Here is a 143,642-nt window from a genome sequence, read left to right as displayed (position 1 = left end):
TTTGGAGGAGAAATGGCACTGCACATCATCCTAAAAACACCATACCAACAGTGAAGTTTGGAGGTGGGAGCATCATGGTATGGGGCTGTTTTTCAGCGTCTGGCACTGGCAAGACAACAATCCCAAACACACAGCCAAGCAAACTCTCAATTGGTTTCAGAGAAAGAAAATCAAGCTGTTAGAATGGCCCAGTCAATCACCAGACTTGAATCCAATTGAAAATCTCTGGAAAGAACTGAAGATCAGAGTTCATAGAAGAAGCCCCCGGAACCTTCAAGATTTGAAGACAGTTTGTGTGGAAGAATGGGCAAAAATCACAGCGGACTAATGTTGTAGACTAGTTTCTTCATACAGTCATTACCAACAAAGGGTTTTCTACTAAGTATTAAATACATTTCAGCAAGTGTGTTCAATACTTTTTCCCTGTGTCATTTCACTTTATTACACACGACTTAATTTATGGACTTATTTGTTTTGATATCTTTGTGTGTGTGGATTACTTGGGTTGTTACTGACATCTGGTAAAAATTTCAAATTTCAAGTCGATAGCCCCATCAGAAATATCTTTACTGAGAAAAATGTTGACGCGTTCAATACTTATTTTCCCCGCTGTATATGGTAAAGATATGTATGTATGTGTGTTTGGGTATATAGTATGGTTTTATAGAATCTGTATGTAGCTGGTAGTCGGCCTCTTTGAGTGTGTGTGTGTGTGTGTGTGTGTGTGTATTTGTATTACCGGTGAATAGTTCTCTGGTGTAGCATAAGGCTTGCTGTCGTCCAAGGACACGACGAACAGACTGCTCTGAATGATCTCTAGGATGCTCTCATTGGCCGGGTCCAGTGACACCAGGTGCTCCCTCGTCTATAAGAGAGCAGGGACGACATAGTGAAAATAGCAATCATGGCCTGAATGATTACATTTACTTATTACATGGCTCTTCATAAAGCTGAAGAATGCTCCATTCACTTCAATGGGCCCTCCCAACGTTCGGTGGTCTGCTATTTCTCAATAACAGACCGCTGTCAAGGAAAATGGGTTTTGCTTTGTTGTCCCTTAAGGGCGGAACAAGACGCCTCCGCTGCGCGTCGGGGTCCGGTTCACCCTGTTGGGACTTATTTCCCGATAATGACCGGCGTTCTATACATTATCCCTTACATTTTAATCATTTATGGATTATGTCTTTGCAATAACAACAAAAAAACTGTCTGAGACCACAAACTTTGGCCTCTATTTAAGACCCACTGGAATCAGTGCCTCAGAATAGCTCTCTTGAGACACTTGTGTCTCCAATGGCCATTTTGCTGCTGGCATTCCAAATGAATGAATGAATGAATGAATGAATGAATGAAAAGTCTAATAGTCTAGCTTGGACAGAGCTTACAACACTTTGCTGGTACGGATCTGTGGCCCCTGTGCTCTAATAGGATATCAGCTGCCATCGTGTTCTAATAGGATGAGTGTAACAAAACCCCAGCTGTGTTTACCAACGTTGTTCTAAAGGTCTGCTTGGGTGAGGACAGGCCTACAGCTCTGATAGGATAAGCATCGCAGTAGCCGTCTGACCGGAGGGGAGGACAAACCTACCGTGGTCATCTCACGGGATTAAGACGAGAGGCTTACAGGAAGGCTACACTGGACACGTAACTGAAGCGTTTCGCTTGCGTCTGCTGCAACAGTTAGCTTCCACAATAACCACGGGAACTGGCTACACCAGATGTGATAGCGGCGCGTACGTTCAAAAAAATCAGACCAGAATTCTAAAACTATTTTTATGTGGCGCGAACGGAGCTGCGGACCCGGTGTAGCCCGGGTGTTACTGGATCGGCCTGACTGACCAGAGACTCTGCGGTGGTGGAGGCTGTGATTGGCTCTTACCTTGGCCCAGCGGGTCCTCTCCTCGGTGGTGAGGGCGGACACCCCCTCACCGGATGGCTCTCCGTCGCAGCACTGCCTGATGTGGGTGAGTTGCCTGCAGGGGCATTAGCAAGGCATGTTAGGCCCCTGATGTGGGTGAGTTGCCTGCAGGGGCATTAGCGAGGCACGTTAGGCCCCTGATGTGGGTGAGTTGCCTGCAGGGGCATTAGCGAGGCACGTTAGGCCCCTGATGTGGGTGAGTTGCCTGCAGGGGCATTAGCAAGGCACGTTAGGGGCAGTCCACGGTCTACTGGACATTTAGAGTGAGCACTGTTTACAAAGCAAGCTACAGCGTGTTTGCTTCCTTCTCCGTGCCAACACAGAGAAGAGAGGTGTGTTTTCATGGTGTCACATAGCACCTTGTCAATAAAACAAAAGGAAACTGAAACAAAAGGAATCCAAAATACTTACTTATTTAGAACAATAGTAAAATTCCTTTCAACAAAAGGCAAGCCAGTTCTCAAAAGGCAAGCCAGTTCTCAAAAGGCAAGCCAGTTCTCAAAAGGCAAGCCAGTTCTTAGTTTTCTTTTCTCTTGCAAAACCAATGGGCATGTCATTTACGGCAAACAAACACTGTGCAAAAGCATTCAAGTTGCTTTGCCTTTTTCATTTGTGAACTAAATCACGGCAACGTCCTGCAAAGTGACGGCAAAATGCAAAGTGTATTGCATTTGCTTACCTTAAGAGTTCAGGTGGGGTGAGGATTTGACCATTGCACAGCACATCAAATGTGAAAATCCGCCCACGGCACATCACGATTAGATGCGAAGGGCACGCTCCCTCAGTCTCTGCTGGGCACGGAGAACATTTAGGACAAATTGCACACCGCTATATAAAACACAGCGACAAACTGCTACCTGAAGCAAGCTTCAGAGTAAACAGTGAAGTTTTACCTGTTCGGAAGTAGTTGATGATTGAATCCTTGGTGATGCCTGGCACCTTGCATGTGTTGAAGAGCATGCGGAACTGATCCATGTCGAAGGGCGTGCTGCCCGACTTGTGGATGGCCAGCCTTTCTCTGACCCAACAAACAACCACAAAGCATTAACACCATGCCCTCGCTGTGGAGAATTTTCACTAGTTATTCAAACAAACACGCTTAAAGTCATTCATACGCGGAGTGTCCAAGACTGAATGACTTTTCTATGAGTACAGTACCTAACCAAAACTTGGTGTTGTCTGTCTGTCAGTACCTAACCAAAACTTGGTGTTGTGTATTGTTTTTGTGTGAGGTTATGGGAGGGTTAGGTTTAGTGGTCCTTTCCTTTTTGTCTGTCTATCTGACAAACTGTATGGTGCAAGATGAATTTCTGAAAAGATCAATATCTATCTATCTATCTATCTATCTATCTATCTACCTAAACTGTCTGTCTGTCTGTCTGTCTACAATTCAAAGCGCAGCCCACTAAAGGGCACTCTGACACCTCCTTACGTGCGGATGAGGTCCCAGTACTGCAGGTTGTGCCAGACGCTGATGCTGGTCCGCTCCAGTTGTTTGCCTTCACAGGGTGGCCAGCAGTGCTCCAGGTAAGGCGCCGGACCCCCGAAGTTCACATTGAGCTGAGAGGGCATGCGGACCTCCAGGTATGCCGCACTCAGCCACCAGTCTTCCAGCTGTGGGTAGGAGGTAAGAGTGAGGGAGGCAGACGTGCGCTAAGCCCAAATACCACCGTTAAAACAAGACTCCACACTGAAGCAATAAAAAGGTGTAGGCAACAAAAGGCTGTGGTTAAGTTCACACTAATCGGTAAGCGAGTGAGTAATCTAAACTAAGCGCTGAAGGGCTATGGTCGTGATAAAACAAATCATCTTATCTCTATCTGCCACAGTGCAAACGTACAGAAGTTACATAAGGCTCAGATGCCGAGTCTTTTGTGAATTATTATCTAATCTGTTAGCTGAATTGATAAAACCTATACATTTTCCAGTACCTGACCAGACAACTAGCCAGACCTGGAAAGGACATTTCCTATGGTTACGGTTACGTTACCCAGTTCCTCCGACTCTTGGCTCTTTGAAGCAGTCTTTGATGTAGGTCATGTCCGACACCATCACCAAACTGCTTCACTATGGCTGCAGTGTTTTTGAACTCTTCTTCAGTTGTGAAAGGTCTCACTAAAACATTGAAGAGTGACAAAAAAATACGATCATCACACAGTTTTAATGATCTCAGCGGGACGCCAATTACTTGTTCACACTTATTTTCAGTGAGAAATCAAACCTAGTCTGTCAGTAAAGAAGTTGAAAACACATCAGGTAGAGCTGTCGATTACAACCTGGCAACCTGTCCCACTACCTACCTGATTCCAAGTATTTGCTGAGCGTTCCTTCCAGCGAAGGCACTGGGAGCGGAGGCAGGGTGCTCTGATACTGAAACGTCTGTTCAGCCGTCGATTCGAACACTTGGTTGTCCATCCTGTAACCTGTCAAAAAGGGAAAAATTATGAGTTAAGAGTGAACGTTTCATTGAGGGATTAAACGGGGCGATGAGAAGTGAGCAATGGCAAAGTACAATGCTAGCTTATTCCCTTAGATTAGATTAGGCTAACTTTTACTTTGCAACAACGTCATTGTTTACCAACTGAAGACTAGTCGACTACTGCAGCTCCTCCAGCAACAACGTCGTCAATTCTTTAACCATTCACAAGATGCAAAGTAGTCTAAATTAACGTGTGTGTGTCAACTGTTTAAACATGCGAAATAAACACCTTATTAACATGCGAAATAACGTTATCTATAATAGCTTCTAGCAGAGAAAGAAATAACGTTACCGAACAAAAGATGCAAGCTCACCTCTGTAGTTCAACGTTGCCTGCTGTCTTAAAGCAGACTTGTTCACGTTGTCCTTTACTGCTGTTTGTAGACTGATTTGTCATGCAGGTCAAGTGAGCTGTGGTCGCACAAACAGTCACTCCCGGGGCAGCCTCCGACACTCTGGTTACCTTTCCCCCAGTTTACAGTCCAACTCGATAGAATCCGGAAGATCTGACACTGCGCATGTGCACACTGTGGACAGCAGTCAAAGTAGCTCTTTGGCAGAATGAAAATCCCCCTTTTTCAGAGACCCAGCATATTAATTGTTGTTCACTCATGTCAATGTCTTGCTCTTGGGGTAACTTGCCCGTTGCGTTAATTAGGCTACTATCTGGTGGTTAGACTTTGAGATATCATACCTAACCTTAGGGACTGCCCTCATTCAGCCCTATTGTTGTATTAGAAAAGTTCTATGCTCTATTTTGCATGAGTTCTCAAGGCAAGATTAATAATACGTCTGGTCGACTTTAATCAGCCAAAGAAGACACACAACTCCTCGCGTAGTTGCTCTCCATTGGCTTTCCAGAATAAAATTCAAATCTCTCACTTTGGTTTGTAGGACACTTACTGGATCTGCACCTGCTATTTGAATATGATCTCTACATCCCCACTTGCCCACTGCAGTTCCATCCATTAACACTAAAAGGTCACTATCAAGACCTCTCCTCTGTGTTGTAATTAGTTGTCTAGTGTTCTGTGTTCTTGTGATAGTTTTGGAACTTTCAAGAAGTTTTTTAAAGAGTCATTTGTTCACCTTGCACCTTGGTGTGTATGTTAATGGTCTTTGTTCATGAGAACTCATTCTTTTCATTGTGATATTGTTGTTATCATTATTACTATTATGCTTAATGTAGGCCTTTCAACTTTTTTTGAAACTATTTTTTTTAACTTATGCAGTGTTCATACACTGTAAGATGCTTTGAACAAAAGTGTCTGCCAAATACCATGTGTCATGCCCATAATAATAACTGGGGCATTAAGGAGGGATGAGCTATGCCTTTGACACCCGTAAATAACCTCAATGCAGCAGTGAAATACTCAATGCAAGACTGTTGATTACAATTCTGTACCACCGTTCCACCAATGTAGCTTCCCCAGCTGAGTTCATCTTGCATATTCCCTGTTGGAGTCTTGCCTAATGAGGACAAAGGGTGCTTGTGTTTGTGAATCTGTGACCACCATAGCAAGGCCAGGCTATTGTGCTGTGCACTACATACAGTGATGCATAACAGGGTCTATTGCTACAAAGCATGACAGATTAAATTGGTTCTTTTACATTTGTTTACTGAACTACCCCAAAAACATGTCACGTAGTGGACTATGTTTGCTTGCAAGTTTCAAATGAAACAATAAACCAAGAAATATATACAGTATGGTTTCATTTTTCAATAAACAATTTTACCAGACTGGATAACATAATGATTGCTTTTCTAACTCAAATCATCATGCACAACACAGAAAGTTTCTAAATGAATAGAATTTATTAAATAAATCAGTCAACCAGTTACATAAACAAAATGTGCATGACTTAAATGATCAGAAGTAATTATGTGCAAGAATTAAAAGTAAAATGACAAATGAAGTTAGGGTTAATGCAACACTACAAATAAAAACTTGAATAGTTAATAAATGCATGTATTTTCTATTGCTTTTCTCAATTCTAAATTTCACTCAGGTTTCTGTCATCACATGCCATATTTGGCAATGATCTCCTTGGCCAAGGCGATGTAGGCGGTCATGGCATCCTCTTTAGACATACCTGAAATAGTAATGAAGCATAGCTTGAGTGCTGATAAGTGTGGTTAATTGCACAGCAACAATTCTTCACTGCCAAAGCATTCTAATGACAGATAGTCCATAACATGAACTTTGAAACTGACAAAAAAACTAAACAAAACAAAAAACAAGAATTAAGGTGCTGTACTCATTTTATATTAAAATACTGAATCTGAACTAGTATTACCTTTCCTGGAATTCCATGAATCCCATTTGGCCTTCCCCTTCATATCCAACATCCCAGGTCTGTCTGAGGAGAGAATGGGATGCTTAGGGAGATCTTAGTATGCTGTGTGTGAAAGGTCTATCATTTAAGGACTGGGACACTAGTTACCGATGTTTACGTCCCCAACGGTGGCTTGCTTGTAATAGCCATACATGTCCAAGAGCTCCTGATCAGTGGGCCTGCTCTTCACCTTCTTCACATCCTCCGCGTGCTGCTCAAATTCTGCCTGCAGGAAAAACAAGTTATTCACCATTTATGAACTGAAGCATCATATGTCCTGATAAATATTACACATGACACTATAACACAGTCCTAATGATAAAATATGGGTAGGCCTACCTTATGAAGTAGCCTACATACGTGACATTCTATGAAAAACAGGCATATCTTTACAGATGTTGGTGTGATGGTGCCAAGTTGAATGCAGAAATCTACTTCACAGTGATCCACTAGTATTATTTGTATTGTTATAATTATGATCATTAGTTTTACTAAATTATATGCTATGCCTATGTGTTTGTTTTAGCAGACAATCTGGAGAGCAAATATCTGAGTTTATGGCATGTTGTGGAGGAGATTAATTTCTAATCTTCCCAGTCATTCTGTAGGCCTATTGTGTGATGCAACTGTACATGTACTATTATATTTCCCCACAATGTGCTTAAGAGTTGTGTGAATACTCTATGCTCTCACACTCACACATAATCTGGGCAATTTATAATTCAGTCCGATCAGTTGCTCAACAACTTTGGCCGGTGTAACTAAGAAATGCGCGTGCAATGCCCGTGACGGCCAAAGTCTTTGTTAAGCAACTGTTTCTAACAAAAAAAAAAAAAAAAAAGGGAAGAAAGTAATATCTGAAATTATTTAACGAAAAATTACAGCCAATTTCTTTCATTTTTGCTGACAAAACGCTGCAAGTGATGCTCCCTTGTTCAAAATGTGTAGGCATATGTACTGCTGGTTCAGCTTTCAATTATTTATATTCTCCCTACCCACTGACATAGGCCTGTACGTAGGCTAACTGAAATATTACATTACAGTACATAAATAGGCCACAGAGTTCTGACACAGATAGCTTTGACCAAGACATCATCCAATGCAGTTGGTCAGCGTAAAGGAGTTATAGCGTTACCTGCAAAGACATTTTCCTCCGTTTTTCGTTCGGTTGGCTCTTCTCACGACCACTCCACAGGATACCTCTGCAGATGAATAAAGGCTCACGATAATACTAAACCAGGCCTCCGAGCACTGCAGGGGTGGAAAGTGAAAGCTGATTGGTTGGCAGAAGTCCAATGGGCAGTTGCAACTTGCAGCCATTCAATCTGTTCTGTAATGAGGCTAGGGTCAGAGAATGTCTAATTACTATTCAGCTTTGCACGCAGGACTGGAGTGTAAACCGTGAACTGGTACCAAAGTAGCTCGCTCACTGCAAACACTTTCTGGGCTACAGCAGAACCCGTCTGCGGCTACACCATACATCTTACGTGTGTAATAGGACAGTAGACTGTACCTTGTCGTGACTGTATACTTGTAATTTACAGTTTTACTGTCAATGCAAAACACGGCGTGATATCTATCTATCTATCTATCATGCTAGCGATAGTTAACTAACGTTAACGTTTAACAGTAGGCTACATTTACAGTAAGATAACGTTAACGTTGGCTTTAACGTCACCCTTCGCCGTAGTTAGCTGCCGTTTTGTAGTTGTGCTTAATATATTTCACACTTTTCTACCATTAGACTTGAAAATTAAAGAGCAATCAAATGGTTGTTGTCCACTCCAAGACTATAACAGTTATCATAGAGAAGTAACTGTATTTCTGTCAGGGCCGTTAGACAGTCTGCTGAACACTGGTAGGAACCCTTGTCCACTGCCAGTTGTTCCAGGGGGAAGGAATAAAGTGTGAATGTAAAACAACATGGCGGCGCCCTAACACACACCAGAGAGACGGGCTCTGCACACACTAACTACATGTTGATCTGGTAAGTGACTTATCTAAGTGCACATCTAGCGAGTCTGCTTTTAGTGATTAAACGGTTTTAATGGGCTCTATATTAATGATCTGAACAACAACAACAAAAAAAAACATATGACATGATGACAAGTAACATTTACTAGGAGTTTAGATGGATTAGCTATGTTAACCGTGGACATGGCTGACTAATGCGCTTTTAGACCAAGTTGATTTGATTATTAACTCGTTTTACTAATAACAATTAATATTGATTAGCATTTATATCCCAGGCCACCTGTCTCAGCCACAGTATGTAAACAACGAAGCACCGAGGCTAGCGTTGAATTGTTAGAAACTGTCTCACGTAATTTCTTTGTTTTTTTTCAGCAAAAAGTTGTACAAGAATGGCAACACAAATAAAATCAGGCAAGAAATCAAAAAAGAAACCAATTCCTGTGAAGACCTCCCTCAATAACCCATTTGATTATCACTGGACTCCTCTGAACAGTGACCAGATGCATTTCATCCTCAATACCTTGAAAGATAGAATCTCAGAGATTGGTCTCCAAAAGAGAGAGGTGAAGGCCTTTCGAATGTGGGGGAAGAGAAAGAAGCCAAAGAAACTGGAGGAAGCCAAGGAACCATCACAGCAAAAAATTGATGTTCAGCCTGTTCAAACCTCAGAGCAAGGCTGGACAGACATTGCCACAAGGAAGCAACTAGCTATTGGCATAAATGAGGTCACCAAGGGCCTGGAGAGGAACGAGCTGTCTCTCGTGCTTGTGTGCAACTCGGTCAAACCCAGACACATGACACAGCACCTAATCCCCTTGAGTAAAACCCGTTTGGTGCCAGCCTGCCAGGTGCCAAGACTGAGCGAGAACCTGGCAGGCATCATGGGGCTCAAATGCCTCCTGGCTCTTGGGTTCAAGCGTGAAACACCAGCGTTCACCGACACCGTAGCAGCCATAGTGCCAAAAGTGCCATCACTAGACGTTGCTTGGGTACCCTCACTTGCAGGACAGGCAGTGGGCTCCGAGGAGGGTCATCAAGAGGAGAAATCGGAGGAGAGGGAACCGGCGAGAGGACAGAAACGCAAACTTGAAGAGACTCCTGGCACCACAACCCCCTCATCCTCTTGTTTACAACCTCTGAAAGTAAAGAGGATTGTTCCAAATCCCTCAAAAATTCGCAAACCAAAGAAAAATAAATTGAAGTGATGAACTTCAGGACTATAACTGTTGTTTTGGTAACAAACATATGCTTCTACAGCCTAACTGAAGACAACTGAAGAAGTCACAAACCATGTAATTAGTCTCATAATTTGGATGAATTTATTCAGTCAAATCCATGCTGGTATAATCCACTGTGTACTATAATTAAAATAATTCCCATAGTTGGATGATCGTCATGTACTCATGGTGCTGGTAATTTATCAATTTCTTAAACAAGTTGCGATGGAGCTCATTAAAAATATTGTTTTCAGAAAGAGAAAGCTGAGCATTTCAAAACTACACATTTTATATTTTAAAAAAGAAAAAACCTCTAAAATAAGGCAAGTACTTTGGGTGTTGTCAAAGCGGCTCCAATTTCTGGGCATTCGTACCACAACACGTACAAACATGGCTCACGTGCATGCGCATACAACCAGGCTTCAGAAGAGCATCCCAGAGCAGTAAGACGTCCGCAAGGTGCTTCTATTGCAAGATATTACAACAACAGTACCGCACAGACAATTTCATAGGTCATCTGGTTGGATTGTATACGTTTAACACTGCTCAATTTCACTGAAAAAAAGGAGAACAAAATCACCAGAAACTACTTTTAAAGCAAGTCATGTTGAGAGACCCTTTGGCAATGCAAAAGTTGTAATTTTTCATTGACTAAATCGGTCATAAACCATGCTTTTTTTGGTCACCCAGGCCATTTATGATCTTTTTTTTTTTTTTTCAAATGAAAGGTAAGAATTCACAATGTGTTGGCTTTTTAAAACAATCACTGTTTCTGTGATAGAGAATGGCTGTACCACGTGCTGAATTCTCTTCACCATATTGATGGTATCAGAACAAGTGGGTACCTTTATAAACATCTCTTTTTTCCTTGTTCTTGCTTTTATTTTAAAATAAAAAAGACAAATACTGTCAGGAACTTAATTAAAACATACTATAACTTAAACAGAAAATACTATCAGCATTGTCAGGAATATTGTTTGTGGTGAGGATAATCTACCTGCAAGCTTCCCCTGCTAAATTATGCAGCCATAATTTAAACAGGTCTAGAATATTGTCTCCTCACAACTCAAACACTCCAAACTTGCACAGCAAAATTACATTAAAAAAACAAAATAAAAAAACAATGCACCACAGATCATTCTGTTCATTTATGTTTAGGTTGTGCTTCAAAAATGCAAAATACATTCTTCCTTGAAAATACCTATGTTACCCTTCCACCCCCCAGAAGTTCCTCTTCCCAATGCAAACTCACAGTTAAGCTGCACCAACAGAGGCTCTGCTTGGAGAAAAGAAAACATCACAAAAACTAACTTTGGGATTGTAACCTTTCCCCTCCCGTCACACAGAACACAACGGATAATAAATATCTGCCAGTAAATGTACAGAGTTCTAAATGTTCGCTTTTGTCAAATACAGATGCACCTTAACTGTACAAAATAATGAAACAAACATACAAACAAAATAAAACATTTCTCAACAATGTCATACACAACTCCCTCCTATGATTTGTGTATGCAGGTAGACCACTGTATTATTTGATAGTAAGCATGAAAACACGTTGAATGGAAGGTGTGTGTGTGTTTGTGCACAGTTGACAGGAGTTAAAAGTTGGTACTGTGTATAGTCAGGATGGAGAGATATCTTGTTTTCGTATGAGCCACTTTTTCATGGATGGTGCCATTCACATTCAGGATAAAGAGGAGGAGAAGGAGCATCCTCAGGTGATGATCGCAAGAGCAGCTTAAAGTCTTATCGTTCGGCTTTGACAGGTCTGAGTTTCTTGTCATCTTTTTTGTTTTGATTTAAGTTTTCCTCCTGAGGACTACCCTCAGGCTCAAGGTCAGATGGAGACGCGGTACGGGCCCTCATGGTGTCGTCTTACTGTAGAACCAGTCCGACCTGATGAGACCAAGACGGCAGATGTAAGTTTTCATAACCACCAAACAGCAACAGACTTCTGAAGAAAAATGGTGTTTGGTGTTTAAAGCCCCCATCGTCGTCTTCCAGGCAGCGCTGCATTGAAGGCACTAGGGTTAGGCAAGGGTTAGGTGCCTTGAAGTCGACAGTCGCAGCGCTGCCTTGAAGTTGACGGTGTAGGTTTGAAACACTATTGAGCAAGAAAAATACACTTGAATGTTACAGTGGGCGGACATGATGCTCAATGCAAACGACACTGTTAATGCTAATCAATAATTTTAATGGCACTTTGGGTTCACATGTTCTGTTTAATTGCTGAATTCCAGGAAGGTTCTCTGTTAATGTATAATAAGGACTTCATCAGCATAAACAGACTAAGCAATCTACTTCCCATCAATGCCATTTCACCAAGTTCTTGCCAATTATGCACTTTGTGGTCTGATGCTAGACATATAGTAAAGGAACTGACCATTACCAGTAGACTAAATGCAATGGTCACAATGCATAAGCACCCCACCTTCTCTGGCTCCATTGGGGGGCACTTCCAGTTGAAGAGATAATACTGCAGGTTGCCGTCTCCAATGCCAAACTTGAGCTTCTCCAGAAAAGTCTTGTTCTCCATCAGATCCAGAGCATTGAACACATCAAAGCCTTTCTACTCAACAGGAACAGGAAATACAAATGAGTTCCTGGAGCGCTTAACATTATTGATTATGTTACTATATCAGTGTGGTCTCTTAATATTATGGCATTACCGCAACAGCGGGATGTGTACTCTTTTCGCACGTCAAGAAAATATTACACACAGATGCAACCTCTTCAAGACCCTATTGTAGGGCTGGGCAAAAAAATAAATAAATCGATTTTCTCTTTAAATTCCATCACTGAACTTTATCCAGCTGCTGATGGGGAGCAAGCACAAGCAGGATCTGATGTCAAAAGTAATGGAGCTCATAAGTGAGGTCATCCATAAGCATAGCGGCTTAGGCCTACTGCACAATGCATAAACTAATGATACTGATAATGCAAGGGTAGGCCTGATATCTGCACTATAAAAGTCAAATAGCCATTCCAATGACTTCGCTGTTCAGTTAAGGTAAATGAAGCTAAAAAACCTGCATAGTTCCCCTTTAAGATAAAAGTGTGCTCAACATGTTTATTCATCACTGTTGTGTCTACATTGCCAGCGTGGCTTACCAGTTTGGCCAATATGAGGGCATCGTTCATCAGGTCGATGAGGGGAGTCTGTGTGTGGACGTTGTAGAAAGAGTAGGCTGCCTTGAGACTCTTGTGCTGGGGGTGGTGCATCACTGTCGAGGGGAGGGTGTAGAAACTGGTGAAGTCTGTCAAAACTCCATCAGGACTCTGGGCGAAAAACAGCGAAAAGGAATCATCTAGAATGAGAGATTGTTTTGACTACACACGGTTTTGATATGAAAGTAAAAGAACTCTACACTTCAGGTATAGGTCAAGTCTGGTGGTGGCTACTTTTTTGAAGTGGGTCAAGTCTGGTCAGGAAGCCTTTACTCAAAAAAGCATTATGGAAAGACTGCGGTCTGATTATAGAAAATACTATACATACAGGCCAAATGTCTCCATTCTCATTTACACTTTCTAAAGAACATGAAGTAAGAATGTGGGATTGGAATGTCAGATTTTACACCCCCCACCCTGAGATTCTGCTGTCTGTATCTGTAGGTTTACCTCCACCACGAATGTGTCGATAATATTCTCCTGCGGTAAGAACCAGTGGGTCACCTCCTCCTCCTGCATGACTGGCCTCAGGTGGAACTGGCTCAGGTGCTTCTGCAGAAGGGCGGTCACCTGAGTCACGTCTGCCTCCACCATGCGCCTCAGACCAGGCGTGCGCGTGCTCTGGAGAGAGAGAGAGAGAGAGAAAGAGAGAGAGAGAAGGCAGTGAGAAGATGATGGGGAGCGTGAGACCCTTTGGGATGAACTAGAAGAGAGATTGTGAGTCAGGCCTTCTTGTCTGACATCAGTGCCTGACCGCGCAAACACTCTTCTGAATGAATATTCCGAAATATCTTGTGGAAATCCTTCCTAGATGAGTAGAAGCTGTGATAGCTGCAAAGAAGAGGCCAACTCCTTTGTAATACCTATGGATTCTGAATGGGATGTCGTTGAAGTTGTGGGTGTAATGACAGGCAGCCCAGTACTGTGTGTGTGTGTCTCATTGGTGTGGGTGATCCACTGTGTTCAGTTTTGTGTGTGTACTCACATCTGGTAGTCTGTAGAGCTTCATGGTTCTCTGTAACGTCATGTTTCTGCTAAGGTGAGAGAACTTCACCTCCACCAGCTTCCTGGGGTTCAGAGAACGATGCCAGTATCTACAACACACACACACACACACATTGTTGTAAAATTATACAAATGTCATTTCTATAAATAGTAATTTTCTGAGTGGGCACGTTGAGTCAAGCAAATCACCTCAACCGACTCAACTACTCACTTAACAGTGAGAATGGTAACATAGTCACACATTCTCATCTAACTGTGTTCTATTTTCTCAATGGTTCCATTTATCCTTAAATAAAATAACCCATGGCTTAGCCCTAAACAAGTCCCGTCTAAGTTTCATGCTTAGTCTACAGACGGAATACCAATGAGCATGTCTTTCTAAGAGTTTGCAGGTATGTGCAAAAGAATGTGTTTGGTATGAAATGGTTAGTGGGAGGGAAACTTCACCTGCAGGTGGAAACGGGTTTGGGCAAAACAACACCAGCCGTGTACACGGCCTGGAATATTCCCTCCAGGTTCACCCGTCGTGTGATCTCACGGATCAGCACTGGAGCTACTCGCTTCGAGCGCAACTTTTTATGCACACACAAAAAATTGATCTCCACCATCCTCTTTAACCTGAGACAAAGGACACAAGGCGTAAGAGATAGAGAGAGAGGAATTTCAATTTAAAGGACAATTCCGGCGCAAAATGAACCTAAGGGTTAATAACACATGTGTACCGAGTTTGTCCGTTCTCTGGGATATGTTTTCATGCTAATCGAACGTGACCAGTTTTACCACAAAACGCTAATTAGCGTTTAACGCTAGTCTTCGGGGCACATGCAAAGTAAAAAGAAATCGCTATTTCTATACCACTAACAAAGCTCAAAATAGCACAACACTTCCACTGTAGTATAATGAGGGGCCCTACATGTAAACCGAAGCATTGAGAACTAAAGATAGTTTAGAAACAGTACCGTTCACGTATACAAGCGGGCACCATCTTGGGAAAACAGTCACGTGACAGTTCAGCTCGCGTTGCTCCAGTCCAACGTCGTGCAACGTGAGCTGAATTGTCACATGACTGTTTTCCCAAGATGGCGCCAGGTTCATTTTGCGCTGGGTCCTTGAAATAATAATTTAATGTGAGTGGTCTTATGTGTATGGATGTGTACACTCACGTGTCGTAGATATGGATATCAGCGGGGATGGCACTGATGAAACCAACCAGCTTTTTATTGGAGGAGACCCTCACCCCGCAGTGCCACTGAGAGAGCCAACCAGGGGGCCTCAATGCCCTGAGAGAGAGAGAGAGAGAGAGAGAGAGAATAATCGAGTTGACAGACGGGGAAGGGTGAATATAACTGGACCAAAAACACAGGAACGAGTCAAGTACAACAATCAACTGAATCAAGGCAAGAGAGCAAGCAGTAAATCAGAAGGACGCAGGAAAGACAAAGTGACAAACGCAGAGAAAACTGGTTTTGGCAGTGGTCAAATCTCGTCCAATCACTTCTCCTCTCCTCTCACTGCTGGGCTAGACAATCCAGTGAGGCCAAACAAAAGGCTTCAAACAAGAGACAAAGCCATATAAGGAAACACAGACATGCACATTTTAAGCGCATCAGGTATGTTACCAAATATAAACCTGATGGTCTATTAATAGCTTCACTAATTGGGGCAGACTGTGGTGAGGAATAATGACTTGCATTAAGACGGGTATCTACAATTTTCCAAGGTGTGTCAGAAACAATAGCGAGAGTAGAGTGGAAGGTAGAGATTAAGGGACTGAGGGAAGGCTGACAACATTGACATGCACACAACAAAAAGGAAAGACAGGACATTTTGGATATATTTAAAGTACTGCTCAACACTAGTTGCATGGATAGGCTAATACAGACATCAGTCAGTCCTCCCCATAGATCTATGAGTCCTCCCATCAATCATATTTCGGAGGGTGGATTAATTTACCATGAATGCGTTCTTACCATTTCAAAAAGTTAGGGGAGTAGTCAAATCGGAACATGTTATCATCGTCCTCCACATAGTTCTCATTCAGCAAGGTATATAACTCCTTCAGCTGAGGAGAGAGACAAAGAGGGGGTTACTGAGTTAATCATCCTTCTCAAGAGGCATTCCTTGCAAAACTGTATGTGACTAGTTAGTCTGGTGTCATCTCTCCAAATTCACTTTGGTTTGCTAACCCTTCGAATGGATTGCACCTTGGAGGTGCATAGCCAATAACCATAGACTTAATTCCACAGAAAGCTATATGATCAAGGAGGTAAACTCATGGGCTATACAGAATCAGCTGTGCGTCACACATTACTTGGATAACCCACCCACAAACTATCTACAGATGTGCAGATTATCAACAAACTATCTGTTGACTACAATTTATGGTTGTGGTTGTTTCGGGTAAGGTGAGTTGACTACAATTTATGGTTGTGGTTGTTTCGGGTAAGGTGATTGTTCAACAACAATCCTACATAATGAAGTTGAATTTTTACAGATGATTCAGTTAAGTCTCGACAAACTATCAAACGAAGTAAAGTGTTACTCAACTGTATTCCAGAACTAAAAGTCTAGCTGATATTCAAGCATTTATCTACATTTGGTATTTCGGATTTAAAATGTGCTGACTTCTCAAACCCTAAAGCCCTCCCTAAGTGTGATTCATGTCTTGTAGAAATGTCAATCAAAGGCTGCTGCACAAACTCTTGCAGCATTACACTGGGGGGAAAAACAAGCTGCTATATCAAGCCCTACAGACTGCAAGCGACTGGCAACAAAAGACCGTGTAACGTTAATGTAACCATGGCGAAATAACCACGTGAAATATCACTCAACAAAGTAAAATAATCTCAACGTTTGAGATGATGAGCCATATATGTGAATAGAGCTTCAGGCTGATTCAACTAGTATATAAGTATATATACTCTTTTGATCCTGTGAGGGAATCAACCCCCCCCCCCCCCCTTGCCCTCCCACTCTCTCACCACTTCGCTATTGCTGAGGTCCAGTGTATCCCACATGAAGCCTTGCGGGAGGGAGTACGGCTCCTGCCGGATGTTCTCCTTGTCTGGCTCGATGGGCCCGTGGGTCGTCACCACCTCATCTGCGAACACGCCACAAAGCACGGACGCTATTCAGTTAGGTGTAGGGATGTACCGATTCTGAAATTCTGGTCCTATACTGATGTGTAACATTTTGGCCGATACAGATATTTTTTTCTTTGTCAGTTTAGTTTAATTGTTAATTAATATACCATTTAGTAGAGTGGAAACAAATATTGCCAATATTATCCACTGCCATCAGTAAATGTCATAAATTTGCTGATAGCCAATATCAGTCAGCAAGGCCAATGTTGGCTGTTCTATTGGTGCACCCCTAGTTAGGTGCTAACTAAAACAGTTACAACATATATCTGGCAAGATTTCATAAAATAAAGGCACACCAATGAGAAATGTAACGATTTATTCATCTCTATCAGAATGGTTGCCAAGCAATGTCGAAACGCAGCAACTTTAACTTCTGTATCAAGTTGTGGTAGCGCAGTAACATAGAACGAAATGCGGTCAAGGTGTGGTGTTGTGATGATTTATACAAAGGCATCGAACGTGATTCAGCCAATCATAATTAAGGACCGGAACTATCCATTTTAGAAAGTGCTGCAAAGGTTATGTTGACACATGGGGGTAGCATTTGGAGCAATGTTGCTGAGCAATCACATGACTGGTTCCTACAGTTCTGATTGGATGCACAAGTGCCCAAACAACATGGCTGATAAACATTGCCAAACAACACAGCTGGTCAAGGACCCAGTTAAGGTGGTACTCAAGAGGACAAATATATCCAGTTTTTTTTAAATATCACTGAACATGCAGTTACAACTAGACTGAAATGGCTGAGACAGGACAAAATGGACGTGACAAAGGGTTGCAGCAAGGTATGGCCGTTCTCGTCACACTGCTCCTCTCAAATCAGCTTAAAGGCCAAAATGCGCTCAACGCTGCGCCTACATCCTTTGACCACAGACAACTCAAAATTAAGGTTGTACTGTTAGGGTGCAAGGGGTTAAGGCGTCATGTATGTTGTATGTTGAAATATGTAGGGTCTTTATAGTGGAAAGCAGGCTAGAGGTAAGTGGACCTACCGTGGGTGCAGAGGGTGCGGCCTCCCCTGGGCCCACCCTGATTTGTTTGTCCCTGACTGACACTGATCGAGTGAGTGTCGTTTTGTAGACACTTAGGATATGCTGAATTTCTTTAGGGGAAAAATGTCCTGTTACTGCTTATGTGGTGGAGGAAAGAACAAATTGTAGTAACCGACGTACTTATCAATCCATAAACCAAGAACATCAAGGTCGTCTTCAAAGCATCTTCTCATAATAGGCTATAGCAAAAGTCAGTTTAATGACAAAGCAGTCTCATCCTCACTTCCAAGAAAGAAGAGGAAACAATTGATTGCACAACTACAATTCTTTAAATGGTGTCATGATTTAGCCTAGTAATTTTTAAGAAGACATCTGTGAACACACATAGGCTAATATTTCATATTCAGAGCTAAGTAACTATTCCCAAATGGCAAATAGGCTTCATAAGCAAATAGTAATAGATCAAATATTGAAACTACGGCACTATCAGATGACATTCAGGTGTCTACCTTGCTTAATTCTCTTTTTGTCTTCGAAGTTCAACACAAAGCAGGTGGCCAGAAAGCAGGACAGAGGGAAGAAATGGGAAAAAAAAGTGACAATGAAATTTTATACAGAACCTGTAGCCAATAAGAGATCAGATCAGATCTATGAAACTAACCATAACCTACTGAAAATCTAGCATGGTGAAGTTGGGTTCACTACATTAGGTAATAGACCGCCTACCTTTGATGACAGCGATGACAGTATCATTGCGGCAACTAAGATTTATTTTACTTTGAACATTGCTTTGTGGTTAATACACTAATTCAAAACAGTAATGAATATGAATAGCTCCAAGATCAATTTCCAAAAGATTATTTTATATTCCTCTTTTTAGTCAACTGTAGCATGGGTTCAAAAACTTATGAGCCTAACTGTATAGGCGATTTTACAGTTATGAGTTTTCAAAGTGACATCATCCGCTATAGGGGTCCATAGAGAATGCTTTGCCGGAGGTCTAGGTGCACCCCTGAGGGTAGTAGGCAAGAGGCCTGGAGCCCCTATCTAAGGGGCCAAGAGGCATAGCAAGGAAAAAGAGCACACAAAATGTGGGATTAGAGACCTACCCTTAATGGGTTGTGGATTAAGACCTATAAAGTTAACTCCACAGCTACGTTTCCACCATAAAACTCACCCAAGATCTTCCACCGCCTGTCTGAAGCCTTTTCTACCCTTTTCTTGCACAAATGAGGTAAAGCACTAAGAAAAGCCTGTAACTCAATGCAATGCAACTTTAGGCATCAGAACTAAGTTTTGGAAACGGCTTCTACACATCAGCAGATTGAGTTTCTCACAGCATAAAAAGCAATGGCCAAAGTGCCCACTCTTACCTACAAAGCAGCGATCTTAATACATTTAAGCCCTTGCATGCTAGATACTAGGCAGTGGGTTTTTTTTGGGAGCGTGGGGTTCAGAACTAATGACTAGGGGGCAGAGGGCCACTCACTGAGTTTAGGAACAGGTTGTGTGTCCCAGAACTGGTACTTGTGCTTGCTGGCCTCGTCAATGTTCTTGGCTGGGCCTTGGCAGGTGCTCAACAGCTCCATGGCCCTCTGGATATCCTGCAGCTTCTGCATGGGGATGGCTGGGTTCTGCTGAGGAGAGGATGAGAGGTAGTTAGGCTCATTACCCTCTAACATTTTCAGAAGCTTTGATGTTGATGAATATTTGATCTTGTATAACTTCTTGTGCCTTTGTGTGCTTTGCAACTATGGTAACAAGGCACTAGGGAGGGAGTGTTTATCTATTCTGTTAATGGGCAATTCCATGGAAAATTAAATTTTTTGTAACATCCATAACGCCAAAAAAATGTGATGGTATGGTATGATGTGAATGATTACATGAAATTGGAGCATTTGCTATTTTTTTAGAATGTAAATGAGAAAAATGCACAAAAAATGAATTATCATTCACATCATACAAATGCCAAGGCATTTCACTGGCGTTATGGATGTGACAAAAAGTCAATTTTCTGTGGAATTGCCCTCATGTTTTTTCTCTAGGCTTCAACAGAGGAAAAAGTACAATCTAGATGTCCTGTACTGTCAACACACAATTTCAGAATCCTATCAAAACAACAGTAAAACCAATGTGACTGTCTTTTTCACCTTGATCTCTTGTGAGTCAGACGCAGAATCTGATTTAGCTCCTCCTGAGCTGGGTTTCTCTTTCTTTCTCTTCTGTTTCTTCTTTTTCTTTTTGGCTCCCAGGTCGCCCCCAGGGCTCCTGACAGGAGCGTGGAAGCACGCACACACACACACGCACACACACACACACACAATCAATCGGAGACCAGAAGACTAAGAGAGCACAGCCATTTGAGAGACTAGCACTTGTCTTTAAAATTATCACATTCAACTCATGTTCTTCAAACAATAAATTATGAACCAAAGGTTGAGCAACACATTTTAAATATATTTAAAATTTGAGTGTGTGCAGATCTGACCAAACATTTAACGTTAAACAAGTTTCCGATGGCAAAGTAATCAATCCCCTGATAATGTGGGGATATAACATTAATCTGATAAGGTAGCAATCTGCTAAACCTGCACGGCAACACGACACGCATACATAATGTTAATAATTCATACCGTGACAGGTCAAACAGCAGTAAAATATGATACTTTAGACACGTGTGTGTGGCGTATTGTTAAACCCATGGTTGTGTGGCAAGCTTTAGGGATGCAAAACCACAGAACAGCACTGGTCTGCCTGACGACAAGCAATGCTTTAACGGAGACTGTCATTTCCGTTAGCCTCATTGAAACTAACGTTGGTTGATGTTAGCTCTATGATGCTTTGTTTGCTAAGTCACCGGCAGATTGCACTGATTACCGTAATTTAACGATGGTCATAAATAACCTTTGTCTACATCAATGATTCAAAACAAAATGCTCATTTTACTACTGCGCCGCTACTACAAATGCACCATCGTGACAAGCACTAAGAATTATTGCAGAGCATGCAATGGACCTAAGCAGTTAGCTATGCCAGCTAGTTAACTAACACAATTTCATCCTTTCATTCAGATGTGGTCAGTTAGGCTAGCTAACGCTGCCTCGCGTTTTAGGGATGCGTCGCTAACCAACCAGCTTGCAGTCTAGACAGTATTGATGCCTTTATGTACTTTACATAAACCAAGGAAGCAAGCATAGTAACGTTAGCTAATTAGAGACTGGTTAGCTAGTACACTGAAAGGATTGCATAGCCGACTTAGCTAGCTAGCCATGATTGTTGTTACACTGCCCGCATGCACCGCCTGGTCGCATCCCCGTGTGGCTGCCTGTCAGAAGCTCCACAAGCTGCTCGTGATGTTCTCTGCAGGATGTTCTTACTAAACTTACCCTTGCATATGTTCATTTTCCTCCTCATTGTCTCCGTCAATCCCGCATGTGTCCTGGTCATCTAATTCCAAGCTCTGCTGGCTGGCTGCAGATTCGCTATCCTCCGCCATCATGGATGAAAGTATTGGGAGAAAAAAATGTTGACTAGCCGGGTGCCCAGCTAGCAAGTGATACAGGAGACCAGTGCAAATCACAAAGAGTGCACAACTGCGTCCTCTACTGTTCAATTGAGTGAGTAGCAAATGGTATCACCTTGACGACTTGCCTTGACGCCACTCTGCTTCTGCAAAGTGCTAACCAAAGATTCTAGAGCGTTTGGAATAGACATCGAGTCAATTTAGGACCATTATTTTGAGCTTGTGAAAAGATGTTCATAAATATTTGCAGCTATGTAAAATAATTGTTGCATGTACAAAAACATTTCGTGTCTGGATTACTAATCAGAGTACATGTGTGAAAACTGAAAAACACAAAATGAATATAAAATAAATAGATGTATAAAAATTAATATGAAATAGATGTATCGCAGAGCGATACAAAATACAAAATATGACCGCCGCCCAGTCCTGCACATTCTCTCCGCAAAAATAAATCACGCTTGTCAATTTGTCTTCATCTCCTACTCCAGTCCATCCCCATACGCTTGTGTAAGCAATGTAAATGAGTGTGTGCATAGTGTGTTTGTTATTGTGTATGTGTGCTTGTGTGTGTGTGTGTGTGTGTGTGTGTGTGTGTGTATGTGTATTTATCTGATAGATAGATAGATACTTTATTGATCCCCAAGGGGAAATTCAAGAGTGTGTCTGTGTGTGTATGTGTGTGTGTGTGCGCCTGCTTGCCTGCATGTGTGTGTGTTTTTGGGCCCTCTTTTGATGATCAGAAACGCAGTTGAATAACCAACTCTTCAAAAACCCAAATAGACCTGGTATTTAGTAATAAACCTGAGAGGGTGACGAAATCCTTCAACTTGGTTACAGGTCTGTCTGACCACAACCTAACCCTTATAGCCAGAAAAAAGCTCACAAAAAACGACTCTACGCCCTAACATAAAGTCTTGCCAGTTTAGAATACCCAAAAGTGATGAAAAGTAGATGAATTTGATAATGCTATTAAGAGCATCAACTGGAGTGATCTAATATCTGGTACAAATGCAGATGCAGACCCACATGACTTATGTCCACAATAATCCAAAAATACAACAAAACAATTTCTGAACAAAACTAAACTAAAGCCTAACAACAAATATGCCCTTTCCTGGATTATAGTGACATTAGGAGACTAATGAAGGAAAGGGATAATGCCCTTAGGACTTTAGTTGTCATTGACTCATAGACATACTTTCACCTCTTTAAGAAACAGGGTAACAAAGGATATCAGAACAGTTAAATCAGACCTTTTTGTATACATCTTGGATGAAGCAAAGGGAAATAATAACCAAATCTGGGACTGTTTGCAGAAGTTAACAGGGAAGGGGCACAACAACAAAACAGTTGGAGATGAATACCAACGGATCTAGATAGATAGATAGATAGATACAGTAGATAGATAGATACTTTATTGATCCCCACGGGGAAATTCAAGGTCTCAGTAGCATACAGACATTACACACAACATGCACTTACAGCAGAAATGGTAAATATAAGTATAAACATATAACCAAACTCCACAATAGAGACAGTAGAAGATAAGAAAAACAAAACACTAAATATACATAAATCTCTAAGTAAGGGAGCAGTAGAATCATTACATTACATTACATTTGGCTGACGCATTTTTATAGCCCTGGCAGCAAATGTAATGCCGCTATAGGGTGCGTCTAGATTTCTAGGCTAGCATTTTTAACCAAAGCGACTAACAACATGATAAAAAGTTTAAGTTCTAAAGCAAGTTTTAAAGGACAATTTAAAAGAGTACAGTAAGAATAAGTACATCAGTGAGTGCTGTTTGCAAGAAACACAAGTTTACTATAATATAGTATTTCAATGCATATGAAACAAGGTGGCAGTTTGGGCTACAAAGATCAAACTGTCAAAGCGGACGAACAAATCCTCCTATGTAGGCCTATCAAAACTCTGTAGATAGGCCGTGGTTGGAAATAATGTTGCCTAATTGATGTAGTGTATTTATGTGTGTTTTAGAATATGTGATGATACATTCTGGTGCACTCCTGCACACTTGCATGTTCTAATTTAGGCTTCATGCACCTATATTTTCCAATTTATGTTACTGTATGAAAGAGAGAATTGACTAATCCATTGAATCTCCCACTTCCATGACAAAATGGAAGAGCCGTCTCTTTTTTAACTCTTAAACAGAAAATGACTTGTGTAAACTTGTTACTTTGTGACTTTGTAAAACAGACAATGACTTGTGCAATTAATAGACATTGTATTAAATTAAATAAATATGAAAACAAAACCTATACCAGAACCATAAAACACCAATTAGGCTAACAGATCTCAACCGTGACCTCTTTTATCAGTTAGGCTAGTGAAACTGGACATCGGATAGGCTACGGTCACTTTGAATGAAATGCTTATGATGTGTAATGGGCCATAATTGCTATGCTATATTTTCATTGTCTGTTTTTTGAGGACCAAGGTTTCCAATTCCATGAGGTGGAAAATAAATGTGGCTGATTACCATAGAACGTTTTAGAATTATAATATTTTAAGCGCATTTTTTGAATTTTGGAGGCAATACTTAGCCTTTAATTTTGATTACATGCAAAAGCAAGGTATTATCTGAAAGCTTATTTTCCATGATAGGTGTGCTCAGTATTTCTAGCATAAATAGATATTGTACAGATTTCAACAATAGAATTCAACCATGCAAGTATGATTGTGTGTCGTTAAAGGAGAATTCCGGTGCGATATTGACCTAAAGTGTATTGAAACATGATACCGAGTGTGAACGTATGTCTCATAGCCCATCTCGACTTGTCCCCTGCACTCCAAAATCTGGCGCTAGTTAGCCGATGCTACCAACAACTTTTTCAGTAGTGGTGCTTCGGCATCGGGCTAGCCATGCAAATAAATCACTGTTTTACACCCATTTAAGAGGCTCAATGTATCTCCACACTTCATTGGTAGACTTCCTAGGGCCCTGACATTCAAAACGAGACATTGAGAACTTTGAAAAAGCACTGGTAGTTTACTTACAAGACGATTTATACAGACAGTATCTTCACGAAGTTTAACGTTTGCAGCCATCTTGAATTTAGTCACGATAAGTCGAGCAAGGAGTAAGAATGAACAGGTATGATAAGGGATCAGATTCCAAAAATAATTCAGTGGAAATGCATGGATTCCAGTTTCTTCCAGTAGCAGCAACTGGAATCCATGCATTTCCACTGAATTATTTTTGGAATCTGATCCCTTATCATAGCTGTTCATTCTTACTCGTAGCTCGACTTATCGTGACTAAATTCAAGATGGCTGCAAACGCTAAACTTTGTGAAGATACTGTCTGTATAAATCGTCTTGTAAGTAAACTACCAGTGCTTTTTCAAAGTTCTCAATGTCTCGTTTTAAATGTCAGGGCCCTCGGAAGTCTACCAATGAAGTGTGGAGATACATTGAGCCTCGTAAATGGGTGTAAAACAGTGATTTATTTGCATGGCTAGCCCGATGCCGAAGCACCACTATTGAAAAAGATGTTGGTAGCATCGGCTAACTAGCGCCAGATTTTGGAGTGCAGGGGACAAGCCGAGATGGGCTATGAGACATACGTTCACACTCGGTATCAAGTTTCGATACACTTTAGGTCAATATCACACCGGAATTCTCCTTTAAGCAGGTAGAATGTTGGAAATTGAACATTCTAAAGAGTATCTGGGTTCATTCAGAGCCATCTACAAGGATCTGGGTTCATTGAATTCAACATGGAATTTTACAATCTTACATTGTTGCGGAATAGAATATTCCGTTACAATGTTCCGTAACTCCCCTTCTGAAGGGCTAAAAGCAGCAGTGGTTGCATTGTTTAATCCTCCCTGTACTGTAGGTTTCCAGTAGTGAGTTGACCAGGTTGTGGTCCATCTTTGAAGGTCCTATAGACATAATTTATGGGTCACAACCCTTTACAACATTCCATGTCTGTAAAACCCCTTTTGCTCCCTGGGTATAAGGGTGAAAATATTCCCCTTGGAAATGAGACACCACTAGCCTACCATAAGGGAGAGTCAGGATTATTGATATAGCCTAGAAGCCTATGTGCTATGATAAACCGTCAACGTCATGGTGTGAAAGAATCAGAAAAGAAAACAGCACAAGGGGGAAGTTATAGCCTATGCCTTTTCTGCAGAACACCCTGTCAAGAAATGAGGACCTGTATACCTGTATCCATTTAGATTTATGGTGGTAAGATATGTGCATTTGTACTAGATTAACACACTGACACATTGACAATGAGATCCCAACACAATGTTTACATAAAATAAACATAAAATAATAATAATTAAAAAACTATAAGTAAAAGACAAAAGACATTTGGACACAGTATATAAAAATAAAAAAAGGAAAATGTACATATGAAAATTGCTTATAGCTATGGCCAGTGAAGAGATTTCTCCCCCTGATCCAAGGCCTCCAATTACCTCAACAGCTCAATGTTACAGAGAGACTGAGGAGGAGCTGCTTTCCTCAAGCCATCCGTATCCTGAACACACAAGACTAAATAAACAGCACTTACACTTTTTACTCACTTGGCCATGGACTGCACACACACTGCACTTTATACTCTTTATCTCTTGCTATTTATTAAATATTTCTTTCTTTACACTCGCACAAAAAAAGCTGAACACCAAAGCAAAATTTCACTACAAGCTTTACGCTAGTATTTCTATGTATGTGATAAATACACCTCCTTGTATCCTTGTGTGTTTATTCACAGGCTCTAACGAGTTCATGTAGCCAGGTCTGATTCCGTTGAATGCAGCTGTAACTGCATCTTTTTTCCCTGCTCATGCTGACAACGTCCATACACACATCTACATAAAAAAACACTCAATAAACCATTCTCAATGTGGTTACCCTGGTTAAACAAAGGATAAGTAAAAAAAAAAAAACTATTAAATGAAGAGCTCTGTCTGGTTACAAAAATGCTTTGGCAAAGCAAACCATTGGCCATCATTATGACACATTATTCATGTCAAGACATATGATAATTCTGATATCTTGCTGGGAGCCTTCGGTTGCGAGACTGCCTGGTAGGGACCAGGGGAACTTCAGAACATCCGGTGCTATCCCTGTCATCATTGGAAGCAACACAAGTTCTGATGACTGCTCCTCTGGTTTTAGAAGTGGGTGTGGGTGATGTAGCAACATTTTCTTCGTCAGTGGAAGTGAGTGAAGGTCCAGCAGCATCTTTTCTGTCAGTGGAAACAGATTCAGAGGTTCTGGTATGTTCTGTCTCAGGATTATCAGAGGTTGGAGTTCTAGCTGCGGTTCCTTCAGTGACAGCCAGTGCGGAGATTTCAGTGTCTGCTCCAAGCTGTGGAACTGGCACTTCCGTAGCAAGATCTAGACTAGGAGCTCCTGTCAGATCTGCGATAGCACCTTCCTTCGGCTTGTGAAATATTCCAACATCTTTTGGGCAATTCAGCTTATATTGCTCACCTTTCATCATTCTTTTTTTTGCTTTTTCTTCACAAGATCTCTTTCTCTGTTCTATTTCTACCAGTCGCCTTCGGTCTATTTCATACTGTTGCCCATTGTTCCTTCTCACCATCTCCTCAACCTTTTCCAGAAGTTCTAAAACCTGAGATGTGTCCTCCTTGTTAACATTATTGATAACATGGTACCTGTTTCCACATTTCTCCACGAGCCATTCCATGACCTTCCCTTCACTCTCAATGTATTTCTCAATGCAAGTGTCTCCAAGCCAGTCACCACAGGTGAACAGCACCATACTGTGACTCCATACACGTTCACCAAGGAGCTCAACGTGTTCTTGCATGGCCCTTCTGTTTGTTTCTGTAAGTTTTACATCGATGCGGACGACTATGAGAACAGTGTGTGGACCAGGGGGACACAGAGCCATGCTCAGTATAATGTTTTCTTTAATGAGCTCAGGGCTGTCTTTAAGCAGCTGCTCCCTTCCCCAGCCTGGAGTGTTAATAACAGTGACGTGTTTTCCAGCAATTTTTCCCTGTCTTTTCACACTCTCAACAGTTTTGCGATGGTCAAACATGTCTCCCTGCAGAATGGTGTTTCCTGCTGAACTCTTCCCTGCATCTCGAAAGCCCAGCATCACAATCCTAACCTCTGGAAGAGTTTGAGTGTCTTCTGTAAAAACAGAGGGAGTTTTTGAGAGGGGAAGAAAGATGAACTATTTTGGATTAACTGAAAAATTATATACAGCATGAAAACTTGATATAGGACATGTGCTGTCCATGCACAGTAGTTCTGAGTGTGATGTTGATATAGGACATGTGCTGTCCATGCACAGTAGTTCTGAGTGTGATGTTGATATAGGACATGTGCTGTCCATGCACAATAGTTCTAAATGTGATGCTGATGTTGATATAGGACATGTGCTGTCCATGCTCAGTAGTTCTGAGTGTGATGTTGATATAGGACATGTGCTATCCATGCTCAGTAGTTCTGAGTGTGATGTTGATATAGGACATGTGCTGTCCATGCACAGTAGTTCTAAATGTGATGCTGATGTTGATATAGGACATGTGCTGTCCATGTACAGTAGTTCTAAATGTGATGCTGATGTTGATATAGGACATGTGCTGTCCATGTACAGTAGTTCTGAGTGTGATGCTGAGATATATTTAGTTTCCCCAGTTCACTTGGTAATCAGTTAATCAAACAACAAAACAAAACAAAAATGTTATGTTGTAAATATATTTCCACTTACCACCAGATCGACGTTTTGAACAGGTAGCCATCAATTCTGACGTTTAAAGTAGGAGCAATGGGTTGAATGTTAACCTGTATGTCCAACTGGAAAAAGCACAATAAGTTATCTTCCCATTAAATAAAAATGCACAATAAAACCTTGTAGACCTCTCGATGTGAAATGATTATGAACACTGCAATATGGCCAAATGAGATGTTGCTTCTAGGGTCTACCACTAGCCTTGAAATCCAGACTGGAAAGATTAAGGTAAAACTAAATGTCATGGCCCAACTCGAGGGGCGGCACCAAGCATGTATTTGAAAATCTCACTGCACGCAATTGGATAGCACTACGACCAATGTTTATTGACTGATTCCGGACTTTCCGATGTTGCAGCGCTGTCGCCATCTGTTTAGCTTGCCTCGGGCCCACCTATATCATACGTCAATGTGATTGGTGCCTCACGATACAAGGGACATAAGTAATGAGCATCATTACTCATTGCCAGAGTGACTCGCTGAGCAAATTCAAATTGTGCTCCCGCGAGAACATAGTATCTTGATGTAAATTTACCATAAACAAGAAAAGTGATTCAAGCAATAGTTGTAACATGTATAGTTGTGAATTCAGATTCCACCAGTGCTTAACCTTTATAGAGGCAACATGTGACTCATAAGGACCACAAGCCCTGGGCAAAGTCTTGAGGCTCAGATAAGAGCCTGTTGTGGGTCTTGCTGTGCTATGATCAACCGTGAATTGGAACAGTTGACAGAAGGGACGAAAGCACAATGAAGGTACTGCATAGGCCTTCAATCTGATTGAGAACATTATGGAATGAGTGATATTAGTTGAATAAAGTGACTCACAGCGGTACTCCACATACGAATAAGGGAAATGCACAACCAGCTCATATTAAAGGACTAAGTTTTAGGAGCGTTGAGTTACTGAACTGAACAGTACACGAATAAAATGTTGCAAAAGGAACCTATTAACTATTAACTTACCTTTATTATTGCTGCTGCTGCTACTCCATTTCAGGAATTGAAAGTGCGAGCAAATGCACCACGGACACTTGTGTGACAACTGATCACGTGTCACATATCTGTTAAATATTAACTCAGTGGTTCATGTTTGTGAATTTGGGATATGGTGAATGCTTTATGGATTATTTTAATGGCAGTCGTAGACCATTTTAGAAATGTAAAGTCCATGTTGTTGCACAATTCCATGTTACACAGATTCAAGATGAGCTTGAATGTTCTATCATTCACTGCATAACATGTGCTTTTGTCTGTCCGAAACGTAATCATGACCTCTTTCCATTATGGCTGTGCCATATTGTATTGTCCATGGTGTGTAGTGGCATATCCTATTGATATTGATAATGATAGCCTTACATGATATCATGATACAGTACAATGCATGGCTCTAAAGACCATATGCTGGTGTACAACAGTGTGCTGTAAGTATGTTGGGGATGTGTGTTGGAGAAGCTTCCTGATGAAATAATGTGCTGTGTATGTAGGGGGGGGGGGGGGACTTACTATTGCAAGCAGAGTACTGTATGTATGATGTATGTATATGTGCTTAACAAGATCTGTATTAAGCATCATTACACATTTAATAGGTCTTTTTGAGCAGTTTCTTATTCTTACTCAACAGGTAATTTATTAGTAAATCCCATGAGAAACTAGTTGGTCTTGATCTAAGGTTACTAGTATATAGTATGGATCAAAATAGAGAATTTAGGCTATTGTACACTGTCTGAATATGTGACAGAATAGTAACATTAAAATAACGTATTAGAAAGCTATAAAGTCTCTATGTTGATTCATGATACATATCAATAATTTTATAAATGTGTAATTAAACGTAATAGAAACTTTATTGACCACTAATTAATATATGTTAGTTATGTATTAATGTCTGTGTTCTCTAAACTAAAGTGTTACCATATATAATAAAAGGTATAAAATCTTGTTGAACTAGTGTAATTGCATGTTGATCACAATTAAAGGGAAACCAGGGAAATAAAAGTAAATGTATTATTTTAATGTTATTGGTTACATTTGAAAGTATAACATTTGTTATTTACTGTATATCGTCATTTCACACTGTGACAAATTACAGCAGTAAGGTACAGGCCTACTGAAGCTGGGTTACAAAGTTTTGGCATTCAACAAATTCAGAAATCCAGAAATCAAACAAATACTAAAACAAAAAATCATACACACAGAAGATGTAAAACATGAGCCATTTCAGCCATCCCCCCGCCTGCTTGGCATGGAAACGGAGTGGCATTCAGTTGGTTACAATTCAGTCATTTCTCCACTAGATGCTGCACACTATAGATTTACAGATTGTTGAAGAGTTTGTTGTACAGCTGATAGTTCTAATACTTTCTACTTGTGTGGCTTCCATATGAAATTGAGTGTCCTCTTGATTTGGGTCTTACTCTTAGCTAGTCAGATTCAGGCAGGGGGGCTCTGCTAGACCACTCTCGATAAAAAATATATAATAATTACATTTTAATGCAAAATAGCAAAACCAATGCAATTAACAACTCTAAATAGTATAGAGTATTTCTTTAAGTCACTTTTCTCTAGGGTCGTGGTTGAGAGCCCCATTTCATCCTCATTTGCTCAGCCTTCTGTTGCATCTCTCGTATCGCTTGTTCTTGAGCTTGTACTCTCTCTGTCTCTCTGTCATGTGTCTCTTTGTCAAGTTCAAAATGGCCTTGGTTTCCTGCCACCATTATCTCTATCAGCTCAAGCAGCCTTGTGACCTGGGTGGTATCTGCTCTGTCACTATTATTGATGCAGTAATACTTATAGCTACTTTTCTCCACAACCCACTGGAGAGGCATACCTTCACTATGAATGAACTGCTCAATCGGGGTGTCACCCAGCCAGTCCCCACAGGTGAACAGCACAATGGTGTGATTCCACACCCTCTCCCCAAGAAGCTCCATATGATCTTGCAGTGCTACCCTGTTGGACTCTGTGAACTTCCTGTCTGCACGTATGACCAAGATCAGAGCATGGGCTCCTGGAGGAAACACACTCTGCAAAAGCTGCTGTCTAACATTCACAGGGGTTTGAGAAAGACGCTGCTCTCTGCCCCAGCCTGGTGTGTTAATAACAGTGACCTGTCTTGGTCCCACCCATCCATGTTTTGTCACACATTCAGCAGTTTTCTGAGAGCTAAACTCCTCTCTTCCCAGGATGGTGTTTCCAGCGGACCTCTTCCCTTCATCTACAGACCCCAGCAGGACAAGTCTGACCACAGGGAGATAATGGGCATATGCTGAGAGAGAGAGAGAGAGAGAGAGACTTTGAACAAGGTTCCAGTCTGGTATCCACAGAAATCATTGCACCAGACTGAATAATCAAACCTGGAAATTAAATGATTTCTGGTATCTGAACATGAAACAGAAAGTTGTTAAAGCTGGACAAAGAGAGGATTTGGGGAATACTGGGGAATAATTTGGGGAACGTTTTCTGATATGGATTAATCCATTACAATGTAAGAACAGGAGGAGTTCCACTTACGGGGAAATGGTGCACTGGCTGCCATCACAATTCCCAGCAGATCTTTTAAAAACATAAGAAATATGTGAGCATCTTTCAAATAGTTAATCATTTTAAAATGTAAAAGATAATACATTATTTTTAAAATTACAGACAATCTGATATAGCTTACTGAAAAATACAGTTTGCCAGGATGGCAGCAGAAAACTTTTAATGAAAAGATATTTACAAATGTGTAGATTTGTAACACTAAAAATCTCACCTTTAGCAGGTGGCTAGATTCTCTTTTGCATGCATCACAGGCTCTAACATAAAGGTCTGCCACAAGGAAATAAGCATGTCATTCATACTTCAGAAAAGCCCAATAGCAATAGGAACTTTTTAAAATCACATGATGTTATACAAGAGTAGCCTACTCAATTAATAAGGTGATGAAAATATATTGTCGCAATTTTATGAGAAATTAACAGAAAAACAGTTCAATTGACCTATATTGTTTTTTTTATGTACTATCCAACAGTATCACCCTTTGCACTAACTAACTACTATCACTCAATATGCTATACCAACTGCTAATATTGACCATGTGCATTATTGAAATTCATGTTCCAAGATTCATTGAAAATGCGTAGATGTCTTTACCTTTAATCTGGTTGCTGTCGATCAGAGTGAGAAAGTGAGAGTATGAACCTAGAGCAAAGTTCTTGGTTAAGATTTTTGTATGGATCATAAAATGGCTTGTAGTTGATCATTAATTAACATATCTTTCCTGAACCAAAGTAAAGATGTAAGACAAGAAATGTGAGAACTGGATATATTGGTATGATGCACCTATGCATCTATCTATCAGAAATGGAATAAAAGGATGGGTATTAACTTGTCTATTGTTAAATGCTAACACAACAGAGTCATTAGTTGTGAGACCAACCACATTTAGAAGCTTCTCCAAAAACTTTGGAGCCATTTTTGACCCTTATCTAAAATTTTAGATTAACTTCAAGGCTACTGTATCACCAAGACATGCTGCCTTGCCATTTGTAGCAAGAATATTGACTAAACCTAAGACATTTAACCAGCACTTGCATTAATATTTCTACACCAGTAGAAGCCAGAGCTGATTTTACGGTTCTACTTTTTTCGGTTTAACTTTTAAGGCCTTAAATGGACTTGAACCACATTATTCAATGGAGCTTATTAGCCCATATACACTGGCACGCCCTCTTGCTGGCAAAAGGAGCCGGTTAAAGAGCATTCATTTGCCATCCTTGCACCCTATCATTGGAATGGCCTTCCATTATGGGGTAAGACATCATCTTACCCCTGTCCCTAAGAAGCCACACCCTAGTGAGCTTAATGACTACAGACCTGTCGCTCTTACATCACATGTGATGAAGACAATGGAGCGATTGGTTTTAGGCATGCTCAGACCCCAGGTACGCCATGCACTAGACCCGTTACAGTTTGCATACCAGGAGAAAGTGGGCGTGGACGATGCCATCACTTATCTTCTACACAGGACACATTCCCACCTAGACAAGGGGAAAAGTGCTGTGAGAATCATGTTCTTTGATTTCTCAAGTGCTTTTAACACCATCCAGCCCCTCAGATTGGGAGACAAGCTCTTGCAGATGGGTGTGGACGCTCACCTGGTAACCTGGATTACAGATTACCTGACCGAGTGACCACAGTTCGTCAGACTGAAGAACTGTCTCTCTGACACTGTGATCTACAGCACCGGAGCGCCACAGGGAACTGTGCTCTCTCCAGTCCTGTTCACCCTGTACACATCTGACTTCTGCTACAACACCGAGTCATGCCACATGCAGAAGTTTTCTGATGATACTGCAATTGTGGGTTGTATCAGGAACGGGCAGGATACAGGAGCCTGGTGGAGGACTTTGTGCAATGGTGCAAACTCAATCATCTTCAACTTAACACTTCAAAGACCAAGGAGATGGTGGTGGATTTCCGCAGGTCTAAGCCCACTCTGCTACCAGTCCACATTGATGGGGTCAATGTGGAGGTGGTTAGCACCTACAAGTATCTGGGTCTCCACCTGGACAATAAACTGGACTGGTCAGCCAACACTGATGCACTCTACAAGAAAGGGCAGAGCAGGCTGTACTTCCTGAGGAGGCTGCGGTCCTTCAATGTGTGCAGCAAGCTCCTCAGTATGTTCTACCAGTCTGTTGTTGCCAGCGTCCTCTTCTATGCAGTGGTATGCTGGGGAGGAAGCACAAGGAAGAAGGATGCGGGGTGAATTGACAGGCTGGTAAGGAAAGCTGGCTCTGTAGTGGGAGCTGAACTGGAGTGCATCACTTCACTATCTGACAAAAGGACCCTGAACAAACTGATCAACATCTTGGACAATGAGTGTCACCCACTCCACAGCACTATTGTTAAGCAGAAGAGCCTGATCAGCTGGAGACTTCGCTCACTGCCTTGCACAACTGACAGACTGAGAAAGTCATTTGTCCCCAGGGCCATTGAACTGTTCAATGCCTCACTTAAGGGAAGAGGAGAGATAGACTTCTCTGCATAGTCTGTCTGCCTCTTCACCCCCTCCATGTTTGGTACTGTCTGTCCACTAGCCACTTGTACTATTGTCTTTATGCCTCACTGTTTGCGTGCTATATTAGCACATATGCATAACCCTCCATGCCACAGCCGAACTGTGGCCACACTTATACATTTCTTAAATAGTTAAATATATAGATATATAGACTTTTACTTTACTTTATTGTTGCACTGTTGGACTTACTCATTTGCACTATCACCATGACCACTATCACCATTGCACTACCACCATGACACTCATTCACACAGAGCACCTTAGAGCACCTTACCATACCTTACTATGCACAGAGAATCACAGGCTCAGTCCCTGCCTCAGTCATTGCAAGCGCCTCTGATTGATTAATCACCACTATGTGGATACTGTTTTTAGAATTGATTTAGATTAAGTGTTAGTTAGTATAATTTGTATTTTAGTAATTTGTATTTTAGTATATTTGTATATATTGTATTTAAGTGTTAGTTAGTATAATTTGTATTTTAGTATATTTAGCATATTCTTTATCTTCTACTGTCCTTATTGCTTAGTTGTGTTTTTATATTATATACTTTAATTACTCTTTCTGCTGTTAAAGAATGTGTTTGTGTTGCCTGTATGCTGCTGAGATTTTGAATTTCCCCTGGGGATCAATAAAGTATCTATCTATCTATCTATCTATCTATCTATCTAAATGCACTGCACTGGTGCATCTGCCAATTTAAGACCTAAATAAATGTAGGCTATTTTAATATCAAATCCTCCACTTTAACATGCTAAGAAATGGCAGCCATGCAGGACCTATAGGGCTATAGCCTACTTTCACAGAGGGGTCCTTACCCTAATCAAGAAAATTCTGTAATAATTTCAATATAGCCTAACAAAGGTAAAGTGTAGGCAAAACTCCTGAAGCTTCACAAATATAGGCTAGGCCTATTTTATGTTTTAAATGTTAGACTTCAAAGACCCCGCGGAAACCCTGGATATGGTACATTCAATCTAAACCGATAACTCTTGGTTAAATTAACAGATAGCTGCTTAAACAATAATATTAGTTATTTAATTTTCTTAAAGTGAGTGCTGACCAATTAAATTGTTTGTTGAGACAAAAAATCCATGAACAAATGAGATTGGTTAATGGATAGCCTATGTGTCTTAGTTAAATTAACCAATGTTTGCTTAACTAATGATTTTGGTTAATGAATAACTAATGTATTGGTTTAATAATTACCAATATGTTGGTTAAATGAATATGCCTAACCAACGATATTAGTCGTTTTTTTAACCAATTTGTTTTTAGATTGTTGACTGAAACATTGTAAAACCATTGACTTGTTTTAAAATTAAGAGGTCCTCCTGGCATGATCCTGCTGAAAACTGCTGGTTTCATCTCAAACACTCACGTATTATGAACGCACGTTTTTTTATGTAGCCAGTCGCCGACATTCAAAAAATATGCGGTTATATTTCACAACTTTTGCGAAGTAGTCTAGGCCTACTGGGAAACGCTGGCAAGAACGCTGCTGACAGATATTACAGGTAGCCTATTATAACTTAGACAGATATTTTCTTCCCTAGGCTAGGCCAGCAACACACGCTGGAAAGATCAACTTAACATGTACAGTAGGCTATTTCCTCCTGACTGCGAAAACGTTTGTCTTCTTTTTATGTCAGTCCGTGGTTCCTTCATAAATTGCGCAGCAAATTATCAGACGAGTGACAGAAGCACTGCGCATAATTTGACCAGCAGTCTTCGCGTCCATAGTTTGTGAAACGTTGCTGCGTCCGAGCAAAGATTCTAGATTAAAGGTGTTTGAGTCGTGACTCACTCGGATCTTTCACCCGTGTTTTTAAATTAACCCATGAGTCGCGAGTCTCTAGTATCATTAACTCGGATCAGTTGAGTCCTACTACAATTCAATCTAAAACGATAAACAGCGCCACACACAAACCTCTTGCAACATTAGCTAACCTCCTAGCCCTAGCCATCGTAGCTGCCAAAAATATAACAATTTCGTAGGCAACCACAACTCCACAAATCAACTCAAGCGACTGAGTGAGCAGGCAGTCCGAGATAACTGGTTAACTTCCCGCAGAGCCGGAAACATTGCAGACTCGCAGACCATGGGACTCAGATTGGAGCGGCTGAGTAGCAATCCGGGTTAGTCGGATCAGCCGGCCGGTTAGGCTACGTTGAGTACGAGTCAGTTGAATCAGCCGGCTACGTTGTCATGAGTGGATCTACGAGAGCGAGTAGCTCCTCCTCGAGGTGAAAAGCAATTCCACAACAAAAGCCATTCTTTCACTTCTGAAATAACATTCAATGTTCTGCATGTAGCCTAGACATAATTAGATTTGGTGTATAGATGTAGCATATTAAAATGCAATTAGGTCGTGCAGACAGTCCGAACTGCACGCTCATGGAGCTGCTTGAGTATACCCGGGTCAGTCGAATCAGCTGGGCGGGCCGGTTACGTTGTTATGAGTGCGAGTCAGCCGAATCAGCCGGCTACGTTGTCATGAGTGGATCTTTAGAGCAGCGAGTAACTCCTCGTCAAGGTGAAAAACAAATCCACAACAAAAGCCATGCTTTCACTTCTGAAATAACATATGTTCTGCACGCATAGCCTACTATAAAATGCAATTAGGTCGCAAAGACAGTCTGAAACATTGCAAGCTCTGTATGGAGTTGCTTGAGCAGGCTAGCCTACCTGAGTCAGTTGGATCAGCCGGGCGGGCCGGTTACGTTATGTTGTTATGAGTGCGAGTCAGCCGAATCAGCCGGCTACGTTGTCTTGAGTGGATCTTTAGAGGAGCGAGTAACTCCTCGTCAAGGTAAAAAGCAAATCCACAACAAAAGCCATGCTTTCACTTCTGAAATAACATATGTTCTGCACGCATAGCCTACTTTAAAATGCAATTAGGTCGCGAAGACAGTCCGAAACATTGCAAGCTCTGTATGAAGAGTAGGCTAGCCTACCTGGGTCAGTCGGATCAGCCAGGCGGGCCGGTTACGTTGTTGTTATGAGTGCGAGTCAGCCGAATCAGCTGGCTACGTTGTCATGAGTGGATCTTTAGAGGAGCGAGTAGCCTAGTTTCTACTCGTGTCATAATAATAGGCCTAATGAGAATAGTAGTAGTAGTAGTAGTAGTAGTAGTAAAAATAATAAAAATAATAATAATAACAATAATAATAATTTATTCACTGCAGGGCATTTCTACGTTTCTATGTCTACATTGAAAGTCAATTGCTTAGGCTAGGTTAAGACAATAAATAAACAGTCTGGCTCAAACTGCTTTCTTTCCCGTGAGTGGGTGGAGGTTTTGATGCTATTATATTAGGCTATTTTATATTATATTATATTATATTATATTATATTAGGCTACCTAACAGTATAGCTATGATTAATAATAATATTAGTTGTCTAGTATTAGCAGCCTATAATACTTATTAGAATAGATTCCTAGTAGCCTACTATTAGTATATAGTAGTGGTAATAAACATTGTAGCAGAGTAGCATTAGACCTAGGCAAACTTTTCTATTGTTAACAAAACAACAACAAATAATTAATTATTATAATATAGGCTACCCTCTCTGTCAATAAGATCAAAGTTTCTGAACATGAGCACCAAAAAGATGAACAATGTGTGGATGCACTTTGACCAGGAGAGCAAAACTCTAAAGGCTAAATGCAAGTAGGCCTACTGCAAAAACCTGGTTTCAATCATGGAGGATCCACATCCAACATGAGAAGGCACTTAACGAAATGAAGCACCCCACTGCACTGCTTGAACGTAGGACTGAATTTCTTTGCGATTTAGCAATACTGACTCAAGTGACTCAAGTGACTCGTTCAACCCGGATCAGTTTAGTGAGTGACTCAGAAAAACCCGGATCCTTAAAAGGAATCGAGTTTGACAGGCCTATTCTAGATGCCCAGCGCAACTCCCAAAAGGAGGACAAATGAGCGTCCGGTTTGAGGCTGCGCCGGACGCCAGACAGGGCTTTTAAAATCCATGTCTGGCCTAAATTCGAACGTATGGCCAACCTATCGCTAACTGGCTTACCAACTCTTTCTCCCGCTCACGTAGGCTACCTGCATATCCCTCAGGCCTCTGCACGAAAACGTCAGGCATATTTGTTCATAGCCTACTGTATTATTACCGTTTTCACACCTTTAACCACCATTTGCGGTTCTAGACGGGGGCCAGGGTGGGCCGGTGCCCCTGTAAAATTGCTCTTGGGCCCTGTTATGGCCCCTGCACCGATCAGCCAATGATTTAAACGATTAATTTCTTACCGCGACATGCGCTCGTTTGAAGAACGGAACTAACGCGAGTAGCCTACGCAACGTGTTTCTAGACGGACTCATTAACGCGCTACACACGCTGTTATCTGCAACCTGAAGATTGTTAAGGCGGAGCAAGATACTTTGTCGTAGTTCATGTCTATGGGCGCGAAATGGGGATCGAATCTTGTCTGCATAAAGAGGCGTGTCGATGACGTATTGATGAGCGTACGTTGCAACCGGCCAACAGCAGCGGCATAAATAACCGGCGCACATCTGATATAAAGTCGATTTTCTCCAGACTTGAATGCTCAAAAATGCTAAAAATGTACCTGAAATGTTCAGAAGGTTTTGAGGATCATGAAAACGTGCCCGAAATTCACATTCCTAACTCTATAGAACCAAGACCTTAACATATGTGGTAAAATTCTGAGCTATGCCCATAGACTTCAATGGAGCAGTCGCTGCCTTTGCTCTGCATAAAGGGGGATTATGAACCCCCCTCGTGCGATCTGGGTTCCCGGAAGTGGCTCCTGATGAAATATCTTGCTCCGCCTTTACAATCTTTGCTGAAGAGACCAGCAGCGGCGCGAATTGTGAACTTTGCTTCTGACAGGAAGCTGGAGCCCTGAACGGACTAACCTGCAAAGCAGAGAAGGTAAGGAAAACGATTCATTTCGTAATGTCATTGTTTGCACAGATTTGTGTTTTACTGTTATTCCTCACTGCAATATTTTTATTACGCTCAATCACGCATGTTGCTCTTGTTATGTTTGTGAATAAGCAAAGCCAGTGAAGTCAGCCTAGCCTATGTCAGTCATGTTCACTAAGAACCTTCATCTTTCTTAAAAGTTCATTGAGCAGCAATATGTAACTTAATATTCATTTGTGAAATGTATGAAATAACTGAGAGTAGCTTACAGTATTTAGCTTATTTGTGAAATGCAAAATGCCAATGCTTTGCGAGACATAGAGGTTACAATCCTCTCCGTTTTCTTTTTAGTAGGCTAGGCTATCATCATGAAAAGGAGCAAGAAGGACATTATGTCCTCTTTTGCACCTGTAGGCAAAAACCAAAATAGAGAGAGTGAGGGAGATGAAGAAGAGCATGAGAGAGCTGAGGAGCAGGAGGAGAGAGAGGAAGTTATGGAGAGAGCCAGACATGGAGGTTGGAGAGTTGGAAAATGAGGCATCTGAAAGGCAGCCTGAAAGTGAGGAGGAAGACATTCAGAATCAGATTGAGGGACAGAATGAGTCATTGAGGACAACCAGATTCACCATGCATGTCAAGTAGGCCTACAGCACCATCAGGTTTGTGATGTTTTGTGTGTGCACAGTGTCTGTCTGTAAGCAGTGTAGGCCAAATTACAATTCATACTCTGTCCATGTAAAGGGTAAACTCTAATTGTAAATAATAATTCATAAGTAAACTAGATACATTAATAAATTAATAATGATACATTAATGTTGTCCTCAGTTTCACTCTCATATTAACTGAATTCATCTTTCTCCAGATATCAGCAAGTGCATGGATGACACTCCAGTGCAGCCACATCTCAAGACCTTCCCCACCACTCTAATGGGGGGCAGGAGGCGCAGCTTCCAAGCCAGCTGGTATGACAATCACCCCTGGATAGAGCTGATGTGTAGTAGCCGATCTCTCAATCTCTCAATCCCAAGAGTGATGCCTTTTTTAAGAGACACCACTTTGTTTGACTTTGGCCGTTTATATGGTGCTAATATTGAGGATCTGGGCCTGTTTCACTGAGCCATATAAAGAAGTATTTTTTGAGCTCTTTAGACTATGCAAAATAGCTGTAGCACTCCCAGTGAGTTCCGCCTCTTGTGAGAGGAGTTTTTCCACCTTGAAACTAGTGAAGACCTACCTCCGGTCTACCATTAGTGAGGAGCGTCTGAGCAATCTTGGGGTGCTCAGCATTGAATCCAGAAGGTCCAAGGCTTTACACCTTGATGCATTTGTAGACAGTTTCTCAAGGAGTCACAATCGCAGAATCTTGTTGTAGTGTTTCAGCCAAGTGCACATGCAAATGCTTTATGGGATTTTGAGAGCACTCACAGCATGTGAATTTCTTTTTTCTGTCTACTCTTTTTCATTTCTTTCTATTTCTTACTAGAGTAAGATGATGACGGTTGATTTTGATTTTGAAAAGTCTTTGAGATTTTAAGAATTATTTTTTTCTGTCTATTCTTTACATTTACTTATATTCCTTACTAGAGTAAGATGATGACAGTTTGATTTTGAAAAGATTTTGAGACCATTGTGAATCTTTTCTTTCTATTTTCCTTGTTACTACAGTGATATAATGACCATGTAATTTAAAGAGATAGTGTAATGTCATGCTGTGAAAAATAACTGTATATATATAATATAAAATAAAACGTAAAAAATAAACTAATGACCCGTTTTGCCGTTATACAGTATATGGTTATAAATGTGCCCCCCTTAAAAACACACTGGCCCCACCTCGGCCCCCCTGGTGATTTTGGTCTAGAACCGCCACTGTTAACCACACCCGTGAAAAACATCTTCACTCTGCAACCACTACACTTCCCCCGTAGCCTCACTTATAGCCTACAATTGCTTTTTAAATACACGAAACCTGATGGAGACATTTCACTCGCTCTCTCGCTGGCGGTCCTATACGCAAATGTAATACCTCCCTTTCGAAAATTCAAGACATCCCAGACAGTTTAAGACTTTTTAGGCCTTAAAAACCGAAAGTTGTATTTAAGACTTTTTAAGGATCCGCGGGAACCCTGTATAACCGGTTAGCTGGTCCAACATGGTAACTTGCATAACCAGTCTAACAAGCATAGGCAATGTAATTTGTAAAAAAGGCCACTGTCTAAGATTGAGCTACAGCAAACAGGGCAGAATTTTATGCCACTGTGTAAAGCAATGGCACATAATCAAATGGATCTAAATATCCACAATTCACTGATGTGCAAACTTTTGAGACGTGAGTAGCCTATACAGTATGTTGTGTTGGCTTATCCCATTTATATTTATGGTTGTTTATCTCCCATCTGTTTATCTTGTTTCTTATTCACTATTTCTTGCAGAGTTGTGATTTATGTTTATGGTTATTGCCATAATTTCTATTTTGCCTATAACTAATATTTTTATTTAAAGGTCCAGTATGTAGGAAATAATGGAAAATAAACTGTAACCATTCAGAAAATGATCACCATATGTTGTCAGAGAGTAAGGAAACATGATGAATTGACGTAATGGCTTATTTGACAACATTACTCTAACCCGTAAAACCCATGGAAAAAATGAGTTACGGGGCGGAATCTCTTGGAATTTTCGTTTATGTTTTGAACGATTCATTCTAGAATAGCGTATTAATAATGGGCTAGCACGTCCTCCTATTTGGGTTGCCAAATTAGCAAAGGCCAACTGTCAACAGCTGTCAGTTGTAGTCATGAACGCCTACGAGAGGCAGGCAAATTTACAAAATTTAAACAAGAAACAAATTAAGTGGATATCGGAGGAGCTTCCTGATATGGTGACGTCTTCGTCAAATGAAGAATATCAAGTCTGACGCAGAGCTGGCCATATTTCTCCACAACAGGTAGCCAGCTAAACTTCATCTGCATCGCTGACTTCAGCTAAATATGTTACGTTGGTTAGAGAGGTATTTTTTGTTTTCATTGTTTCCTTAATGTGTAGCTGGGTCATGGTTGGAGAAACGTTAAAGCAGCTGCAGGTCAACTAACGTTAGCTAAGTCTTCATTCCATCTGGCAACCCAGAAGAGGCTCGCGTCTGGTAGTCTTGAGAACGTTCACCAGTGTTTTGATTTTGGCCTACAGAACGTTCGGTAACAATCCTACAAATCGCACCTTTAATTGTTGATTTTAATGTAGGCTAGTTATTTGTTTATTGATGCCATTATTGCTTGGACAAAAGGCAAAACTCATTATTTGGTCTGCATTTAACTACATGTAGCCTATGCAGTGAAGTGATATGATGGTTAGGCACAGATTAAACAAATTGTCTGGTTTAATCAGCCACAGATCTTTTTCTTATGAATTCCACATATTTTAAAGGAACTGTCATGAACAAAAAAAGTTCCGGATGATGTAATAATCACGTTCCGATCTCACATTAAAATGTTTCTCATAGAATGTTGGCGTCGTTGCTATGACGGTTGCTGTCGCTGGACGATCCATTTACCCCTTTAACAAATGTATTTCAATTAATCATAAAATGGCCCTGATATGTCACTAGACATTAAAAAATAATGTTCATTTCAAATACTTATATCACTGACAACAGTAGTACGGCCAGGATATTGTCTGTTTGGTTCTGAGCACAAGTAAAACTTTTGAGGCGAGTGTTTTATTGAACAAGAACTGTCAGACATTCTGTGAATGTAATTTGAGAATGGAGAAAAGGGTGGAAGGTTTCAAAAAATGTGTTTTAACAATTGTGGAAAACGGTAAGTGTTCCCTTAATTTTTTTGAGCAGTATATTTACCTTCATATTTCTTGTTATTTATTTTGTTTAACACAAGCTCATATGGATGTAAACATGAAATGACCTCAGTCATTGATGATGATTCTGTGATAGTTTCGGTCAAGGGCGTAGGTCCCCCCCCCAAAAAAAAAAAAAATATATATATGATGCGTGCCTGACTTTAACTTTGTATGATGCATTACCTACAGTAAAACATTTAGTCAAAACACCATGTCAAATGTACCTGTAGCCCTGAATCTCCCCTATCTGAGCAACAACCTGGCCGCGTTCCTCTGTCACTTTATAAATAAAATATTGATGTCATGAGCAGTGACATAGCACGACTCAAATCTCGAAGACCAGTAGTATTCACTAGGTCTATAACTAGCCTATAACTAGCTAACACTAAAAAAACACCATGTCCTTATTCAAGTTCATGCAGCTGTGACCCTGCCACACCACCGCTGTCTGATAAAGGGAGAGGCTGGGTTGCTTTTTCTGTCATCTGTTTTGCATTCATGTTCTATCTCCAGCATGTCAAGCCCATACAAATGCATTTGTTTTCACTGACATCCTCGTGCCATTTTCATTCATTTCATCACATTACATTGCTGGTTAAACGCATGCATTTCCTTTCCTTAGTAACCATTGTCATAGTACACAAATCTGCTAGCGCAATATAGCTGAATAGCTGGTATTTGGTTGATTCCAACGTCCATTTAATAGGCTATACACATATAGCACTGTCAAATAAATGTGTAGCCTACCAAAAAACGAATTTTCTGGCATTCATAACTAGTGCATAATATTATGACTTAGGGCTACACTTTGTTTCTTGAAATAACTTCTGATGTCCTCCACCTTTCTTTTCATGCCCGACATCCTCGAATCGACAGCCGATTATAGAGCTAGGATCTTTGCAGCCAAGTGTGCCAAACACTTCTAATCGACAGCATTATAGTCTACAGGGAGCTAAGCCAATCAAAAAAGAGATCTGTCTCAAAGACGTATTTTGGTGGCGGTACTGAAGTGGGAAATTATTTAACCTTTTGTGTACCGCATGAGGCGCTTTTCCCCCGTTTCAACCTGAATATTGGTGGGGACATTTCAGTCATTATTTGATATTGGTGTGGACACGTCCTTCGAACCCCACGCAAATCTACGCCCATGGCGAGCGATTTTAACATTTACCCGCTAAGTTTGACTATCTGTAATTAACATGGTAGATATCAACAACGTCTTTCTGACTAGTCGCAATTACATTTTGGATAGTTGGAATTGTCATTCAAGATATCTGTAACGTAATTGTGACTAGTCGAAACGTCAGATTGACTAGGCAAAACTGAATTACAGATATCTGTCATCACGTCATTGAAAACAACATTCAACTAGTCACACATCTTAAATGACAATTGCAGATATCTTTAATTCAGTTTTGACTAGGCAGAATGAAAGGTGAAGATATCTCAAACGTCATTATGACTAGTGCAAATTATTGTGCCAGACGTTGCTCTTTAGATTCGTAGAGCCCGTCTACTTAGACATTCTCTGTCCGTAGGCTAATTTCCCCTCCCCAACATAATCAAAGAAGAAGTGAGCTTATTTCCTTATTTCTATGAATGGAAGAAGAAGAAGCAGTCATGGCTGTAATGTCTTGTTGACATCTAAAATAACTAAAACTCAGGGACACCGTGTGGTTTATTAGACTCTTACGTTATCAACTGGCTTGATCTAGGCCTATAGGCTACTAAATGCACCAGCACCATCGACAGGAAACTCCATTCATACAGTGTTGGCTGTAGGCTAATAGAAAAAATCAAAGCAACATTGAATCATCAATTCTTGCTGCCAGCTCCTGTCTTGCATAGGCTGCAGCATTAAAAAGACGATTAAAAACTCCTTTGCCCTCTGGCTGCTCTGACATGATGCTAATTAGTGCTAATTACAAAGTTAAGTTAACAGGTGCTATGTGATTTGAACAACACGCTCTGCTCCCGCCTAAAGTGGGATGCGGGCCTAATTTGCATAGCAATACAGATATCTCTAACGTCATTTCGCCTCATCAAAACTCTAATTCAAGATATCTATAATTACATTTTGACTAGGCAGAATGAAAGTTATAGATATCTCCAATTTCAGATATCTCTAATCAAAACTCATTCAAGATATCTATAACTTGATAATAGATATCTACAATCAAATTATGACTTTAGGGGAAAGTCCATAGGAGTCGATTGCCAAGTATGGGAGTAACACGCTCTGGAAATTCACAATTTCACAAACAACAAAAAACATAGTCCAGTATTTCTTTTGAAATTGAAATGAAGTTGTATGGACTGGACTATGTTTTTTTGTTTTTGTTTTTTTTAAACGGCGACGAAAATTGTGAATTTCGGTAATCGACTCCTACGGACTTTCCTGCTTGATGAAATTCATTCTGGACTCTCTATCCGACCACATAAAGTCCTCGGGATACTTCGGTTTGGCTTTAGGGACCCTCTACTCACTACCACGTAAGTGTAATGTTGTTTGGAACTGTAGAAGAGGTATAAAAATAGCGTTTTGTAGCGGCGAAATAATATGCCCTTCTCACTTCCACGCTAACGAGTTTTGACTAAAAACGGTAAAATCGAACTTTCTCAAAACACATCCGAATGACATTATTTTGATGTCAACTCAACGTATGTACTCCCAATCCGTAAATTGATCTAAAGTGCATTTTACTCCGGATAATTCCTTTAACATAGGGAGACCACACGTGGGTAAAGAGTTAACAAAAATATGTATTTATTAAAGTAAATGTGTGTGAAAACATGAAGTGCAGTCAGTATTAATGAGATGGTAAGAAAACAAAGGTGTGGTGTAAATCAGGGTAATGTGCTAAACCCAAACAAAAGACAAGGGCAACGCATGTAGCAATGGAGGGAGGGAACCCTGAACTTCAGCCAGGTAGCCTCTTTTATAGTGCAGTTGCCCCAATCAAGTGATCAGCAGCACCTGTGTCTTGACTCCGCCCTGCAAACCGGAGAAAGACAGGCAGGTAGGCAGAGACCGGCAGGGTCGTAACACTAGGCAAAACTGAATTACAGATATCTGCAATACATATCCAGTCTAGTGGGTAAATGTTAAAATCGCTTGCCATAAGGCTACCCTATATAACAAACAACATCACAGGATCCATCAAAAGATCACAGGATCCATTTAGTCAGACAAATTGGGGGCAAGTTCAGTGATGATAATACCATTTCCTTTCTCATAGATTATAGGCCCTGCATTCCACGCAAAATAACACTGCGTTGCAGGTGTAGATGAACTTGAGGCTGAAGTTTTCTTATGAATTCCACATATTTTAAAGGAACCGTATGTAATGGCCCTGATATGTCACTAGACATTAAAAAATCATGTTCATTTCAAATACTTATATCACTGACAACAGTAGTACGGCCAGGATATTGTCATTTAAAAAGTGAAGTTGCAGCCCTCAACTGATGTTGATGTTGTGTTTTGTCATGTCATGTTGTGTTTTGGCCTGATGGGCCACCCTCCACCTATCTACTAATCATAAGGTCAGTAGTGTTTCGGCATCCGGGTTGGCAACCTCGAGTCAGGGGGAGGGGATACACCGCTCTACAGTGTTTTGAAAGTGGTTGCAGTACCAGTTTTGGCCACAATCTTATATATGGTTCCTTTAAACATGAAGATGAACTCACCTACATTTGTTGTTTCAGTTGGCCGGTATTGTCAATTCTGGTATGTGATGTTATTTGGACTTCTGTTTATTGCGGTAAGTTGACAGATTTTTTTGTTTTAACAAGGTTCTTCTTAAAATACTGTACCTTACCTATTTACCATTGATTAAGGGTTCTCACTGTCATAGGGCCTAATGGAAATGTAAAGTAAATTATTGATCATGATGGAATAGTCCTGAAATGTGTTGCCCATGTAGATTTGATATCAAAGGTATAGCCTAATAACCTGACTCTCGCCAGATGAATTTCGTGCCGCCTAGCTCCACTCACATCCATCGAGATTGTATGGTAGAGCCAATCAGGACGCAGGGCGGGAGTTGGCTTCGATGTGAGTGGTTGAAGTAGCACGTCAATAGATGACGGACAAGTGGCTTATCCAATCTTATGCAAGGATTTTTTAATAAGGCCCAGCCTTCTGAAGCACCACTCCAATGGATTGATCCCAGATGGATGAGTGGAGCTCGGCAGAACGAAATTCATCTGGCGAGAGTCAGGTTAAAGGAGAATTCCGGTGTGATTGAAGTGTATTGAAACATGATACCGAGTGTGAACGTATGTCTCATAGCCCATCTCGGCTTGTCCCCTGCACTCCAAAATCTGGCGCTAGTTAGCCGATGCTACCAACTGCTTTTTCAATGGTGGTGCTTCGGCATCGGGCTAGCCATGCAAATAAATCACTGTTTTACACCATTTACGAGGCTCAATGTATCTCCACACTTCATTGGTAGACTTCCGAGGGCCCTGACATTTAAAACGAGACATTGAGAACTTTGAAAAAGCACTGGTAGTTTACTTACAAGACGATTTATGCAGACAGTATCTTCACGAAGTTTAGCGTTTGCAGCCATCTTGAATTTAGTCACGATAAGTCGAGCGACGAGTAAGAATGAACAGGTATGATAAGGGATCAGATTCCAAAAATAATTCAGTGGAAATGCATGGATTCCAGTTGCTGCTACTGGAAGAAACTGGAATCCATGCATTTCCACTGAATTATTTTTTGGGAATTTCAAAACCGAATGCGTCTACTTCCTTCAGCACGGGGAATTGCCGATCTAGCATGCCTTGATCCTCGGAATTTTCCCCTTATAAAAGCTAATAAACTGCCCCCAAATGCACTTCGAAACATAAGAGAATGTCTGCTTAAATTCAGTGAAGGTGCTACGGTTGAAAATCTACAGTCGGAATTGACGCGTCGGACTTTGACAATGCCACGGAGATATAGGAAGATACAGAAATAAACCTGGTGAGCAAGAAATGTGCTACCTGCAAGAATTGTGCAATCTGTTGCCATTTCCTTCTCCAGCAGTTAAACTTCTGCCTACAACTATATATGGTTAGCAAATGAATTCCTACTAACACTGTCATGTACTCAAGTGGCATGCAAACAGAGTTTTTCCACTCTTAAATTCATCAAGAATCGCCTAAGGACACAATTGTCACAGGATAATTTGGAGGCCTTTATGCTGATGGCGACAGAGAAAGAGGTCCTATAATGAACTTGGATGCTGATGACGTGATAGACAGGGTTGCGGAGAAGAGCATTAACATCGTATTTTGTCATTTTTGGCGAAGACATGCATTCCTTTAGGGATATTGAACATATTGAACATTCTCTAACCATCGTGATTTCAAATTGGTGCAGTTTTCAGCACAGAAACTCTTTTCATGGAGAGCACTGCTCTATGCTGTTCTATGGTGCTTTCTGCCTCTTGCGCACACATGTTTTCGTGACGTTGCATAGAAATCCATGTAGCCTATTCTAGGCTATTCTTTTTTCATTTTCATATTTCATTCATTTTTTTTGGAGTTGTGCATTGATATATCCATGTTCTTGGTTCAGTCTTTATGCATATTAAAGTTAGAGTTCATCACCAATGGGGCTACAAACGTGTTATGTCCGTGCATGTGAAGTTATATCTGTGTGTTGCGGGCACATGCACGCGTGTGCATGCGCGTACCCGTGTGGGCCGCTGGTTGGTGAAAATGCCAGGGCCGTTTTTTAATCCCAGTCCGTCACTGAGTGCATGTCACTTTGAGTAGAACGTGAACGCAATTAACTTTCAGTCTCACGGTTTTAGGCTAGTGAAAAATAGTTTTCGCAAGTGCAAGGATATGTGGATTAAATTAATCATGTTTGCTATGTCATTAGATAAAATAAATGTTCAAAAAACTAACAAGTCAAAGAAAATCTTTCTGGGATCAGATCATAGAAGAGATATCTGGTGTCTCGAAATGTTCATTTCTATGAGTATGGAAATGCACCATAGTTTATCTTTTATTTATTTGCATTGTGCAAATGTGCAGGCTACATTCACAAATACCTTAGCCTACATAAACAGAATATAGGAAAAGGAAAATGTCTCGGATCCATTGTTTATTGCGACTGCAAGATTGGTAGCCCAATTAAGTCAGTGATGGTGATTTCTATTCTGTGCTATAGACCTTTTCAACAATAAAAACAAAAACAATGCTTGAACAATCTATTCGGGCCCCAATCTACTTCCTCTGCATTAAGATAACATATGGAATGTTAAAAAGGAAGCCTTGTGGGGCCAACTATGATGCCAACTCACGACTGCCCGTGAGGCACATCCTTATTCAACATGACTCCCTAACTTTGGTTGAAAGATTACAGAAGCTAATGTAGGTTTAGCTGTGACAGTATCCTGGGTAATATATCCTAACAGCTAATGATTTCACACAGTAAAATCCGCATTTGAAAGCCTGGTCACCAGTTGCCAGTTTGTATAGATATTTTGCCTACTTCGACTCTGCATAATGAAAAAGCTTTGTATGTCAAAAATGACCATGAAAATTAAAATGACCATCACGTTAGGTTGTGACTGGTTGTGGGCGAGATCTAACGCCCTCCTCCGCCCGCATACATCAGAACTAGCTCCCGGTTAGCATTAATAATCGTTTGCTACTTTAACGGCACCGACAATCAAAAAATCCAGTGGAAACCAGATGGCAGAAGTATGCAGGCCAATCGGCCCACCAGCTTTTTCTACTTTGCCACCTACAGATTTTGAAATAATTCTGTAAAATTGCATGGATTCCAGTTGCTGCTACTGGAAGCAACTGAATCCATGCATTTCCACTGAATTATTTTTGGAATCTGATCCCTTATCATACCTGTTCGTTCGTACTCGTCGCTCTACTTATTGTGACTAAATTCAAGATGGCGTCGAACGGTAAAATTCCTTAAGGTACTGTCTGTATAAATCGTCTTGTAAATAAACTACCAGTGCTTTTTCAAAGTTCTCCATGTCTCGTTTTAAATGTCAAGGCCCTCAGAAGTCTACCAATGAAGTATGGAGCTACTTTGAGCCTTGTAAATGGTGTAAAACAGTGGTTTATTTGCATGGCTAGGCCGATGCCCGAGGCACCACAACGAAACACTGTGTTGGTAGCATTGGCTAACTAGCGCCAGATTTCTGAGTGCAGGGTACAAGCCGAGGTGAGCTATGAGACATACGTTCACACTTGGTATCATGTTTCAACACACTTTAGGTCAATATCACACCGGAATTCTCCTTTAACTTCCCCTCGGTTTCTCTATAAATGTTACAAAATGTAGCCTACTATTACTGAGCAAATATCCCTTACTTTCAAAGCCCAATATTGACAGATAATCTGATTTCCCACACGATGAGTTTAGGCAATGCCAGAGCCGAGATAGCGGTTTACGTCATAAACCTGGCAGGAAAGTTCAGAGCGGCGCAGTCAGTTTAAACAGCAAGCCGGTAAGAAAAACTATTGTCAAGACATTAGGCAATTAGGCTACTGTACCCCGGAATACAAAAATAAACTTCAGAAAGACAGAAAGTTTGTTGTACTGTATTTTGTAGTCTGTATTCTGTAGTCTCTTAGCTCCTCCGGCCTTGTGCCGTGGGAGAGGCCCGTCCCACCTCACCTCCGAGGTGGGGGAGGGGCGCCCTCGCACCGGGCCCCTGCGGGTCCCGGGCCGGGGACGTGCCACACCCCCTCAAGCTCCGCCCCTGGCCTTGTCGCGTCTTCAGCAAGGGGGCAGGCGAACGTTCGGAGAGCGTAGACACTATGGCAGATCTGAGGCTAAATAGTAGACCAGTTCCGCCTAGCCATCCCATTGAACCCCATTCAATTTGGCGCCACTTTGACATCAAATAACGTTACAGCTGAAGCGTTTTAAGCCTTTATATGAACTTTTTCTCTTTTCGGAGTAATACAACATTGTGTGATTGGTGTCATAACCTCGTAACTGACTTACCGGCTGAGTAATAAAAAATGTTCCCGAAATCAATGCTAACGTGACATAATTTAAGTAATGAGCATGCGGGCAGAGCGGGTGAAAGCGTCGCACAGGAGCAAAATAACCGTATTCTCTGGAAAAGAACGAAAGCATCGGAGCACAACATTTCAGCGAAGTTTTGATGGGTTGACAGTGGCGAGTGCTGTTTATATGAAATCACATTTATCTACGAACAACTAGGACATTTAGAACAGTAATGTAGAAGTGGTGGTAACAAAGTAATTAGGGCTACATACCCAATCTCTCGGTGCAGCTATCACAAGAGTTACACGAGTCCGACTACGTGCCTACGTTACATCTACGTCCCCTGAGCCTGCGCAGAAAGCCTCGTCGACCAACAGGAAACGGTTTAAACTGACGTCTATGTGATGATTCTTAAGTGTGATATCTTTTACTGTCTATGGTCTTCAGCCCCGAATGTTTAAAATGTATATAGTATAGGTGCAAACGACGTGCAACTTATGACAACAGATGCAAATCAACACAACACGTGCAAATAGATAAAACACAACCAACTTAATAAAACATCTTCATCTTCATTTGACGACACGTGCACATCATATAGAAAACGTGCTGCAAATTCAGATAACATTTACATTTCAAAAACCCACTACGAAATTCGCAACACAACGGAAGTGTCACCGGGGGACACTTAAAAGTGATGAACACCTCTGAAAGGTGGCGAACGGGTGTGACCATAGACATAATATACATAGACGCCGCATTGGCTGCTGGAAACAAGAAATGCGGCCGCCATCTTGGACCTGTCATACTCCTCATTGCGTTGCAGCAGAAAACACAAGATGACAGCACTGTGCAGCATGTTCCTGCTCAAATCGGCGGACCATACTCGGGGGGATTTACTTTTCACAAGTAAGATTTAACATTACCGTACTATTGGTTGTATTTTGTATTTTCGAACAATGTGGCCTGTATCATAGCTACATGTATGACCTTTGCAGCAAAAAAAAACGCGTGAAAATCTGTTCGGTATTCAGTGAGATATGATTAATTAAGTGTGCTGACAGCTCATTGCACCGGCCAAACAGATTACACTGAGTGGAGTGGATGACCGGTCCAAGATGGCGGCTCCAAATCTCGTCAGCGCTAGTAGGGAGCAGCGGTCGATGCGGCGTCTATGTATATTATGTCTATGGGTGTGACAACAACAGCTCCTGTTTAAAGAAATCTGGCTTGAAATGTAAGTATTTGGGTTTATCTTAACATTTTAATGGCACTTAAAAGTGATGAACACCTCTCCTTTACTGTCTGTACGTATGTAGTTCGGCACCTATTCAGAGGTGTTCCATCACTTTTAAGTGCCCCACAGAAACACTTCTGTTGTGTTATTATTTTTTTGTAGCACGTTTCTGAATTGCGTGTTGTGAATTGGCAGCTCGTTTCTGAAATGTAAATGTTTTCTGAATTTGCAGCGCGTTTTCTAAATGATGTATACGTGTTGTCAAATGAAGATGAACATGTTTTCTTAAGTTGTTTGTGTTTTGTCTATTTGCATGTGTTTTGTTGATTTGCATCTGTTGTCATAAATTGCACGTCGTTTGCACCTGTCGGCCACCGTAATATAGCCCTGAATATCATTTTAAAAGTAGTCTGACAAAGCTTATTGTTTTGTGACACAGCTAAACACTGGTACCTCATAGAACGTCTTATAGCCTATTAATGTGATGAGGTAGTCGCAACTCGCAAAAGTAAAGCAGATAGAAAGAACTCATGCAAATCTAGCCTACAACACACAGCCAGCTTCATGCGCAGGGGAGAGAGAGTGCGCGCACAGGTGTTTTATGATTGTTGGCTTCTGATGGTATCTTGCTAATTCGCTGAAGAAAGACTTATGATTATGGATAGAAAGAACATTCTGAAAAGGAAAGGAGTAAGGCAATGAGGAGCAATGCTATAGTGGAATACTCATGTTGCTGTATCAGCAGATGAGAAGGACCTGAGAGTGCCACTGACGACGTGACTGCCTCATAGGCTCACAGGTTGGTGAAGGAGAAAACTACATCTAGCTGAGCCCAGTGACTATGCTTTTGTGAGAAGGCACACCATTCATAGGCCTAAGAATATCCCTGGCAGACCTTTACAAAAAATATGATACCATACACGCCTTTTACACCAGTGTAGGATATGGCAAAGTTTGAGAACCACTGCCTCCACTTACTGTCGGCTAATGCGCGCTTCTGGATGGATAGGCTATATCTCGTTTTTTTAACGGCGTGATGTCAACACGAAATATAATTTCTGTTTATAAAAACAAAGCAAAGTGTTTTTCCTTTTAGTTTGGGTTAACGCAATTAACCTTCTGAGTTACGTAAACTGTTCAGGAGTCAAACGACGGATCATGCGTGATTTAGCCGTAGTGTAGGTGACTGAAAGTGCACAAAAATTAAGCCTTTGCTTAACAGCATTTAAGAATGGGCGGTGATGCCCATGGACTCCCGCAAACTGTATTGGCGTTTTGTGTGTTGGCCGCTGTTGATTTCCTAAAGTGTTGAAGTGCATACATTACTTACTACTTAAAAACCGTATGGCAATACACATGGGCGTTGGTATCGGGCATTTAATTGTTTGAGCACCCACCGACGGAAACATAAACCAGCGCCTATGGCGCAAGGCTATTTTTCTGAACCTTATGAATGAACCATAGAGAGGGGGAAACTATAAAGGCTGCATCATCTTGCCTGTGTCATTGAAAACGCGATGTTGCAAATGTTTACTTTTTTGGATGACAATATGACAACTGGTAGCATAGACATACTGATAGCTTTGATTAAGCCTGCATATTTATGTGGAGAGACAGTAGCCCTATGTGGCTGTTGATGAGCAACTGAGCCAGGCAGTCGACAGGCGTTCTGGACTTTTTCCGAACGTACAGATTGCCAGTCCGCGCCGGTCAACACCAAGTGGAACATTTGGCAAGACCAGTGGTTGAGACCAAGACAACTCTGCGTCCAAATATTAGCGAGTCCATGACAAGTCCGAGACCATAAAAAAAGGTGTCGAGTCTGGTCTCGAGTCCAAGACCGGACTTGAGTACTACAGCCCTGACTGCTAGTGATTTCGCCCATTGACTCCCATTGTGTGCTGTTAGCATGTCTAACCTTTAGAGGGTCCTATGTTCCCAGGGTTCTATGTTCCCCGATTTTATAAAGCACAGTTTGAGCTCTTTGTGCTCATTTCACTGCTGGTTTTCATATCAATTCCATAATAACTAGATCCTTCCTTGACCAGTTTAACTACTGACTATTGAGCTGAAAATAGCAATTACATGCATTTTTTCATCCACCAATGTGTGGAAATGTAGAAAGTTTAAACACTGATTGATGTAACAGACACAACTTTTCTGTCTTATGTCAACTACAGCACTGCACTCTGGGGACATATCCGTGAGCTCCCATTTACATGCCCCCAGAGTGTAGCGCTGTAGCTGCCTGGCTGCATTAGTTGCTGGCTGTAGCAACTCGAGCTAAGAGTTAAACTGATTGTTTTCGTTTTTTTTTGTGCCGACATTACTCGGTGACCTCGAGAAGAGATCTATGTGAAACATCGCCAGATTTCGCCTCACGTGTGTCCAACAGGCAGAGTCTTCTAGGCTGGCGGGGCCATCCTATATCATTGAGATGTATAGTCTGGCATCGAACCATTCACCTCGCTTAATCCAAGGGGCGGGCAGAGAATTGTCTTTCAAACTGCCTAGGCATGCAATAGGCCAGCGCTACGACCATATCCGTATCCGGTCGGCAAAACGGCAAATACATCCTTCTTCGAAAGTAATGACTTAAGTGCATTGTGTTGCTCAACTTTCAAAGAAAAGCACAAGTCCAACTCCTCCAAAGTTGACGCCAACGCCGATTCAAACAACCGCTCTTCGTTCGCCATAGCCACCTTCCTTGTTGTTCACAGTCGCAGGACTGTCGTTATCCTGTTAAGCCCGCCTTAAGACTCTCTAACAAAATAGAGCGCTGTGATTGGAGAACATCCACGGTGCTAAGCCAATAGAAATCCCTATGGTTCGATACTAGACGTACAGGCTGAGCAAATTAATTTGCCGCCGCTAGGGTGCGTCTAGATTTCTAGGCTAAGAGTCTTCATCTTCCTGCCGCATTTCGGTGACCTTGGACTTCCTATTTGGTCTCAAGGCTGCTGGGAGAGCAGCATCCACATTTAAGCTCTATGTGGTGGCAATCTCAGTGGGGCACAACACCATAGAAGGAATCTCTGTTGGGGAGCACCCAACTAGTAGTAGTGTGAAAACCCATGTGGTGCATTTGGTGTGATACATAATTTCCCTTTATGAGTACCCTGAAAAATAATACAATAAGTAAACTGTGAGCACACGAGCAAGCATTGCAATATGTGACACAATATTTCAATAAGTAGTGTATACTTATTCCAAAATCCAAAACACTTGATCCAAATTATGGTGACCATCCTACATAATGCTATGTTACAGTTTCCGCTTGAAAAAAATGGTTTCGTCTTCCGGACGTTTTGATGATATGCCTGTCAAATATCCTATTATCGCTTCTTAATTAGTCAAGTTGAGGAAAACTGGAGACAGGCTATGTAGCTTAAAGAATGACATAATCAGGCCATATAGAATACAAAATGTTCATTAGCTTAACTTTAACTAGTGTCAATTTAAAGATCTAGCCAGTCTCTATGCTGTTTTCATGGACAATCTGCTTTGTTCGTTGTTTTAAATAGGCGATGTTGTTGCTGCAATCCACGTTATCTCCAGTGGTTCAACAGTTTCACTTGCTCAGATGCGCACACACATCATAGATAGATAAATAGATGGATGGATAGATAGATACTTTATTGATCCCCAAGGGGAAATTCAAAAAGACAGAGACAGAGAGCATGCTCTGGGAACAGAAGACAGTTGCATGTCCAGTGTAGCCATGGGTCTGTCTACATGGAAAATGACAAGTGTCTTAGTGCGGCCGCACCCTCGCACCTCCACTTCCAACGTCACTGATTCTGACAGATATGCCCGACACTTCGGCTTTTTCTCTGGTGGTGGTGAAGCTGACCGGACATCTGAGGCTTCAGGCGTTATTGATTTACCATCATCCATGCGTCTGGCCTCTGAAAAAAGCTTTTAAGGCTAGTCTGCCTGTGCCAGGCCATGTTTGAACCGTCTCCCTGATTCGTTAGTTGTTTAACAGGCGTTTTAAGCGTGCGCTTCCTATTTGAAATGCAGCATATGCGTGTTGTTTAATAACTTTCAAACAGTAGAGCATCTTTAAAACATAGCCAAAGGACGTATTCTTGCTTTAGTATAGGCATACATTTTAGGCTTATCCTCATCAGATTGTGTTAGGGGGACAGGATTATTAGAATTTCAATCAAACAATTTGACGGGAGAGATTTTTTCAGCCAATGTCCGGCAATTACCGGACAACGGAAACCCTGGTTACAGGATAGCAGACATGGGTTGTATGACTATGGTTATATTTTTGTTCATTTGTTTATCTCTTCTCAGGTGATGTGGTGGTCATACAATATTGGAGACACTAAAAGCCGTGAGTCTCTCCTGCCGCAGCACAAGGACAGAGTCAGCATACTTGTTAACAAAACACAAACGCTCAAAATCCTAGAGGACCTGGACTTAAGACCGGAGGAGTGGGACCAGATACAGAGAGCCGTTCAATGGGGTGGACCGGACCAGGAGATTACCACTGTAAAGATGAGCACCAGTCCGGACCACACCACCTTTGTTATTAATAACTTTAAGGACAGTTACTATGTGGGAGAGGAGCTCCATGTCACCATTGTTGCCAAGGACTTAACTGGAAGGCCAAAAACCTATGGAGGCGATTTCTTCAAAGTAAAGGTTTATTCAGCCAAATTAAAGGTAATTACACCCATAAAACTCAGGGACATTTTACATACTTACATACATACAACATACATTTCTTGTCCTGGGATTGTTTCAATGAATAAACTTGTACAATTTAAAAATGTTGTAAACTGACTAGATGATTGATTTCTAAGAGTTGTTCTGTAAAAGGATACTGTATATAATTCATTAGGCTCTCAGATGTTTTTTCTTTATTAAAAAACAATGACCCACGTCTTTCACAGTTTTGTTGCGATAAAAACTGATACAATACAATACAAAATACAAATTTAAGTTGTTAGTGTAGGATGGGCTGTTTACGACACAGTAGTGTGCAATGCACAGGGCAACCGGAAGAGACGGAGGAGAGGCAGGGTCAGGTGTCTAACCATAGTACCCAGAATCTCCAAACACACAACAAAGACGTCAGCATTCTTTCAAGTACCAACAACGTATCAGACAACCAGCAACATCAAGAGAGGCAAGCTAGGAAACAAGTCAGCAAGTTTGGGCCATTGAGGGAGAGGAAACAAGGAAAAGCTAGTGTTGTGGCCAACAGAAGCAGCCAGGGACTAGGACTGGGAGTCTTTCAACAGGGAAGTAGACCAAGTCTTGGAATCTATCCTCGCTGGTTACATTGGTAGGAAGATGAAGGCAATGCCCACTATCATCTGGAGCATGGGAGCAGAGCACAGACCAAAGGCCTGTAGCATGCTGGAGAGAACAGGCGCTCAAGGAAAATTGCAAAACTCAGAGGCGACTTGAGAAGATTGAAGAAGGTTTTTCGGCAGGCTCCAGAAGACCAAAAACCTGCCCTTAAAGAGATGCGCGATAACGTGAGGAAACGCATAAAGACCTTGCAGCGAGCCTAGTGCCAGTGAAGGGATGGAAGGAGGCGGGAAAAGGAGAGGGTCAAGTACCTGTCAGGGCTCCTTAGAGTCAAAAGATCAGGAGTGCTAAAGGCCCCGAAGGAGGAGGCAGAAGAGCACTTCCGTAAAAGGTGCACAGTGACCCAAGGCGAGAGGAAGAACTCAACCTGGAAGGAAAGCTGTGCAACCAAGAGGAGCTGACGATCTCCTTTGATGACGGAGAGCCCAGATGGCAGGAAGTCAATGACTTCATCCCAATGGCCATACAGGGGAAGATCTGCACCGGGGCCGAATGGAATTCCGTAAAGAGTTTACAAGAACTGTGAGGGGCTGAGGAAACGTCTTTGGAGGCTACTTAAGGTACTGTGGAGGAAGAACCATCTGCCAGACACATTTCTTATTGCCGAGGGCTGCTTCATCCCCAAGCAGGAGGACTCTTCCAGCTTGAAAGATTTCCACACAATCTCGCTGTTCAATGTTGAGGGGAAGATGTTCTTTGGAATTTTGGTGAAGAGGCTGAGCCAGTTCTTGATCAACAACAAGTACATTGACACTTCAGTACAGAAGGGCGGAGTACCAGGAGTTCCCGGTTGCATCGAACACAACAGTGTCATCTCCAAGATCATGAGGACGCTAAGAGGAACCAGGGAGATCTAGCAGTCCTGTGGTTTAACGAATGCCTATGGCTCAGTGCCGCATAAATTAGTCGACCACACACTCAAAGCCTACCATGCCCCTAAGCAGCTATGTGCTCTTCAAGAACTACTTTGGGTACTTCAACATGCGCTTCACCTCTGGTGACTTCACTACCAACTGGCAGAGATTGGAGGTCAGAATCATGACCGGATGTACAATCTCCATGATTTTGTTCGCAGCGGCGATAAACCTCCTCGTCAAGTCACTGGAGAAGCCCAGACGGGGAGCTGTTCTGTCAAGTGGCATCCAACAGGTCCCAGTCAGGGCCTTTATGAACAACTTGACAATTACAGCAAGGTCGGTCCCGGAGGGAAGATGGATATTGGAAGATTTGGTAGAGCTCACCACAGCAGCTAGGATCGAGTTCAAACCCTCAAAATTGAGAAGCTTCACTGCAAAAAATGATATCTTACCAAGTGTTATAATCTTATATTTAGATATAAAAATCTAGTTAGTAATTTTTTTAGTAAAAAGATACTTACTTTGAGCTCTCTTGTAAGATTATTTGACTTAAAACAAGTCAAAATCTTCTTAAACTAAGACATAAAAACAAGTAAATTTGTCTGCCAGTGGAGTAAGTAAAGTGGATTGAATTATAACACTTGGTAAGATATCATTTTTTGCAGTGTAGTCCTGAATCGGGGCCGTGTCCAGGACCGCTTCTGGTTTAAGATCGGTGAGGACATCATCCCAACAGTCACAGAGAAGCCGGTAAAGGGCTTAGAAAGGTGGTACAGAGCCGACCTGACGGACAAAGCAAGCGTGAAAGGGATGCGCAACCAAGCAGAAGAATGGCTGAAAGCCCTGGAGAGGAGTGGCCTGCCCGGCAAGCACAAGGTATGGGGCTACCAACACGGCATCCTTCCATGGCTCCTGTGGCCACTGCTTGTGTACGAGATCCCCTTGACAACAGTGGAGGCTTTGGAAAGGAAAATCAACAGCTTCCTCAGGAGGTGGCTGTCTGTCCCCAAAAGCTTTCGCTCTATAGGGCTATATAGATCCAGGCAGTGCCAAGACGCTGGTTCTGCTGTCAAGCCCTTATTGAGGTGTCGTGGGCTAGTTGCAGCCCTTATTGAGGTGTCGTGGGCTAGTTGACAAAACATCGCTGAAGTGGGGTGCCCACTTGAAAACCCAGTGAAGTCAACAGGTCTGAATCATGCAGCTCTGCCCTCAGATGAAGACGTCTGAGGGGAGCGACTTCTATGCCAGCCACTCCACATAGGGAGCAGAATGCAACTTCTGCAGGTGCGGTGGCTGTGATAGACCCTATTTTAAAGCTGCAGTTGGCAAGTCTGACAGACATGCCCCTCCCCCACTACCACCGAGCACCCTCTCATTGAGTTTGTGCTCGTCAGTGCACACCAGACTGCACCAGACTGTGATTGACAGTCAGATCTCACACAGCCTTGCTCTGATTGGACCAGAATAACTGGGAGTTGTGGATTTTTGCAAAACAAATTTGAAAGCTCTAGTTGGAGGTAGAAGTGCGGGTTTTTTCTAAAACCGGCTGATTTATGTTGTTCTGTCAGAGCATAGTGCCGGTTTCAGTGGATATGATCAAAAAAATCTTGTCATGTTGTTTTTGGATGTTTTAAACAAAACAAGTCCACATAGCACCTCTAAGGGACACTCCTGGAGCATGTGTGTGACCAGACGGGACTTAATCTAAACAGTTCTCATATGTGTTTCAATGCATTCGATTGCGGCAGATGCTGTTTGCACCCACAATGTCAATAGTCAACTGTTATTTGTATCCTGTGGGGATAGCATATGTGGGTGTTTACACCCGGCTGTACATTGCATGGATCAGCAGAGACAAGCATCCTGGTGTCTGGTGTTGTTGCCAGAGGTGTTAAAAGCATTGTATGTTATTGGTACCCCACATGCGAATATACATTTAATTGCCTAAATATTTAATTATTTGGCACCAATGGGCAGTTGAAGGAGCCTAACGTCCTAGAGTGTGCTCTGGCACAATTTAAGCCTTTAATTCAACTGGTAGAGCATGGCCATGGTATGTGGTCATGGTTCTATATATCCAGGGAAAACACACACATATTAAAATGTTAATCTATACTGAACTATAGGTGACTCCAGTCTGAAAAAAGATCTGTTCAATGAATGTTTGCTAAATATTTCCTCTTTTCCCTGCATGGTAGGCTAGTGTGTTTGGAGAGGTACTGGATCATCACAATGGCACCTACTTGGCCCGGTTTACCCTACCATGGGTGGGGGAGGCATCGGTGGCGGTCCTTCTGGTTCACTCCAGTGAGGCTGTGCAGATCATCAAGCGACACCGTGAAACAGACCCTGACCGTAACATCTACTATGGCTACTTTGTGGGCAAGAACTCTCAGGGTGCTATAGTGGAGGAGAAGGCGGCCTGCAATGTCAAATGGGAAGGGGTGGCACTGCCAGGCGAGGAGCCCTGCTGCTGTGAATACCCAGATTTAAAGGCAAAGCTGACGTGGCTCTGCCGTAAACCCCCCACTCTCCCATGCAATACCCTGGTGTACCATGGTATGGGTCCGTATTACGTGAATCACTGGACAGACCTTGAAAAGGCAATCATGAACGAGTAAGGAACAGAAGTTTGTTTCTTAATGAAATAGGATTCATTAATTATGCACATTTATGTGGTAACACTTTTACTCATTGAATGCCAAGCTGTTTTCGGGAGCTTTGTCCTAGCTTTGGCTAGTTTTCATCAAAATCGCTGTTTTTTTCTAGAAATGGAGATATAACGTCTCATGAAATATGAAGTGTTGCCTGTTACTTACTTGTGTAAACTTTCCGGGAAGTGATCAGCGAGACCTGGCGAGACTGCCACTTAGTGATAGACCCACGGAAATGGCCTGGTTTTGACCTGACGTGCATGCGTCACTGATTCGACCCAAAGCGGCAACCGAGTTATGATAAAATGTCCAGATTGTGCATTTTCATGAGTTTTCGATCGTATTATATTTCATTTCCATTCATCACAGAGTTCCCAAAATCACATATAAGGTGTGTTAGAGTGTCTAAGTTTCGTAATTTTTTAAAAAAAAAGCTAAAAACGTAATATTACGTTTTTGGCACTCAACGCATTTTGGCACTCAATGAGTTAAGACACACATATTCACCATTAATTAGCTGCTTACTAACATGTCTATTAATAGCATACTAGCCATTTGTTAGTCATTATAAGTCACTAATTAATACCTTATTCTGCAAGACCTTATTCTACCCTTACTAGACCCTTAATTAAGAATTTCCCCTATGTAGGCTCCTAATTACCCCTTATTCATAGTCATAAGTTGTTGCATATGAATTATGACCTAAATATGCATGGCCAGTATGGGGCTTGTAAGGTGGTAGTACCACAAGAACAGATATTCACCCCTAATAATACTTATCAAAGATGCTCTTTTCAAAATAATCACTAAACCACAAGTGCTAATAGTGTACAAATAACTCATAATTAAGTCTTTGTAATGCAGAATATGTTCCCTATTCTAAAGTTGGGTCTAAAATCGATTTTTGTATTTGTGCTAACTTGGCTGTCTGCTTCTTGTGTGCGCTGTAATACACTTAAAACGTGTGAATAGAAGGCAACTTTAGTTTAGGGAACACACGGGGTTAATAAGTGCCAAATTAATTGTGAATTAAATGTGACCCATTCACTCACACACGCAGTGGCGGATTTAGCAAATTGGGAGTCCAAGGTGAAGGTTTGTGTCCCCCCCCCCCCCATCCGGTAGATAGTAGTCTCTACCCTGCATAAACTAGTAGTCATGATAGAACCCAACAGAGCAACCCTCCCCCCCCCCTAAAAAACCTTCCCCTTTAAACTCTGCAAACTAATAGTCATGATAGAACCAACAGAGCAACACTCCCCCCCTGGCCTGTTTGCTTTTTTCCTACTCATATAGGCAACTTTAAGAGTCTAATTTAAATATATTTGATTAGACTACACCAGAATGAGCATCAGGTGGTCATTTCCAGTTGGTCATTTCCAACCTATTCCCAACTGCTGAATCTGCTCTGCACTGCTTGAAGTCTGATTATAACTTCACCATAGGGTAGTCTACACATAATTTAACCTTACGGCAATGGCTATATTTTGGATATATTTAGGCTACATAATACAGGCTTAAGTGTCTCGGACAGACCGACAGAATTATTATTATTTTTTTACTCAGCCAACAGTCTGTCCTGCATTGACAACATGCTAAATAGCCTAAACGAATGCTATAGGTTTTTCTAACTTTTTTCTAACTCACACACACGCACAGACACATAAAACACACATACATGCAGGTAAGCAGACACACGCACTCCCCCCCCCCCCCCCCACAGACACACACACACACACACACACACACACACTCACAAGCAAAAACACACACACAGAGAAGCACACATATACAAAAGCAAACGCACACATGCACACGCTTAAACCAAGTGGAAGGTTCTGGAGAGCTGCGGCGTTCAGATGGTGGTTGCGTTTAGAATGGATACAAATGTTCACGTGGACTCAAACATGCCATGCCACTTTATGTTTCCTCAGACAATATGTGGAGCGTTGGATCAAGGGTGATTCACGAGCAATTAGAGTCCTTGCCTCTAATTCAACTATTGGTATGTTTTTGCTTTGGATCTGTGTGTATCAGTGTCAAGCCATACACACACACACACACACATACACACACAGTTGCAAGCCACACACACACACACACACACACACACACAGTATGCACTCATACGAAAACCTACACAACCACTGTCTTTTTTTCTTTCACATCCTTTTTCACATCCAAGTATTTTACTCAATGTAATGTAGTGATTTGACAGATGCTAAATGTCATTTAAGCACTATCTACAGTTATGAGCATTATGAGAGCATTATGAGAGCATGTGAGTGAGTGGGAGCATTATGAGAGCATGCGAGTGAGTGGGAGCATTATGACACCATTATGAGAGCATGCGAGTGAGTGGGAGCATTATGAGAGCATGCGAGTGAGTGGGAGCATTATGACACCATTATGAGAGCATGTGAGTGAGTGGGAGCATTATGAGAGCATGCGAGTGAGTGGGAGCATTATGAGAGCATGCGAGTGAGTGGGAGCATTATGACACCATTATGAGAGCATGTGAGTGAGTGGGAGCATTATGAGAGCATGCGAGTGAGTGGGAGCATTATGAGAGCATGCGAGTGAGTGGGAGCATTATGAGAGCATGCGAGTGAGTGGGAGCATTATGACAGCATTATGAGAGCATGCGAGTGAGTGGGAGCATTATGAGAGCATGCGAGTGAGTGGGAGCATTATGAGAGCATAATGAGAGCATGTGAGTGAGTGGGAGCATTATGAGAGCATGCGAGTGAGTGGGAGCATTATGAGAGCATAATGAGAGCATGTGAGTGAGTGGGAGCATTATGAGAGCATGTGAGTGAGTGGGAGCATTATGAGAGCATGTGAGTGAGTGGGAGCATTATGAGAGCATTATGAGAGCATGTGAGTGAGTGGGAGCATTATGAGAGCATGCGAGTGAGTGGGAGCATTATGAGAGCATGTGAGTGAGTGGGAGCATTATGAGAGCATGCGAGTGAGTGGGAGCATTATGAGAGCATGTGAGTGAGTGGGAGCATTATGAGAGCATTATGAGAGCATGTGAGTGAGTGGGAGCATTATGAGAGCATTATGAGAGCATGTGAGTGAGTGGGAGCATTATGAGAGCATTATGAGAGCATGTGAGTGAGTGGGAGCATTATGAGAGCATGCGAGTGAGTGGGAGCATTATGAGAGCATTATGAGAGCATGCGAGTGAGTGGGAGCATTATGAGAGCATGCGAGTGAGTGGGAGCATTATGAGAGCATTATGAGAGCATGCGAGTGAGTGGGAGCATTATGAGAGCATTATGAGAGCATGTGAGTGAGTGGGAGCATTATGAGAGCATTATGAGAGCATGTGAGTGAGTGGGAGCATTATGAGAGCATTATGAGAGCATGCGAGTGAGTGGGAGCATTATGAGAGCATTATGAGAGCATGTGAGTGAGTGGGAGCATTATGAGAGCACGTGAGTGAGTGGGAGCATAATGAGAGCATTATGAGAGCATGTGAGTGAGTGGGAGCATTATGAGAGCATGCGAGTGAGTGGGAGCATTATGAGAGCATGTGAGTGAGTGGGAGCATTATGAGAGCATTATGAGAGCATGTGAGTGAGTGGGAGCATTATGAGAGCATGCGAGTGAGTGGGAGCATTATGAGAGCATGTGAGTGAGTGGGAGCATTATGAGAGCATGCGAGTGAGTGGGAGCATTATGAGAGCATGTGAGTGAGTGGGAGCATTATGAGAGCATTATGAGAGCATGTGAGTGAGTGGGAGCATTATGAGAGCATGTGAGTGAGTGGGAGCATTATGAGAGCATTATGAGAGCATGTGAGTGAGTGGGAGGAGACCCAGCTATCTGCAGGAGGACCCAGATAAATCCTACCTCCACTCATCATACTTCCTCATACTGTCTCACCTTTAGGACAGAGAGAGAAATGTAAACCTGGAATGCCCACACCGATCCCAGCAGGATTCTACATGAATGACGTTTGGACATCATTTGTGTGTGCCACCCGTCATTTCAACGCTGCCAATGACAAAACTCAGTGTTTGAAGGACAAACACATCTACATGATGGGAGACTCCACTCTCTTACAGTGGTACAACTTCATCATCAATTCCGTACCAAGTAAGATGCTTCGAAGATGCCCTCATGCGTGCGCACACACACACACACACACACACACACACACACATATTTGTCCATATTATTTATGCTGGTCTCTAGACCATACTCTTGCACTGTTGCACTGATGGACTACTACTACTGTTGGACTACTTTTTGCACCTTCACCATGACACTCACTCTATTGAGCACCTTGCCATGCACACATAACTAAGGACTATGGTTGGACTACTGTTTGCACCTTCACCATGACACTCAGGGCCAGATGTACGTACATTTGCGAACGTAGCGTTATCAGCGCCATGGACACACCGCAGATTGCGAGCGCTGTCAGATCCAAGTTTCTCCAAGATCGTATTTATCAATCGTTCAATCCTTAGTGTAAACTGCGCCTTTCTCTGCCCTTCTCCGCCCATAAACGCAATTTACGAACGTCCACAACTGAATGGCAGCGCCTACAAGCGCAGTTGAATGAAGTTAACTGATGACAACATTAAAAAGAATCAAACGTTTAGCGATCATGAAATAATACCATACATGATAAGATGTCAACAAGCAGGGAGATAATGAAGATCAGTAGTTCTACTCAAACTACTTGTGCACGTAGGCTATGGAAGATTGGTCAAATCTAGCAAGTAGGAAAGTTTAAGTGAATGACGTGAAAGTAAGACATGCGAAAGGCCAACGAAAGTTAAGGTTGCTTTTGGTAGTACAAATACTTTCACCACAAAAACTGGTGTTCTAAATAGCGATTCTGTTGTCTTTGAAAGGTTCTCTTATTGACGCATTGAACTGCAATGATTAACACCTGCTTTTACAAGGCGGAAGTATTTAGGCGCAGAATAGACGTGCGCTTTCAGGAGCAGTCTTTGTACATACCGCAGAATACATAACTAGGCGCTCTTTACTCTTCCCCTCCCATCTTTTTACGCTAAACTCCCACTTTCCCCTGGATCCTCCCATGAATGCATATGCATGATATGAAAAATGCAATTAGCCATGTTCAGCTCCCGCGACAGGCAGTTTGCGCTTTTACATCATTGCGGCCTGTTTGTACATACCTCGCAATGATTTTACACGCACATTGCGAAACAAATACGCCTGAAATGGACGCAAAAGCGTTAGTACATCGGGCCCTCACTTCCTTTAGCACCTTACCAGTCCCGGCCCTGTCACTACAAGCGTCTTATGCTTGATCACCCTCAAGCACATTGGACTTTCTTAATTTAATTTATATAGTTTATTTAGTATTTAGTTTTGTTCGTTTTCTTATCTTTCTTATCTTCTACTGTCTTTATTGTACAGTGGAGTTTAGTTATATGTTTATACTTATACTTATGTTTACCATTTCTGCTGTAAGTGCATGTTGTGTGGGATGTCTCTATGCTACTGAGACCCTTGAATTTCCCCTTGGGGATCAATAAAGTATCTATCTATCTATCTATCTATCTATCTATCTATCTATCTATCATATGCACACACACACACACACACACACACACACACACACACACACACACAATCTTACATCTCTAAATCTTAACGGGACCATGGATAGTAATCTATAAAATTCAAGTAATCCATTCACACCATAAGGTTTCCGAAAGCACTTCATTGATTTTCACTGTATTTGATAAAGCACCTCTTGATGTAGAAGATGGTATTACAGGACAGCATGATCTGAAGCTAGCTGGTTACTGGCATGATAACTTTGTTGATTATTATGTCAAATAATTTCTGTTGCTATTTCTAGGTCTTATTTAAACCGTCTATACCAAGTGTTTCCCAAACTTTTTTCCTGGGGACCCACTTTTTAAAAATGACAGACTATCGCGACCCAACTCGTGACTGTGGTAGTTAACAAACTAGATCCTAATAGAAAGCTGCTATCTTTCCTAAGCTATATTAGGTATAAGCTAGGGGCATTACACAACATAAATTGTCACTAGGCTATGCTGGCGAGCCAAATAAAATCTTCCACGACCCACCTGTGGGTCGCGACCCAGTCTTTGGGAACCAATGGTCTATACCAAACACCCTACATATATCATCTTTAAAGGCACACTATGCAGGTTCAGGTATTTATGGCCAGAGCTCCCTCTAGAGTCGTGATAGCAAACTTCTCATGACTTATCCCCCCTGTACACAATGCAAATGCTTTTGTTATGGAGGTAAAGGGTTAACAAAAGACAAAAACTATCTCCAAAGAGCTACTGGCAAGGTTTCACGATTCTCACAAGATTTGCCGGGGTGCCACTCTTGGAAGTTGCATGGCTGGTTTTCTCGTTAGGAACTCGCTATGTTTATGCTGTATAGCTATGCTAGGTGAATGATTCGCCTGTTACAAGCATGTTTACCATCAAATTGGCTTCGTAAAGGTGAAAATCTTGCATTTAAATCATAAAGGCAGTTCTCATAGTACTCATATATACTACTACAGCTACTGTTTGCCCATGACGTCGAGTCCACTTATTTATTCAGTGCTCCCATGTTTCAACATCCACTACCAACACCCAACACCAGGTCTTCTGGGTGGTTCTTGCTCCTTTTCTTTAGTCTCACAGAACTCAAGAGAACTACTTTATTAACATTACATAAATCGTCCATCACGCTAAAGCATGTTATCACCCTGTCCCCTCACAGATTTAAGGCGCATGAACCTACATACACACTCCCACAATGGGCCTTTTTTGGCTGTGGATGTGGGGAACAACATCGACCTGAACTACCGCACGCATGGTGTCCCCCGACGCAACCCCAAGGCCACGTTCACGGATATGCACTACATGAGTAACGAGATCGATGGCATGGCTGGTGGCCCACACACTGTTATCGTCTTCAACATTTGGGCGCACTTCAAACTATTCCCACACTCCTACTTTGCCCACCGGGTGTCCCAGATCCGCCGTGCAGTCGTGGACCTATTGAGACGTGCGCCAGCGACCAAGGTCATCATCAAGACGGCTAATTCAGGCTTAAGGGTGAATATTTCAAGTCTCTTTCTTTAACCACATACTACTTACATGTGCTTGTGTGTGTGTGTGTGTGTGTGTGTGTGTGTGTGTGTGTGTGTGTGTTTGTGTGTGTGTGAGTGAATGTGTGTGTGTGGTTATTCAATTCAATTCAGTTTTATTTATAAAGCACCTTTCGTGCAAACAGCAATACAAGGTGCTTAACAACAGCACTTAGAAAATATAGCCGCAAGCGGCAATGGCGGGCCCGAGCACCTCCGGTCCGCAACTCGTGACATTTCGGAATCCAACAAAGCACCGACGCGGTGCGTTTGTGTAATGTACATATTTGATGCGTGTGCTATTTGTTGTTGCATGTTATTTTCTGGCACATTTTCTTGCTTGGCCGGGTGGTGGCACTATGCCAGGCAGGCCCATTGGGTGTCTGGATATCATCATAATCATAATATCTATTAACCTGTTAAGTTTCAGACCATTCATTCAAAGCATAGAACATTTCTGGCACATTTCATGCCTGGCCAGATGGTGGCGCTATGCTAGCCATCTGAATGACATGTGCACATCATCACAATAATAATTTCCAATATTGTATACCTACTAGGTTTCAAATAAATCAGTTAAGGCATTGCCCATTCTGACACATTTCCTGTTCGGCCAGGTGGTGGCGCTATGCCAGGCAGGCCAATAGGGTTTCTGATTATTCTCATAATCATAATATCTATGAACCTGAGAAGTTTCAGACTGTTCATTCAATGCACTTTGACTTAATGACACATTTCCTGTTTATGTGCAAGAAATTATAATCATAACATATTACAACATATCAAAAATCCCTTCACAATTTAACATCAGCGTCATCTTGCCATCATATTTGCCAAATTTCACATGAATCTGACAAACCGTCTAGGAGGAGTACATTCAAATCTATCATGTGGCATCAGTGTTCTTGTCATTCTTTTTGTTGCCAGTGGGTGGCGCTGTGCGAAATATGGATTATGGGCTTGTGAATATTGTCATTACCATGGTATTCAATAACCTGTGAAATGTAAAACATTTCAAGCCATCCATGGTGAATTAAGACACATTTATTGTTTATGTGGAAGGGTATTAAAATTCATAGTTTGGCCATTTCGTCAAATTACAACATATCAAAAAAAGCTTCACAATTTAGAATCAGAAGCATATTGGCATCATGTATACCGACTTTCACATAAATCGGATCAACCGTCTAGGAGGAGTACATTAAAATTGGTCATGTCCACAACGCACAAAATCCCAATTACCTCACTTCCTGTGGGCATGGCTAATGGCATGTTAATACAAAAGTTGATTGTTTTTGGGAGTTACATGCACCCACCAAATTTGGTGTGTGTATCTAAAACTATATGCCAACCACAAGTCACAGTGACATAAGGGGGCGCTACGGAGTTCCTGGGCCAAGCCCAGTGCCAAAGCTTTTCCCCTGTGTATTCACCTCTTGATGTGTGTGCCAAATTTCATGTGTTTTTACCAATGGGAAGCACCTCTTTTGGCATCACAATTCATCACATTTTAGTCCGCACAAAATCCCAAATACCTCACTTCCTGTTAGGCGTGGCTAATGCATTGTACATACGAAAGTTGTTCATCTTAGGGAGATACACACACCTACCAAATTTGGTGTGTCTAGCTGAAAGTATGTGCCAACCACTGCATCAGTCACCAAAGGGGGCGCTACTGAGTCCCTGGGCCACGCCCGGGGCCAAGCCTTTATGCCTGTGTAGCCATTATGATACCAGATGTGTGTGCCAAATTCCAAGACTTTTCATCCATATTAACCACCTCAAAAATAGCAAAAAGGTGAACTAATAATAATAATAATAATAAATATAACCGCAAGCGGTGATTTACGGGGTCCGAGCAAAACGAACATGAGGTAGCATAGCTTTTTAGTTTTACATATGCTTTGATCGTTTGGGCCCAATTGTTCAAAAGAAACGCGATTGGATTTCGGTTATCGGATTTCAGTTACCGGATTTCGGCTATCGGATTGGATCAAATCTTGAAAATGGCTTGTTCAAAGGGAAACAAGGATCCTGAAATTGGATTAGATCACATAATCTATTCTTGATTTTGATCTGGATAAAACCTTCACTTTGTGTTGTTCAAAACGTTTGAGTTGGATTGGAATAAATTTGATGCATAAAATTAGGATTACCCTGTGCTGTAACGTTATAGTGTGCTAACCTCCACAACCTAATAGTATTCTAACAATACCCTATTCTAGTGTGCTAACCTCCACAACCCAACAGTATTCTAACAGTAGTATTCTAGTGCGCTAATCTCCACAACTCAATAGTATTCTAACAATACTCTATTCTACAGGACTATGCTATCTGTTAATGGAAGGCAGTGTTTCCCACAGAATGGAATTGTATTTGTGGTGGTAGGTGAAGGGGGGTGGGGGTGGGTTCTGTGTTGGAGTCAATAAGATGAACAGCCTATAATTATGCAGTTATACTTGCCTTGCACGACAAGTCCTGACAAGTAGCTGTAACGTTATAGTGTGCTAACCTCCACAACCCAACAGTATTCTAACAGTAGTATTCTAGTGCGCTAATCTCCACAACTCAATAGTATTCTAACAATACTCTATTCTACAGGACTATGCTATCTGTTAATGGAAGGCAGTGTTTCCCACAGAATGGAATTGTATTTGTGGTGGTAGGTGAAGGGGGGTGGGGGTGGGTTCTGTGTTGGAGTCAATAAGATGAACAGCCTATAATTATGCAGTTATACTTGCCTTGCACGACAAGTCCTGACAAGTAGCTGTAACGTTATAGTGTGCTAACCTCCACAACCCAACAGTATTCTTAACAGTATTCTATTCTAGTATGCTAACCTCCACAACCCAGCTGAAGGAACTGTAGGGGGCGATGTGGGTCGAGGTAGAGTGAGTGTGTGGCGAGTAGGCAGAGCCTCGGTCAGAAGGCTCAATGGTATGAAGTGATGACACGGAGATGGCAGGTTTCGGTGCAACACAAGTGAACTTTATTTGAGTTTCAATTCATCTGTTCTTTTGTTCTTTACTTGTATGTGTGCTGCATCAAAGAGGAAACAAACAGAAAATGGAGTAATCAGTGAAATGGGGTAAATCAGTACAGATTCCAACTCACAAACAAACCAATTGACATTTGAACAATAAACTGAAATCATATGGCTATATAAGGTACAACTAAACAATACTTGACATCCCAAGTCAACCAACATCACCTAATCATCTCTCACATGGGACTCCAACACACCAAACCAACAAACAAAGACCTTAACTATACACATGATGGCAGAGCTACTCTACAAACTGATAAACATCACAAAAGTCATAGTGAGGGTCATTAAAGTGATGACTTACGTTAACTCAAAGACGCACACAAAGCAGGACACACTGGAGTGCTGGGTTGAGATGAACAAAAGAGTGAACTGAGGGCGAGCAAACAATTTATCCTGGTCTGAGCCCCTGCTCCGGAGCTACAGGGTTTCCCAGCAGGTAAACTGGGTGTGGTTTGGTGACAGAGCCAAACAATCCAGCAATTTCTCCACAGCACCTCCTTACACTGACAGACTTTGGAAAGATTTGCAAAGATTTGGAAAAGATTTTTGAAAGACTACAGTCTCAGACCCTCTCACATCTAAAGACAAGTAGTAGAGTTTTAAGTCACAGACTATGATTTTGCAATGACTAGGGATCTTGCAGGGTCACTATTTACAAGACTGCAACACGATTCCTTTAAATTATTACCCATCGTGCAATAGATAAACAGGAACTGAAAAATTATAGCCTACTAAACTCAAAGTCGTATTTTCGTGTTTCTGCAGCATTGTTTCATGCGTGACATCCTTAACCGATACAGAGTTGTTCTGTCAAGTGGAAGAGCCGACTAAATATGTATAAGAAATGACAAATATTATAAGAATAACAAATAATTATAGGCTACAGCTGTGTCGGAGTCAATAAGAAAAACAGCCTATAATTATACAGTTACACTACAAGTCCATATTGACAAGTAGCTGTAATGTAATAATATTGTAGTATGCTAACATCCACAACCCAACAGTATTCTAACATTAATGCTTCAAGTGGGATTTGAACTCTCAACCTAAGGATCACCAGTACAAGGCATTATCTCACTGAGCCACTGTCAATCCTACATGTTGGCCAGTCACATTCACATGGTGAAAATGTGTATTGGTAAACACACAACAAGAAAAACTCTAAGCATACATTTGACAATAAAATGAAGGGCTTTCCTAAAAGAGTACACCTGAAAACTTTTTGAAATTCTGGGGCAATAAGACATTTGTAGAGAAGAATACTAATGGATGAAATATAAATATGATAGACTTTATGATGAAGGAAAAATAGTAAACAAAGAAGTTCCCCTGAATGTCATAGAGTGTCTCGGCATTGTGATTCTTGACAACTGATGAGTGTGAATGTTGATTGGCTGATGTCATTCAGGTGCTGTTCAATGGTGTGAATCTTCAATAACCAATAGCATGTGCAGCTTGATCCTGAAGTTCTAATGGGGATTCGAACACTCAACCTAAGAAACACCAGTACAAGGCATTATCCCACTGAGCCACTAACAATCATACACATTGGGTAGTCACATTCAAATGGTGAAAATGTGTGTTGGTAAACACACAAGAAAAACTCCAAGCATACATTTGACAATAAAATGAAGGGCTTTCCTAAAAGAGTACACCTGAAATCTTTTTGAAATTCTGGGGCAATTAGACATTTGTAGAGAAGAACACTAATGGATGAAATATAAATATGATAGACTTAATGATGAAGGAAAAATAATGAACAAAGAAGTTCCCCTAAATGTCAGAGTGTCTCGGCGTTCTGATTCTTGGCACCTAATGACTGTGTATGTTGATTGCCTGATGTCATTCAGGTGCTGTTCAATGGTGTGAATCTTCAATAACCAATAGTATTCGAGCTAGAGCCTAAAGCACTACCAGGGATTCGAACTCTCAACCTAACAAACATCAGCACTAGGCATTATCCCACTGAGCCACTGACAATCCTACATATTTGGCAGTCACATTCACATGGTGAAAAGGTGTGTTGGCAAACACACAACATCAAGAAAATTCCTAGCATACATTTGACAATAGAATTAAGGGCTTTATAAAAAAGAGTACAGATCTGAAAATGTGCACTGTTAATGGTATCCACATAATGATGGTTGTATGGTTGTTCACCAAGGAAAAAAAATTACTCATATAGGAATATAGGTGATATAGGAGAAATGGGCTGAGTGGTCGAACTTTATTGGTCTATATCTCTGAAATGGAAAAACATATCCAAATTCTTTTGATAACTTTTGTGAGGCTTTGTCTAAACATTGTCTGTGAGAATTTTGGTGAAGATTTGATAATTTTTGAAGTATGTGAAACTTTTTATGATGTTTGGATTTTCTCTGAAATTGTGGCAAAAGTAAAAATTTTTAGAGCATAAGACCAGGGTGAAAAAGATGCATCTGAATGTAGAGATTAATATCATGAAAGAATTTTGAGTCTAGGTCAATCTGGTAAGGAGAAATAAGCATTTTTGACAAGAGCGCCACCTTTGGGTGCAGTACCCCAAATTTTGGGTTATGGGTAGTGGGGGGTACTGGTAACAATACTTGAAAATGTTTAGTTTCTAGGACTTACGGTTTATAGGAATATAGGTGATCTAGGAAAAATGGCCTAAGTGGTCTAACTTTATTAGCCTATATCTCTGAAATGGAACAAAATCAGTCTAGGTCAATCTGGTAAGGAGAAATTAGCATAATTAACAGCGCCACCTTTGGGTGCAGTACCCCACATTTTGGGTTATGGGCAGAGGGGGGTACTGGTAACCATACCTGAAAATTTGAAGAGTTTTGGAGTTACGGTTTAGGCAGCAGTATGACTTTTACAGAATTTTGGCCAAAAATGAACGGTACAGAAACAATAGGGGTCCTGCAGCTACGCTGCTCGGACCCCTAATAATACTAATAATAATAATAATCTTTCCAAAAACAATAGGGCTTGGCCCTAATAATTTCTTACAAAAACAATAGGGCCTTGCGCCCTTCGGTGCTCGAGCCCTAAAAATCAAGGTGCAAAGTCATAAAATATGAAGAGATGTATACACACATGCATATGCATATAGAACAGACACATCAAGACCTAAAATTCCAGAACGGACAGGGATTTAAGAGAAAGCAAGGCTAAAAAGGTATGTCTTAAGATGTTTCTTAAAAAGTTCAACTGATTGGACCATCCTTAGCGCAATTGGCAGGCTGTTCCACAGGGCAGGACCATAGTGAGCGAAGGCTGCCTCCCCATGTGTATTGGTCCTCACCCTGGGAGTAACTAGGAGGCCGGAGTCTGAGGATCTGAGTGGCCGTGACGGAAGGTACGGTGAGAGCAAGTCAGATAGTTAGACAGGCGCAAGTCCATTTAGGGCTTTAAAAACCAAAAGTAAAACCTTAAAATCATTTCTAAAACTGACAGGGAGCCAGTGAAGGGATTTTAAAATAGGGGTAATGTGAGCTCTCATTTTGGTCTTGGTCAGCACACGTGCTACTGCATTCTGAATTAACTGCAGCTTGTTAATATTCTTTTTTGATAGGCCAGTGAAGAGGGCGTTACAATAATCAAGCTTGCTAGTAATAAAAGCATGTACCAGCTTTTCTGTGTCAGCCTGGGTGAGCAGAGGCCGCACTTTGGAAATATTTCTGACAGCACAACTGGTGACATGATTTACATGTGACTCAAAGTTCAGATCTGGGTCAAGGAGCACACCAAGATTTTTGGCAAGGGGTTTGATGTTCTGTGCCAGGGTGTTTAAATTGTTACTGATAAGTTCCCTCTGAGGCTTAGGGCCAATGACTAAAACGTATGTCTTGTCTTGTTCAGTTGTAGAAAGTTATTAGACATCCAAGTATTCATTCGTTTAATACACTGAATGAGATTGGCAATAGGGCTGGTGTCGTTGGGGGAGACAGAGAGGTAAAGCTGGGTGTCGTCAGCATAGCTATGGAAGTCAATCCCATGTCTCCTGATAATGTTTCCCAGTGGGAGCATGTATAGACTAAATAGAACTGGCCCGAGAATGGACCCTAGAGGGACTCCGCATGTGATGGTAGTGGTGGCAGAGGAGTGGTCACTAAGGGAAACCTCTGAAATCTCTGCCAGAAAGATATGTCCTGAACCAATTAAGGACAGGCCCGGATAGGCCAACATGATGCTGTAGCCTGCTGAGAAGCAAGGCATGGTCTACCGTATCAAAGGCAGCGCTCAGATCAAGTAGTACAAGAATGGAGGGAAGGTTGTTGTCCATGTTCAATCTAATATCATTGACTACCTTAAGTAGGGCTGTCTCTGTGCTATAGTGGGGGCGGAAACCAGACTGTAGCTTCTCAAAAATGCTGTTCAAGTTTAAGTGGTCATATAGCTGTTTATAGACAACTTTCTCAAGGATTTTACCAAGAAAAGGGAGGTTTGAGATGGGACAGTAGTTATTTAGAATTTGTGGATCCAGGGTGCTTTTTTTTAGGAGAGGTTTTACAATTGCGGTTTTCAGCGACTGAGGGAACTCGCCAGTGCTGAGAGAGCAGTTCACTACCCAGAGCACATCATCTTCAAGACAGCTGAAAACTGTCTTCAAAAATGTGTTGTGCATGTGTGTACTTAATCTTCTTATGTCAGACAGACATTAAGATTCTCTATTCTCTATTACAGTTTTTTCCAACTGCTAAAACACAATTTTGCAAACTAGACTGGTTTTATCAAAATTCACACACAATTCACAAAACCACACACCCAAACTGCAAAATACCTCATATATCCTGCAAAATGAAGCACTGCAACCAAAACCATGATCCATGATCAAAATCAATCTTTTGCACCAAATGGCACAGGCACACACTTAATTCATATTACCAGATTTTTGTCTGACTTTTCTGATTTTTGTCTAACCAACTACACACTGTTGGGCATAATGGAAAGCACTCTCATCTTTAATATGCTTTGCCATAATACTAAAATAGTTCAAATTGTAGAAAGTTCTTCACATGCACAGAAATATTTGCAGATACACACGCATGCTGTTGAAACATTTTTTTTTCCACCAAACAAGTCAGTGCAACATATGCACATATATTGGCCAATTAGCTCATGTAGTGTCATTTTGAATGGCAGTATTTTGAAATGGCATTGTTGTGTCTTGTGCAGAGAACCCTGTTCAGTGCATTTAAAAAGTGGCATTTTCAATCGCAAAATGTGTGTAAAGCAGAACATGTGTTTAGAGGTTTTTCTCTCTGTGTGTCAGTTTAAATAATTGTGCTCTGTGTGTCACTTTAGTCTGTTAGCAATTGGAGAAAAACTGTAAGAAAGACATTCTCTAGACCCCAGAAAATGTCTCAGTCAAAATCCCAAAAATTCAACATCATCATTACTGTTCTGGAAGGTGACATTTGATCTTAATCTGAATCTTTCATCTCAAAGATGCAGTATGTGGTTCTAATCGGACACATTGTCAAATTCACCACTCTAGCTGTCTTTCTGTGTTCGTACACAGTTCTGGCTCTGTAGTGGCTGGGACCATAGATATTAGAAAGCTAGATACCGCATTGGGCTCCAGATCGTACGTAAATAGCGACGCCATCATGGTGGGGGCAGCAATCACTGGAGGCCAATGGAGGAGCATGTGACTCTGACTGGAAATCAGGCAGGTGTCTGTGATTGGCTGCAAGTGTTGCCCATAGACAGTAAAGGTGTTGCCCCCACCAATATGGCGTCCGTGTTTACCTATGCCACCTAATAGAACTCGACAGTCAATGCGCTATCTAGCTTTCTAATATCTATGGGTTGGACTACCAGACACTGAGCCAGTCAACATTATTGCTTTAGGGCCAAGTGCACGGAACAGAGGGGCGTAATCTGGGGGGCAGCCGTGGTCTACTGGTTAGCGCTTTGGATTTGTGATCGGAGGGTTGCCGGTTTGAACCCCGACCAGTAGGCACGGCTGAATGCCCTTAGGCAAGGCACCTAACCCCTCACTGCTCCCCGATCGCCGCTGTTGTAGCAGGCAGCTCACTGCACCGGGTTTAGTGTGTGCTTCACCTCACTGTGTGTTCACGGATTGGGATGAATGCAGAGACCAAATTTCCCTCACTTACCTACATACTTATACTATACTTAATCTGGTAGGCTGTCCATCCAATAATTTTGAATGTCCATCCAATATTTTTATATGTACATTTTTCAGAATTTCGGTAGCGTTGACTGGCTATCCCTGCAGCTGGATAGAATCCTGCGAGAAGTGTTCCGTGACGTGGGGGTTTACATCCTGGACGTGTGGCAGATGAACGCCTGTCACTATAACAAAGAGGAAGTCCATCCTGGCCCAGTGATCATCAAAAACGAAGTGGACATTCTTCTTTCTTTTATCTGCCCTGGGTAAGGAGCCCGATATCAGGGGTGAATAACATACCCCGTGATATGGGGCCTTGGGCCCAGTAGGGGAGAACGGGATAAGTTGAGCATAGGGGTAAGCCCGATATCAGGGGTGAATGACATACCCTCTGGTATATAATTGAGGCGCCCTATTAAGACATATCACATAATATAACCCAAGTTATTTGACTGAGGGGCCCCATATTCAGATGTCACGGGTGGAGAACCGAGTAGTGACTTCACAAAGAGATCTAAATGTGCCCCTTGGGCCCAGTAGGCCTGTTCAGTAATCCATTCCTGATCACACACAGTTGGATATATCATTTTGTGTATATCATTTTGTTTTACTTGTATTTTTGTTCTAGTTGTGGTTCAGGTTAATCATCTACAGTACATGCTGCAGTACAGAATGTTCCTTCTCACTTGGGGAATTTGTAAATTTGTTAAAAGCTTTACAAGTTTTTATCAACATAAACATGTCATAAACAAGTCCTAAACGTTTATGACATTTATGACAACGCTTCTGTCATAGTGTTGGTTTTTGTCACAATTCGGTTTTTGTCATAACAAGTTAGAGTTAGGTTTAGGGGTTAGGAAATTAGAATTAAAATTTGCTTTGGTGAGTGGTTGTTTGGACCATTATGCACTGGCCAGTTGTCCCCGCCCCACTAATCCCATCTAAAAGTAAAAATAAATAAATAAATAAAACAGAATAAAATAAAAGTTAAAAGGAAATAAAATAAAATAAAAGAGAGAGGACACAGAGTGGTATAAAACTTTAATTCAATTTTTCATTAAGACCATGTGGGTGTAGTGTTTGAAGTTTTAAAATCCACAATCTCTCTGCTCTTTTCCTCTGTAAAATTGTCCAGCCTGGGTTCCCTTCAAGGCCACAGACCCTCAAATGTGTGATGTTGTGCGTCTGGAAATGTGTGACGAGATAAGTGTTGAGTGTATTTTTATGTATGTTGTGCAGATGTTGTTTGAGGCGTATGCGAAGTGTATGTCCAGTTTCCCCGATGTACAACATGTGACAGTGGGTGCAGGTGATAACATATACTAAATTGGGAGTGTCTAAGTTGAGTGGATTGGTGGGTGCAGAACAGTGACTATGAATATTGGTGATGAATAGGTGAGGGGTGAAGTGTAAGTTTTCTTTAGGGGGTGGTGGTTGTAAGTGACGGGTGAAGGTGGTGCGTATGAGGAGGTCTTTGAGATTTTTATTGCGTCTATATGCGGAGATGAGTGTGTGGTGTTGGAAGGTGGGGTGTGTTGTTTGGAAATCAGTATAGTGTTGTTTCAGTGTGTGGTGAAGGTGTTGTATGCCGTGTGAGTAGGTGCCAATAAGGGGCAGGAGATGGGGTGGGTCAGGGTTGGGGTTAGGAAGAGGGTTGGGGTTAGGGTTAGGAAAAGGGTTGGGGTTAGGGTTAGGCAAAGGGTTGGAGGTTAGAGTTCATGTGTCAACAGTGTCATGTCACTCTTATGTTGATACTGTCAAGTAAAGTGTTACCATATATATATGTGAAGAGTTCAGATGCAAAACCCTCTAAATCCATCTGACCACTTTTCTTTTAAAGAGCATTTTTTATCAGGCTCCTGTGTTCAATGATAAGCTTAGGAGTTAGTGAATAAAATGTCTTTTTTTCATAAATGTCACTTTAGTCTTGGGTTGGGCGAATGAAGCCCCCTGAGGCTTTGGAAGGTTCTTCCTGATTGTATCGTAAGTGTTTCGAAGTGTCAAAGCATCAAATACAAAACAGTGACATGTGGTGGTTAGCAGACATAACGGCGGCTCTCATTAGCGATTAAATAATCACAGACAAAGCCGCATGCCGACCAAATGGCCCTTCTCTGACACTGGTAAAACAGAGCGGAGAGACAACGTGTTCTGTTCCCTTGTGAGTAAAAACTATTAGGCCTACAGTCATTGGAATAAACATTATAGTTTTGATATGCTTCTAATGATTCGAATTGAAAATGTAATGTGCTTGGTTTTAAATAATGCTATGTTTCCACGAAAATCTCAAAATGACCTTGGGAGGGTGGTAGCGTGTTCGTATACCGCACGCGAGACCGGGGTTCAAATCTCGCCATGTTCATAATTGCCATGCATTAGCATTATTTGATATTGCATGCTTCTCTATAGTTGTGTTTAAGACTTCATTTGATGTTTTGCAAAAACTAATGGCAAAATAACGTAGGCTAATTGCTGCAGATGACCACAGCAGTGTCAGATAACAGAAAACATATAAAGGGCATTGTGAACAGTGGGGGTTGTGAAAACATGGGGCATCCATTGAGACGTGTTAAATCAATGAGACAATTTGACTCCGCAATTGCTCAAAGTGTCGACACTTTAAAGGTTTAGCGAACCTGTAACGCTTTAGGAGTTTGATACAAGCACCGGTGCCCCTGTGTCAAATGTCCCATTTAAACTTTTCAGTGACGTCAGAAGCTTCGTACATCATCAGTCACGTGACCTTACAACTTTGATACGCGCCCCGATACATTGTGCCGAAGCAGATTGCTTCGCGGAAGTGATACGAGCCTTGGTGCCTCGGTGTCAGACTTCCCATCCCAACTTTAGTCAATTCATTGTTTTTGTAACAAATAAGATTTTCTTTTGCTTCATAAGCAGCTAAATCCATGATGCCATCACAGCTACTCTGTCATGTTTGCCCAACGAGTTTGCTCTTGTCACTGCCATTTCCCTCTCTACAAGACTAAAGGTGCATCCCATCCCTCATTTCCCTCTCTACAAGACTAAAGGTGCATCCCATCCCTCTATTTGCATGCGGCCTCTCTCCTCACTCCTTCAGCTCGTGCACCAGATATCATTCAAAGCTTGACGTCGTCGAAGATGCCTCATTTCAAGAGGGAGTTAAAGGAGGAATCCGGACGATTTTTACATGGATCTTGATCGCTAGACGTCGCCAAGTACTGTCGATAGGAAAAAAGAAACAACCAAAATCGGCGCTACCAAACTGGAGTAGCTGCAGTTAATGGCCAGTACTCCCAGTCAGCTACAATGCTAGGTCTGGGGGCATCATCTAAACATGCCTTTTTTGCTTCTAATAGACTTAGAAATGACAAATCAACATAGCTTCAACGTCGATGCTCTATCGTCTTCGTGTAAAGCCCTCCTTAACGGTTGTGATTGGTGCCTGGATTTAGGAAAATTGAAAATGGGTTTGAATGACCTGAATGAATGTAATGTATGGACTATGGATGTTCTGTAATGTATGTGAATTTTGATGTGAGGACTTTAGACTGGATTATATGGGAGCCCAGATTGTTAATTGGGTGGTATCTTGCACTAATTGGTGTGGTCATCCTGTAAATCACCTATATCACCTGTCGGTGGCATGTGGAGATTAAGAGTGAACCTGATGAAGCATTGGCGAAACGCGTCGTTCACTAAAAAATAAACCAGCAAAGAAAATCCACCAGTGTGCGGTGATCCTTTACTTTCCCTTTAATTTATTGACGACTGCACCTCACCAGCACCTGGAAGGCTGTGCATAGGAACTTTATCCTTTTTTGGGTTTGAATGACGTCTTCGCCAGATGGACCTCTTCGCCAGACGGACTTGCAGAGCAAGGGAAGCTGTGTGCACACAGGAATATGTCTTGTAAAGTCACATTTTTTAAAGCACTCCAGAAAAGCTTACTAGCTTAATTAGGCTATAGCTTAGGCCTATGCATTAATACCCAGTGATACCTTGAAACACCTCAAAATTAGGCTGTTGTCTGTTAGGCTAAAGTCGTGACTTATTGTAACAGAGGTAGCTTATATCGTAGCAAATAGCCTATTGCTATGACAGCTTTAAAAACATTTATTTCACTTATCTCGCTGGAGTGAATGCAGACCATGGGCTTGCACAAATAAATGAATTAGTGAGATGATCTGCATCTCCGTTAACCTGCTAACCCATTTGCACAGAAAACGATTTCTAAAATGTTGTACTCATTGATAACGTGAGATATGTCTTCATGTCTTCATATTTGGTAAAAAGGAAAAAAAGGCTTAGGATTGCCACTCTCCTTGACACAAAAGGGTTGAAGGCAAAGGATACAGTTAAAAATCTTGGTGTATTGACAGTGATCTAAATTTCAACAGCCACATGAAAGCGATAACTAAATCAGCCTTTTACCACCTCAAAAATATTGCCAAACTCAGAGGGCTGATGTCAAAATATGACTTATTCATGCATTTATCTCCAGCAGGGTTGATTACTGCAATGGACTGTTCACAGGCCTTCCTAAAAAGACTATTAAACAGCTTCAGGTGATACAAAATGCAGCAGCTAGGATTCTAACAAAAACTAAAAGAACTGACCACATTACTCCAATTCTTAAGTCCTTGCACTGGCTTCCAGTAAGTCACAGAATTGACTTTAAAGCACTATTGCTTGTTTATAAATCAGTAAATGGGGCAGGACCTAAATACTTGTCAGACATGCTTCAGCAGTACACACCTTCTCGTCCTCTCAGGTCCCAGGTGAAAAACCTGCTAGTAAAACCTACTGTTAGAACTAAACATGGTGAAGCAGCTTTTAGCTGCTATGCGGCTCAGCTGTGGAACCAACTTTCGGATGACATCAAAAAGGCCCCAACTGTAGCCAGTTTTAAATCTAGACTTAAGACCAAACTGTTCTCAGATGCTTTCTGCTAACTGTGCCTAGTTACAAATTCTGAATCTGCCTTGATAATTATACTACCTTGTCTTTTATTACTTTACTTTACTACTTTTGTCTTTGTTTTTGCTTACTAATTATTTTTTATTTTTAAATGATTTTACCTTGTGTTTTATGTTTTCTTTTTATTATGATCTTTACCTTTTAACTATTCTTTGACTATATTGCCTTTCTATGCTTTAATTTGTTATTATTGTTTAGTTTTGTTTATGTAAAGCACATTGAATGACCTCTGTGTATGAAATGCGCTATATAAATAAACCTGACTTGATTTGACTTGACTTGACTAGGGTAGTGTCAAGCAGTGATGGTGATAGCTACACACTATAAGGACCCAGACTGTCTGATATCCCCAAACAGCTCTGTACTCCCTCCTCACAATCAGATTCAGCCTAATGATAGGCTAATACACAGAGAGGACACAATACATAATGATGAAGGAGGAAGAAAAGAAAATAATGTCCATTGGACCAGGGCCCCTTCCCTCGGCGCAGGACACCAGACAGTGTCCCTGGGAGAGAAGAACTGTCAACAGCACATCACATTCCCAAAATACACAAATAAATACCATACATGCTCTGATAAGTCTGTAATGTCCATCATTTTGAGTACAGGGCAATTCCATGGAAAATTAAGTTTTTTGTAACATCCATAACGCCAATAAAATGTGATGGTGTAGTATGATGTGAATGATTACATGAAATTTGAGCCTTTGCTATTTTTGGCTGAAGAATGTACATGAGAAAAAATGCACAAAAAATGAATTATCATTCACATCATACAAATGGCAAGGCAATTCACTGGCGTTATGGATGTGACAAAAAGTCAATTTTCCGTGGAATTGCCCTACAGTCTATGCTAAAGAGTTGTAACCCAAATCCTATAATACAAATTCACACACAGATTATAACAAACATGCAGTAATATGCCTACAAGCCTACTCTTACAAAGAGCACAGCGTTTACAGCGCATAAACACTCAATCCAACAGGCTACAGATATGTATGGTTTGGTGTTATTTGTTTTCTTGTGGATTACTATTTTGAAAAAAAGTGTGAAAACTGTGACAATTAGGCTTAACGTTGATGAACTAGCCTACAAGCTGAAATTTGGTATGAAATAGTAGGCTCAGTTAGCCTGACGAGCCATACCCACATTAAGGTGCATCTAGATTTCAAGGCTAAGGCTCAGTAAGGGTAGGCTACACAAATTGGGGGGGGTTCATGGGTGTCTCCCCCGAGGAAATGTTTAGAATTCTGTGGCAGCTAATTGGACGATTTTCATACAATTTTGGGCAGAAACTTTAAGCTGAAGATAGGGAAGCTGGTCGTCATCTGTCTCATCCAAACCACACACTGCATGCATGAAACAAACACTGATTTGGACATCACAATAAATGAGGACACCCATAAATAAATCTGCACTGATAAGTGAGGTTTAGTTGACAGAATTTAATTTTGTGTGTAGGCTATCATCTATCATCTACAGTTTTTGACGTGATTTAACATAATACTTTGATCGAACGGGTTGCAAAAATCTGCATATGATTAGGGAAATGAGTAGGGTTGGGCACCGAAACACGGTTCTAATATGGCACCGGTGCCGACGCAAACGGTAGTAACTGCATCGAATAACAACGTGGATTTCGGTGCCTCATTTCGGTGCTTAAATAGCGTTTTTTTTATATATATATTTTTTATACGAGGCATCACTGCATGTCATGCGCCATCTCTAACGTCTTGCTCTGATAGCAACACATCGAGATACAGTTAGCTAACATAAACATTGGATGTATAAACCAGAGGGGTGCACCACATAGGCGAGTGGACAGTGTTTGACAGCTTGCGTGAGCCCAAGTAGCTTACTTTAAAGCGATATCACGAGCTCCTGTCAAAATCTAGCAGTGAGCCTAACTACACACAAGCAAAAGGCTATGAAACAACATCAACAGTAGCCTATATGTTACACAATATCCTTGCTAATGCGCTAACTGGCATTTATTTGAAATGTTATCAGCAAAGTTGTAAGGTGAAAACTTTATAATAGCCATTTCTTAATATTTTAAAAGCCATTTCTTAATATTTTTTTTCTGAAACCTTCTGCTGCTTTGTAAACAATGAACATCAAATAGGTTTTTGAAAAGAGAATTTATCAGCTGCTTGAATTGGTGTGAGCTGATTGGTGTGAGTGAGAGCTGCTGCCCAGTCCAGTCACTAGCGGAACAGTCAGGTGCTGGACTTCCGTCCCCTCAGCTGCACAGCATCCCTCAGCTGCACAGCGCCCCCAGGCCATGCTCAACAAATTACAGGCTGCCTTTACAACTCTCACTTCATCCAGTGCCACCAATGAATCAGGTCTTCACTGTTCTCAGGTGTCCTTTCGGTTCATCAGTGTAAAGTTAATAATCAACACTGTATGATCCATATCAGGCCATATCATGAACTTTGCTCTGGAATTGTTCTTTTGTGTTCGTCTCTGATCGGCTGCAACAGAGCTAAAGGTAAAGAGAATTATATTTGTATTTTAAGTTTTACATATTAAAATACATGTATCTTGTAGCATGACTGTGGTGCACATCATGTATGTAAACATGTTTTGTATAACTTCAAACTATAGTGCTGAAACCCGCTTCAAAATATATGCGTCATATTACCAAAGGTCCAATACTGTTAACAATTTTAATAAAAAGTTTAATGAAATCAAAGCCAAATTAAAAAACCAGGAGGAAGCAAGGAAATCAAGTTATGTAACATCTCACAAATATAGAATCAGATACATTCTGGAAAGTTAATGTAGAAAAATTCCATTATTTGAATTGGATACCTATAACTAATTACTGCAAAGGCTTTTTGCTAAATAAACATAGTATGTTATCTCTCCAATCTGTCCATGGTTAAAGCACAGTCTTGACAAGTCAGGACAAATCAGTGTTTTCACCAGCGACACTTACCATGTTATTCTCACATGATTACAGCCAGAGGTGAGACTGTAGAGATGAGTGTGTGGTGTTGGAAGGTGGGGTGTGTTGTTTGGAAATCAGTATAGTGTTGTTTGTCACAAATGATAAATTCAGCCATTCTCTTCACCTGCTGGCAAAACATACATTTCAAATTTCTTTTGACTCTGAGGAGGACGCAGTGCATTGAAACGTCAGTCGATTGTGCACCATAATAAAACAAGTTTAAAAGTTCTCTGAGTGCTCCGGTCATCCCTGGGTTTAGTCAGCCAGTTTCTCATACATTTCAAGTGTATATACAGTATGAAACACATATTAGACAGTTATTTTCGAATTTTAGAGCAACGTCTTAATGCAGACCAATGTTATGCTACATTGATTTAATGTTTAATTCATTCCTGCATAGGTCGGCATAGTTTTTCACAGCACTATTACAACTTCATTCAAATCCTTTTTTTCTTTATAATTCTTTTTCAAGGCACCTTTGTAAAATGTTTTGATGTCCAGCTGAGATTAGTGATGGCGGCCAGTGCATCAATCCCTCGTAAGTCTCTCCTCCTCTCTCTGCTTTTGTATTTTTAACCTGCTTTCCATTATCATATGCGTGTTCAAACATTAAACGATAAGCTTCTGTATACAGTACAGTACTGTACATGGGCAAAAGCACACATGAAAGTACATCAGTTCCTTCTGAATAATTATCATTAATCTGAACAACTGACCATTGGTTTGCCATGATATTCGTATACAAGTCACAGGACAACGAAGATAAAGAAACAAACTGAAATAGATAAAGGCACAATATGCACAGACACGCAGGAGATTTCATTTCATTGCATTTTCATTCATTCGAGTCCGTAATCACTTTTTTGTGTAACACTAATTACATCTATCTCTCTTTCTCTCTCTCTCTCTCTTTATCTCCCCCTCTCAGCATATCCCCCTGAGATCAGACTTGTCCTGCTGGGGTCTGTAGATGAAGGGAAGAGATCCGCTGGAAACACCATCCTGGGAAGAGAGGAGTTTAGCTCTCAGAAAACTGCTGAATGTGTGACAAAACATGGATGGGTGGCAGGGAGGGGGGTTACTGTTATTAACACACCAGGCTGGGGCAGAGAGCAGCGTCTTTCTCAAACCCCTGAGAATGTTAGACAGCAGCTTTTGCAGAGTGTGTTTCCTCCAGGAGCCCATGCTCTCATCTTGGTCATACGGGCAGACAGGAATTTCACAGAGTCCAACAGGGTTGCACTGCAAGATCATATGGAGCTTCTTGGGGAGAGGGTGTGGGATCACACCATTGTGCTGTTTACATGTGTAGACTGGCTGGGTGATGCCCCCATTGAGAAGTTCATTACTAGTGAGGGCATGCCCCTCCAGTGGGTTGTAGAGAAAAGTAGCTATAAGTATTATTGCATCAATAATACTTACAAGGCAGATGTCACCCAGGTCTCAAGGCTGCTTGAGATGATAGAGATGGTGGTGGCAGGAAACCATGGCCATTTTGAACTTGACAGAGAGACATATGAGAGAGAGAAAGAACGTGCAGAAGATCAGAAGAAGGCAATACAAGTGATGCAACAGAGGGCCCTGGAAATGAGGAAGAGTTGGCACGCTCAACCGTCAATCATGAGACGTCAGAGTTATCTTCTGAACCCTCCTAAAAGTGAGTTTGCACTCAATATCTCAATTAGTTTTCCTGTAGCATTACACATATACTGTAAAATATACAATAATACACACACATACACTATTATTATATTATTTGGTTTATTTGGTTACACTTTACTTGAAGGTATACATAAGAGTGACATGACACTGTCATGAATGTATCATAAACATTCATGTCACTATGTAGATACCTTCAAGTAAAGTGTTACCTATTATGTGTATATATATATATATATAGATAGATAGATAGATAGATACTTTATTGATCACCAAGGGGAAATTCAAATATATATATATAAATTCCACTTAAACTACCTTGGCTACTGTTTTCAAAATATCTGTATACTGTTATCAATGTATAATTCATCATACTTTAAGTGTCATTTTGAATTTTGAATTTGATTTCCTAAATTTAATTTGAGTCATATTATTCCTCATCTCTTGTGTTCAATTAGTGTCAGGAGGAACATATGCTGATATCAAGGACATGAAAATTGAGGTATCTGCAGAGGAACCTGGACCTTATTTAACGCCACCCCTTACACCCTTTACCGACAGATGTGATAGTATGTCCCCACCACCTTCAAGTGAGTTTGCATTTATGCTTCTTTTCTCTAAAAAAAACTATTTTCTCACGATTGGCATATTTGAAAGCTATTTTCAGATGTTTTTAGTTCCAATTGTTTAGTAGGGACAAAAGAATGTGGATAAATGTAGTATTGACCTAGCAAGCCAACCAACCAACCAAGCCAAGGTGTGAACCCTCCTGGAAATGAGTTTACAATCACTATCTTAACTACTTAAGTTAATTTTCATGTACACTGCCGTTCAAAAGTTTGGGGTCACTTAGAAATTTCCATTCCACTCCATTATAGACGGAATACCAGATCAGTTGCATTGTTTTTTTGTTTTTTGTTTTTTTTAATCAGGGCAGCAGTTTTCAGATTACATACACAATAGGGTTCTCCAATGTTTTCTCAGTTAGTCCTTTAAAATGATATCAGATTAGTAAACAGAATGTGCCTTTGGAATATTGGATGAATGGTTGCTGATAATGGTCAATATAGACATTGCATTAAAGCCATTTTTTTCTACAACATTTACATTTACAACATGAATGATGAAAACAAGGACATTTAAGTGACTCCAAACTTTTGAACGGTAGTGTATGTTTCTACAAAATAAGTATAAGTATATATACTCTTTTGATCCTGTGAGGGAAATTTGGTCTCTGCATTTATCCCAATCCGTAAATTAGTGAAACACACTCAGCACACAGTGAACACACAGTGAGGTGAAGCACACACTAATCCCGGCGTAGTGAGCTGCCTGCATCAACAGCGGTGCTCGGGAGCAGTGAGGGGTTAGATGCCTTGCTCAACGGCACTTCAGCCGTGCCTACTGGTCAGGGTGCGAACCGGCAACCCTCCGGTTACAAGTCCGAAGTGCTAACCAGTAGGCCACGGCTGCCCCAATACTGATTGCGCACACATACATATACAATACAGTATATATTTTTCTATATATTAGAGATTAATAATCTAGGTTAAAACTTTGTTATGACATCCCTGCTCCTAAAAGATATAAAAAAGAAAGAAAATCTTTACTTTAAGTACTTTAACACACACACACACACACACACACACACATATGCCAAACTGGCTACTGTACTTTATTCAAGGTCTATCAATGTATATATAAATCATCATACTGTATATGGCATCATAAACCTTTACTATTTTGAACTTGATTTTTTAAAATTTAATTCAAGCCATATTATTCCTAATCTCTAATTAGTGTCAGGAGGAACCCATTCTTTGCTGTCTACTGGAGAACATGGGGATTTAACACAACACCCTACACCCTCTTCTTACCACAACCAGAGTAAGCATAGAATAGGTACAGTATGTATGTATGTTATTTACTTATTGGGTGCGGTATGTTTTTTTGTCATCATTTTCATAATTCACATTACTGCTTTATTATTTCACAAAATCTGGTATAGTGGGTCAAATTTGACAGAATCAGTGGCATAGCTTATGTATTACAGGCCTGTTTATGGAGCAACCTGCATGTTAATAGAGAAAACCAAATCTCCTGTCTCTTCAATGCAAAAATGAAAGTATTTGATATGTGTATTTTCAAAAATACCTGAAGTGGATAAGTGCATTGCTATGAGTTCATTTGTAAATTATAGTGGGTATTATAGTAGGTAACCCTTAAATATCAATGATAATCAGTAGTATGTGCTCGCTAGACAGTGTGCCAATATCTCATGAAAAGCAAAAATAATAAAATAAGCAAGCAAATAAAATAAATTAAAATAGGCAAGCAAGACATATATTAGGACTATTAGGTTAGAACTGTGTTATACCACTGCTTTTTCTTTTTTATTAACAAAACGAGACTTCACAATTCCATTGAGTACAAACAATGAAAACAGGGCACAAGCATTGCCAATTGCTGTTTTTAAATATGTTTTATGTTAAATCACATAAGTGACTCGTTGATTATTAAAGTATATTGTTGTATATACAGTTTAATAATTCATGTAAATTATGAATATCCAGACTTGGCAGTGCAAAGGAGAGTTTGATTATCTGAGAATGTTGATCCCTGGTCCCTGGTTGGAGCGTGCACTTCTGTCTCTGTCTACACATGTGGTGTAAAAGTATGCTTAAGAAAATGTCAATCAGAAATGCTCCTTTCTCTATTCACAGGTCCAAAACTTGTCCCTTCATATGACCAACACAGTTGCTCACCTGGGGATGATCCCATATTATCTTGTCACTTTCCCTCTAAAACCAATGCTGTTGTCATGGAGGAGATCAGGTGGTTTAAAGGCACAGACTGTATCTACCTGTATAAAGATGGCCAGGAGAGAGAGGGGAGGGGCTATGAGGGCAGAGTAAGTCTCAGCAAGGGAAAGCTGAAGAAGGGGAGCATAAATCTGACACTGAGAAAAATCCAGCAAAACGACATTGGAAACTATTTCTGCCAAATCCTCCATGAGCACGGCTATGAGTGTGCCTTTCGGATAAACTACAGTCCCTACAGTAAGTGTATAATAATTGCCATGTTATATTGTTGTAACTCTTAAAAATAAGGACACTTAAAGTGATGATACTAATTTGAGTTTTGGTTTAACTTTTGTCCAGACAACAAATTTGTCATCTATCCAGGTAAGTACACAATGTTTATAAGTAAAAAGAAATATCTCACTATTTTATTACCAAATATAGAGACAATCAGGCCTTCTTGAAATCATTTTCTTGTCAATTATAACAAACCTGCATAGACTATGGTACTATGAAGTTCATACATTTGTTTTAGAACCATTTAATGCAGTCATGAGTTTTATCCACAACACATTGGCACGTCCAAGACATATGGAAGAGAGCACATACTGTTATGCACAGAAAACAAAACAAAATGCACTGAATTTACTGTTTTGCTTTTATATATTTATATTTTGGGGACAAAAAGATGAATGCACTTCTCACTTAGTGGACAAAATGTGTTAGGGCGTTACATTGTTTAGTAACATAGAATGCGAGAAAATAAATTATTAAGCGATTGTTTAAAGATGTTTTTTTTTTTCACGATGGAGGACCACACATTGCTGATGAAGACAGGGTGAAAATGGAGGCATCTACCCAGGACCTTGGTAAGAAATAGCAGTAGTAATTTATCTTCAAGTTTTCAGTCATAGAGTCTATGACTGTTCTGTTTCTTATTGAGTGCTCTGTCTACTAACCTGTACGCTCTGTGCAAGTAGCAACACTGTTTGCACACTTTTGCATTGATGACATTTTTCTCTCTACCATCAGAAATTAGACTTAAATAAATTATTGAATAAGTTGCTTCCTTGCTAAATCTACTAGGCTAGGTCTGTCTACTGACTTTGTCACTTTTCTTTTGTTTTTCAATAGTCTCAGGAGGACCGCAGATTGTTGATCAGGAAAGGATGCAATTGGAAGCATCTACCCAAGATTCTGGTTCGTAATAATACGAGTGAACATTGCCTGCAAAATATAATTACTCTTCCTCTCTATCAGAAATTATAATTACATGCATGAAAGGCAACTTACGGTCAAAACTTACTAACATAGGCCTGTCTCCTGACTTTTGTCTCTTTTTGTCCATCCTTGACCCCCCTCTCCCCATACTGTAGGATCCAGCGCATATTTGTCCACCTTATGATCAGTCATGCAGAAGACCCAGATGGTCGCCCCTTTTGTAGTTGGATTTTCTTCAGTGCATGTGCTTTTACAAAGAGGAATTTTGTATGCGGTCTGAAAATGTGTTTGACTATGTCAGTTATTATATATAGCTATACAATAAAAAAGATTCTGTGTACATTTCCTAATTTATCTCTTGATGTACACTACCAGACAAAAGTGTGGGGTCACTTAGAAATTTACATTCCACTCCATTATGTAAGGGATAATGGGCGTTCGTTCGACAGAAATAAATGTACGGTTGAAGTGGTAAAAGCATTGTTTTTTTAATCAGGGCAGCAGTTTTCAGATTACATTATGTGCTTGCATAATTTCAAAAGGGTTCTCCAATGTTTTCTCAGTTAACCTTTTAAAATAATATCAGATTAGTAAACAGAATGTGCTTTTGGAACATTGGAAGAATGGTTGCTGATAATGGCCAATGTAGATATTGCATTAAAGATCAGCCATTTCTTTCTACAACAGTCGAGAACCCTTTTGCAATGTAAGCATATAATGTAATCTAAAAACTGCTGCCCTGATTAAAAAAACAATGGAACTGATCTCAGCTGTTCTGTCTATAATGGAGTGGAATGGAAACCTTTAAGTGACCCCAAACTTTTGACCGGTAGTGTATATGAATATTGCTTTGGCTAGACAAATGCAAATTTGTCTTGTTTGTTTGATTACTTTTGAATTCGAATTCAAATAAAAAAAATATTTAAAACTGAAGCTTGCCTTTGACTGTTTTACTGAAGTTCATCATCCAGAGATTGGTGTTCTATGAATTACTTTAGTGCAATGAAGACTACAGTGCACCAAACAGACATCAAACTTGTCATTTGAGGGATAAAAATTTATATTATAAATGCCTTGGCACATTTATTGACAATGCATCTCTAATCAGTTTGAATGGATTGATTTAACTAGGAAGGTCTCTGGAAATGAATTTCTCAAAATGTAAATGTATGCTTGATTGCCCCATCAATAAACTAGCAAATAATGATATCCCAGCTTGTTCTCACTATGCCAGAGACAGTTTCTTTCATTAGGCAAGTTTACATGGACATTTTTTCAATCAGATTCAAATTAATCTGATTAAAAGGTTATTCCACCATTTGGGGAATTATACTGATTTCCCACCTCCTTAAACAATTGATTTTTACCTTTCTCCAGTTCATCCAGGCGTTCTCTGAGTCTGGCGATACCGCTTTTAGCTCCAGCCTAGCATAGATAGATAGCTACATAGATAGCTGCTCTTAAAATAACATATAAAGAACTTGCCATGGACTTCTGACCAGGTTTCTCTTGGTCAGTGGCGTAATGCGTTTTAGGTGTACGATAGCAATTTTCTAGACGACGCACCAGATCCCTTCCTTAGGTCGCTAATTGCCACACCCCTTGGCGCGTTGCTCAAAAAAAGACACATGTAAAATACAAATAAATTTTGCGCTGGGAAAATAACCCACTTTCCGCCATGCACCAGGTCGAAAAATAGGGCCCTTGGGCGGTAAAATCTGATGAATGTGGAGTGGGAAGACGAAATGGCTGTTACGCATTGGAGTGGAGAGAGAGGCTCCCACCGTAAACCCCAGGAAGTAGCAACGCCAGAGACTTTCTAATGAGGAGACATAGCACTCAAAAAACCCTCCATAGAAATGCATGGGGCTAGTTTGTAACGCCAATATGGCCGTTACTACACATATCACACCCCTTCCGCACAATGGAGAAGTTTGCCTCGAACGTCGACTACTAGGCTGCAGCCTTCCATGCCGCGGTCCATCCCTCCAATGAGCGTCGTCAAACAGTAAACGTCATTGACAGCGCCACAGTTTGTCTGAAAGAGCGACAAGATACTTGAGGTTGGACGCTGTAAAAGCCGGCGTCTTTGGAGCTAACAGTGCTAAAATCAAGGATTTGACAATAAAAGAGTTACACATGTACACCGATGTTTGGTATTAATGTATCTTACAACCTATTAGCCTACTAGATCAATGGAAATGGGCCTGTGTTGCGCTGTATCAATGTTACGTTATATCCTCAGAAACAGACGATAAAAAAAACGTAATTTCATGGATGTTTATGTGTCTGATTGGTGGGCAGTTGTTTATTCGATGCTAATTGGATGTGATAATGATGTCGTATCTTTCTTGTCACTCAATCTGTGAAACTGTCACTCTGAGGTAAATTGCAGGAACGGAACACCCAGATCAATGCAGTGATTAATTTGACCATCATTCAAAAGGTAATTGACTTGTCAATGTAGCCTGAACAAGTGCAGACGTTACCTGTATGTTACTTACCTATGTGTTGATATTGTGTGGCCCATGGGTTCATCTTTGATCAATATTAAGGCTAAATAAATAACTGTGGAACTGGGATTGGCGAAGAAACTTGATTGTTTGTCTATTCCTAATGGAAATTCTTCTTTGAAATGCAGCACAAGCTAGGGGACAATGGCTAGACTAGGTTATGAAGTAATGGTCTACATTATGTAATGCTGTGTAAGTGTTTATGTGCACAGCAAGACACTTATTAGCTATTCTTCAAATTTCTTAAAGATATTACACTAAGCACTTTCACTCACAGAAAAAAGATCAGATGGTCCAAAATGAACAAACTTTATTGGAGATACAGTAAGCAGTGTTGGGCAAGTTACTTCAAAAGCGTAATGCATTATTTATTACTTGTTACTGTCATCTCAAAGTAATTTGTTACATTACAATATTACTGTCCTTGAATTGTAAGGCATTACACTACGTTTACATTACTTTCACCAAAATAACAGGAAATATGGATTTGGTGTTCTCAATAGATCTTCATGTGTTCAATGCAGCTCATTACACGGCAGGCGGTGATGTGGTATGGCATAATGACTGAGCTAGGCTTAAAAGAACACTATAATGGTTGCATTGGACAATGTAGGCCCCAAATGCCAAAGGTCACTCACAACTTAATATAGTAAAATATAGCCATAGTGAAATTGTATGTTGACTTTAAATGGTTCTCATCATTGCTGGTTGCCTTTCCTTCCACTTACAGTGGTGTAGACTTAATGCAAATAGTTTGAGAATAATGGCTACGATCTTTGTCTGTAAAAGCAACATTTTAGTTATTCTCACTGCTTGAAATGAGAAGTATAGCCTAACCATGTTACAGTAGATCTGTTGCATGAATGGCAGAGATAACTCAAATTCCCTTTCTACAGTCATCTAAACATATCAAACATATATAGCTAACATATCAAAAAGGCAGAGGTGTCTTTGTAAATTTACATTTCTTACCCTAGTGAGGATTCAAGGATGTTTACAGTCACTTACATGCTTAGAAATACAATAACTTATGTTTATGGGTTGTTATCAGATGTTATCTTTCCCAAACTGATGTATGTGTAATGGCGTGGGCTTGTTCACACCATCACATAATGGGGGAAGAAAGACAGTTGTAAAAATAGTAATTTATTAAGAAAAAAGCAAAGCAAAGCACCTAACCCCTCACTGCAAAGCCATATACAAATACAAAACAATATAATACTTACATTTAACAGGGATCAATCAATAGCCTAATGAAATAAACAATGAAAATGAGGGGGGGGGGGGGGGGGGGGGGGGGCAATAATAAATAACATGGTAACACTACATTAAGGAGAATATCAATAAAACAACAATGTCAAACCTCTGCCTTTTTGATATGTTAGTTATATATGTTTGATATGTTTAGATGACTGTAGAAAGGGAATTTGAGTTATCTCTGCCATACTCTACTTATTTGCATTAAGTCTACACCACTGTAAGTGGAAGGAAAGGCAACCAGCAATGATGAGAACCATTTAAAGTCAACATACAATTTCACTATGGCTATATTTTACTATATTAAGTTGTGAGTGACCTTTGGCATTTGGGGCCTACATTGTCCAATGCAACCATTATAGTGTTCTTTTAAGCCTAGCTCAGTCATTATGCCATACCACATCACCGCCTGCCGTGTAATGAGCTGCATTGAACACATGAAGATCTATTGAGAACACCAAATCCATATTTCCTGTTATTTTGGTGAAAGTAATGTAAACGTAGTGTAATGCCTTACAATTCAAGGACAGTAATATTGTAATGTAACAAATTACTTTGAGATGACAGTAACAAGTAATAAATAATGCATTACGCTTTTGAAGTAACTTGCCCAACACTGCTTACTGTATCTCCAATAAAGTTTGTTCATTTTGGACCATCTGATCTTTTTTCTGTGAGTGAAAGTGCTTAGTGTAATATCTTTAAGAAATTTGAAGAATAGCTAATAAGTGTCTTGCTGTGCACATAAACACTTACACAGCATTACATAATGTAGACCATTACTTCATAACCTAGTCTAGCCATTGTCCCCTAGCTTGTGCTGCATTTCAAAGAAGAATTTCCATTAGGAATAGACAAACAATCAAGTTTCTTCGCCAATCCCAGTTCCACAGTTATTTATTTAGCCTTAATATTGATCAAAGATGAACCCATGGGCCACACAATATCAACACATAGGTAAGTAACATACAGGTAACGTCTGCACTTGTTCAGGCTACATTGACAAGTCAATTACCTTTTGAATGATGGTCAAATTAATCACTGCATTGATCTGGGTGTTCCGTTCCTGCAATTTACCTCAGAGTGACAATTTCACAGATTGAGTGACAAGAAAGATACGACATCATTATCACATCCAATTAGCATCGAATAAACAACTGCCCACCAATCAGACACATAAACATCCATGAAATTACGTTTTTTTTATCGTCTGTTTCTGAGGATATAACGTAACATTGATACAGCGCAACACAGGCCCATTTCCATTGATCTAGTAGGCTAATAGGTTGTAAGATACATTAATACCAAACATCGGTGTACATGTGTAACTCTTTTATTGTCAAATCCTTGATTTTAGCACTGTTAGCTCCAAAGACGCCGGCTTTTACAGCGTCCAACCTCAAGTATCTTGTCGCTCTTTCAGACAAACTGTGGCGCTGTCAATGACGTTTACTGTTTGACGACGCTCATTGGAGGGATGGACCGCGGCATGGAAGGCTGCAGCCTAGTAGTCGACGTTCGAGGCAAACTTCTCCATTGTGCACCCCTTCCTCGGCAAAACGTCGACATGTGAATACATTGAGCCAATCATGTGGTGTGATGTGAATACATCAGGTGAAAATGTGTACAACAGTCACTATGGACAGACATGGAGCGCATGGAGTCTGCTTATCCCCCTGGCCCACGAGATGGCCAGAAGGAAATCCGTTTTAAGAGAGAGCCACTTCAGGTCTGCATTGCCGAGAGGCTCAAATGGCGGATACTGCAGAGCCTCAAGGACAAGGTCCAAGTCCCAGGGCGGTACCAGAGGGCCAGCGCTCGACGTTGTGAGCCACTGTGTGTGCACCCTTAAGGTATCGAGAGATCAAAGAGCAGCCCTCCTTGCTAATGGCAAGGAGCAGCCCTCCTTGCTATTCCCCGATACGGACTAGCTGCCTTGATAGTTGCCATAGCTTGATAGCTGTGTGGTGAGCCTGACACCATGCTGCAAACACTCTGTACGTGTAAGCCGCTTTAGTAGAAGGGGCTCGGACCTCCTGCATTGTCTTCACAATAGCCTTTGGTAGGGCCAAGAGCCAGTCCCTCTCAGGCAGGCCCGGAGTGGCTAATCGGGAGCTTCGGGAGGATTCCCGCTGGGCTGTTGTATCATGTCTGAATATCATGAGTTTAAATATATTGTTTCAGAAGTTAATTTGCCGTGCCCTCGCGGCACTTCAGTAGCCTGGGCTGTGTGGTCGCAGTCCCTTACTCACAATTTCCCAAATATTAAAAAAAGTTGCAACCAAGTCTTTATTTGCAATAATTAAGGGGAGTATATGAGCAGTGGCCCCTCCTCCAGTGGCACGGCCCTGACAAACTGCCATACATGCAGGGGAGACGTACAGGCTAATAATAACTCATTTGACTATCGTTTTATCTATCCTCTATTACTAACCTTTACTAACGTCAGGACCCCAGATCTCTAGCCCTCAAATTAAAATAGCATCAAAACATCTAACGGTCAGTTTTCAGTGAGCAAGCAGCACTTTTGAGAGAAACTAGTGGAGCATTCAAATTGGGCAGAAACAGGAGAGAAAGTGCGCATTTACAGGGCTAGTCACTGTTATGTGCTAGCCTATAAGCTATCTTGCCTAGGTCGGGTAGGTGACACTATGTGCAGAAATAAAATGGCCCGGAATTGGTTGGAATATTCAAGTCACATTTTTTTCTTCTGAAGTTTATGAATGAAATTACAGGTCATTTCCAGATTCCACTCTGATGCATACAGTAGGTTCTCGTGCAAGAACAAAGCAAGCAAGATCAAAAATGTCAAATTAGCAACTGATCATTACATGATTCCATTGCCATCAACAGGATGATTATTAATATTGGTTGGCATTAATATTATCCTTATATTAACTCCTGTCCTGTGAAGACGAATCCCATCACCCCCTTACCTTTCTCTCTTACAGACAGTGTAGTTACTACAAAAACCCCAGCCCCCATTTACAATTTACATTCTTATTATTAAATGTACATACTTATCTAATGAAGTATGTGCAATTAATCATGATTAACATTTTAAAAAGACAGATAAAAAGACAGCATAGTGTACATATTACTTCAAAGATTAGAAGCACAAGTATGCCCAACTTTCTGTAGTGTAAACACACCAAACAGATTTTGTTTTAATGGTCAAACATTTTTACAGTCAGTCTTTGTAAAATTATATATTGCAGATAAATCTCATATGTCTGTTGTCAAACAATGTCTGGAAAAGTATTCTTCTATAGGCCTAATTCTAAAAATATTAGGACAGGGTGCTTGTACATGTCTTGAAAGTCTGGAAAAGTATAGAATTATGAAATATTGTTTTACAGACCTGGAAAAGTATGGACATTTTTGGGACAGTTAAAAAAAAAAAAAAACTTTGGAAGTTTTGTTTACAGTATTATACATATAAAAAAGCAAAAAATATACACACATTTATTAAAGGTTGAAGTTCAAAACCCAAACACACACACACACACACTTGTTTTGCAAAACTACAAAAAGTAGCATCATTATTTTTTTTTTCCTTTGGAGGAGTACTCGGAAGAGAACATTTTTTGTTCCAATGTGTATCGCATATGTCATGTTAACATCACTGTTAATGATGCTCTGAACAGAATGTATGGCTCCTTTTGTCAATTATTTTAATTTAGCCTGCAGTTCTCGCCTCTGACTCTCTACTCTCATCCTTCTCTCATCCGCCCTCTCTGTCTCCTCCTTCCTCATGTTTTCTAACTTAGATATTGTGTCACTGTCTAGTTGATAATGGATGCCTCCATATCCTGTCACCATATGCTCAATCTTCTGTAGCAGTTCTGCCACCTGACTGTTCTCCCTCCTCTTCTTGTGGTTGAGCACATGATACCTGTCCCCACATTTCTCAACTAACCACTGGAGAGGCTTGCCTTCACTCTCAATGTACTGTTCAATTGTTATATCTCCCAACCACTCCTCACATGTGAACAGCACCATGCAGTGCTTCCAGGCCTTCTCACTGAGAAGTTCCAGGTGTTCTTGAATGGCTCTGCGGCTTGCTTCAGTGAATTTCAATACCACACTTACAAGCACAAGAAAAACATGAGGTCCCGGAGGACACATAGACAAACTGAGCATAATCTCTTGTTTAGTCAGTTCAGGAGTGTCTATCAGAAGTTGTTCCTTTTCCCAGTCCGATGCTCTGATCACAGTTAAGCGTCTTCCTGCTACACGAGCTTCTTTCTTCATGCTCTGTACACTCTGCTTGGTGTGGAAGGCCTCACTGCCCAAGATGGTGTTTCCAGCTGCCGTCTTTCCAGATCCTCTGTGTCCCAGCAGCATGATTCGGAACTCTTGGAGGGGAATATCTGTTAGGAAGGACCCTTGCACAAAACAGATTTAATCAGGGGGATTTGGGGTATGCAAAGAAAAACATGCACCTGAATTACAAAAAAATCCACATTTTGCCTTAATGATGCAAGTGTTCTGATTGATATGGAAAAAGTAAAAAATATCCAGTAAGATCATGGATTAAGGGGTTGAATATATGAGGACAGAACAGTTAGATGTAAGCATTTCAGCTGAACTCACTTGTCTGATTCGTTACTGTAGTTGTCTCCTTTCTTGGCTTGTCCCTGATTGTCATCTTTTCCAGGCCTTCGCACATCTTCAGCTCCTCCCAGAGTTTTCTTACCTTATTCTCTCTTTCTTTTGCTCTCTCCACCTGTCCCTTTTTCTTTGCTTGTACTTCCTGTAATACCTCTCCCTCCATCTCATAATGAGACCCTCCATTTTGTTCAACTGTGCTGTCAGCAACTTTTAGAAGCTCCTCGACATAAGAATAATCTGATTTATTCTTATTATCCAGGACACAGCACCTGTTCCCACATTTTTCTACCAGCCAGTGGAGGGCTTTCCCTTCTCTCTCAATATACTGCTTAATGGGCAGATTATCCAGTCCACGCACACATTTCAACACAACAAGTGTGTGCTCCCACACTCTTGCACCAAGGAGATCCATGTGATCCTGCACTGCTCTTCGATTTAACTCTGTGAATGTCTCACCCACACGTATAACCAAGACCAGAACATGAGGTCCTGGGTCACAGTGGGACACACTGAGTATGATCTCCTGTCTGGTGAGTTCAGGAGTGTCACTAAGACGCTGCTCTCGTCCCCAGCCAGGGGTGTTCACTATGGTGATATGCCTCCCTGACACCCAACGTTGCTTCTTCACTGCCTGGAGGGCATTTTCTGAATCAAACTCCCGGCTGCTCAACAAACCATTCCCTACAGAAGACATCCCTGCATTTGAGTGACCAAGCAAAAGAATCCTCAGATCTTTAGAAACCCCTGGGAATGGAACCATGTAGTATATAAGTAGCATGCAGATGAAAGAGAAATTAGACGTCCTCAATGGAGTCATCTATTTGATATTGAATTAGGTACTGCTTTCAAGGAGCACACACTTTTATGATCATCAAGTGGGTGCTTTCTAAGCTATTTATCTTACCTAATGGTAACAGAAAATAGCACAACAGGAATGACACAATTCAAAAGGGTATATAGTGGATCCTAATAGAATACTTAATAATATATACTTCATACTGATACGCAAAGGATGTGGCTCATTTGCTGGACATTTCTGTGATTAAAATAATATTATTATTAGCCAGACAGGAGAAATGGACTCACCTGTAGGTATGGATTTCACAGTCTCTGTACTTGTCTTAGCATCATATCCTGTTGAAGTCGGTACATCCCTTTTCTCCTGAAACTTATTCTTCATCTGTTCCGCTTTCTTGGTCTCTACAGTTTTTCTCTCCTCCACTGCCCTCAGTACTTTTCCATCTATTTCATAAGGATGGCCGCTATTCCCAATTACTGTCTCTTCTACTTTGCGAAACAGTTCTGAAACCTCAACTTTAGTAGTCTCATTGCTGAAGACATGATACCTGTTCCTACATTTCTCAGCAAGCCACTGGAGAGGTTTGCCCTCACTCTCGATGTACTGCTCAATGCTTCTCTCCCCAAGCCAGTCTCCATGAGTAAACAGCACTATGGTGTGACTCCACACTCTCTCACCTAGAAGCTCCACATGTTCCTGTACTGCTCTCCTGCTAGTCTCTGTGAACTTCATGCCTGCACGTATGACTAGGAGGACTGAGTGGGGTCCTGGAGGACACAGAGACACGCTGAGAGTAATTTCTTCTTTCATGAGCTCAGCCGTGTCTTTAAGAAGTTGGTCCTTTCCCCAGCCTGGAGCTTTAATAATAGTGACATGTCTGCCATCTACGTTTCTCTCTCCTTTCACTCGCTGGACTGTTTTCTTACTGTAGAAGTGCTGTCCCCCTAGGATGGTATTTCCTGCTGAACTCTTCCCTGCATCTCTAAAACCCAGAATCACAAGTCTCATGTCTGATGGCATGATGGGAGATTCCTTGAAAAAAAAGGAGAGAATGATAAAGGCCAATTATTAATGAGGTCAAATATTAGAATGTAGCCGGCTGGCTAACACTGGCACATTTACAGAAATGTTGATTACAGTTTTTTTCAATCGCTAACAAGCGCTTACCCATACTTCAGATACTTTTTCTAAACTCTTAACACAGACTCACACCTACAAAACACAACTGGCCAAATGGATAATTTTCTTCTCAAAAACACATTTTGTTAAATATACTACTAACACATCTTTCTCTGCACACACTAACTTTACCAAAACACTGGAAATCTGACTCAAAATGAAATTATTCTGTGAAAGAATAACACTTGTTTTCACTTCACAAGGTATGCAGTCAATCAAAGTACACCAGGTTTCAAAATACTGGCTATTTTTGACATTACAAAAACTGCATAGACTTTTATGTTTCAGTTTTACAGGTATTTGCATGCAATTTTTACACTAAATGTCTTGGTTGGGAACTGTATGTCCACATGTTACGTTCACATTCAAAAGCATTCCAGTAAAAAGCAAATCAGTTTTGTTTTCCTTTACTGTTTCCTACAGTAGAAATACTGTTTACAGTATTGTAACGATTTGATAGTGACACACACAGTTGTCCAATCAAAGGTTTAATGCGGAAGCAGGAATCAGCCAAACACATAGGCCAAGACCAAAACTCCATTACATAGGAAACACAAGGGAAGTCAATAAAACAAGCACGATACACGAACAGATTTGTGACATACAATACACCGGGTAAAACACATGAGGTAAAACCTAAAGAAAGACTACACAAGCTAACACGTACATGACAAGGAAAACGCAATTACACTAACTAAAACCAACATTACACAAACCAGCATTCACACACATTGCATTCTGGGAGGCTAGCACTCAGTCCAAAAGGCACCGACGTTACAGTATGATAGAACAGAAACAGTTTTGCAGTATTGCAATGCTTACAGTGAACAATATATCCATGAAACACACAAGCATTCTGAACAAAAAAAAACAACAGCAAAAAGCCCAGATAAAAAGGGGGGAGCTAAAAAAGCACAAAATTACTGTATCTAATCTCTGCGATCTTCAGGCCACATGTTTTCATCAACATCGCATTGATTGGTCAATGATAGTACAGTTAGAACAGATAGAGATAGAACAGTTCTTGCAGCCAAATGGAATGCCACCACCACGCATTCTTACACCTCCACCTGCCCTCTTCTTGGGCCTGCTCTTCTCCCTGGCCCTGCTCCTCTCACTGCTCCTGCATCTCTCACTGCACCTCTCACTGGGCCTGCTCTTCTCCCTGGCCCTGCTCCTCTCACTGCTCCTGCATCTCTCACTGGGCCTGCTCTTCTCCCTGGCTCTGCTCCTCTCACTGCTCCTGCATCTCTCACTGCATCTCTCACTGGGCTTGCTCTTCTCCCTGGGCCCCTTGCTCTTATTATTCCTTGTCCAGATATTACAGTGTTTGTCTTTTTCTGTTTCTAAAAACATTACTCCTCAAAGTCCTCATTTTACTGTGTCAGTGTAATAGAACAAAATAACCCCTGCCACTGAGTCTAAGCCAGACTGGAATCAGCTGTGGTTGGCCCAATTTACCCAACATAAATCAGTTGTGTGTCAATTATTGAATTGTTTTTTTATCAGCTGAGATGTATTGTTTTTGAACGGATATCATTGCGGAAGCAGAGGTTTTTATACTGTATCTAAGGTTTGGAATATTGTTTTTACTATTGTGGGATGTTGTGTGTTAACATTCGTAAATACTGCAAAAACAATCCATAATTTTGTTGGGAGGTATAGCTTGTCTGTTAAGAAAATGTAAGCATTGTGGAAATGTGTTCACTGACTGCATATCGTGTGCAAACGACATGAAATGTGTGAATGGTATGGCCAAAAAAGACCGATGCTGTGCTAATTGTATTTAGAGTTTTGAAATTGTGACAACTGGTTGGACAAACGCTTGTTAGCGACTGAAAAAAACTGTGATGTGTGTTGTCCTTGACTTGACTTAGATGAATAGCTTTTGCATGAATAGAGCAAATTAAATGGCCTAACCCTACAAATGAGGAATGTCTTTTGGTATGATATGTGTTTGGATGTGACTTGGTTGTTCTTAAACCTCTGATGTCAATGAACATTTAGTTGTTGGTGAAGAACATGTTTGTATTTGAGGACATCATTTTTAAACATGACTAAGAGCTTTTTGTGTTATCATCAGTCAGAATGAACCTTGTAATAGATGAGGGACGAAGAAATCTATACAGAACATAATATAATATATATATATATATATATATATATATATATATATATATATATATATATATGAATATAATAATGGCAAGCTGTTATTCCACATTACCTTTTCTGCTTGATTGCCTGTTTTATAAATCTATATATATATATATATATATATATATATATATATATATATATAAACATAGATGGCCTCTCGTCTGATTTATAAACATGAATTTAGAATGAAATGTGTCTGGATTCTGCATAATGATTAACGGTTGTTATAGCGATATGGAACAATAAAGGTACAACTCTTGAGCAAAGTCTTAGACTGACTGGCATAGATAAGACTGGCATAGATAAGTCCAGAGAAATGAATGGTTCTCAGTAAACCACAATGACCAATATTAATTACAATAAAAGACATAGTTGAGGGAAAGACTTCTATGAACTAAGAATATCTGGATTCTAAGAATATCTATATTAAAATCTAAATATTACTACGCTCCTACAGTTTAACAAGAAAATGCCAGCAGGTAATGCTGTACCAATCTTTAGGGAATGTATATTTTTAAGATTGTTAATGCATTTCAGTTACCTTATAATTGTCATACAAAATAGTTATGAAACAAAATCTCTTTTTTATGCACATGCCTGCAATGCCCTATACATGAAGGGAAAATAGCCTATAATTGCACATGGACGCAACACAATCAAACACAAATAACACAATGAAATGGCCTTTGTTATTGTGTTGTAACTTACAAATTACATCTACATTCAGTCTACAAAATCTTAGACCTGTTTTACAAGTCATGCTCCACATTTTAACACGGTTCTTCGACTTGATCATAGTGACTTATAATATCATATCATAAGATTAATAAAACTAACACACATTAGCATTGAAATCATCCTTACATTTTGCCTTGATTTCAATAGGCTGAGTTTGTTTTTATTAAATAGATTTGGTTACCTGTCATAGTCAGCAGAGCACAGAGAATAGAAGCAAAACTGAGAACATAGTTCAGGAGACTATTATTTATGTTAAACATTAACTAGTCATAAAATATCTACCTCACTATCAGGTGCCTGTGCTGCAGTTCCAATACAGTTAGTGTTCTTCTGTTTCTTATTCGGCTACTTTTCACGTGACCCGACATCATGGTGATAGGTCATGGTTCAACACTTGCTCTATGATGGCGGTTGTTAATTCATCAGTGACAACAGCTCCTCTGAACACCACCAGGCATTCGTCACTCCGCTCCCCCCTAGCGGTCCTGGTCCAACTACGCATCTCCCTGACCTTCCTCTCCCTCATCCAACTACGCATCTACCTGACCTTCCTCTCCCTCATCCAACTACTCATCTCCCTGACCTTCCTCTCTCTCATCCAACTACGCATCTAAACGACCTTCCTCTCCCTCATCCAACTACTCATCTAAACGACCTTCCTCTCCCTCATCCAACTACTCATCTCCCTGACCTTCCTCTCCTTCATCCAACTACGCATCTACCTGACCTTCCTCTCCCTCATCCAACTACTCATCTAAACGACCTTCCTCTCCCTCATCTGTCTCGATTGAGTTTGGAATTGCGATTGGTCTCTTTTCACAGAATGACGACGCTGTCTTCAAAGTGACTAAGGTGCCATGTTGAACATGTGTTCCAGTCACCTCTTCATCTTGCTTAATAGTTCATGAGACACATGCACTACTCTATCCCACCCATAGCGTTCTATTTATTTATGCACAAATGTACATAGGCTACTGTAAAGTACTTTAGCTATATTCTACCGCTCTTCATATTATTCTGTTTTTATTCTTTATATGTTAAGTGAGTGTTGTACTTTGAGAACAAAGATTAACCGGAGTCAAATTCCTTGTTTGTGTATGCAAACCTGGCCAATAAAGCTGATTCTGAAACCCTATTTAGCAAGCAGAAATGTCCCAGCCCGGTGTTTATCTTCCATTAGCAAACCATCACGTTAGCGAACGTTAGTGTCATGGCTAACTAACTTAGCTCCTGTCAGTATGGTCAGAAAAGAATGAGATGGCAGTCGATTGAGACAATTACAGTGCTGTTATCAATTTGCTTGGTATAACCGCATTTATGTTTCACAAATACACCAACATTCAAACAAGCCTCCTTTACTCAACCAATGCTAACGGTAACATTATTTTACCTATGGATATAACATTACAGTAGGCTGGTGTAAGATTAACATACTTGCAGTAAACACCAAGCATGTCCGATAAACATTCTTAGGTTTATTTCGGCTTCAACAAGAAATAGGAATTACAATTCATGTGAAAATCATCCTACCCTTATTAGACATTCTCTGCCATATAAGCTCTTGGGTTGTGTTGTAGGAAGTAACAAGTTTAGAAACACATGTGTGTCTTGCAGCAAGACGCTGCGCCAGCTGGTAGACAATTGCATTTTTTTTGCATAATATTGCATTTTCATTTTTCATTTTAACACAAATGACTGGTTATGGGCTAAGTTGATGCGGACCCTTGAGACCAACATACCATAAAAAAATGTGTCATCCTCAGTGCCACAGTTCAGGTAGTTATTTGGGAAAACAAATATAGGCTATTGTAACGATTTGATAGCGACACACACAGTTGTCCAATCAAAAGGTTTATTAGCTGAGAACGAGAGCACACAGACCAAGACCAAGACCAAGACACAGAACACAATACACACGGGGCAGGTCAAACAAACACACACACTACACATACAGGGGAGGACACAGCCCCCCCACACAAAAAGGATCACACACGAGGGAGAACTAAAAGGGAAACATGTTACAATAAAGACGCTAACATTACACTCAAAACTAAGGAGAAATAACGACATAAACCCCCCCAAATGTTCGCTCTCGTATCCCAGGATGCCCTGCGCGGGAGAACGCTAACACTGTCTTTTTGCGCCGACGCTACATAGCTCCCCCAACAAGCCATTGCCGTCCTCGGCAACGACAACGAGGTAGCCACATGCTATAGCGTCGGTGCGCGTCGCCCGCCACTCAGTCCAGTGCGACAGTACCGCCAAATCACGTGGGGTGCACACGCCGCAGGAGCTCACTCAACGGGGAGCCACGCTGCTAGCAATCCAGTGCGGGCGTGCTAGCAGCCACGTGGCCGACCCCGCTCGTCACCAGCTCCCTCTCAGCAGCCGCCCTCAGGCTGCACTTTCCGCGGCGTGTCACCACGGCACTCCTCCTCTCCTGGCGGGGCCCTAGGTGGCCTTTTCAACCGTCGACACTGTACCAAGCACCGGGGTTCGAGGGGGGGTCAGATGAAGCTGCACCAACGCCACTCCGCTCCGTCGAGTCGCCGACCAGGACAGACAGGCACCGACTCCGCAGCAACCGGACCGTGCTGAGCTCTCCCGCTGCAGCTACCGTCTTCGGCGTCCCTCCTCGTGTTGCCATCTCGCAGAGCCGTCCTGCTCTGCTCCCGGCCCGTTCCACTCCCTCGCAGCCTCAGTGAAGGCACGACCCCCGAGATGGCCATGCTAACGAACTCCACACAACAAATTTTTTTTAAAGGCGCCGGCCAACAGGCCAACTAGAACGGGCGCCCACACAGCACGGTGCCTCTCACACGCACCCAAAAGTTTTGAAGTTCAGAGGGCCTTTCCGTCGAAGCTGCCCCACCGTCGTGAGTTCGCTGCCCTCAGCGGCTCCGCCAACCATCCATCGTCTAGGAACCTCTTCCTCGCCGCACTCCCTCGGCTCTGCTCACGCGTTGCGGCTCGCCGTGGAGTCAGCGCCCAGGCTAGCGTCGTCTTCGTGATTACCATAACAGTGCACTTTTATATAGGCCTAATTATCATAACATAATATAACAATAATGTCACTTAAAATCAAACTCTCTTAAACATTGCAAGCACTCTTGGGGGCTCTGGTGGTGTGACTAATCTTCACCAAATATGCTGTGTCTGACAGGTGCCTGATTTTTTTCATAATTTTTGTTTGAGTGCATATTTAGTGCATATTGGTCACGCCACCAGTCAGGAACATCCAGTATATAGTGAAAAGAGAGACTTTCAGCATGGTGATAATGGATTTCACAAATGTACACAATAAACCATGATCAAAACTTTTAAAAAAGACAGGTCAAATGACATAGAAAGTGTACACATTCAAATTATATTTCTACTTTGAAGATATTAGAAGCACAAGTATGCCCAACTTTGTGTGGCATGGACACATCAAATGGATTCTAAATAGAAATTTATTTTTTTAATACATGTAGTCAAACAGATTTTCTTTAGACTGTCCAGTAAGAGAAATTATATACTGAATAGCAGAGAAATCTCAGACATATGTTGTCAAACAATGTTTGTAAATTTGTTCTTTTACAGTAGATGGCTAATTCTGAAAATGATTAGGATAGGGTGCTTGGGCATGTCTGGAAAGTATAAAATTACAAAATACTGTTTTACAGTACCTGAAAAAAGTATGGATATGAAACATATTTTACAAATGGGCCTCTGTGTACCTGTTGCCTTCACTATCTGCGATGTATCCAAAATAGTTCCAGATTTCACTTCGACCTTTTGTTTTATTCACAAGCTATTAAAAAAGTATGGATATTTGGGGGACAGTCTTGAAAAGGTTTTGCTTATAGTAATACACAAAAATACACACACATATACACACTTGTGTATGTTACTTGCCTGTCAACAAATATTTTTCTTCAGAAATGTCTAGTGTCTATGTTTGGGTGGCATGTGTTCACCTTCATGTCTGTGTATGTTGGGTCTGATGGCAAACTTTTTTGCATCAGTGGAAATGTATGTACTGTATGCATGTTTGTGTGTGTGTATGTGATTCAGTATACTGTAATTTTACGGTTCTTTTTGTCAATTATTTTAATTTAGCCTGCAGTTCTCGCCTGTGCCTCTCTACTGTCACCTTTCTCTCATCTGCCCTCTCTGTCTCCTCCTTCCTCATGTTTTCTGACTTATAATGTGTCACTGTCTAGTTGATAATAGCTGCCTCCATATCCTGTCACCATATGCTCAATCTTTTGTAGCAGTTCTGTCACCTGACTGTTCTCCCTCCTCTTCTTGTGGTTGAGCACATGATACCTGTCCCCACATTTCTCAACTAACCACTGGAGAGGCTTGCCTTCACTCTCAATGTACTGTTCAATTGTTATATCTCCCAACCACTCCTCACATGTGAACAGCACCATGCAGTGCTTCCAGGCCTTCTCACTGAGAAGTTCCAGGTGTTCTTGAATGGCTCTGCGGCTTGCTTCAGTGAATTTCAATACCACACTTACAAGCACAAGAAAAACATGAGGTCCCGGAGGACACATAGACAAACTGAGCATAATCTCTTGTTTAGTCAGTTCAGGAGTGTCTATCAGAAGTTGTTCCTTTTCCCAGTCTGATGCTCTGATCACAGTTAAGCGTCTTCCTGCTACACGAGCTTCTTTCTTCATGCTCTGTACACTCTGCTTGGTGTGGAAGGCCTCACTGCCCAAGATGGTGTTTCCAGCTGCCGTCTTTCCAGATCCTCTGTGTCCCAGCAGTATGATTCGGAACTCTTGGAGGGTTAGAGGGTAAACGACATTTCACAAACATTATTAGCAGCTTCGTCTCAGTGAGTCATGTGAGTTACAAGTACTTAGTGATGAAGTCTTGTAAGCTGGATAGAATCCAGGGGCCTCAGTACAGTAAAAATATCCTAACTGCGTGTCCTAAGTTAACTTAAGTTTCAAAGACAGGAAAAACCCAATCTTTCTATTACAGAACCAATTTTTAAAGTCATGGCTGTGTTCTATATTATCTTAGACGTATCCTTACTATAACTGTCAATTTGATTTGTCAATTGGAAATCATCCTGTCATGCCCATCATGTTCGAGGTGGTAATGCAGCCCCGATGTGGTAGCGAAGGGGCCGTTACACCTCATAAGTGCATTATTTCTGTTAACTGAACACCCTGGAGTCCATTATCCCTCTTATTCCACTGTTGCCACTTGCGTTGTGTTCATTTGCTGTTATAATTTAAACGTTTTAATCGCTAAAACTATCTTCTTTGTAGAACTACTTCCTACTGCCATCAACTCATTTCTCAACTTTCAGGGCAAACTGCTGTTACTAGTTGCAAATGAGTGGGGTGATTTCTACTCAATTAATAAAATGAGTAAAAATCCAACCTTTAAAGGAAAATTCTGGTATTTAGCACTTTGAGTCCCTTTTCTGGTTTGTTTTGGATGAACTAGAGTGGTGGACACCGAAATTTTGACGATTGGTCCTGTCTCGACTTTTCTGACTCGTTTTGAATCGCCTTTACTGCTTCAGAGTGGCTGCCTACAGGCATGCACAAACATGTCCTTAAAACAACCCTTAACGTTTGTTTTCAAAACTGTGCAACTCACCGAGTGGTTAGTGGTGTTCGTTGATTATTAAAATCAAATATATCGGCGCAATGTATGATTTCCAGCCGTCTTCATTTGCTATTGTGGAACTGTTTTTTCAGACACCTCACAACCGCGTATAAACTTCCGCTCAATATTTGAGCCTGAAGCATAGACAGTAAAAGAAGGTCTCGCGGAAAGACTACAACCAAATCCAGTGGCGCAGTAATATCAACGTGCAATGAGTCTTCCAACAGAAATCAATGGGATTTTACAAAATGCCAAATAAAACACGACAGAAACTGTATTTCGCTACGCTACTTGTTTTGGAACATCAACAAACACCACTAACCACTCGGTGAGTTGCACAGTTTTGAAAACGAACGTTAAGGGTTGTTTTAGGACATGTTTGAGTATGCCTGTTGGCAGCCACTCTGAGTAGTCAAAGGCAATTCAAAACGAGTCAGAAAAGTCGAGACAGGACCAATCGTCAACATTTCAGTGTCCACCAATCTAGTTTATCCAAAACAAACCAGAAAAGGGACTCAAAGTGCTAAATACCAGAATTTTCCTTTAAGGACAGCAATTTTCTTTGTGAATGAATAATGTATCGTAAATAAATAAATGTTCTTCCTTAAAATACAGGGTGCATAAGTAAGGACACCCCTATGTTAAATTCCCATAGAGGCAGGCAGATTTTTATTTTTTAAAGGCCAGTTATTTCATGGATCCAGGATACTGCATCCTGATAAAGTTCCCTTGGACTTTGGAATTAAAACAGCCCCACATCATCACATAGGCCTACCCTTCACCATTGATTGGCATTTGGCATGGTTTTATTTCAGTTAGCCTAATAGCTGGTTTGATTTGCATTGAGAGATGATCTCATGGAAAGTACCTCATGCCAATGTCTAGGTATGGTGAAGGGTATGTGATGATATGGGGCTGTTTTAATTCCAAAGTCCAGGGGATTAACTCATTGAGTGCCAAAAACGTAATATTACGTTTTTCCTTCCCATGCGTTGAGTGGCAAAAACGTAATATTACGTTTTTAGCTTTTTTTTTTATTATTACGAAACTAGACACTCTAACACACCTTATATGTGATTTTGGGAACTCTGTGATGAATGGAAATGAAATACTGTATATGACGATCGAAAACGCACAATCTGGACATTTTATCTGGACATTTTATCATAACTCGGTTGCCGCTTTGGGTCGAATCAGTGACGCATGCACGGCAGCTCAAAACCAGGCCATTTTCGTGGGTCTATCACTAGATGGCAGTCTCGCCAGGTCTCGCTGATCACTTCCCGGAAAGTTTACAGGCAACACTTCATATTTCATGAAAGACTCCATTTCTAGAAAAAAAAACAGCGATTTTGATGAAAACTAGCCACTGTTTAGCTTGGGATTTCTCAGGAACAGAGGCGTGTAGAAATACACGGTTTGCACCCACTGAGAGCTTATAGTCTCACCTTTTAAATGAGCCATTGTATGTGTTCATAGCTATAACACAGAATATGCTGTGGCTGTACAAAAATCATCAACAATGGTCTAGATTGCTGGCACTCTAGGACAAAGCTTCCGAAAACGGCTACTGTATGCATTCAATGAGTTAAGATCAATTTCCAAAAGATGATTTTTTTATTTCTCTTTTTAATCAACTTTAGCATGTCCAAACTTTTGACTGGTAGTGTACAGTATATTTCAGAAGTTTGTGAACAGATGATGAAATTAAGTTATTAAGTATAGTATTAGGACAGAATGCAGTTAACCATAATCATGCAATTATGAAAATGCTATACTAAATAAATTCACAATTAGATTAAACTTTCAAAGCATATTTATATGTAACAATCATAGCTGACTTAGTCAACATTAATAGCCACAGTAAGGCCTATACAAGTCAATTTAAGTCCTCTGGGGATGCTGAAGACACAATTAGATGAAAGCTTAATTTGTGTTATGGTAGAAAGTTTGTGAAAGAGTTTGTGGTTGAGGATTAATTTATTTTTTGTCAACTGGTGTGTGGCTTCTTTTTATTGTTGGGTTTGTCCATTACCTGTTTGTGGTGGTCTTCTGTCATCATTCAAACCTTTCAATCAAATAATTGTAATTAGTTTTAAACGAAATAGAAACATATGTTTGCAATTGTTCATTGATTGTACTACTGCTGAAAAATAGCAGTGGAAATGAACTAAAACAGTGAATGAAGACTCACTTGGAAGTCGTCTCAGGCTACTTCTTCTTTGAACATCCCCCATCCCCATCACTTGTTGAATCCTCTCTCGCATCTCTTTAACTGTCCTTTCCCGAGCTTCAATTTTCAATTTCTCTCTCTGGTATCTTTCACTGTCTAACTCAAAATGTTTCACTTTGTTCTTTGCCACCACAAACGCTATGGATTCTAGCAACTTTGAGACCTGTGTGATAGCAGCCCTGTCAGTATTGTTCATACGATGAACTCTATAGCTACATTTTTCTACGACCCACAGTAGGGGTTGGCCTTCACTGTAAATAAACTGTTCGATGGCTATATTACCCAGCCAGTCCCCACAGGTGAACAGCACAATGGTGTGATTCCACACCCTCTCCCCAAGAAGCTCCATATGATCTTGCAGTGCTACCCTGTTGGCCTCTGTGAACTTCCTGTCTGCACGTATGACCAAGATGAGAGCATGGGCTCCTGGAGGAAACACACTCCACAAGAGCTGCTCTTTAACACTCTGAGGGGTTTCAGAAAGTCGCTGCTCTCTGCCCCAGCCTGGTGGGTTAATAACAGTGACCTGTCTCTGTCCCACCGATCCATGTTTTGTCACACATTCACAAATGATCTTAGAGCTAAACTCCTCTCTTCCCAGGATGGTGTTTCCAACGGCCCTCTTGCCCTCATCTACAGACCCCAGCAGGACTAGTCTGATGTTTGCTAGGTTATGAAGGTTTTCTGGAAAGGAAGAGAGAGAAGAGTGACTGGTCTGACAATAAATTGACAAATTAAATCATCACAAATAACACATATTACATCCATATTCATTAATCACAAAACAGAATTCCTGGACAGTATTTACAACAGATTGACATAAGCATGCCCACAACACCAAACAACACAAAAATGTGTCCATGGCTCTTGAAATCAGATTTGTTAATCAGGGTGACTTGCAAAGCATAAAAACATGCACCTTTTGCCTTAATGCTACAAGTGTTCTGATTGATGTGGAAAAGAAAATATCCAGTAAGATCATGGATTAAGGGGATAAGATAAAATGCATATATGAGGACAGAACAGTTAGATGTAAGCATTTCAGCTGAACTCACTTGTCTGATTCGTTGCTGTAGTTGTCTCCTTTCTTGGCTTGTCCCTGATTGTCATCTTTTCCAGGCCTTCGCACATCTTCAGCTCCTCCCAGAGTTTTCTTACCTTATTCTCTCTTTCTTTTGCTCTCTCCACCTGTCCCTTTTTCTTTGCTTGTACTTCCTGTAATACCTCTCCCTCCATCTCATAATGAGACCCTCCATTTTGTTCAACTGTGCTGTCAACAACTTTTAGAAGCTCCTCGACATAAGAATAATCTGATTTATTCTTATTATCCAGGACACAGCACCTGTTCCCACATTTTTCTATCAGCCAGTGGAGGGCTTTCCCTTCTCTCTCAATATACTGCTTAATGGGCAGATTATCCAGTCCACGCACACATTTCAACACAACAAATGTGTGCTCCCACACTCTTGCACCAAGGAGATCCATGTGATCCTGCACTGCTCTTCGATTTAACTCTGTGAATGTCTCACCCACACGTATAACCAAGACCAGAACATGAGGTCCTGGATCGCAGTGGGACACACTGAGTATGATCTCCTGTCTGGTGAGCTCAGGAGTGTCACTAAGACGCTGCTCTCGTCCCCAGCCAGGGGTGTTCACTACGGTGATATGCCTCCCTGACACCCAACATTGCTTCTTTACTGAATGGAGGGCATTGTGTGGCCTGCCCAACAATCTATTGCCTAAAGAATACTTCCCTGCATTTGAGTGGCCAAGTAAAATAATCCTCAGATTTTTAGAAAGCCCTGCAAATAAAACAATGTGATATATGAATATCATGCAGATGAAATTAGAAGTCCTCAATGGTAACGATTCATGTCATCTATCAGATGTTGAATTGAAGTGTATCTCCGGAGGAAAAACAAGGGCTATTTACGGTAAAAACGTCAAACTTTTGATTGAGAGCAAAATTACGTTTATTTGCAGTATCACTAACTGGGGTGTTACTAACAGGGCAGGTTGCTACGACACTATTCACTATTTTTATTCTACTAACAATGCTCAAAATATAATTACACTTCTGTGGTAGTGTGGTGACGGTTTCACATACAAAACACATTAGCGCTGCGCAGATCTGGCTGAATCTTTCAATACAAACATGCCTTACGCTTCGCCAGATCTGCGCAGCGCTGATTCGATCAAATGTGCCGGCTGATTTGACGTCATGTACTCAAGTGGCTTATTGCTTTTCTAACACTACATACAGTATATCTATGGAGCCCTGGAGGGGTCATTGCAAGATGTTTGTTGTGTATATTCAGAAAACTTGCTCTCATTTGTTTTTCTTGTAAAATGAGCGCACAATTTAGTAAAACGTGCACACGATTCAGTAAATCATGCGCACAATATAGTAAAATGTGTGCACGATTTACTAAGTGAATAAACAGTTCGACCAGAACTGTTGTATAATGTAGAATATACAATACTGAAACGCAAAGGATATGGCTGTCATTTGCTGGACATTTCTATGATGGGTTAAGAATAACACTATTTTATACAGGAAAAATCGACTCACTTCTAGGTTTGGATTTCACAGTCTGTGGACTTGTAATAGCATCACCTCCTGTTGATTGGGAGCATATAGCACATCACAGGAATGACAGAATTCAAAAGGGTTACTAGTACTTATAGTGAATCCTAATATAGAATATATAATACTTAATAATATAGAATAAACTTTATACTGAAAAGCAAAGGATGTGGGTGTCATATGCAGGGCTTTTCTGTGATTGGCTAACAATAACAGTATTTTATACAGGAAAATTTGACTCACGTGTAGGTATGGATTTCACAGTCTCTGTACTTGTCTTAGCATCACCTCCTGTCGGTACATCCCTTTTCTCCTGAAACTTATTCTTCATCTGTTCCGCTTTCTTGGTCTCTACAGTTTTTCTCTCCTCCACTGCCCTCAGTACTTTTCCATCTATTTCATAAGGATGGCCGCTATTCCCAACTACTGTCTCTTCTACTTTGCGAAACAGTTCTGAAACCTCAACTTTAGTAGTCTCATTGCTGAAGACATGATACCTGTTCCTACATTTCTCAGCAAGCCACTGGAGAGGTTTGCCCTCACTCTCGATGTACTGCTCAATGCTTCTCTCCCCAAGCCAGTCTCCATGAGTAAACAGCACTATGGTGTGACTCCACACTCTCTCACCTAGAAGCTCCACATGTTCCTGTACTGCTCTCCTGCTAGTCTCTGTGAACTTCATGCCTGCACGTATGACTAGGAGGACTGAGTGGGGTCCTGGAGGACACAGAGACACGCTGAGAGTAATTTCTTCTTTCATGAGCTCAGCCGTGTCTTTAAGAAGTTGGTCCTTTCCCCAGCCTGGAGCTTTAATAATAGTGACATGTCTGCCATCTACGTTTCTCTCTCCTTTCACACACTGGACTGTTTTCTTACTGTAGAAGTGCTGTCCCCCTAGGATGGTATTTCCTGCTGAACTCTTCCCTGCATCTCTAAAACCCAGAATCACAAGTCTCATGTCTGATGGCATGATAGGAGATTCCATAAAAAAGAAAGATAGAGAGAATGATAAAGGCCAATTGTTAATGAGATTAAATATAATAATAAAAACTAGAAATACAATTCCAAGGAATTACCAGTGCATCAAAATGCAAAACATATGGTGTGAAATATAATGTTAAAACTATTTTTAACAATGTTTTTAACATTGTTAATGTATTTAACAATGTTGCTATGCTGTTTCTAGGGTACCTGAGGTGGTTGCTAGGCTGTTGCTAGGTTATTTGTGGTGGTTGCTATACTGGTTGCTAGGTTAATCTCATTGGTTGCTATATTGGTTGCTAGGTTGTAACTGTGGAAGTTGTTCCCAGGCTGTTGCTAGGGTATTTAACATGGTGCTATGCTGTTGCTAGGGTACTAGAGGTGGTTGTTTGGCTGTTGCTAGGTTAGTTGTGGTGGTTGCTATGCTGATTGCTAGGTTAATCTCATTGGTTGCTATATTGGTTGCTAGGTTGTAACTATGGAAGTGATTGCTAGGCTGTTGCTAGGGTATATGACATGGTTGCTGGCTGTTGCTAGGGTACTTGAGGTGGTTGCTAGGCTGTTGTTAGGGTATTTGACATGGTTGCTAAGTGTTTGCTAGGGTAATTGAGGTGGTTGCTTGGCTGTTGCTAACTTAGTTGTGGCCGTTGCTATGCTGGTCTTTCATCAACACGGCTTTCTGAAACATTATAGAATGTGTAGAATATCATATGATAATGTAATAATGCCAAGATGTTACTCTATATTGCTTTTTGCTTGATTGCCTGTTTTATAAATGTAGCCTATTTACTATATTTGCCATTCACACTAAACATAGATGCTCTCATCTGATTTATAAACCTGAAGTGAAAATTAACTGTGTCTGGATTCTACATAATCATTAACATCAACAGTTGTTATAGCGATGTGGAACAATAAAAGTCTTGAGCAAAGTCTTAGACTGGCATAGATAAGACTGACATAGCTAAGCAGAAAAATGCTTAATAAACAATATGACCCATCTTTATTACAATGTAAGACATAGTTGAAGGAAAGACTTTTATAAACTATAAATGAATTCAAGATTTGATACAAATACAGTTTAGCTAATAGTTTCCGATGTATTTAAACATTAGTACTCTCCTAGTTTTATAATTGCCAAAGGGTTCTCCTGTTTTCATGGTGAAGATTATAAACAGTCAACCAATCTAACATGAAAAGGCCAGCAGTTAATGCAGTACCAATCTTCAAGGAATGTTAATGCACTAATTGTCATGCAAAATAGTTTGGGGCATACGTGTTTCTTAATGCACATGCATGCCTGTAATTCCCTCTATTAGGGGGAAATAGCCTATAATTGCACATGGATACAACACAATGAAATGGCCTTCGTAATTGTGGTGTAACTTACAGATGACATCTACATTCAGTTTACAAAACATTCATCCTGTTATAGAAGTCATACTCCACATTTTAAGTTTCTTTGACTTAACCGGTGATTCATGCCATATCATAAGAGTAATCAAAATAAGATTAAGAGTTTGATTTCAATAGGCTGAGTTTGTTTTTATTAAATAGATTTGGTTACCTGTCATAGTCAGCGGAGCTCAGAGAATAGAAGTGAAACTAAGAACATAGTTCAGGAGACTATTATTTATGTTAAACATTAACTAGTCATAAAATATCTACCCGATGCTGTAGTTTCAATACCGGTAGTGTTCTGTTTATTCGGCTCCTCTGAACACCATCAGGCATTCGTCACTCCGCTCCCCCCTAGCGGTCCTGGTCCAACTACTCATCTCCCTGACCTTCCTCTCCCTCATCCAACTACGCATCTACCTGACCTTCCTCTCCCTCATCCAATAATTCCTTCCTTCATATAGATTGTTTCCTCTCTCTGCTCCTGTATGTTGTTTGTATCCAGACTAGGGGTATAACGGTACACAGAAGTCACAGTTCGGTTCATACCTCGGTTCAGACATCAAGGTTCGGTACGAGTTTAGTACAATGGAGGGAAAAGCTAAACAAAAATGCAGAAAGCAATTTTTTTTATTGTGCATGTCTCAGGCTGTACCACCTAGTGTTATACAGTCTCTCCCCTGAGCTATCTGAAACAGCCTGAAGTGTGTAAGATGTAAACAGTAGGCCTACAGTAAGTACCCAGACTACATCTGTAACTTGTAAACAAAATAAGACAATCAGCTATAAAACTGAAAATAGGCCTACAGCATCTCTTATTTCTGAAAGTGCAAATTACATAGAATATGTAGGCAAGACCTTCAACATCTGTGTTTAGTTGTATATGGAAGGGTCTACAATTTGCCTCAATATTTTTCAGTGTGTGTACAGTAATAATCTACTAACTGTGAAAATATCACACTATTTTGCCTTCTTTTAAAAAACAAAATTGCTCCTTTCATTTCATAAACAGACTACAACTAGAAGTCACGTGACTTTACCCTTCGACGTCAACTCACCGTAGCATGATTTGTTCTATTTCGTTTCTCCTGACCGCCAGAGGCGGTGCTTTCAGCACATGGATGTTCATCACACGAACGTGCAGGTCGAGTATTAGTAACAACAAAGTCACCTGTGACCTGGGTGACGTCATTGATGTGCACCGGCACAAAAGAGAGGTCGACTCAGGAAGTGACCTCTTGAATCTTCTCGCGATTAAAGCAGGATTGCAGTTGGACTAACACGCTAAAGTTTCTTTACCCACAGAGGTTGGAGCTGTGACCAACTGCTTCACCCTCCTAGAGACTACGTTAGTCTAGTTATAATTCTTAAAACCGGTAAGCCATTTGTTGATACTTTGCTTCGCGTCTGAGTGGCCTCGCTCAGAGGGAGCGTCGAGCCCAGCAAAGTGGTGTTTTCGCCGCGGACGGCTGTTTTCAATGGTTAGCTCTCCAGTTCATCTAAGGGAAGTTATACGTTTATTAAGACTTAGTGGTGATTTGTTTCGCTGCCGTCAACGGGTGTCGCCAGGCGGTGTTTCTCTCCGTATTGTTTTTTTCTCAGTTGCCTGTTACCAGGTGAGTCATGCAAAGTGCGCCATTTAAGTTGTTATATATTGCATATACGTTTGATATTGGCAGCTTGATATTCGCTCCAGAGGGGAGACGAAGCCAACATAATTTATAGATTATTTAAGTTAAACGTAATTGCAGAATTGTTATTGTTTACAACTGTAATAAGCTAGCTCTATAGTACGGCAGTCTACTCAGTCAGAGCCAGGGTGCACTCACCTGTGGCTACTGCATTATCTATTATCCAGCCTGGTGTTCTCCCGCCTAGCTGCCAAAGCAGATTTATCGGTGGCCAACTTTTAACAGCATTCTACATGCTGAACATGTACTCATCCTGTGCCAGCTGTTGGCCCCCCTCGAACCAGAGGATGGCCACACAGAATGTCCCTCTTGCCTGGGGGTTGAACACCTGAGGCAGGGGCTAACGGAACAGGCCTGCATGAATTGCATTTGCCTAAGTGTGGCAGTGCGTTCAGCTAGGCTAGCCCAGGTGGACCAGCAGCCCGGTACTTCCCAGGGCAATGGGGGGCAAGAGGCGGCGCCAGCCATGAGACCTGGCAAGCGCCAGCACGGGGCTTCACACACAGCCTCTAGAGATAAGAAGCAGAAGAGCGACCTAACTTCTAAGGTGGACAAGATGACTGTGGAGTTCGAGCAGATCAAGACTCTGCTCACCAATTTGCGGCCACCAGCGTTGAGTGTACAGGGCAGCAGCGTTCTCGGCGAAACCCCGTTAGCCTATCAGGCTGAGCTACCTCCTCTGTCATTGTCACCTGCGGTCAGGGCCCAGGACAAGCTTTCTATCAGGGCTTCAGAGAGCTGGGTGAACCTGAGCCGCACGAATCTGCCTTGTGTGGCTCTCAGACCAGCTCCCAAGCCACCAGTCAGAGTACAGCGGCAACATCAGATGCTGGTCGACCATCAATTCAGCCAGCTTTAAAGGCAGCATTAGCCCGTTTAAGACTGGATGCAGCGCCAGCGGCCGTGCCTAGGCAAAATGCCTTCTTTAGGGGCTCCAAGCAAACCTCCACATTGGCGGTGCCGCCCTCAGCCCCGTATATTGAAGAGCTGCAGAGGTGCTGGGCAGACCCTAGACGGCTTTCCCATCTCCCCAGGGACTGCAGGGCGCTAGCGGCCATGCAGGGTGCACCCGCCTATGGTCTTCAGAACATGCCGAACATAGAGCCATCAATGGCAGCCCTGGTTCTGTCACCCAATAAAGCTCTAAGAACTGACGCTCGTTGCCCCCGTGCACAGTGCCGTGTCACAGATGACTTGATTGTAAGAAGCTATGACACGGCAGCACCTATGGGACGCATTGGGAATTCAATGTCCCACCTGATGCTGGCCCTCGCCCAGACATTGCATGGGGCAGACCAGACATCGTCTCAGGAGCTGAGTGACGCGTCACTCCAGGCCCTCGCCTACATGGCCAGAGAACTCGGTAGGCTGATGGCATATTTAACCCTCGTCTGACACCAAATATGGCTAGCCCAGTCCCCGCTAGCAGAGCCTAACAGAAGGGTACTTCGCTCTCTCCCTGTCCTCCCCGGGGAGTTGTTTGGTCAGGCCACACAGCAGGCCCTAGATAGAAGTGCACAGGTAGTACAGGCAAGACAACAGTTTGCCAGTCTCCGTCGGGTGATCCAGCCCAGGCACAGGGCTCCAACCTCAAGGGGGCCAGCGCCAGCACTTGCATCGTGGCCAGCTGCCCGTCAGGAGTCACAGCGCATGTATAGCTTTCGTCGCCCCACCACCTCCCGGACTCGCGGCCCTGCACAGGACACCCGAGCCGATGCACGTCGCCCCTCTAGAGACCAGAGGGGGTGGACGGGCAGACGGCGACAGCTTAACACCGGCGGTTGGCAGTTTTTCCAGCCAGCAGCTCGAACGCTGGAAAGCAATAACATCAGACCCCTGGGTGCTGGCAACCCTGTCTACAGCATGCAATTTCGACACCGACCGCCAAGATTCAGAGGGGTCAAGAACACCATCGTGAGCCACCAAGGGAAGGCCCTAGCCCTGAGACGAGATCAACGCTCTCTTAGAAAAAGGGGTCATTATACCAGTTGACAGGCAGACACAGGAAGGTGGGTTTTATTCAACATATTTCATAATTCCCAAAAAGGACGGCGGTCTCCGCCCGATTCTAGACCTGAGACCTCTCAATGCCCACCTCAAGGTCCTGAAATTCCGTATGCTGCGCACTGTGGAAGTTCTCCAGAGCAGTCAAGAGGGGGCCAGTCAAGAGACCGTGTTCTTGGGCATACAGTTAGATTCACAGACAATGAGAGCAATCCCTTCCCAGAGGAGGGTTCACAATATCTACCAGCTGATTGGCCGCTTCAGAAGGGGCAGGTCACTAACTCTGAGAACATTCCAACAGTTGGTTGGCATGCTCACTGCTGCCTCATCCCTGGTCCCGCTGGGCCTTTTATCGCTACGCCCACTTCAAAGGTGGCTGAACAACCTCCACCTTCATCCGGCACAGCATGGACACAGGCTAGTGAAGGTCACGCCCAGCTGCAGACAGCTCCTCCGCCCATGGAGGAGGAGGGGGTACCTGAGACAGGGGGTTCCCTTCGGCTCTATCCCTTCCCGGAGGGAGGTCATCGCCACGGATGTTTCCCAGGAAGGATGGGGTGCAGTCTGGCAGTGCCGTACAGTCAGAGGCTGCTGGAGTCCACTGTAGCGACAGCAGCACATAAATGTGCTAGAACTACAGGCGGTATTGCTCGGCCTACAACACTTCCTCCCAGAAGTGGCAGGCAGACACGTCAACATCAACCATCAGGGAGGCACCAGGTCTCTGCAGTGTTTGGGAGTAGCCCAGCAGCTCTTGCTGTGGGCCCATCAACACCTTCTGCCAACAGAGCCGCAGATCTCTTGCTGTGGGCCCATCAACACACATCTGCCAACAGAGCCGCAGATCTCTTGTCCCGCTAGAACCCAGGGGACTGGAGACTCCACCCAGTGGAGTACAGACCATCTGGGAGCATTATGGCAGGGCGGAGGTGGACCTCTTCGCCTGTCAGGAGTCAACACACTGCTCCCTCTGGTTCAGCCTCTTTGGCCCAGGGGCCAGGACTCACTGGTGCATGCAAGGCCGAGACAGCAGCTGTATGTATTCCCCCCTCTGCCGCTAATCCTGCCCACCCTGCACAGGATTACAGTGGAACACCACGAGCTGCTACTGATTGCCCCTCGGTGGCCAGGGAGAATTTAGTTTCCAAAGTTGCTGCAGCTACTAGACGGAGAACTCTAGGGCCTTCCAGTGAGGAAGGACCTGCTTTCACAGCTGGGTGGTCAGATCTGGCACTCGGCTGCAGCTCTGGGTTTGGCCACTGAGGGGCCAGACCCTCTTGCTAGGGCTCTGTGAACCAGCAGTGGTCAGCACCATTAATAGCTCTCGGGCACCCTCCACCAATGCCCTCTACGCAAGCAGGTGGAGAATTTTTTCTGAATGGGGACAGGAGCCAATATGTTGCCCCCTACCAGCCATCCTGCAGTTCCTTCAGTCCCTTTTTGACAAGGGACTTCCACCTTCCACCATCAAGGTGTATACGGCTGCCATCTCAGCGCGGCATAGCAGAATTGAGGGGAGGACGGTGACCCGTTTCCGTAAGGGCACTCTCCGGTTGAGACCCCCCCAACGGAGCCAGGTGCCCTCATGGGATCTCCCTCTGGTGCTGCAGGCTCTCTGCAGAGCACCATTCGAACCTTTGAGGACAGCAGACATAAACTGGTTCTCCTTGAAGACAGCCTTTCTCCTCGCCATAACATCGGCAAGGCGAGTCGGGGAACTGCACGCACTTTCGGTCAGCAGGGATTGCCTGCAGTGGCATCTCGGAGGCAGTGGGGTCACTCTATGGCCGAACGCCTCCTTCCTCCGAAAGACCCTCTCTTCCACATTTGTCAACCAGCCTCTTAGCCTGGCAGCTTTTGAGACAGCTCAGGAGAGAGGGTCAGACCTGAGGGCAGAGCTTTTATGTCCAGTGCACGCCCTCAGGATGTACGTCACGAGCACGGAGAGATTCCGCCAGTGTGATGCCCTGTTTGTCTGCCATACAGGGCCGAGGAGGGGTCAGGTACTCTCCAAGCAGAGACTGTCTAGGTGGATAGTGGACGCCATTCAGCACGCCTACAGGCAGAGTGACTCCCCAGCCCCTCGGGGCACACTCCACAAGGAGTGTAGCAACCTCGTGGGCTACACTGAGGGGCGTGCCCCTTTCTGACATATGCAGAGCAGCCTCCTGGGCATCAGGCTGCACTTCCACAAGGTTCTACAGGGTCAATGTTGTCCCCCATAACCCTCTGGCAACAGCAGTGCTCCCAAGCCCATTACAGCATCTCTAGAAGTGGGTAGGCACTCCTCATGATTTTGTTGATACTAGTCATCCATGTGCTGAAAGCACCAGCTCTGGTGGTCAGAAGAAACTAAATAGAACCAAGGGTTATGCATATAACCACGGTTCTATGAGTTTCGGATGACCGCCAGAGCTTAGCAGTCACTCGGAGTGAACACGAGAAGATTGCCAAGAGGTCACTTCCTGGGTCGACCTCTTTTTTGTGCCGGTGCACATCGATGACGTCACCCAGGTCTCAGGTGATTTTGTTATTACTAATACTCGACCTGCACGTTCGTGTGATAAACATCCATGTGCTGAAAGCACCGCCTCTGGCGGTCATCCGAAACTCATAGAACCGTGGTTATATGCATAACCCTTGTTCATTAGCGTGGTTAGCGTTGACACTTTCTTTTACTGTCTATGCACTTCCAGCACTGCCAGCTCCTCATGTGAGAAGTTACAAGTTACCCTAATGTGACCGGATCAATAGTGGAGACTGTGTCGACTACGCCACCCTGGACCTAATGCCCAGGGACCCCAGAACAATACACCAGGTATCCTGAACCAAGTTTAGTCATCAATATGCACAGGTTCAAATACAAAAAGGCAGACACGAAAGCTGAGACTGAAAATTAGAAACATATAAAAATATACTTTATTTTAGTGTTCTTATTGTATCTTTTTACTGTCGTGTAGGATGCATGACATGAATTAAATAGCACAAGCAATTCTAACACATCAGCTGGGAATGTTGCACACACCAAAATAAAACAGAAAATTATACTGGCAGGCGGGCTTACCTTGATGGGGGGAAGCAGACTATCAAGGAAGGTGTCCACATGTGCACTCTCACTGCAGAAAAGTGTTACACCATTGTCACAGCAAGCCACCACCGATATTCCATAGTACACTCCAAAGTGAAGTTCACAAGCCCGCCACCAGGTGACTAGCTACCCCCCGCCGAAGATAACCCACAGGCCTGCCAACACATAAACTGATCAAAAAGGAGCACAGCAACCACAAACACCAGCATGTAGGTTATACCAATTAAAGATGTAAAGCTATTGAGCCAGGGAAATAATCCTCGCTGCGATACAAGCTAGGCATGCAGACACACTACAAACACAGAAAACACGGTTACACACACACAAAAGCAAAGCGAAACAGACCAGCAAACAAAAACAAACAAACAAACCAACCCGCCTGGGAAATCCCAATCAAGCAAAGAGCAACACAAACAGGTCAACTACCGCGACGCGGAGGAGCTGTGATGACGTAAACACAAAAATAAGTGAAAACTAATGCTATGGACAAGACAGCAGCGTGACCGCACTAAACAAGCAGACTTGACAAAGCCATGCTACCTGTAACATAGTCAACACTTAGAGTGTATCAAAGTGTCTCAAATGCCACACCAAAAGCTACAACATTCCGGTTTCATACATACCCAACACTTGCAGTCACTGATTAGCCAGTAGGCCTAAAGAACACTTAAAACAGACACGCCGTGCTGTCGTCATAAGCTGCAAGCATACATAAACAAAGAGCAATTAAGACTCCGTAAGGCTAATAAAGAGTAAGGGAGAGTAAGGGAGATGCAGAGCTACAGATGGAAAGGGTAAAGTATTAAAACTAGGCATGAATAGCTTAACCAATGCAGCGAAATTGCAACATACCTGGCAATTGGCTCCTGCGTGAAACCCAGGGACAAACCGAGCAAGAGACAGAGAGGAAGACAGTCCGACCTACTAGGCACCTTTATACCATGGCCTAATACCAGGATCTGAATGAATGGATAGCTACATGCCTGCCCTGCCCCCTTCGTTAGCAGAGACCAGTGTGTAAGGGAAGCAGGAGGAGACAGACAGAGCCAGAATGCAACTGGCTACAATCCACCCCCCCAGTGTTTTGTCGTCGTCCCGACGATAAGCCATGAAAGCAGGGGGGGGGGGGGTGCATAAGAGGCACAGGTCAAGCAGAAGTTGCACCCCCACTACTAGATGGACATGCAGTCTGGGGCAGGTGATGCACATTGGAGTGGTGCCCAGCTGTGGCCCGGGACGTTCGTCGAAGGGGACGATCAGCAGCACTGCGTGGAGAGTCCTCTTGCACGATGGGGGATGCAGGTGTAGGCACAGCGCACTCAGTGGTCTGGGCCGGCAGTTTCGTTGGGGAGAGTTCAGCGTCTTCCACTGTAGGTAGAGGCTCCCTGGAGACAAGGTCCGGGTTGGTCACCTGTATCCATAAATCTGGTTCAGGGTCCTCATCTGGTAGGAGTGAGGGCACCTGTGAAGCTTGAGGGGATGAGGGTACAGGTGTGGCTTGGACCAGGGTTCCTAGTCTAGCTTTGATCATGGTGCGATGCACCGTTTTACTCTTGGTCAAGTCGTCCACAGGTGCAATCATGTAAACTGCTCCTTCTCCTACTGGGGCCCTCAGAACTTGGTAGACCGTGGGGCTCCAAAGGTCTTGGATCTTCTGGCGCCCTCTTATTCCGTACTCTCTCAGAAAAACTTGTTGGCCCACGATCAATCTGGCCTCTTTCACGCCGCGGTCATGATGTTCCTTGCGGCTCACAGTGGCAGCATTCAGACGCTCCTGGGCCCTTGTGAACGCCACCTGGAGACGGGCACGGTGTTCATGGACCCAGTCATGTACTGTGCCCATGTCTGGCTCTTGAACTCTACCCAACAAGAAGTCGGTTGGCAATCGGGGCTCCTGCCCAAACATAAGAAGGTAGGGGGACTCACCCGTTGACTGATGCGGAGAGCTGTTGTAGCAGAAGACGAGTTGCGGAAGGTAAGTGGCCCACTCCCTTTTCCTTGTGTTAGGCAATGTGCGCAGCAGATTATGCATAGTTCTGTTGAACCGCTCGCATTGTCCGTTGCCAGTTGGATTGTAGGGCGTGGTCCAGGACTTTGTGACGCCATACAAGTGGCAGAGTTGTTGAATGACTGATCCTTCAAAACAACGTCCCTGGTCAGAATGGAGACGGGCTGGTATTCCGAATTTGAAAAAACACTCGTTTGCCAGGACTTGTGCCACAGTGGTTGCACGCTGATCACGAGTGGGGATGGCCAAAGTGTATTTGGTAAACACATCTGTAAGGACCAAAACATTTTCCACCCCATTACGGCATGGCTCTAGAACCGTGAAATCCACTGCCAGAATTTCATTTGGCCGCGAAGCTAAAAGGTGGCCCATGTAACTCTGGGGCCCCACAGTAGAATTCTTGGCCACTTGGCACCTTTCACACTCCATACACCACTGCTTTACCTCTGCCGTCATGCCGGGCCAAAAGCAACGTCGACGGACCAACTCCAAGGTTCTCTCCGCCCCCTGGTGGCCATGGTCTTGGTGAAGCTGGGTAAGCACCGTAGACTTCATAGCAGCCGGCAAGACAAGTTGGAGAACCTCCTCCCCACCATTAGAGCGGTAGGTCCGCCGATGCAGCACACCCCCCAGGTCAGTCAACCTCTGCCACTGCCGGAGTAGTGCTATGGAAGAGGCAGATAGATGTTGGCGTTCCCTGAAGGCCGGTTGTTTGTTCTGCCTCCAGAAGTTCAGGACAACCCTTATATCAGGATCTTCTGCCTGCAAAGCATGCAGATCGAAGGCAGCCTGAGAGGGAAAGATAGGGGTGCCAGATTGGCTACACTGAACGGATTGTGATGGAGCTACTACCTGCTGTAAGTGTATGGGGAGAGGGGTCCCGAGGACTTCAGCAATTTGAAGGCCAGAATCAGAGTCCAGATGTTGTCGTGACAAGGCATCCGCATTGCCATTGCTTTTGCCAGGCCGATATCTGAGCTCGTAATCAAACAGGGCAAGTTGAGCCTGCCACCGCTGCTCTGTTGCACCCAACTTTGCAGTTCTAAGGTGGCGTAAAGGATTATTATCCGTGTAGATAATACATTTATGTCCCAGTATGTATTCACGGAATTTTTCTGTGACTGCCCATTTCAGGGCTAAAAACTCAAGCTTCATGGAACTATAATCACTCATGTTCCGTTCAGGAGGCCGCAGACCCCGGCTAGCAAAAGCAATGGGCCTAACTTTGCCTTCCTGCTCCTGAGAGAGGACTGCCCCCAAACCCCCATAGCTGGCGTCGATCTCCAGGATGAATGGTAAAGTGAAATTGGCATAGGCCAGCACTGGGGCAGTGGTAAGTTTGGTCTTCAAACTCTCAAAACTATGCTCACAGTCTTCTGTCCATGCCTCAATAAAGTCCCTTCCGGCGCCCCTCTTCTTCTTGGTCCCAACCAGCTCTGCCACCAGCCTGTGCAGGGGTGCCGCCAATTTTGCGAAGCCCTCCACGAAACGCCGGTAGTAGCTGGCGAAGCCCAAGAATGCTCGAAGCTCCGACACCTGGTGTGGACGACATCAATTGGCTACGGCTTCAATCTTTTTCGGGTCAGTGGAAACGCCAGCCCCGGAGATAACATGACCCAAGTACGCCACTTCTGGTCTGCAAAAGGCACACACAGCCTTCAGTCCTTCCTTCTGCAGCCGCTGCAGGACCACCTCAAGTCGTTCCAAGGTATCAAGGTATAACAGCAATGACTGGTCTTTCTGGTCGCCAAAGATCTGCTGCATGAGGCGCTGAAAAGTGCTAGGGGCGTTGCACAACCCAAAGGGCATTCTGTTGTATTCGAAAAGGCCAAAGGGTGTGCAAAATGCGGTTTTTGGTTTGTCCCTCTCCAACACAGGAACCTGGTTATAACCACTAGCCAAGTCCATGGTTGAAAAGAGGCAAGCCCCAGAAAGCGCATCCAGCGTCTCCTCAATACGAGGGAAGGGAAAGGCGTCCTTGCGGGTCTTGGCGTTCAGTTGTCGATAGTCTATACACAGCCGTGGAGTCCCATCTTTCTTGCGAACAAGGACAATAGGGGAGGTGTAGGGGCTACAACTTTCTCTAATGACCTGTGCCTCAAGCAACTGGTTAATATGTGCCTTTACAACATCATACTCGGAGGGTGGCAACCGCCTATAGCGCTGACGAACAGGAATCTCATCCAGCACCGGAATCTCGTGCTCGATCAAATTAGTGCAGCCTAAATCCCCATCGTGGGTTGAAAACACATCATGGTATTTAAGCAGCAGAGACCTAACCAATGTCTGATCGGTGTCATCAAGGGAGGATAGATCGAGTGATTCGATCTGGGTCTGCAAAGGACTAGATTGGGTCTGCGCTACCGTGATAGCTCCTACTGACTGGACTTCAGCAATATCCTTGGGGAGACTAGTAACATCCACACAACTCAAGGTCCCTAGTACCGTGTGTGGGTACAACATAATGTCAGTGGTCCCTACATTTACAATAGGTACGTAAACTGTCCCCCTAGAGACTTGTACTAGTGCCGGAGAGGACAGCAATCCATCAGGCAAACCGGAGTCAGGGGGTTCAAACAGAACAGGGACCCCAGCCAACCTATCAGAGCAGAAGTTTTACAGGTACAACAATGAATGGTAAAGTTTATATGCCTGGGGTGATGGTACTCTCCCAAATTTAAATTCACTTAAGAAGAATGTCAATCATGATGTGTGGAGGTTTTTCTTTATGCATCCGTACTATCATGAACCAATGCTTTCACTCAATGTGAACAATTTCTCCTGAGGAGGGAGTTCCATCTCCACCACGAGCCGGGCCTAGCGGAGTGGGTGGTAGGCCGAGTCGCGCTTGCAAGAGGGCACGCTCCTTGCCAGAGTGCCGAATATGTCGGTGATAGTGACCCATAAAAGACGCAATATCTCCATTTCTAGAAAAAAAACAGGGATTTTGATGAAAATTAGCCACTGTTTAGTGTGGGATTTCTCAGAAACAGAGGCGTGTAGAAATACACGGTTTGCACCCACTGAGAGCTTAAAGTCTCACCTTTTAAACGAGCCATTGTATGTGTTCATAGCTATAACACAGAATATTCTGTGGCTGTACAAATATCATCAACAATGGTCTAGATTGCTGGTACTCTAGGACAAAGCTTCCGAAAACAGCTTGGCATTCAATGAGTTAAGCCATAGGTTTTGGTCCTATTTGTATATGTATCCAAAGGCTGGTGAAGCACAGGGGAAGTTTTTTTTTCTCGTTTCAGTGATTGGTAGCCTACATCATCTGGGTGATGGCGTCGAATATGTGTAGCATGTTTGATATATTTCTACTCACATACCCAACAACTGCTGAACAACGGCGACACACAGTTTAGTCTTATCCACCACTCTCTCGCCTGTACTACTGTAACTGAAGTTCTCAAATCTTAAACAGACCAGTGGGTCCTCTAACTCCAACTCTTGTGGGTCGCCACCACCCGCTTAGTGCTGCTATCTCTGACTGACTGATTCGACCGATGACCTGACAAAAAAATAACATAGGCGCCAATCAGAGCTTCAGAGCTAAGGCAAGGCTACAGATTAGCGTTAGGTGTCACTAAAGAACTCTCGTAACTCTCGTATTTAACAGCAATTCCGTATTTTTATACCGTGTATTCTCTGTGTAAATGTAATGGTGAGAAACTGTTTCAGCAAATCTATCTTTTATTTATTTGTATATTTATTTGTTAACTACTTGTTTATTTAATTAAAAACTGTGAATAGTGTTGATGATTAATAGTTGACACATTGATCATTCCGGTTACCATAACAACCGGAATGTTTACTGCCTACTCAGTTGATGTTTATGCTGAGTGAGGCAGGTATGTATAGCGACTACGTTCCGACCAATATCATATTGAATATGATAATAATGGATAAATACTAGATAAATTTACACGAAATATACATGATTTTCTTTTGTATTGCGGTATAAAAAAAACATGTAACATTTGTAGATACACTGTTCTTTGACTGTATTGAGTCCCGTAAGATATTAGCCTAATGTTGTTAATCTTAATTATCTTAATAATCTTATATAGCCTAGGCTACTAAGTAACGTCAAGAGTATTCAATTTGCTGTTATGAATGAATTGTATACTGTTATGAATTAAATGTATACTGTTTGTTGTCTTTCTTAAAGGACAATTCCAGTGCAAAATGACCCTAGGTGTTAATAACACATGTGTACCGAGTTTGACCGTTCGCTAGTGTTTATTTTTAATAAGGCTACAACAAAGTTCTCAATGCTTCGGTTTACATGTAGAGACCCTCATTATGCTACGTGTAAGTGTGGTGCTATTTTGAGCCCTGTTAGTGGTATAGAAATAGCATTTCTTTTTACTATACGTGTGCCCCGAAGGCTAGCGCTAAACGGCAATTAGCGGTTTGCAATAAAACTGGTCACATTCGACTAGCATGAAAACAAATTCAATTCAAATCCCAGCGAACGGTCGAACTCGGTACACATGTGTTATTAACTCCTAGGTTTATTTTGTGCCAGAATTGTCCTTTAATTTTGTAATGTCGGGACAATTTATCTTAGGATAGCTTAATGTTTAAACCATAGATTATATACGTTGGAGAGAGAGATGCCGTTGAAGACACGGCGCGCACTCAAAACACAATTTAAAAGTGAAAAATACTTAGCGAACGGCTTATTGCCTATCTACCAACATTATATGGGGGAACTGAAACTCATTGTTTTTTGTCTTGATCTGACTTTATCCCGTGTCTCCGTTTTGTGTGTACATGTTTTTTGACGACAGGTAATTTAGGCTTGTTATGTATTGTTCTTTTATTTTTCTTCTCAGTTGATGTTTATGCTGAGTGAGGCAGGGCTTGATCTGACTTTATCCCGTGCCTCACTGTTTTGTGTGTACATGTTGGTTGACGACAGGAGCTGCAAACCCCTTAAATAAAAAAGCAATTAACGCATTGTTGTGAGCGTCTATGTCCTTTATGGTGGAGCTGGAGAGATCCGCTACATAAATTCAAGCACTGAACCGTGACGCCCGTACCGGTTCGGTTCAATACGAATACATGTACTGTTACACCCCTAATCCACACTGGACAAATCAATCCAAAAAGTACCGGTCCTGTGTCCAATAAATTCCACATCCACATGAGTTTGTGGAATTGCCTGTGAGGTCTTACTGCTCGTGCCTGTGATTGGTCTCTTTTTTACAGAATGACAATGCTGCTGACAAAGTGACTAAGGTGCCATGTTGATCATGTGTTCCAGTCAGCACTTCACCTTGTGCTGTTAAAACCATAGATATACATAGAATGGCATAGATGTCTCATCCGCGTTGCTTGCCAATGGAGGTCGACGTCCGCACCTCGCGGCCATCTTGCCACAGTTAGTTCGCTAACTCACATTGTGTTTCAATGGTGCACTGTAATGACATGTAGATGGCCGCCGGTGATGCCGTTGGAGACTCCGCCATGAGACATCTAGCCATTCTATATATATCTATAGATGAAACAGTTCACTCATGACTCAACACAAACCCTGAGGTCACGCCCCAGAACCTGCATGACTCAATTGACTGTGCACCACCTTGTGGCACCAATTCATATACAAGTGCAAGCAAAATGGCTGGTTACAGCAAGAAATTAACTTTGACCACTTACTTTAGAGTTTGTCTAAGAGTTTATTTAAGTGTGAACCATTGTACAAGCAACCATACATTCCAAGCATGGAAGAACAGAGGAGACCGAGGGAGTACAGACTGCAGCAGAGGGGCACAATGCAGATTTCCACATAGCAGATTGGCATGGAGTGGGGGCTGCCGTTGAGTAGAGTGGTCTGTTCTAAGACATTGTGCAGTGGAATAGTTCTTAAGTGGTTGTCAAGGTAAATGAAGCTCTTACTAAATAAAAACAGAACACAGGCTGCAAGAGGAACTGCACATATTTCTGCAAATATTTCTGTATCTCAGAGAGACTGAGTCATATATGAGCACACACACACACACACACACACAGAGTTTGCCATCAGACCCGACACTCACAGGTATATGAAGGTGAACACAAGTCACCCAAACACACACACATGGTAAGACACTTCTACTAAGGCAAATACAAATATGTGTTGACAGGCCAGTAATATACACAAGCATTTGCATGTGAACATACAATGACACACACACACACACACACACACACACACACACCTTTAAGGCAAAGAAAATTAGGTTTGCCAACAAACCAATGACATACACAGGAATATGTGAAAAACATATACAAAAATGGGCACACACACACACACACACACACACACAAGGGCACACGCAAACATGTGAAGGGTTGTAAGACGGTATCTATACGCACACTAAAACACAGACCAGTCCCACATCAGTTATTTCTGTGGAGCCACATCCTTATAGGATTTGGTCAGGGTCAACGAGAGACGAGAAAGACCATGGTGCTACTGCATATGGGTTGTCCAACAGAGGTCAAGACATGAAAGAGGGGGGACGGAGAGAACAGGAGTAAAATGTTAACGCCACAGACTAATGTAAGAGGGGTGATTTAGATGAAATGAAAGCGAAGTGAAGGTCTGGGTGCGGTTCTCTGAGGACTGGAGGGAGAGCATCAGTGTGGGGGGGGCTGCATCAGTGTGGGGGGGGCTGCATCAGTGTGGGGGGGCTGCATTATTTTTGGTGTTGAACACAGTAAAGGCACTTGGACATGAGACAACAGATCTGAGCCCATTACTACTAAATATTTGGTTTTAGGACATATCCGTGCCTGTGTGTGCATCCACGTGTGTGTGCCAACATAATCCAGACGACATCCATCCATACACAAAGAGTGAAAACAACCAGAGACATAAAAATAACTTGAGTAAAATAAATTGGCATACTAAATAAAAACAAGTAGTGGTTCAAACCAGCACTGGAAGCCATAGAGGATTCTTTCATTTAAGAACAAAATAAAATAAAAAAAAGCATTGCATAGCTGCACAGCTGTCCGTCTCGTGTGTCTTCTGAGTGTCTTGTGTCTTCTGAGTGTCCTGACGCCGTGAAGCTGAGAGGGACTGGAGCAGCCACCCGCTAGGAGCTCAGCGTCCAGGCCTGACCCTCAATACCAGCCACAGCAGAGTGCTGAGCTGAGCATGACTGATTGCACTGTGGATCCAAAACCACTGGAAGAACAATGTGTGTATTTGTGTGTGTGTGTGTGTGTGTGTGTGTTTTGCATGTCCCTCCAACAGAACGTGTGGCTGTTTCCTGTCAAAGGAGGACCCATGTTCTAAGATTGAAAGACGTTTATAAAAACAAAAAACAAAACTGGAGTTCATCTCCTATACTCTTCTCCTGCAGACTTTGGATGAGAATACCCAATACGCCCCAAAAATTCAGCAAAGCAGCAAATATATGAACAATAGTGCTGTGTTCACAGGTGTCCTCTAGGGGGCGATAAGCTCTAGTGCTTCTCTAGTCCATCTTCCTGCTCCTCACCCCCTTTTCTTTTCGGACTCCCTCTTTACAAAGGTGGAGCTGAGTAGCACAGAGTAACTATATTGTACTGGGATAACGCTATGCATTTTTGCTTCTGGGAGTAACATAGAATGCACGTAGAAACACTCTCACATACAAACGTTAGCACTTCCTGTTTGGCGACTCCTCCCAGCAGTGCTTCTACCCGCCCTGGTTTGTGCGCAGACCGTGCAAGAGGCGAGAGTTGAAAGAGCCGGGGGGGGGTCAAGGGTCACTGAAAGGCCAGCAGTGGTCGCTCCTCGCGCTTCTGCCACGGGCTCTTCTTGTTATCGTCCTCGCCGCTGTCGTCGGGGACGACCAGCTCGCCAGGTGGCGGAGCCTGCAGGCGCGTCTGAGCAGGCTCAGTCCTGAAGCCCTCTTCCTCATCCTCCTCATCCTCCTCCATGGGCTCAGGCAGAGGAGGGGGCGAGTGGAGGGGAGGGGGCAGGGGTGAGGGGGGCGAGGGGGACGTCGAGGACCCCGTGTCCCCCCCTTCCTCCACGTGTCTCCTCTCCTCCTCCTCCTCCTCTCTCACTCCGTTCCCCTCCGACTGCGGGCTGAGGACCGGGGTTCCTCCTTGGCTGGCGTTGCCGTTGGAATCTTCCAGAAACACCAGCTGCGTGTAGGTGACACTCGGGGCCAGCTGTGGCGGAGGGAGGGGAGCGGCGGCGGTCATCGGGGGCGACTGAGGCGTGTCCCGAGGGGTCGTCCGGCCCTCCGTAGCCACCGCTGCCGCCCGGCGCCACCCAGGCCCCCTGACCTCGCCCATGTCCACGCCCGAGTCCAGGCTGGCGTCGTTGCGGCGTCCGGCAGGCGCGGGGCCCCGGCCGGCCCCGTGCAGGTCGATGTAGGAGTGGCGGATGTGCGCGTTGGAGCGGCCGTCCAGCGAGACGAACCAGGCGCGCGGGTGGGGGAGGGGCTTGCCTCCCCGCAGCTCCATCAGGGCCTTCTCGGCCAGCAACGTGTCCTCACCATTCATCTGTACCAGGCCCAGGCCTGCCTGGCTCAGCCGGTCGGGAATGGACAGCGCCTGGCCCCACTGCCCCTCCCCTCCACCCCCATCTCCACCTCCGCCTCTGTCCACCTCTCCGTCGTTCACGGCTGCCCCCCCCTCGGTCCCCTTGGCCGCCGCCTCGCCGGCCGCCGGCCCCAGGGGCTGGTGGGAAGCGGCCAGCTCGGCCTGGATGGTCTCCAGCTCGCTGCGCTCGTCCGACTGCAGCAGGAAGGCCTGTCCCGAGAGCGGGTGCGTCCCCGGCAGCCGCATGTAGTGAGCGGGGATGACCAGCGTGGGCCGGGGCCGGACGTACGCCCCCCCCGCTAGCGCCTCCCTCTGGGCCTGGCTGACCGCCAGCTCCGAGCTGCAGCACAGCAGGGCGCCGGGCCGGGGGGGCAGGGCGAGCGAGAGCGGCAGCGGTCCCCTCTCCAGCTGGTCCACCGAACGCGAGAGGAGCAGGTCTCCGCCCACGCGTCGCTCCAGCGCGCCGTCCAGGCACGGCGAGGAGGTCGGGCCGGGGGTCCGGCGCGGCGCGTCCCTCAGCGGCGAGAGCCGAGGCTCGTCGTCCCGCCTCTGCCCCCCGCTGCCGACGCGGTCCTCGGAGGACTTGGGCGGCAGCAGCGGGTGGGGCGAGGACGTGGAGCTGAGGACGTGGAGCTGGACGCCGAGGAGCGGAGGAGCGGGGGCAGACGAGACGTTGACGACAGCATGGAGCTGCAGCTGCGCCGGTAGTCCGCCTCCGACAGCGCCGTCGAGCGGCACGCCTTCAGCTCCAGCGTCTCGGCCGAGCGTCGGAAGTGGCGGCCATTGGCGCGGGAGCTCCCTCGGCCGCTGGGGAGGTCGTTGTCCTCGTCCTCGTCCTCGTCGTCGCGGGACACCGTGGTCAGCTCGTCGGCCGACGAGGAGGAGGCCACGTACGCCACGGGCTTGAGCATGGGCGTGTGCAGGTCGGCCTCGGGGCCCGGCGACGTCAGGTCCAGCGTGTCCAGCTGCGTCTCGCTGATCAGGTTGACGTGGGACATGGAGGTGGACTGGTCCCTCTTAGAGCTGTCCAGTGCCGAGGACAGCACCAGCTTCCGGTGGGAAGGCCGCGAGTGAGCACACTTACGCCTGGCAGGACGACACAACCACAAAACAAGACACAATATCACACACAGACACCAGCACACATTACAGGGGTGCCCATAGCAAGACACATTACCCTAATACCGATAAATGGACACAATATCACACACAGACACCAGCACACGTTATAGAGGGGTGCTCATAGACACATTACCCTACCATACCGATAAATGGACACGCATGTCAACACAGATTAGGAATGACACTATAATTTAATGACCATCATTCAATTGCAAGGATCATATACAGTATGACCAACCTCACGAGGAAGCCCTTCTATAAATGACATTCAGCGTTATCTTGTGTGGAAGGAACAGGAGAGTGGATGTAAAGAGAGGGTTGTCTGGCAGTGCTCACACAACACACACACACACACACACACACACCTGCAGTAATAGAGCAGCAGGCAGAGCAGTGTTGTCTGGCAGTGCTCACACAACACACACACACACACCTGCAGTAATAGAGCAGCAGGCAGAGCAGTGTTGTCTGGCAGTGCTCACACAACACACACACACACACACCTGCAGTAATAGAGCAGCAGGCAGAGCAGTGTTGTCTGGCAGTGCTCACACAACACACACACACACACCTGCAGTAATAGAGCAGCAGGCAGAGCAGTGTTGTCTGGCAGTGCTCACACAACACACACACACACACACACACACACCTGCAGTAATAGAGCAGCAGGCAGAGCAGTGTTGTCTGGCAGTGCTCACACAACACACACACCTCCAGTAATAGAGCAGCAGGCAGAGCAGTGTTGTCTGGCAGTGCTCACACAACACACACACCTGCAGTAATAGAGCAGCAGGCAGAGCAGTGTTGTCTGGCAGTGCTCACACAACACACACACACACACCTGCAGTAATAGAGCAGCAGGCAGAGCAGTGTTGTCTGGCAGTGCTCACACAACACACACACACACACCTGCAGTAATAGAGCAGCAGGCAGAGCAGTGTTGTCTGGCAGTGCTCACACAACACACACACACACACACACACCTGCAGTAATAGAGCAGCAGGCAGAGCAGTGTTGTCTGGCAGTGCTCACACAACACACACACACACACACCTGCAGTAATAGAGCAGCAGGCAGAGCAGTGTTGTCTGTAAGCTTCATATTAGGGATGTAACGATTACCAGTGTTAACGGTAAACCACGATAAAAATGTTGACGATAACAATTACCGTTTTCATTTAAAATATCATTAAAATATCATTATTATCACGGTCGACAAATGCACCTGCATCCAAAAAAGCTCAATACCTAACTGCAGCAATCTCCTATTGCATAGCAAAAGACATGATGCCTTTCCAGATGGTTGAGAGGCCTGGCTGTCTGAGGGTGATGAAGGTTGCTGTGCCTCATTACAAAGTGCCTTCACGCATTTTTTTTTTAAAAGACTGACATACCAAAGATGTATAATGCAGTCAAAGCTGATGTTGGGAAAAGTTTGGCTCAGGGTTCATTCTTTGCTGCAACTACTGACCTCTGGACCAGTGAAAGTGGGGCTGGCCAACTATACATCAGCTTCACAATTCACTATCTCACCCCAGACTGGCAACTGGAATCACACTGCTTAGAAACCCAGTTTTTCCCAGAAGATCACTCCGCTCAAAATATCAGAGTTTTTTGAGAATATGTTGGATGAGTGGGTGATAAACAAGACAGATCTGGTCTCCATAACCACAGATAATGCAACCAACATGATCAAGGCCTTTGAACAGTTCCCAGATCTGTGGCTTGGATGCTTCGGTCACAATTTGAACCCGGCCATCTCAAAGGCTTTGAAAATTCAGAGAGTTGAAACAGCAGTCAGGGCCTGTCGTCATCTGGTCCAAGGCTTCTCACGGAGCTGGAAGAGAACGAGAGCACTGACACTGGCTGCAGAAAGGCGAGTTTGGCATCTGATGCCCAAGGATGTTGACTTAGTTGTCATGGAGCAACTCTGAGCACATTTACAGATGCACTTGGCTCAGAGACACGAGTAACCATATCAGTCATTAAGCAAGTCCTTGACCACATCATTGGTGATATCCTGGAGGAAAATGGTGAGGATCCAGCCCTGACCAAGCAGATGAAACAAGTAATGAGAGAAGACCTAAGCAAGAGGTAGACAGAGAAGGCAAAAGGTGTCATGCAGATGGCTTGTTTCATTGACCCCAGGTTCAAAACCAACTTCTTAGATGAGCCTCCAAATGCTGCAGCTGACAGCTGTGTCCAGGAGGCCCTGAAGCTGACACCTATACAAGTCAGGCAGGAACCAGAAAGCACCAGCAGTACCTCCACAGCAGTATCAGAAGGGAAAGGCCTGGCTGGGTTGCTAAAAAAAGATTACTTTAACAAGGCAGCAGAGATCTGAAGATGGTTCAGTTCCAGCCTCCTCAGAAAATACAGTGAAGGAGGAGATCAAGGTCTACATGTCTCTGCCATCCATTCCAGCCGACGATGATGCACTGGTGTGGTGGAGTGGCCATGCATCAGAACTGCCTCATCTTGCCAGGATTGCAAGGAAGCTTTTGTGCATCCCAGCAACCAGTGTTCCTTCCGAGAGGCTATTCAGTGCCAGCGGGTACATCGTTTCCCCTCGTAGATCACTACTTAAACCAAAAAAAGTAAATATGTTTTTACATTTTAATCTCAAGCGAATAGAGATGCATACATACAGGATGCTAGATCAGCAGCATCTTATTTGTTGATGATGGAGAGAATAAGTATACAATCAGTTCTGTTCCATTGATTTGTTTACATATTTTGTTTGTTTATTTTAATGTCATCAACACTTGAACATTTGGATTTGATTACATTATGTGTGTAGTTATTTTTGTAATTTGTGTAGAGTGGCTATTTATTTTAAATGCATAATGCACTTTTGTCTTATTTATGTAAGGTTTAGTTTAAAGGGAAACTTGGCAGGATTAGCTATATTTCCCCCTCTGCTGGAGAAATTGTGCATTATGCTATTTCAATCTGGAAAAAGGTAACGATAGTTTACAAGCTAGCGAAACGGTTGGCATAAGTTCAGAAGAACAATGGATGTTACAGGGTAAGAAACACGAACACTTCTCTTTCCTGGACGGTAGTCTCAATGTTGCAAGGTTGGTTTTCCGCCTAGGGACGCTAGGGGCAGTGGGGAAAGTCACCATTTTCACCGGAACAGGTCATTTAACCATCCAAATGATTTCTAAACAGGTTTATTATATAGTTGCCAAGTTCTCCTTTAAAGTGTTTACATAAACTTGCACAATTGTTCATTTTCCTGACAAATAACAATTTTACATTTTAATTTTGATGATGAAGAAAACAAGTATATAGTTAGTGGTGTTTCTTTGATTTGTTTACATACTGTATTGTTCTTTATGTCTTAGCTTGAATGTTTGGATTTGTATAAATTAAACCTGCACTACTGGAAATGTTCCTGACAAATAAGCTTTTTACATGCTGAACCCTTGTTCCTTTGATGTTAAATTTTGATGTTTTTGATAAGGTTTTGTAATATAATAAACACTGTTACACTTCAAACTATTTCAGCTTGTGTAAGCCTATCAGTGCTTTCTGAACATATTGCACACACTTTTAAAAAATACCGCGATAATATCAAAAATCGTGATCATTTTGGTCACTATAACCGTGAGGTTAAATTTTCATACCGTTACATCCCTACTTCATATGTTTACTGGGATGCTGAAGAAGCCCAGCCTGGCACTGACACACACACACACACACACACTGACACTGAGACACACACACTGACACACACACACACACACTGACACTGAGACACACACACACACACACTGACACACACACACACACACAGACAGACACACACACACACACACACTGACACACACACACTGACACTGAGACACACACACACACACTGACACTGACACACACACACTGACACTGAGACACACACACACACACTGACACAGACACACACACACTGACACAGACACACACACACTGACACAGACACACACACACTGACACTGAGACACACACACACACACTGACACAGACACACACACACAGACAGACACACACACACAGACACTGACACACACACACACACACCTGCAGTAATAGAGCAGTAGGCAGAGCAGGAGCAGCAAGATCAGGGCCATGCCTCCCAGAATGGCCAACAGGAACACCGTGTGGTACGTGCTGATGTCCTTCGCCACCACTGGACCTAAGACACACACACACACACAAATGAACACAGGCAGGAAATACACATTCATAAATACACAGGCACCCACCCACACACACACACACACACACACACACACACACACACACAGAGATCCACACAGACAGGAATACCACACAAACTATGCCCATACATGCACACACATACACACTCACACACAAATAATGCTTAGGTCAGCTTTCAAGTATTAATAATCTTGCTGGCACATCAATATCTGTAAGCACAAGCCCTACTTGAAATGGAAAAAGTATTCCTGAGTGCGTCAACCTTCGGCCCCAGTGCTGCTGCGGATTTATTTCCACTTCAGTCATCACACAGGAGACTGATATCCCATCTGTTGGGTCGGACTGTGTGCAGGGATCTATCAGTGTGCAGCTGAATGCAATTCAGTGGTTTGGGCAAGATAATTGTATTCTTCCTACTTTGATCTCATATGCATTCCCACGGTTTAGTTTTATCAGACATATGCCTTCAATGCAGAGCAAGATTGGCTTGTGCTGATATAGCCTGGGAGTTGATTGGTTTGGCCTGATATAGCCTGGGAGTTGATTGGTTTGGCCTGAAACCCTGGTAATGTAGAATGGTAATGTGCTACTGCAGATGTTTACTGGGTTACCATGCTGAAGACGTCTGGTCTGCTCGTCTGCTTGGGAGTTGTACATGTGTATGAAAAAAAAAACAACGTCTGGGGCCCACTTTTAAATGTTGGGCATAGTGTAAAGTTTAATGTCTACCCAAAGCTAATTCTGATGCGGCAAAGTCAACTTGCTAATTTAATGTCATAAGAAAGATCGTAAGCACAAGCATCAGTGGATCAGTTTAGTGCGCCTTCCTGCCACACAGCAGCTTTAGCTCCTGCATAAGACACCTTCCTGACTGACTGAACAAATTTGGGTAACACTTTACTAAACGGTATCTACATAAGAGTGTCATGACACTGTCATAACTTGTCATGACAAAAACTGAATGACACTAACCCTAACCCTAATTTGTCATGACAAAAACCGACACTTGACCGTGTCAAGTGTCAGTTGGCTTGACTTGACTTGTTTATAATGTTCATGACACGTTCATGACAGTGTCATGTCACTCTTATGTAGATACCGCCAAGTAAAGTGGTGTTACCCAAATTTGCCAGTCGTTCCAATTAGGGCTCTAAACGTTTCTTAATTAAATAAATCATTTTAAAATGGCGTTATACGCTACATTCCGTCTAGAGCTGCAAACATTTTCTCATTTGGGATCTGTACCCAACTAGGCTTTATATTTAGCACAGCTCTTGTAGCCCTCAGAAAACTAGCAAATGCTGATGCTGCTCATTTTTCATTCTTTTTTAATTCTCTGTAGGCACCGTACAGTGCACATGCAGTAGTCCACTGCTAGCAAAGGCCTCAGACATATTTTTATGACTGCAATAACATGGCTAACAGATAATATCTCTCTTGGTAAGTTGTACAAAATGTAGGCAGAAAACAATGTAAGCATAAAACAAGCCAAGCTAATTCTTGTTCAAACACAACGGTCTACTAGTGCTTTAGCGGAGAATAGCTTTTGCTATGCAAACATGCTCATGTATCTGCATACAATGGCGTAGGGCATTTGCCTAGACTGCCGCCTAGATTAAAGATTAACGAATCGCACTGTCGCATGTCTCGCCTCGTTTTCTTTTCACGTCCGCAACATCAAGCTTGCTCTGGTCTCACACACGGCTGAACAATTTGGCAATGTTAGGTTTTAGAAAACAAAGTACTGTAGGTGCAGCAGTCTGGAAACATAAACTTTTTTCCATAAACCTTTTTTTTTCTTTTTTCCATACTTTTCCAGACCTGGAAAATACTAAAATTAAATTCCAAACTTCAAAAGGAACCCTTTGTGTGGTCAGTCATTTGGTTAAACAGGAATATAGATCTACCACTGAAGATGATGTGCTTGTTGCTGAGTGTGTGGTATGTATGAAAAGGGATATATGTGTGTGTATGCGTACATGTGTGTGTCTGCGTCTGTGTGTGCCTGTGTGTGTGTGTGTGTGTGTCTGTAGATACATGTGCAAATTGTGCTTGCATACAAACACAAGTAAGTAAGTGCAAAACCAGTGACTTCTGTTACCTGCTGCCACTTCTGTGTGTGTGTGTGTGTGTGTGTGTGTGTGTGTGTGTGTATATGTGTGTGTGTGTGTGTGTGTGTGTCGGTCACCTGTGTTGAGAGGAGACATGGCTGCGACCCAGTAGCCCAGCTGTGAGGCGATGTAGGTGAGGATGAGCTCGTCTCCTTCTCTCTGCACGTAGCCCAGACTGCTCTTCAGCCACGCGCCTGAAACAGCCACAGCAGCAGCACACACTTCAGGGGAACGCCTGACCCCAGATCAGCCCTCCCCTCCTCCATCCCATGACCTCCTCCACACACACACAAGAACAAAACATCTGACTCCACTCCCCCCCGACAGCACACACCTCTGAGCTAAACACTCTCAAATTGTAGTCAAACACGTTTCAAAAAGGTCTTCGGCGGAGTCTCCCGACTCACGATGCTCGGCTAACAAAAACAAAGCACCAAGGAACTGTTTCATCACAGAGGAGTTTCATCACAAAAAAAAAGAAAAACATGTGTCACAAAGCATGTGACAGCATGGGATGAACAGTTCCTCTTTTGCGCCAGCAGGTGGCAGGCTGCCTGAAGGATCCCAGTGACGGCTTTATGACTTGCCAAACGTTCTGAGAAGTGGGGGGGAAACACAATAGAGGAAGAAATGAATATAAATGACTACATAAAGGGAGGGGGGAGGGAGTAGAGGGGGGAGGGGGGAGAGGGAGAGGGGGGGGCTGGGAGGGTGGACAGTGAGTCAGCATTCTCGCCATTTGTTCAATCTCTCCATTACGTAGAAAATCATATTGATCTCAACTTGACCCGCCACAGAGTCAGCAAGCTCTCAGGTATGCGTGGTTTAATTAAGCACTCGCACACAAGCAAAGCAACTAGCCTACACAAACAAACGCATACACAGACACACACGCACACGCACGACACAAACACAGACACACAGATGGAGATACAATTTTATCTCCAAGAAATAGGTCAGGAGGTTATATGGAAATGTTGGGGAACACCCTAAGCCTACGCACATTTTTATCCAACTTGGATGAGATTTGTCCCATATGAACACAAAACAAGATCCAACATCCAACGTGCTGCTGCTGATGGTTAAAGTGGCGGAAAAGGACTCAGTAGGCTTGGTGGCCTGCACACACCCTAACCTACTCCAACTGTGTAGCCACGGCAGGGTTGGTCAAGGCAGTGTGTGACCCCACATGTGTCTACATGCTGCAGTAATGCAGACGGTTCAGCGTTCACAGTGATCACACAAAAACACACACGCGCACGCACGCACGCACGCACGCACGCACGCACGCACGCACGCACGCACGCACGCACGCACACACACACACACACACAGAGGAGAAATCTCAAACTCTCAGTGGGACGAACTGAGTGAGCGAGCTGCTGTTTATGAGCCCTGTGCAGGCGTGTGTTTATGGAAGGTTGCTGGGGAACATCTCAGTAACAAAGAACAGACCAGGGAGGCCTGGTGCTGCCAGTGTAACTTGGG

General features: G+C 42.5%; 9 protein-coding genes and 1 long non-coding RNA gene across 18 annotated transcripts in view; 3 read left to right on the top strand and 7 right to left on the bottom strand.

Annotated features, from left to right (window-relative positions):
* Positions 1–8,551, bottom strand: part of LOC121719918 (acyl-CoA-binding protein-like) — a 16,657-nt gene extending 8,106 nt beyond the window's left edge. The window contains exons 1-10 of one of the 4 annotated variants that reach the window (XM_042105679.1): positions 8,413–8,551; positions 7,870–7,985; positions 6,843–6,960; positions 6,696–6,758; positions 3,909–4,033; positions 3,351–3,532; positions 2,812–2,936; positions 2,598–2,706; positions 1,880–1,973; positions 740–865 (exon numbers count right to left, since the gene is read on the bottom strand). In XM_042105679.1, coding sequence (XP_041961613.1) covers positions 740–865; positions 1,880–1,973; positions 2,598–2,706; positions 2,812–2,936; positions 3,351–3,532; positions 3,909–4,033; positions 6,696–6,758; positions 6,843–6,960; positions 7,870–7,881 — 954 coding nt within the window. In that variant the 5' untranslated portion in view covers positions 7,882–7,985; positions 8,413–8,551. Of the gene's footprint in view, positions 1–739; positions 866–1,879; positions 1,974–2,597; positions 2,710–2,811; positions 2,937–3,350; positions 3,533–3,908; positions 4,034–4,218; positions 4,342–4,711; positions 4,883–6,205; positions 6,492–6,695; positions 6,759–6,842; positions 6,961–7,869; positions 7,986–8,412 lie in introns of those variants that run through there. The other 3 variants (XM_042105676.1, XM_042105677.1, XM_042105678.1) reach the window with 3 other exon arrangements.
* A 27-nt stretch (positions 8,552–8,578) lies between these two features.
* Positions 8,579–10,108, top strand: rpp38 (ribonuclease P/MRP 38 subunit). Its single transcript, XM_042105716.1, has 2 exons — positions 8,579–8,721; positions 9,081–10,108. Exon 2 carries the CDS (start codon positions 9,098–9,100, stop codon positions 9,911–9,913), a length of 816 nt encoding a protein of 271 aa, XP_041961650.1. The 5' UTR covers positions 8,579–8,721; positions 9,081–9,097; the 3' UTR covers positions 9,914–10,108.
* Positions 10,109–10,785: 677 nt separating this feature from the next.
* nmt2 (N-myristoyltransferase 2) lies at positions 10,786–21,890 on the bottom strand. 4 transcript variants are annotated; one of them, XM_042105689.1, is made up of 13 exons: positions 21,626–21,890; positions 20,390–20,507; positions 19,729–19,876; positions 18,749–18,769; positions 17,083–17,201; positions 16,072–16,163; positions 15,265–15,381; positions 14,549–14,719; positions 14,082–14,190; positions 13,547–13,717; positions 13,040–13,207; positions 12,360–12,497; positions 10,786–11,824 (listed from the first exon to the last, which is right to left on the bottom strand). In XM_042105689.1, exons 1-13 carry the CDS (start codon positions 21,736–21,738, stop codon positions 11,804–11,806), a joined length of 1,506 nt encoding a protein of 501 aa, XP_041961623.1. In that variant the 5' UTR covers positions 21,739–21,890; the 3' UTR covers positions 10,786–11,803. The 4 variants fall into 4 exon arrangements, with proteins under 4 accessions (XP_041961623.1, XP_041961624.1, XP_041961625.1 ...); XM_042105690.1 differs by having other exon boundaries at positions 19,729–19,873; XM_042105691.1 differs by lacking the exon at positions 18,749–18,769 and having other exon boundaries at positions 21,626–21,889.
* Positions 21,891–25,421: 3,531 nt separating this feature from the next.
* Positions 25,422–29,566, bottom strand: LOC121719933 (GTPase IMAP family member 6-like). The gene is made up of 3 exons (XM_042105702.1): positions 29,482–29,566; positions 28,496–28,581; positions 25,422–27,912 (listed from the first exon to the last, which is right to left on the bottom strand). Exons 2-3 carry the CDS (start codon positions 28,524–28,526, stop codon positions 26,777–26,779), a joined length of 1,167 nt encoding a protein of 388 aa, XP_041961636.1. The 5' UTR covers positions 28,527–28,581; positions 29,482–29,566; the 3' UTR covers positions 25,422–26,776.
* A 942-nt stretch (positions 29,567–30,508) lies between these two features.
* LOC121719947 lies at positions 30,509–32,704 on the bottom strand. The gene is made up of 4 exons (XR_006034409.1): positions 32,650–32,704; positions 32,270–32,325; positions 32,029–32,070; positions 30,509–31,783 (listed from the first exon to the last, which is right to left on the bottom strand). It is a non-coding gene; the product is annotated as an uncharacterized LOC121719947 (long non-coding RNA).
* A 9,024-nt stretch (positions 32,705–41,728) lies between these two features.
* LOC121720052 (NXPE family member 3-like) lies at positions 41,729–83,113 on the top strand. The gene is made up of 9 exons (XM_042105885.1): positions 41,729–41,829; positions 47,061–47,116; positions 56,882–57,253; positions 60,963–61,381; positions 63,353–63,423; positions 65,319–65,525; positions 68,166–68,503; positions 77,784–77,974; positions 83,053–83,113. Exons 1-9 carry the CDS (start codon positions 41,751–41,753, stop codon positions 83,072–83,074), a joined length of 1,755 nt encoding a protein of 584 aa, XP_041961819.1. The 5' UTR covers positions 41,729–41,750; the 3' UTR covers positions 83,075–83,113.
* A 1,652-nt stretch (positions 83,114–84,765) lies between these two features.
* Positions 84,766–91,861, top strand: LOC121719921. Of its 2 annotated transcripts, none has more exons than XM_042105684.1 (10): positions 84,766–85,166; positions 86,101–86,166; positions 86,557–87,285; positions 87,746–87,877; positions 89,088–89,174; positions 90,011–90,346; positions 90,449–90,472; positions 90,901–90,957; positions 91,223–91,288; positions 91,465–91,861. In XM_042105684.1, the coding sequence occupies exons 1-10, from the start codon at positions 85,082–85,084 to the stop codon at positions 91,491–91,493; spliced, it is 1,611 nt and encodes a 536-aa protein (XP_041961618.1). In that variant the 5' UTR covers positions 84,766–85,081; the 3' UTR covers positions 91,494–91,861. The 2 variants fall into 2 exon arrangements, with proteins under 2 accessions (XP_041961618.1, XP_041961617.1); XM_042105683.1 differs by having other exon boundaries at positions 89,088–89,189.
* Positions 91,862–98,523: 6,662 nt separating this feature from the next.
* LOC121719917 (GTPase IMAP family member 8-like) lies at positions 98,524–117,605 on the bottom strand. Of its 2 annotated transcripts, none has more exons than XM_042105675.1 (4): positions 117,560–117,605; positions 115,255–115,971; positions 99,676–100,437; positions 98,524–99,467 (listed from the first exon to the last, which is right to left on the bottom strand). In XM_042105675.1, exons 1-4 carry the CDS (start codon positions 117,564–117,566, stop codon positions 98,749–98,751), a joined length of 2,205 nt encoding a protein of 734 aa, XP_041961609.1. In that variant the 5' UTR covers positions 117,567–117,605; the 3' UTR covers positions 98,524–98,748. The 2 variants fall into 2 exon arrangements, with proteins under 2 accessions (XP_041961609.1, XP_041961608.1); XM_042105674.1 differs by lacking the exons at positions 115,255–115,971; positions 117,560–117,605 and adding exons at positions 100,780–101,524; positions 104,751–104,806.
* LOC121719926 (GTPase IMAP family member 8-like) lies at positions 108,397–113,774 on the bottom strand. The gene is made up of 4 exons (XM_042105688.1): positions 113,477–113,774; positions 112,383–113,105; positions 112,224–112,256; positions 108,397–109,343 (listed from the first exon to the last, which is right to left on the bottom strand). Exons 1-4 carry the CDS (start codon positions 113,655–113,657, stop codon positions 108,754–108,756), a joined length of 1,527 nt encoding a protein of 508 aa, XP_041961622.1. The 5' UTR covers positions 113,658–113,774; the 3' UTR covers positions 108,397–108,753.
* Positions 117,606–131,851: 14,246 nt separating the features above from the next.
* Positions 131,852–143,642, bottom strand: part of fam171a1 (family with sequence similarity 171 member A1) — a 23,884-nt gene continuing 12,093 nt past the window's right edge. The window contains 4 exon segments of the mRNA XM_042105883.1: positions 131,852–135,280; positions 135,283–135,805; positions 139,903–140,017; positions 142,232–142,348. Of these exon segments, the coding sequence (XP_041961817.1) occupies positions 133,934–135,280; positions 135,283–135,805; positions 139,903–140,017; positions 142,232–142,348 (2,102 nt within the window). The 3' untranslated portion in view covers positions 131,852–133,933.

This window comes from Alosa sapidissima, chromosome 10 (assembly GCF_018492685.1).
Source record: "Alosa sapidissima isolate fAloSap1 chromosome 10, fAloSap1.pri, whole genome shotgun sequence".
In the NCBI taxonomy this organism is placed as follows: domain Eukaryota; kingdom Metazoa; phylum Chordata; class Actinopteri; order Clupeiformes; family Clupeidae; genus Alosa; species Alosa sapidissima.
This window is presented reverse-complemented; position numbering and strand designations above follow the sequence as displayed.

What these genes read in the sequence shown, in the direction of transcription:
- rpp38 (XM_042105716.1), top strand. Translation starts at nt 9,098, where the DNA reads ATGGCAACACAAATAAAATCAGGCAAGAAATCAAAAAAGAAACCAATT.
- nmt2 (XM_042105689.1), bottom strand. Translation starts at nt 21,738, where the DNA reads ATGATGGCGGAGGATAGCGAATCTGCAGCCAGCCAGCAGAGCTTGGAA. An exon ending in CTGACTCACAAGAGATCAAG is followed by an intron (nt 19,877 to 20,389) that starts GTGAAAAAGACA and finishes TCCTCTCCTCAG; the next exon opens with CAGAACCCAGCCATCCCCAT. An exon ending in ACAACCTGTTCCTAAACTCA is followed by an intron (nt 18,770 to 19,728) that starts GTGAGTGGCCCT and finishes TGAACTTCGAAG; the next exon opens with ACAAAAAGAGAATTAAGCAA.
- LOC121719933 (XM_042105702.1), bottom strand. Translation starts at nt 28,526, where the DNA reads ATGGCTACCTGTTCAAAACGTCGATCTGGTG. An exon ending in TTCAAAACGTCGATCTGGTG is followed by an intron (nt 27,913 to 28,495) that starts GTAAGTGGAAAT and finishes CTGTTTTTACAG; the next exon opens with AAGACACTCAAACTCTTCCA.
- LOC121720052 (XM_042105885.1), top strand. Translation starts at nt 41,751, where the DNA reads ATGCCACTGTGTAAAGCAATGGCACATAATCAAATGGATCTAAATATC. An exon ending in TGCCTCTAATTCAACTATTG is followed by an intron (nt 63,424 to 65,318) that starts GTATGTTTTTGC and finishes TCTCACCTTTAG; the next exon opens with GACAGAGAGAGAAATGTAAA. An exon ending in CTTTCTTTTATCTGCCCTGG is followed by an intron (nt 77,975 to 83,052) that starts GTAAGGAGCCCG and finishes CCTCACAATCAG; the next exon opens with ATTCAGCCTAATGATAGGCT.
- LOC121719921 (XM_042105683.1), top strand. Translation starts at nt 85,082, where the DNA reads ATGATCCATATCAGGCCATATCATGAACTTTGCTCTGGAATTGTTCTT. An exon ending in CGGCTGCAACAGAGCTAAAG is followed by an intron (nt 85,167 to 86,100) that starts GTAAAGAGAATT and finishes TTCTTTTTCAAG; the next exon opens with GCACCTTTGTAAAATGTTTT. An exon ending in CAAATTTGTCATCTATCCAG is followed by an intron (nt 90,473 to 90,900) that starts GTAAGTACACAA and finishes TTCACGATGGAG; the next exon opens with GACCACACATTGCTGATGAA.
- LOC121719917 (XM_042105674.1), bottom strand. Translation starts at nt 101,512, where the DNA reads ATGCCATCAGACATGAGACTTGTGATTCTGGGTTTTAGAGATGCAGGG. An exon ending in TGTGAAATCCATACCTACAG is followed by an intron (nt 100,438 to 100,779) that starts GTGAGTCCATTT and finishes TTCCATTCCCAG; the next exon opens with GGGTTTCTAAAGATCTGAGG. An exon ending in TACAGTAACGAATCAGACAA is followed by an intron (nt 99,468 to 99,675) that starts GTGAGTTCAGCT and finishes GTTTTGTGCAAG; the next exon opens with GGTCCTTCCTAACAGATATT.
- LOC121719926 (XM_042105688.1), bottom strand. Translation starts at nt 113,657, where the DNA reads ATGGAGGGAGAGGTATTACAGGAAGTACAAGCAAAGAAAAAGGGACAG. An exon ending in TAGCCTGAGACGACTTCCAA is followed by an intron (nt 112,257 to 112,382) that starts GTGAGTCTTCAT and finishes TTTGATTGAAAG; the next exon opens with GTTTGAATGATGACAGAAGA. An exon ending in CAGAAGACCACCACAAACAG is followed by an intron (nt 109,344 to 112,223) that starts GTAATGGACAAA and finishes TAACCCTCCAAG; the next exon opens with AGTTCCGAATCATACTGCTG.